The 121,896-nt window shown below is 32.3% G+C and overlaps 4 protein-coding genes across 7 annotated transcripts; 3 read left to right on the top strand and 1 right to left on the bottom strand.

The window, feature by feature from the left end:
* Positions 1-3,687: 3,687 nt before the first annotated feature.
* Pka-R1 (protein kinase, cAMP-dependent, regulatory subunit type 1) lies at positions 3,688-76,296 on the top strand. 4 transcript variants are annotated; one of them, XM_070643741.1, is made up of 8 exons: positions 3,688-4,148; positions 4,357-4,457; positions 63,966-64,124; positions 65,593-65,793; positions 66,793-66,885; positions 68,361-68,642; positions 68,721-68,810; positions 69,487-76,296. In XM_070643741.1, exons 1-8 carry the CDS (start codon positions 4,085-4,087, stop codon positions 69,616-69,618), a joined length of 1,122 nt encoding a protein of 373 aa, XP_070499842.1. In that variant the 5' UTR covers positions 3,688-4,084; the 3' UTR covers positions 69,619-76,296. The 4 variants fall into 4 exon arrangements, with proteins under 4 accessions (XP_070499842.1, XP_070499847.1, XP_070499862.1 ...); XM_070643761.1 differs by lacking the exons at positions 3,688-4,148; positions 4,357-4,457 and adding exons at positions 41,561-41,697; positions 43,650-43,947; XM_070643753.1 differs by lacking the exons at positions 3,688-4,148; positions 4,357-4,457 and adding exons at positions 41,587-41,730; positions 43,650-43,947.
* Positions 76,297-76,413: 117 nt separating this feature from the next.
* On the bottom strand, positions 76,414-78,262 carry CSN3 (COP9 signalosome subunit 3). The gene is made up of 5 exons (XM_070643734.1): positions 78,114-78,262; positions 77,900-78,054; positions 77,753-77,840; positions 76,963-77,699; positions 76,414-76,867 (listed from the first exon to the last, which is right to left on the bottom strand). Exons 1-5 carry the CDS (start codon positions 78,166-78,168, stop codon positions 76,613-76,615), a joined length of 1,290 nt encoding a protein of 429 aa, XP_070499835.1. The 5' UTR covers positions 78,169-78,262; the 3' UTR covers positions 76,414-76,612.
* Positions 78,263-78,398: 136 nt separating this feature from the next.
* RabX1 (RAS oncogene family member RabX1) lies at positions 78,399-87,928 on the top strand. Its single transcript, XM_070643773.1, has 4 exons — positions 78,399-78,709; positions 85,452-85,605; positions 85,944-86,205; positions 86,607-87,928. Exons 1-4 carry the CDS (start codon positions 78,667-78,669, stop codon positions 86,886-86,888), a joined length of 741 nt encoding a protein of 246 aa, XP_070499874.1. The 5' UTR covers positions 78,399-78,666; the 3' UTR covers positions 86,889-87,928.
* Positions 87,929-93,108: 5,180 nt separating this feature from the next.
* On the top strand, positions 93,109-112,006 carry LOC139091829 (TBC1 domain family member 31). The gene is made up of 8 exons (XM_070642044.1): positions 93,109-93,161; positions 94,488-94,636; positions 96,775-97,697; positions 101,706-102,711; positions 108,973-109,175; positions 109,866-110,054; positions 111,463-111,651; positions 111,769-112,006. The coding sequence occupies exons 1-8, from the start codon at positions 93,109-93,111 to the stop codon at positions 111,838-111,840; spliced, it is 2,784 nt and encodes a 927-aa protein (XP_070498145.1). The 3' UTR covers positions 111,841-112,006.
* Positions 112,007-121,896: the final 9,890 nt, after the last annotated feature.

The following is a 121,896-nucleotide window of genomic DNA, read 5'->3' as shown; positions in this document are numbered from 1 at the left end:
AAGAATAATCTTCGCCCATGTTTCTATAAATTTCCATCCGTAATTCCAATGGATAGACTACACAATAAGATTAATTTGATTCATTTAGCTTTACTCTCGGCTGGCGCCTGATTGGAACTACTCAAGCGTTAAACATAACGTAACTGAATACCTAATGACCAAGTCAGCGAGTTAAGATAAAAAGGAAATCGTTTCCAAAATAAAATGTGAACTCGTCCGTCCGTTTTATTTTTGTGCTTAGCTGTTAAATATTTATAAGATGGATTTAAAAATTCTGATCAACAGCAATTAAAAGTTCGCGACTTATCTAATATGCTAATTGATTTTATCCATAATCACAGCTGCTAAACAACAATTGATTGAGTATGGAAGTGCTTTGAGGTGATTAAGGCGTTTTTTTGGAAGAAAATGAAAATTTGTTGGATTATGGAATGATTGAGACATTTTTAGGGAGTTTATAAGGTTCCCAAGCATGGATGATATCGTGATGACTGATTTCGATCCATTCTTATGTCGAAAAATGCCACTTCGTTACAATCTTCGAGCCGAATGATAGGTGAAATTGCCATGTGTCAACCGGACATTTTTCAATCGTCAACTCTTGGATAAAATTATTACCGTATTTCCTGACATCTAACAGCATTGCTAATTCTAAATTCCAATTGCAATACTTTTTCGATCTAGACCTCCATTCCAATAGTTCATTGAACGCCCATATGATCTTATACAATCATAATAGTTGTACACATTTAGGAATCGAACCCACAACACTTTTGCATATAAAGTGTTACAACACAAATCTCTTCGATTTAGTCCAATAACCCGGAATCGCCGACAAATTCAAATGAGCCACATTAGTTACACATTCTTTACAAAATTCTTAGTTCCAAAAAAAAAAAAAAATTTTTTTACTTCTTTTTTTTCTATTCTACATATCTTCAATCACTGCTGTCTCGAAGACGCGATTGAGATTCACGTAAAAACCATAAAAATTGGCGACATCAATAAATTAACATCTTAACAGCAGGTTTTGTTTAAGAATTTTTTCACAAATCAAGAGAGAATATAATACAGCCTCTAGCTGACTACTTAGTGAAGGTCGTATTCTAATTTTTTGCTCAAAAAAAATATTTTTGGATATATTTGTGTATATTGATAGCTTCTTATTATACTCAAAAAAGAAAAATTCCCCTCAATCATATGATGATGTTAACGTAAACGCCATAAAATTGAGAAAGAATAAAATTTAAAATTCAAATTTATTTTGATACTTTTTTTTTGTCGTATTCCTTTATGAAATGAAAGTTCCACAAGTTCATTTGCCTCTTTATATGCCGCATCGAAATGGTTTATTGATAATTAAAAAATTAATGATTATAAAATTAACAATTATAGATATTGACGATAAAAATAAGGCATGACAAAATATAGTTATCGCACCTAGATGATGAACGGCTATGATGCCTCACAACAGAATATCCAATATTGTTTTAGAGAACAAAAACACCTGAGGAATTTGTAAAATAAATAGAAATCTTAACAATTTTGACGGCATTTCTCGGCATAATCAACATCATCATCATCGTCGTCGTCGTCGTCGTCTTTGGTCGCTTTGGTCTACGTAGAATTTTAAAAATATTTAGTCATGCAAACGAAACAAATGAAGAAAAAATGAATACATCGTGTACGTGTACATATTTAATTTTAAAATTTTTCTATATGTTATCATTATTGACATAACAAGAGTTTCTTGAAGATCTCTTTTTTGGGGACCATTTGTTCATGATGTCAATCATTACATAGGTTTGATCAAAGTCTGGAGCTTTTTAATGCTTTTAAGAATGAGATTAAAGATGGTGTTGTTGATAAAGTTTAGAATTTAGATTACAGATCATAGCTCATGAAATAGAACCTAAAGGACTTAAAAACAGATTCGAACCATTATGTTATTCTCAATTGGAAAACTGAAATGCAGGATGTAAGCAGTTTAATATTGAGCCCTGAATTTTAAGTACATAGTTCTGAGCAAACTCTGAAGTCAACTTGAATTTTGTATAGAAAGGCAATTTGAGTCAACCCGACTCCATGCCAAATTTGAGTCGACATCGAGCTTTGGTTAAATTTCAAGAACATCTGAATCAAGTCTCGAGTCCATGATCACTGGACAGCAATTGAATCCCATGGAAACAGTGTAACAGTGTTTGGGTTATAGCTCATTAGTTTCTCTGATTAAACAGGCAATAATTGCATAATACAGACCTCCGGATAGTTGTACTGTTAAGTCCAAGGCATTGATACAAGATTCATCCGAATGATAGATTTGTATGAGTCGGATGAAGAGTATCAATTCCTTGGTTAATTCTTAAACCTTAAAAAAACGAAGTAATAGCTTATTCTTTTACAAATTATTCAGAACAGTGATGATAAGCTCAGACCAATTTTAGCTCAAATGATACAAGATGACTTTGAGAGCCTACATATCTCAATTTCAATGTCCGTCATTAATAATTGACCCCTTACCAATGCTGCACATCCAATGGAATAAAGAAGCTCTCCTTATGAAATATGTAAATATTTAAAATTAATTTACTTTCTGAGCCTCTTTAAACCTTCTTTATTTTTTCAAATTGTTTCAAAAATGTCTGAAAGTTGAAATCTGTTCAATGCACTCAAAAATAAATGAATACGACTCGCGAATTAAATGTAATTTATGCCTTTATATACATTGTATTGCTAAATCACAAAGGGAGTGAGTGCGATAGAGGAGGCAATATACTACAAATAGGTGTCGGTGTTGTAAGAGTCAACATTCCATACTCTGTATTTTTTTTTCGCAGGTGTTCATATTTGTTCTGTCGACTGAAGATTCACAAAAAGCTCTTTTTTTGCATTATACGAACAAAAAAAAATTAATAAAACATTACAAAAATGCCATCGGCACATCAACATGACCTGATAATTATTTAAGCATTAAATTTCTCTTCATTTTCACTTCCATTCATTGAACTCTGGCTCATATGCATTTTTCATTTCCTGCATTAAAAAGTATCGCTTCAACTTGTAAAACAATTGGCATTACATAAATATTAAATTGGATGGTATAAATGGAGGATGATTGAGTACAATTTGATGTTTTTGAGAGACAAATTTGAAATTTTCGTTGATGTTGAGTTTAACGGTTTTGAAATTTTTGAATTTTAAGTTTGAGCTTTTGAAGCTTTTATTTGAATTTTAAGTTGACTGTGATTTGGTTTTGTTGGAAAATTTGATTGATTTTGGCTACTGTGATGTTAATTATGGAGATTTTGAGGTTATGTGGAGCAAAGGACATGCAAAATCAATGATAGATTGGTAAAATTTAATATTTTGAGTTTGTGATTTCAATCCGTAATTTGTGTACAGATGCTAGTTCAAAAAAGCTCGATCTTGAAGATTCCAGAGAAAAACGCCGTTAATTTTGAATTTTAAAATTCATTGGATTCGTCAAAAAATGGAGAAAAAAATTCAATAAAAATTATTTTGATCAAGTTTTCATTGAAATTTAAAAAATTCAAATCAAATTGAATAAATTCCAAAAGTCAGCAACAAGAATCAACGAGAATTTCCACTAAAATTTAATCTACGTCCTAACATCAACCTTCATCCATAAGAAACTCAGGAATATCCACAAAATACAATAGTCCAAGTTCAAAAACATTTTCATCTAGTGAAACAACTTCACAAAGCATTTTTTAGTGAATTCTTTACGTCCTTCAAGACTTTCTTACGCAAAAATCGTGCTAAAATTCACTTTTCACTGTGATCTTACTCAGTTTAGTTGTACCATCTATGAGTTTAGTCGGATAAAGTAGATAAAAGTGAAAAAAGAAAATAATAAAAAATTTAAAAGAGTTCCAATTGGATCGCAGTAAAGAAAGAGAGAAGAAAAATAATAGAAAAAACAACAAAAGAGAAGAAAAAAAAATAGTTTTTTTTTTATAAGTTCGCATAAATTTTTATAACATTAAAAAATTATAAAAGAAGTTTTCTACGTGTGTGCAATTTCTGTTATTAAAGAAAAACAAGATTTCCTAAAGACAATATCATGAATGTATCAGTATCGGACGAGGATTGTTTACGGGATTGCGAGCAGTATATCTCAACACACAGTAAGAACAAAATTCATTCTAACAATTAAAAATGCTAATTGCTATGTTTATTAGTCAATAGCTTAAGCTTACTTGTATAGTAAGCTTTGCTGTTGTTGTTGCCAACAACCTTACAGCGAAACCTTTTCCTTGCCTTTTTAATTGCCTTTCGACACTAATTAAAAATTGTGTATTTTATTATTAATATATCGCTTTATATCAATTATAGGTATTCAGCGGGTGCTCAAAGACGCAATCGTTCAATTATGTGTATTTAGACCAGAGAATCCAGTGACATTTTTGCGACAATATTTTCAAAAATTAGAACGAGTGAGTATTCACATCCATAAACATTTTTTTGTGCATCATTAATCTACATTTCGCGAACTTGATTGATTCAATATGTGTAGATATGATAACAAGCCATACTTTTTCTCTGTGGAATTAATGATAAAAAAAAAGTCTGTGACATATTGTGCCAACACTGTCGGAACTATAACAACAATATAAACAGTGTACATCTCCCATTCTACATTGTTTTTCTGTACTATAGATATTCAAATATTCTAATCAGTTCACTTAATCAATTTTTGTGGTGCTGTGTGATAAAAGAATGTAAAAAAGTGAAACGTGCAATCGACTATTTTTCCTATGCCGTAAAAAATTGGAAAAACTAGAAAAAATAATATGAAACCTACATGAATATCGATAATGTTTATGTACGCGATATTGTCACAAGTAATAGACTATGAAACAAATAACAATTGAAGTTCAAGGAAATTGGATATGAAAATGCAAGATGATTTTAGGCTTGATCACTTATTTCGGCTAACATAAGGAGGTGGGAGGGTTGATGTAAATAAAGTAGCAATGGATAGCTATAATAGAAATAATAACGGATTTTGGAAATTTTTGCCGGCTTAGAAGTATGTAGGGTCTTCGTCAAGGATTAGACACTTTCGTAGAAATTGTGATTTTTTATGTCAAAAATCGTAACAACCTCCTTAAAAGGGGTTTTTGAGATTGAGGCTTCAGGAAATTCTCTTATAGCCATGGTGCATAACCTTTTATTTTTTTCGGTGCACCTTGGTGGTATACATGAACCAGAGCCCAACTCAACACACGGTTCATGGCATTTCCAAATATTTATGGCGTCACACTCGAGTGCCGTGGCTCACAGGTATCCCGCCATTGCCTGAAAGTCTCGTTCCTGATCTAGATCACGGTTCAATATCTGTCTGTACATAACATTTTGGACAAATTCATTCAATTTGATAGACAAGTCGAAAAATTCCAAATTCCTCCTTCCTTACACTGATTTCTGGCTATGCCCTTCCCTCTAAAAACTCATCATTCGCACTCTGGTAGAAGGTTGAGGGTTCAAGGTACTTATAACCAGATTTGGATAAAAACCGCAAGCCTGGATTTGCAGTTTGTGCAATTTAGGTCAAACTCTAATTTATTCAGTGGAATTAGCTTTTTTCTCTGCCACAGCACCCTTTGCTGACTAAAATATTAAACAAAGACAGGAGTATAGAGTATAGAAGAGGTAAATATCGAATGCCAATTTGCAATAGACATCATAAATAAACCATCCCAATAAATCTTTGATGTCTCGTGAACGAAATAAAAAAAATACAAACAAATAATTTTCTTGTAATGTTTTTGAAACAAGCTCTATATTTAGACAATAATAAGTGCCTATAATTGTCATAATTTGCACGTCACGGGAGTCTTTCAATCATTTTTTTTTCTCACAACAAATGACGTAAACGTCGTGATGATTGACTACTAAGTAAGACATATTTTCGGATATTTATCAGAAACAGAAAAATGTGTAAAGCTTCTAATCAAATGCGGCAGACATGCAGGGTAGTCAATATCATGAATATACTTTTTCCTTGCTTTTTCCTAGAATCGACTAAGTTTCATTTCTGATACAATTTCGTGGAAAGTGATTGTACCTGTTATGAAAATTTAGTCTGACATATACAGGCACACTTTTATCGACAGCTGAATCATCACCAACTTATTTTGTTTATTATGAATTCATTCAATTTTTTATTTTAATTATGAACTGACTTTATAAGTATTAAATGTTTATAGGTTTGTTAAGGTCAAGACAGAACATACGTCATTCAAAGAAATTGAGATTATGAGAATTGAATGAGATTAGGCAACTCAATTTATATACCTAAAAATAGACTTTTTATATTCAATTTGTGAATTTCAAGGACAATCTTTTATTTTGGATGCACTCTCGGAATTTAGTTTTATTTACTTTATTAATTCGCTTATAAATTATGAAATTGAATATGTAGAAATGAATGAAAGGTGGACATAATTAAGTTGGCAGACATATTAACGTTAATGCTTAAGGACAGAATAGGGAATTATTAATAGGAGGTGGGTTGGGGGGTCAAATTCTTCAATTTGCTTGGGGGACTATTTAAGACGATTTTATCCTATAATATCCAATAGTAATTCAATAATCTATATTATGCATATGTGTAAAAGCTCAGGTATAAAAAGCTCATAATCTTCTTTCAGGAATTGTTGTGTAGAAGCAAATTGAAATTTCTTGCATCTTCTGTTCAGTATTGATATCAGCTTTCGTTCCAATCAAGATTCATTTCTTTCAATTTCATCAAGTATTGCCTAATTCATAGTTCTCACCATTAAACTCCTAGATTTATGAAGTTGAATATTTAAAATCTCGGCTGATTATGGGATTTGAACTCGGGAGTGCAAATTTGACTCCAATATCTGTGATCTATACCTTGCTAAGTGAGCTTTCGAGGCACTTTTTAGACGTTATTGCAGCCGTTCAAACTTTTCGAACCGCATTTTTCGACCTTAAAAATGGACTAAAATTAAATTGCCAGGGCTATGGTATGGTTAGGGCGGCTTCGCTTATTTCCGTTAGTTCTGCTCTATCTTTGTAACTGTGTTCTGTTCTGTAACTGCTCTATCTCTGCTCTTTGCTGATTTGGCTTCCAAAAAACGAAGACTATGAACCAAGAACCTTGCAAAGTCAAAGAAAGAGCAAATTTGGAGCAAATCTACCAAACCTTCCATTTCATATCCCAACAAACTCTGAATTCCAAAAATATTCCATCAACATTTTTAAAGTGCATTTCATTTCAAGTAAGTCGTAAATCATAAAGAAAATGGAAAGAGAGAGATAAATCCTGACACACACTTGTTAATTATTTATCTCGTGATATTTCACAAACCTTGTTAATCAATCGGCCATCAAACAAACAAAATATATATATACATTGAATCATTGACCAAAAAAGTGAAAAGCATCATACACAAATCAAGAAGGAGATGTGCTAAAAAATGTATATTGGATTTGATATCGTTGAATGTGAATGAACGGATGAAATATTAATGGAAAAATAATTGAGTACAATTTGATAGTTGTTAGTATATGTATTTGATAATGTATGAAATAGATAAACAAAGACAAAAAAATCAATAAAATTTATTAATTAAGTGTGGAACAAAGAGCGGAGACATAACATCTGTACAACATTGTTACATTAGTGAATGTCCCATGATGGAAATAAAACTTTTTGAAAAGGATGAAGACTAATAGAAATTCAAAAGGGAGGATTTGTGAAGGTATTTACGGTTGTCACAATGATGATGAATATTTTCGTCCACAATTCAACTATTCTGAGAAGCGTTTGATGGACAAAAAGCCCATAATCGCTATTGTTTGGAAAATCATCGTTGTAACGCAGTGATGGACAACCTGTGTGCTACGGCACAATAATTGATTGGAAATGCAATTAACCGTGTGTAGTTAAGATCAAGGCTTACCACCGAAATATCCCACAAAATCAAAAGATTTCCCATCACTTTTTGAAATGCTACACAGTTCCAATTTTCGGAGATTTTCTTTAATCCCATGCGAAAAGTTATTTATGAGGTGTTTTAAAATATATCATATGATTCGAAGAAATCAATTCCAATTCCAATATTTTTGTTTTTCTTCCACCGTCTACGATGCTTATTAATTATTCCATTCATATTTTATTATTGTTTTTATTTGCAAGAGAGTGAAAGGAAACATGGAAAATTAATGAAATTCTGACGTCTTAAAAAGTTTCTAGCGTTAATGTTATTATTGCTTTTTATATCTTGTAAGGCTGACTATAGATTGTTTTGGATACGATGTCAACTTGATACTACCAAGTTTGCTTAGATTTTGGGTGAAGAAGGTTTCTTGATTGTATAATGTTCTAGCGTGGGCTCTAATCTGTTTGGGCTTAATCGATACAAAATCCGGCACTAGGCTTGGTTTATATTTACATGCTGCCAGATTTGAACTTAATCCGGCAATCAAGTTAGAATCACACTGGTTTGACACTAGATTTTTGATCGATTAACCGTCAGATGCAGCCACGTTTGAAATTAATTGGACAATCAAGTCACATGTAATGGGAGGTAGATTCGGTACTGCAATTCGGATCTTACATAGGGTTAGTTCTTAATTGCCTTAATTGAATTTTGATGCATGTGCCTAAATTCGCTCGGGAAAGTGATGATTTTCTGGCATTTTAGATCTTCAGGAACTCTCCCTATCCAACCTAATCTTTTGGATATTGATACCCTGTGTCAAAACCATCTTACACACATTCATACACATATAACCCCCACGCACATCCATACCCGAATAGAATCATTGTCTAAATATCGTTTAAAATTTTATGGATAACTTATTTTCATCATACAGTCTCTGACAGACTCCCAACCATGCCATTTAATAGTTTCACAAATATTTGTTTTGAGAGTCAAATCAATTTGTTTTTTGTTGTCAGTTCTAGTGACGCATTTTTGTGGGTGTTTCTTTAATTTGTCAGTTCACAATGTTAATTTAATTTTGTTCCATACTTAAAGCAACTTCAGTCTGTAGACAATACCACAAAGAACATCCGACAAACCGAGAATAACACGATTATTATTCTATTATTAAAAGTACGCTAATTAGTGCTGTTTTCTGCTCGTTTACACTCAAAAAGGAGGAAGAAAAGCTTTTTAAAAATTTAATTAATAAATTTATCATTTTTTTGGTCTTTAAGCTGCTCTCATTATGTCTATTTCTTGTGCTTAAATTTAATTTGCTGTAAGCATGAGTAAGGGATGAATGTGACGATACACAAATTTTCTATGGTTTATGGTTGTAAGGCATTGGCCTTTTTTTGTTGCAAAACAGTTTTTACTCGACAACAATTTAATGAAAAGTTTTTTATAGCAGACTTTAGATTAAATGTAGGGATTGAAATTTAGTCGGTATGGCCAGATTACTTTGAGATGAAATATTGTCCATAATTTACAGGACTATTAAATTAAGTGTTGCTAGAAAATTCAATTTGTGTTGTCTAAACTAATGAAGAAGAATTGCTGTTACATGGTGAAATGTTGACAGTCAGAGGTGGAGGTAGGAATAGGGGACAGACGGGAAAGAGCAGGTGGGACAGGATATTTGAATTTCTTGAGCTTGGATCTCAAAAACTTGGCAAAGAGTTGACTAAAGCCTAGTAAATTGAAGAATATCAATCAGCAAGGTTGCGGTGGGCAGGGGTTGACTCCCTACACCCCCTTCAATACACCCCTGATTTCATTAAAGCGTACATTTACTCCAAGCACAATTCTGAACATAATCAATTCTCAGAATCACAACCGCAGTATTTTACCTCAACTTTGTTACGAAGTTTTCTTCTTTGAGCATAAAAAAAAGTAAATTGAAAGAAAAATTTAATGGAAGGCATACGATGAAGCATAAAGATAAGATCAAAACCATCACATCTTTTGTGAGTTCAAAAGATGGTATCTAAATTATTTGAGAGCTTGTCATAGTGATTTATTTGATGATATATTATATTAATTTTGAATATCTGGCGCGTGGCTATGATTGTTTGGTTTTAAAGTGGAAGTAAATGTTTTTTGGACATTTCTGGATTGTATAGGTATTTAGACAAGACATGACTGGTTTCGAAATGGACAAAAATATGTTAGAACTGGACATTTATTTATCTATGCCTTATTCTAACACATATTAGTACATTCGAGGTTTGTGTGCTCTATGGCTTGCATTTCTGTTCTTCATACAAATCCAAAGATATATATCTTAAGAAACGCTATATTGTTGGGTAGGAAAGTAACAAAGGAGCCCTTAGGGGACAAGTTGAATTGTTAATCTTTTAGTTATCCTTAAAGAAATTCTTAAGTCACATGCAGACGTTTATGTTCTCGTAATAAAGTGATTTTGACGTGATTGAATGCTTGCAGGGCATATTCTGCAGTGGTGTAAAAATGGCATTTGAGTTTAGCAAAATAGGTTATAGCTAGTCGATGTCCAGTTCTAACGTTATTTTGTCTTATATGACAACAAAAACCCGGCTGTCACACATTCAAATGTTGCCTAATGATGCTAAGAGTCGCGTGGCGGATACTTAGCAAGAAACACTGAGCTATTATCTTTTATGTCCAAATTCCTGAAGCTTCTTGATTCCATATTTGCAAAACTAATTCCATTTCAAAAACATCTCCAGAATTGAGTACCATTCAAAATATTCCATGACGCAAAAAATTATCTAATTTCCCACTCATTCCAAAAAATGCGCCTCCATCAAAGTTTATATCAATTTATCATTTAGCATCTACACTGTCCATAATGTGAAATATTTTATTTTTTTATTCTGTGTCCGCGACGACCGCAATAATGATAATGACGAGAATGATAAAAAAAAAAAAAAATAAAATGTTTATTTTCTCTAGTCATAAAAATGATGTTTTAAAGCATCACAGGAATGAGAAGGATAAGAAGAAAGGAGTTGTAGTATGCTTGTTTGATATGAAATGTTCAAAAATAAATTATTCACTTTCAATGCTAATTTACATGCTTCATTCATTCTTTTGTGATGATGAGAACTTAAGTGGGGTTGTTTGGCAATGATGTCCAGCATTTTAAGGGTTAGGAATGTTGGATCCTGAGCTGCACAATTCGTCGATCTGCATTTTTCAGACGTTAAAATGGGTCAAAATCAGCCTTTACGGTGCAGTCAGGGCCATTTCGCGTTTAACCCTTAATACGGCGTCGCAGGGATACCTTAGTGAACACGATGTGCTTTTCGGGAATCTAAGGTGTCAAGTGCAAATTTGTTATTGGACATAACATATGAATGACCCCCTAGTGTCTATAAAAAGCATTTATTTCCTTCATAACAATACTCAAAACAACTTGTCTGCTTCTGTTCAAGAGCTTTGTTTATTTTCCTCTCCAAAAAAAGAACGCGTAAAGAATTTAATGCACATGTGGGCGAGAGTGACACGTTTTAATAGCTCAGCTGGTTGTCATTGATGCATACTCACACAGGAAAGATCTTTATTGGATATTGATCTGTTATTTTCTTGTTTCATTGACGATTCTTAACAGACATATTTTGGTACATATTTGTTAAATTGATAGTAAAAATTGATGGCAGGAAATGGAAAGGAAATGAAAAAGGATAATGGCGGTGAATTATGGTCATATATTTAACAACACATTGAACTCTTAATACTTTCGATGATGCGACATAATGTAGAACATTTTGTACTCGTGTCTTTCGGCAAACAGCAGAATTACTTCAATAAATCTCGGCACTAACACTTTAGCGCTGTATAATTTCCATATATCCATTGAGTTTTGTCTAATGCTATTGAGATTGTTTTGGCATACACGTTTTGAGACAATGACAGAAATGGATAGAACCAAAAGAATATCGTAAAACTTCATTATGAAAATTGATGTTTTTTTTCCATCCTCAGCATAAAATGAGCAGTGATATGTTTACATTACATTACTATAGATCCTAAGTAACATTCATAAAAAAATATATTATTTATTTAAGACGACAATAAAGGCGATGTGAACGAAGAAATGGAAAATTTTGTCTCGGTTTTTAATTAAATTTGACAAAATAAATTTTCCTCATCTGGATCTTATATTTTTCTTTCCTGCTCAGACTTTGTTGAAGCTCAGAACAGAAAGGAAAACAACATAAGTGATTTTCTTTGTTATTTCTTATGGAGCTTGAAAGGTTCAAGGTTCTTTTCAATTGATTAGAGATTTTTCTATAAACTTTATGATGCTGTTGGGGTTATTTGGATATTAAGTGATGTTGAGGAACAGTTGCTTAGCATAGATAAAGTTAGGAATGACTGTTTCTGTAGTTTTATAGAAGAATATATGCAAATTAGCAGAAATTTCATTTTAAAAGACGAAAGTCTCAATATAAATTTACTTACAATCTAATTCTTAATGAAGAATCTCAATAACAACTTCTGACTTCACTCCGCTACTTATTTTTTACTAAGTATTCATTATAATTGACTATTTTAAATTCTTTACTGTGTTTTTGTTCACTTTCTTTGTTTACTTATCTAAAGTTCAAAAATTGAACCTAGAATTGAACTTCATTTTCAAATTTTAACGGTTTATTTGCTTTAACATTTTTGGATGTTTTGGTCATTTTAATGGCTTAATATCGACTTTGCCACTTTAATGATAAATCTAAGATGCATCAACACACATACATAACTTCCGTACAACTCCCTTGATCAAAATAAAGTTCTAAGTAAAAAGTTTATATTTCATTGGACATAAAAACAAATTGGATCTTTGGATCAATTGATTCAATTTGAAAAATACATCACTAATTCCCATGGTTGTCTAAGAGCATGTTTCACGATAATTCTTATTGAATAACTGTTGCATAGACTATGTATATTCTCAACTTAACCTATAACATTACTGTGGTTGCCTTAGAGAATGTGTTGTGGTTAATACGATGAAATCTAATTACATCTGAAATTTCATATTAGCTGAATATAAAGAACGCCTGCGTTATTACGTAAACATTTGATGATTCCATTAGATTAGATTCTTAACCTCAATGATTTGATTATCTGCATAATTAGAGATATCAAAATAAAAGGATCATACATAGACATTTTTGTTGATAAAAAGTTCATTGAGTTTCCGTAGAAAATTTGATATTTTTGTAAGATATTTGTTTTGGATGTAAAACAAATCATGTTGAAATGAGCTGGAAAGTTTACTTTGGATACTGTTTGGGAAAGACAATTGAATCTAATCTTAGGTTTTAGATGAGCATCTAATGCATTGTGTCTTAAAATGTGTGATCAGACCTTTTGAAGGTTTGTGATATTTATTTAAGAAATGTTCTTGCAAGTAGGAAGGAAGTATAGATTCCTATTTATACCTGAGCGACCAAATGGAACCATTTGTCATTAAGGAAAGGATTGACGGCTTTGAGTTGTAAGCTAATCTATGTTAAGTTATCCCGAGCAGCAAAATCCGACAAATCATAAAATCAGCCGTCACGTTGGCATTAGGTCAGCTTCTTGTCTTCTCATTGACATAACGAAGTAGCGGTGTCCTAGCGAATAGTATTCGATCCTAAGAATAATATTTTCTAGAACAGTGATGCAACCTATGTGTTACGGTACACTAATGTATTGCATGAAATTTTTGGAAATTGACATGAACTGTAAGCCGTGTCCGGTTTCGGTTGAGGGTCACCACCAAGGTGTGCAAAAGGTTGTCCACCAATGTTCTAAATAAACATTAATCTATGCCATTAGAGACTAATACCAAAACATCTTATTTTAGTCGTAAAATCACCTAATGCTCAATCTATTAAGACAAATCGAAAATTTCGCCTAAAACAGTATAATAACATTGACAATTTTATTGATCATGATCCGAGTCACGAACACTTATGCGACAATAAAAAAATAAAGTCATTTACAAACTATGAATTATTTCATAAATTTGCCAATTGAATAGGTAAAATGAACTTATCATTGTTGAATGGTATTGAAAATATATCAATAAAATCATATTTATGATCGGATTTGGGCATGAATTTATTCTGCATAATTTTAAGGACTGTCTGATCCGACACATGTAAACAAACTTCCAGGATAAGCTTTTAGACAGAATTCTTTAAAAAATAATAAATTCAATAATGATCCATGAAATATTCGTAGAAATTCAATAAGGCATGAAACCACGAATAACAAATTTTATTCTAATGATTTATGTAAGTCAAGATGTTAATATTATGTTGATGGATGTTCTTGGAATTGGATATGCTAAATATTGCTTTCTGTAGATTTGAACTTTTATGAAATGTAAAGAGCTTTGAAAATGATTTTTCAAAGGCATGGATTGATTTTTATTAAATGGCTTCACACGAGAGTTTCCTTTAGTCAGTATCCCGAGCTGCACAACTCGAGATTTGTCGTTATTTCTCGACTTTGAGACCAAGACTTCTTTCGTCTTCGATTCAAAACTTTGACTTCGATTTGTCGGTACCAGTCTCGTTTTCGGTTATGGTGTCGGTCTCGGTGTCAATCTAAATCGAACTCATTCTCAGTTCTGGTCTAGGTCTTCAAACCGACAGTTTGAGATACCCTAGTCGCTACGCCTCCGTATTAACGGCAAGACATAAGGATGTCGGCACTCGGCGAAACAAACTTCCAATATTATGCTGTTCGGCATCGCATTTCATTCCAAACCATCACTTCTAAACATTTCACCCAAAGTCAACATTCTATCAATATTTTTAAATTATTTCTCAAGAATTATTGATCAGCAAAATGTAATGAGTTTTCACCATGGGATATAGTATTTTTCTAAGAACATTACAAACAGAAGGTTGTCAGGAACAGTACGAAATAAATGTGTTTTAGGAAATGGAAAATGAAGAAACACTTACACGTGTTTTTTCCAAATGAAAAACGTCTGAATTTATGTTAATTTTGCCATACTGTCTCTTCTGATGTAAACATCATGTCATTAGGAATTTCTTGGAATACTCTTTGGGTCTCACTGTTAGGTTATAAATTAGAATTTTGGTATAAAAGTCTAGATGTGAATTCTTATTGAAGAAGGTAGAAACGAATCTTAGTGCAGTATGAGCTTAGATAGTCACATATTCTATATGATGCTTTTTCTGACAGACTGAGGACATACTCACCCATTTTAGCTTGCTCATGAGTGAGAGGGATGAAGGAGCTGAGCGTACAATCATGCTGTATATCTAAGAGTATACTTGGCAATAACATGATCGGCAGATGTGTTTGAGTATCTTGTTTGTCTAAGCTACTAGTGATCATATGTTCAGTTTGTCTGTTCAGATATGTGGCTTTAAAGTCAATCTCCTGTCGATTAACATTTCTAAGTATTGAGCTTTGTTCTCTGGGAAGTTGCCTAGAGCATCAATTTTCTTTGAATAAGGCTTCAGCTTTCAAGTACTAGTTTTAGATTCACTACACAATTTTCAGTCAACTCTACAATATGGAGATTTTCAGATTAACCTGTAGCAGGAGTGTAGCTAAAATGACACCTACAAAAGTCTACCTTGTACTTTTATCTTCCATCATATTATGGATCCAACTTTTAATAATTTCTTAATGTAAAATCTCAACAGAACCTCTTCAATACATTAATAAGATTAAATATTAACTCACATAAAATTCCGCCAACATAAAATATTTCAATAGAGTAATTTTATACATAAATTATTAAGGTTACATCAACTATTTATTCAAAGAATTCAATTTCATATTTTCATCATCTAATGTAAATTGTAAAGCATACTTTCTCAAATGATATTAACGTGAGCATATTGAAGTCAATATTTAATCTCAAAATGTTAAATCATCCTCGAAAGCACGTGGAGGTTAATTTCTTGTGATATAAAGGCATTTAATATTCTGCATTATCATCTATCTTTATTACCCATCCATAATAAATTTATTTTACAATCTCATAAAACGTTCTCAAATCCTATGACGGATGAATTACAAATTTAAAGCATTCTCAGTCAATTTAGATTGTATGCTGTGTTTCCTAGAGTCAATAAGGTGTTGATCGTAAATGATGTCTAGTCTTGAATGGCATAAGTCGGGTAATCGTTAAAATTAAGCATCAAATCGGAGTGATTGTGGCTTTGTACCGTGTTCGGTTCAAATTTGGCACCAGGCCCCTTTAGCCAAGGTTTTTGATTGATTAACCGATTTTTGCTATTCGGGAGCAATTAGAGAAGATGAGGTATGCTCAATGCAGGGAGTTAACCAATTGAATTTAAGGTTAATCCTCAGAATTAGGGGAATGCAATACTTGAACTACAAGAGTTTAGGAGGGATGAGTTGAAATTTTAGTCTTCACAACTCGTCAAATTGAAGACATTTCCACCATAAAACTTGAAAGCACCCCTGATTTGACCATACTCCCCTGTAATGCGCCCCTACTCCACCATATTTGGAGCAAATTCTTCAATTTCAATACAAATATCCCAGCATTACACTAGGTTACTTCAGATTTGGCCAAAATCAGGTTTTTGGTTTGAAGGCTCACCAGTTCGTGCTCCACAGGTAGCCACTCACCCGATTAACTGCCAACGTCAATTCACCTATCTTCGGAAAGATTCTTGAAATATTTCAAATAATAGACATCGCTAATAACCACTCCCTAAAACAGATAGAAGTAAAAAATTTGCATTAACATTATTTTTTTCTTGCAGAATTTCAAATGTAAATTAAGAACTTGTTCCTTCATTTGAATAGAGAAGTGGAGTAGTCTGAAAGAATGAATGTAAAGCACAAAAATTTTTACCTCTCGACAAGGAAAAAATGTTCTTGCGAAAAAAAATAAGAAACTTTTTCTCTACCTTTCAATTATCAAAGAATTTTTCGTAGCTTACGTGGATTGTGTGAGGAAAATCTCTCGAAAAGTACAATCAAAGATGGAATGAAGGTCGCTGTGAAGGAAAATGTCTTCTTAATTTACCATCTTTTTATGTCTTCATGCTATATATATTGGAAGAAGTCTCATTTATGTTCATGTTATCAACGATTTTGAATATCAGACTTAATCTTCAGTATCATCCCACAAATGTGCTGTGCCAACTTTTCCTAGAATATATGGATATATGTTTACTCACATTTTGTTCACTTGTTTGATTTCATTTATTTGCACAGTCAAATTTTAAGGGGATTCCTTTTTGTGGATTCAAAGGAAATTAACTCTCGGTGATGAATATTTTTATTATGGATGTTCTGTCAAGGTCATGTTGAGGGTCTTTTAATATATGCTCATATGGAGTTAGCAAAATTCTGTTTATTAAGATTATTATGGGACAATATAGTAAAATATGCTGGTTTTTATGGTGGTGGCATAATGTGAAATAACATGTTATGACATGACTGGAAATTGGAAATATTGTCGATGACATGGTATGGATTAATAGCTGATTTGAATGGCTTGTATAAGATATTATGGTAACAGAAGAAACTTTTGGTCAGGGATGAAGGTAGAATATGTCCATACCTCTGTATATGCTCCTGTTGTTGGTTGTGCTAGCTGGTACATTTTAGATGATTCTGGTTCCATTTTATAAAATTACTTTTAATGGCATAAATTAGTGGTGGGCAACTATTTGTATTTCGCAACACACCTTGGTGTTGAACTTCGACTTAATTTGCACACGGCATATTCCACACACACACTACGGTGCTGTGACACATAGCTTACCCTCCTCTTACTTAGACGAACTCAGATTTACTTGTTAACTCCAGATTGTTAACAACTGAAGTGAAACTGTCTGTGATTAGTCGACCATGTGTCTAGTTATAAACTTGACATTTTGTGGCAAGTTCTATATATGCCAAGTTTATAACCAGACATAATGTCGACTAAGCACAGCCCGTTACACTTGAGTAAATGAAACCTGTGCCATTCGGTATAGATTCTATATAAAATGGACAGGAATTTGACTAGAATACTAGAATTATTTATTGTTATGTCTACCACAAGTTCTGGCTGATTTTAATGACTTAAGATCCTTTCCTGATCGGTACATGTAGAAATATTGATATCACAGCAACGAGGCGATATTATGCTCCCTAAAGAGGCCTAGAAAGCAGACTGTCTGCTATGTCTGAGAACTAACCAAATCTTAACAAATAAAATAACCAAATCTTCCAAAGTTGCAAATTTGAAAATCTGCCAATTGTGTTAAGGACATACATACATATTTGTGTCCCAATCTACACTCAATACTTCGTGTATAGACATATACACCTTGACTACATAAACTCAATTACAAACTCAGATGACCTTCAAAACATCACCCCTTCCGAAAAATACAAAAACTTTCTCTGATAACTTAATTTAAAATCCACTGAACCAGCCTTAAATTTGTTATCGAAAACTCAAATTTGTTTATGAATCTATCAGATATAAAAAATCTAATTTGATTATCGCTTGCGGTGACATATTTACTTGTTTACAAACAGAAAAATCGAAACTTTTTTATATTTCTTCATCACTTTTTTATTATCATCCCATCAAACTTTTCTGTCTAAATCTTTGAAAGGTTTACGTATTGAAAAAGCATTAACTAACACCAAATATGTTTTGATGACGAACTTTTTCATGTGTAGTATGCGTGGTAAACATCCTAAGTCTGCTTTTTGGGGGGATTGCTTGAGTGATGTCCTGATGGTTTGACATTTAATTGGTTTTTTAGTCTGAAATGAATTTTAAGGAACCGGTGCTAGATTAGATAAGACGGGAAATTTTTATATTCACACGTATATTGAATTTTTGGATTTTCCGGCTAAACTAAGCATAATCTGTTTGATTTTCAATACGGTGAAGCTTAACAATAACGACTAAGGGAAGATTTGATAGAGGATCTAATTCATAAAGGAGGTGCAGGTGGTTTGAGGGTCAATCACCCTTCTATTTGGGAAAGATTCTTTAAATTGCTATCCTAAGCGACACTAAGTAAAGAACCTCATTTTTCGCTTTAAAAATGGGTCGAAATTAGCTGCCAGGTGGTCGTCAAGGCAACTTAGGCATTATACCGTTAAAACGGCGACCTACCGATGAACTAGTGAACAAATTAGGCTGTTTGGAATAGTTTTTTCGTGAATAATCCTAAAACTAGCCCTAAATGGACTACCCTCTGGCTACCATCCAAAGTTGAGACTGCAATTTCAATCAGCACACATTGAATTGTTCCCACAACAGCATCAGTATATCTACTTAAAACCAATTTGCCATCAACTGCCAAATTTATTTGTCAGCACCGAAAAATCCTTACTTATCTCGCTGACGTTATTTATAAACAGCTCCCATATTTATTTCCGAGAAAAAACTCAGTCTTCTTCTCACATCCTTAACATGTGTATCATATCCCATCATATCATGAAAAATATCTTCCATGATTCATTTTCCCCATCTATTTATCATGATTCGAAACAAAAGGAGGTTGAAATGATATGGATGGAATGAATATACGAAAGTGAAACATGATATATCAATCGCATTACTTCTTTTCATTCAGCGCAGAACAGAAAAATGTCGATTCTGAGTCCCTGAAAAAATTCACTAACACAACGACATGGAAGTTTTCTTGAATGAAAAGCTCCACAAAAAAATCGAAGAGAGAAAGCTCACAAAAAACAGCTGAAAAAAGCTCCGTCAATAAAACTTCGTGTAGATTCGTGTATGACGTGAGAAGGATAATAATGTTAGTCAATATTCTCTCAATGTTTAGTTCTCTCACTCACTCTCTCTCTCTCAGTAAATACCAATTTTCCCTACAAATTCTTCTCACGAGCGAAAGGGAAACAATGAAATTTTTCAATGTCGAGCACCATGAGAAAAGCACAGAGTAAAGGGAAAGGAAGAAAAATTTCCTTTTCATAACACACAGAGAAGGCAGCACACAAAAAAAAAAGAAATTTTCTCCATTAGACAATTCGACTTGATTCAGTGACGCCATAAAAGCTGTTTTGCTCGTGTAAAGGAAGAAAAATTGAAAAATAAAATAAAATTTTCTAGAAAAAAGTGCATTATAAGCTTTATAATAACATCAAGTGACATATAAATACTGTTGAAATACCCAAGTGATTGCTACAGATTAGATTGTGAATAGAATATAATTGCGCGTGAACTTCCTGTTTTGGAGATTATTCAAGTAGCAATTTATAATTTATATATTATTATTTTCCGGTGAAAAACAATTACTTTTGCCTATTGTGTTGCTCTAATTGTGGATTAATTTATTTACATTCCGATTCTATTGTGCCAAGTGTTTATTCTGCTTAATAATATTTACATTACAAGATTTAATAGAGAAATTTAAATTAGATTCAAAACAAGAAGATTATCAAGCTGGTAAGAATGTATAATTAAATAAATTTTTTGTTACACGGCGGTAATGAAAGGCTTCAATATTGGAGATGATATAGATTGAAACGAGATAGATACAGCATGTGATAATAAGAAGACATAGAAAAAAAAAATAACAAAATTTTTCATGAAAAAAAGGCTTCATTCCTTTACATTCTATTATGTTATGCAGAAGCAGATCATTATATTGAGTAAATTGACTTTTCTTTCATGATAATAAAATTGGCGCCAAAAAATGATGATGCAGCTACTCGGTTCTGTTTCCATCCCTTCTTCACTGTGTGATTATGAAAGGGATGATAGGATTGTGTTTGTTGTAAAGTTTAATAAACTCTATTATTGAATAAAAATGACAGTCGACTTTAAATTATTAACTCACTTCCCTTATAATGTAAAGATCCGTGGGAAAAAGATTTTTAAAACCTTATAAAGAAAAATCGATATAGATTCTTTTTATATATTATATTGCTTTATGTACATTTTTTCCATCTAATTAAATTAGAATCGATTGTGTGTTTTCTATAATATCGTATATAATATAAGGCTCTTCGTGCCTGAGACTATTTTTATGTGCTTTTACAGAGATGCAAGTAGGGCTTTATTAGTGGGATGTGTTAAATGGACCATTATATTGAATTTTAATTGAACCTTTTTTAAACAGCTATGTAAGATTCAGACTGATTTCAAGCTGTTTATAGCTCTTCATTGCCAGACCTACAGTTTAAAGTTGAATCTGAATCACTTGCAAGGCCTGGACATTTCAAGGACACAAGAACGTCAAACGGTCTGATGTATTCTGCAATATACCCAGTTACAACTCGTGTGTGCAAGATTTCGCCAATAAAAGTACTCCTTTGTAGATGTATCTGGCACTAGAGACACATTTTGTTCCTAATACCTCAAAATTGCACCTAAAACACGAACCTAGCTTCGTAACTAGAACGGTAAAATGGAAAAAGAGCTTCGAAAATTAGACATGACCTGGGATTGAAACCTAGGACCTTTGGGACGTAAGACCTTGGTAAGACCAACGCTCTGCCATTTAGACCACATATGATCATATTTATATTTATAAGCTTATATTGAGTCAATCAGCATTATTGTAGGATTTGAACCAATTTCAAAGGCATTTCCTTTACTGGTAACAAAAAAGACCAGAGCCTCCACATTGAGCACTCATAAACCCCCTAACTACTCCCCTGCTAAGAACTAAACACACATAACATAAACCATTTAGTTTAAAGCATCGGAAACTTAAATTTTTTATGGTCAGTGGGCACAAATAAGGAAGATTGTTGCTATTCTCGTCTGCACGCTACATTTGATTCTATTTGTAAAATGTTTAGTTCCAAATATTGCTTTCACGAGTGTCGACTAAGCGGATGATGACAATAAAATGTCATGAAAATTTGATTTTCAATTTTTTTTCCGTGACTTTTTCCCCAAAAAATGTCATTGACAAAATAAGCAATCATTTTATACTTAATGTCGTGGAAAAATATAAGCGGAATAACACAAAAGGAAGTTAAATTGAAAGCTGATTTTTTGTGTTGAATTATTGTGCTTGGAGGCAATTTTTATTCAAATATCATCATGGCTGAGTATCAAATGTCATACGAAATTGGAATAGAATATACAACAGCTGATGCGATTGATGTAAAATTCAATACATTGTCTGACATCTTCATGATTGATAATCTTTAATATTTGAGCTTGTGGATGTCCTTCAAATATGTTTTCACTTCCATCCAGACATACCATATTGTAGACATACCTCAAATGTACTAATTATGATAAACTAGTTTCAATAATAACGTCACTTCCAACTGATTCATAATGCATTGATATTTGAGAATAGTAAACAGAAAATGTACATTAAGTGCCCATTCATTATGATTACTGCTCTAGCTCATTAACACAACAGCACGCATCAATAAGCAATTCCTTTCAATTCAAAAAGCTTTTAGTTTTTTTCTACTTTTCGCAGTTGGTGCTTTACTTTGAGCTTATTATTATTGTGTTTGTTGCCAACTGGAACAACTTAATATTGTTGTTGTTTTATTAACATACTTTAAAAATACCTTACAAGGCAATGAGATTTTCATACACTTTTCTTTGTGGCTTATCAGACATGCACGATTTTATAAGGCTTTTGCTATTTTTCTGTGACTTTACATTTTTTCTGGAAATTTTTGTGTGGGATATTTTGATCTCGATCTCATGACTAAACAGAATAAAGGATGAAAAATGTGACATTTTGGTTATATAGAGAAGAGGAAGGAGTTGATTTGAATATTATGTGGATAAGTTGTCCCAAACACTATATGAAATTGGGCTTCAAGTTTTGGTTTCTTCTCAGAGTTGAAGTTGTATTCAAAATATCCATAAACCATTTAAAATCTAGCTATTCAGATCTGAAAGATCCTCTGCATTGCGTCATATGATTCCCAGGCCTCATGACAGATTAATAAGTAAGGGGGGCTCCTCAAATCATCGTTCTCAAACCTAGACCTTACAGTTTATAGTGGTACTTGAACTACTCCTTTGACATTACTGTCTCTAGTCTACAAAATGAGGCATTTCGGTGCATATGAATTGAAAAAGAACATGTGTAAAATTGTCTCATGCCGAGATTCGAACCCCTGATCGGTGGGTCGATGTGTAATCGGAAGAATGATACCACTAGGTCACCAATACACTTCGACTCACAATATCATAACAACAAAATCGACCTAATAAATGACATCAGTGACCATGTACAGTAGTTCACTTTATATAAAACTACTTATGCAAATGAACTTTTATGGTTTTGCTCAAAATATTGCAAATTATAAATAGCAACACCTACAAGTACATTGTTTCAAGTCATCCTTTTTGTTGAATGGAACTTTCTAGCCGTATTTATATTTAGAACAGTCTAAAAAGGATTATTTGTTTTGAAGATGAACACTTGAGCATCAATATAAGGATCGAAACTCAAACATGATCGTGGGATATTCGAAGAATTTTTGAGACACTTTATTGGAAATTTTTCAACCTCCATGACTTTTAGCAAACATAAAGCAATGAAATTCAAAACCTTAGAATCTTTATTTTTGTTTGACTTTATTGAATTTGCTTTATTTAAAAAAAAAATGATTCTTTCATAGCTTGAGAATGTTTTATCATTGCTTTATTGAAATATCTTATTGTGTTTGAATAACAATTCAAGCTCTTCACCCTTCCTTCTACGATTTCTTTTTAACTCTCATTCCTATTCATAAAATTTAATTTTCTGAAATGCGCATTTTTTACACGATGTAAAGATTTTTGCTTCCTTCCTTAAATGCTTTTCAATTCTTTCATTCCATTTCGAGTCAGTTTTGCGAATCAAGAAAATGATTTCTTTGCATCATCGTGGAAGGAAAAATTTGCTAAGGGGACATATATGTATGATGTGTGTCAATATTTGGTTTTATGACAAAAGCTTTCAAATTAGTTTTCAAAAGAAACTTTCAAAAAATTTCAAAATTAATTTAATTGTCTACAATTTGATTTATTCTTTGTTTTTCATAATTTAGCCTTTCTGGACATAGTAGCATGTCATAGTATCGATCTTTTGTTAGTATATAGCTCAAGGCTATGTGTGCAACATATTATGGGATTGTAAAATGTTCAGAAAATGCTTAAATTCGCAACTTTCTGAAACTTTATCACGTATTTACTTACTAACTAGCTTTACAGCCAGTACAAAACAATTGTGATCCACAGCTTCACTCAAATGGCGCCTGAAAGTGATTCTACATAGAGTGGGCAACTTGACATAATGTCTAGTTATTAACTAGACTTGATGTCGACCAATTTCTAATTTTACGGAAATTTCTGGAGATATTAGTGTTAGTCGATCTAGTTAATAGTAACACAATATGTCAAAGTGTCCACTCGAGTACCGCTGTCCACGTCTTGTAATGTAGTTCCTTTTTCAAAATAAAGGAATTTCACGTTAAGTCTCTTTAGCTTTTCGGTGGGTAATTCTGATAAGACTCAAACTTAGGGTTGGGTCAATTAAGGATTCAGTCAAGTAAGCCACAAGCCTACAAGAATACGCTTAACTGCAGTTTTTGGATGTACTTTAAGTCCGTCTCAGACTGCAGGTCTACAGTTTTGGACGAACCCTATTTAAAAATCTAGATTTGCCAAACGCGATTTATGATCAGGCCTCAAATAAGATATTCGAATAAAAAATTGTTTATTTTAAACTGTTTTTCTTTCCATATTTGCATGAATTTTATTCGTGCATTAAATTTTGACAAAGAGGTTTTCATGCAATCAAATAAGAAGTTATTGAACTTAAATCATTGTTTTGATAGCAGTCTGTTAAAGCTCTTCACATAAATATTATATTATGTTTTATTAACTCCCCACAAAAACAATCAAACCCACCCGAAAAACGTCAATATGCCTTTTCTCAATTAAATGATATGCTGTGGGGCATTCAACAAGAAAACAAGTAAATTAAAAAAAAAAAAAAAAAAACGAAAGAGAGAAATGAAAATGTGTAGATAATGGATAGGAACTGTGGATGAAATCCAATTTACTTTGTAAGAAGATTTAGTTACGATACGGGACTTGTAGCTTTGAAGATGATAAAGTTTTCGACATTTTTTTTGTGTTGTGTACATACAACTTCAAACTGAGTGTGCTAATGGGAGAAATATTGCCTATAGACTGTTGTTGGACTTAAAAACTTTTAGTCCTCTGACAATTTGTTTGGTAAAAGGATTAAGGAATTGAAATTGGCATTAATTTTGACATAACAAATTAACATAAATAATTAAATTTATCTGACGCTATTGAGCGTAGCTTGTTAAATGACTAACTGATGGAATCTATAATTACTTAAACAGCACAGCATGTTTGACTCGTGTTTTCAACCCCTTTTGAATAAGTTATCAGTTAAATTCAGAAAATCATTAAACACTCACAGTGGGGGTTGATTGTAAATGACGTCACTTGAAGTTTTCCTTTGAATATGAAATTGCCAGACAATTGTCTTCATGGATGGGAATTAAAATTAGACCGTCGGATGGTAGGGTTCATTGTAAATGACGTCACTGCAAGGTGTAAAATACGAAATTCAGCAACTGTCTTCCAGGATGGAAGTTAAAATAAGACCATCAAATGATGGGGTTCATTGTAAATGATGTCTCTTGGAAAGATTCAGTCCCTGATAGGGGATGGATCTCTGCATGCTGTCCATCAGTTGACTTCTTAGATAAGAGTTAAAATTACCATTCAATTTCCCCATCCACGTCATTTGTTAATGACCTTAATACAAGAAAAATCAATTACATCTACAGCATTTGTTAGCGAAGAGCTTTTTTCATTCTCAAGAGATTGAGATGGCGATGAGAAGACGAATGATGTAAAAGGAGAAAATGAAGGAAAAAGAAAAAAAAAGTTCAACACTAGCGGCAAAGTCGATGAAAAGATGAAGAATAGCTTTCTATTTTTACGGCTTTATTCATATCATTATATTATAGACCATTTTGGTTGTGCCTTGACCTTTTCTACGCCTCAATATGCTTTCCTTTTGGATATTGAACATTGAGTCTGTTATGTTTATATAGTATGACATAAAACAGACAACATTCCCTATGTTTTTGGACATAAAAGCACATAAATTCTTCACTCACTGACTCGATATATATTTTTGGACTTTACCTGTTTCTACCTATTGAACTGCGTATATGTTTATTGTAAAAAGTAATATATAGACATGTTCACGTGCTTATCTTCAGTATAATATCTCACGTCATCATTTCCTTTTTTTTCGTATGTATTTAATCGATTTTCTTCTTTTTTTCGCAACTTTTATTTTTTTTCGTGCATACATGCCTTCACTCTTCCGGTGGCTATTTTGTCTATTTTTTACGATATTAATTACGCTTCTCTTTTTCATTGATATTTGAATGGGGAAAATTGTTTTTGAAGCTTTTCAGAACAAGTTAGTGATTAAAATGTCATAGAAAGTTTTTGATTAATTAGAGAACTTATTGATGGATGCCTTAATTAGAGATCCTAGTATGAAAAGCTATAGTTACACAGACTTACTTATAGAAATACTTTTTGAATAGCCAATATTGTTCGAACTTATTTGTTGGCGTTTCTCATCCCTAGCAATTCAATGTAGTCAGTAGATTAGCGCTTTGTTGTCTTGTTGACAAAATGACATGATGATGCATTGACATCTATATTGGTAAATTGCCAATTTCAATGGTAAATCCCAATAGATTAGTGGTCTGAGCATTTAACCGGCAATCGAAAGGTGCGAGGCTCGATTCTCGTTTAGGACGAATCGCGGGATGGTTTCGTACTTTGGTACCTAATTGTTGTGATATCATGGATTCGATTCTCGATCGGAGAAGCTTTTTCACCTGTCCTTTTTCGAATCAGAAGAATTTACAACATTTAGAAATGCTGAGATGCTTCTATGCTTTAATTTCGAGCTACTGTTCCTAAGTAAAGTAAAGTAAAACAGCAGAATCTATTAACATTTCTGTATAATCTCTTCACATTTGTCAACAGCAAATCTACAAGTCATATCAAAAATTCCTTTGAATTTTATAGAAAATGCCAGATTTAAAAACTTGAATCAACGATCCTTAATCCTCCTTTGAATAGAAATATCGTCACTGTAAGTTGAATTTTAAATTTCAATTTCAATTTCGAAAGCATTCTACAATATAAGAATGTAAAGCTTTACATCACTCAATTCTTTATATCAATTTGTATTCAACTTTATGTGCATTTAAAATTATCAGAGAGATTATTGTGTATTGAGGATATACAGCACAATGAAATGAAAATAAATCTGTCGTTGTGTATGCATATACATAAGTAGCACTGAAAAGGTATTGAAAAAAAAGGTCTTTAATTCTATTTATACTTTATCTTGTGTACCCTATTGTATATACATTGATAAATATTACAATATAGGCATCAATAACCTATACTTTGACCTGTGGATGAGAACTTTTTTCTTCTCAGTCAGATTCTATTTGAATAGGCAAATAGCTTTAAGTGTGTCAATATGAGAGAAAAATAAGAAGTTATTGAATCTAGATCTTATTGTGTGTATATGAAGAGTTGGCTTCTTGTGAGAGTGATTTTGTCACTTTTCATATGTCATAGCAGCTATAAACCACAACCACTCACGTATACATCTATACGGATATTTTCTAAAGGTCCCTTTTCCTTTACGAAAAGGACAAACAAGGATCATATTTTTAGTACTAGAGTTTTATAGCTCGTGCAGATTGAATAATGCAGTGTTGGACAACCTGTGTGTCGCAGCACTAGCATGTTAGTATGCAGTCTAGTATGCAACCGAAACTTCTTTGAAATACCATGAACCGAATGTCGTGTGCAGTTTCGATCGAGGCTTACCACCAAGATGTACCGTGACGCAACAAAGTTTGAGTAATCCTGGAATATAGGAACAAATCTCAATCCCCATTGAATCTGGCATTTTTTACGGTCAAATGCGTCTATTCTCCCTTTTTATAAATAAATCAATTTTTTGGGCTAGATACTATTGCTTTACCTCGTCATGCGAAAAATTTCATTTTACGTCATTAATTATTTTCCACGCCATCCAAGCTCCAAAGATCCAGCAATGAGAAAATAAAAACATTGCGCGTTTATTCTTTTAATAACATTAAATGTATTGTTTATTATTGATTCGTTGCGCAATCAGATGTACACATTTTTATGAGCTTTATGCTTCGTGAATTGAATAAACAGAATCTCATTTTGTCTTATTTTTTAATGCAAGGAAGTCAATAAAAATGGGAAATTTGTAAATTCACTTTGGATTACGCATGTTGGATATTTAAAGGTCAGGTCTTTTTGTAGAATATAGATCTATGATGTTAAAGGTTTGGGATAAGGGAAGAAGCATTTATGTGGTATATTAAGGTTACAATAAAAGGATTCAATGTGATTATGTTGCTGACTCTGACAAAGCATTGAGAGAATTCTTGTTACATCGACAGCATTCTTCACAATGATTGAGAGATCGATTTCTAGTGGGAATGAAACCCAACGACTCACAAAAGAGTGATATAGATATTCTATCTGCTGCTTAACTACTTCGCCACTACTTGGCCACTACTTTGGCCTTACTTTCACACTGCAAGATTCGCCAATATATGACTCGATTCCATTCTATGAAGACACCATATTCACCAAGTTTGTAATGAGCCAACCTTCCTCATTTGTATCCTCTTGGTGATGACCTGCTTTTTGCAGATGCTTCTTATTCTACTAGGCTTCTGGATCCATGATGTAAACTAACTGCTTAAGCTTGACTTCGTTGGCCACAAGTCATTCTGAGGACTACCAATAGAGAGGAAGCAATAGATTAGCAGCTCAGCAGTTCAAATCGTTAACCAAATAGTTAAAATCAACATTGACACTTTTGTGCACATATACCAAAGATTGTGTTGACAGTGCATATCAAATTTGACTTGTTCCTTTAAAGTATGAACATAAAGCAAATAGATAGTGATCTATACCATCTTCTAGATAGGAATTAGATTAAATATGAAAATTTATGGTCTATGAGAAACTTGTTGAGTTCTCTTAAGAATGAAAATGTTTCTTATGCATTGCCAAAGTCAAGGATGCAACCTTGTTGAAAATGAGAACAGACAAATATTTTGGGCGGAGAAAAGAATATTTTACGATCACAAAACATACAAGCATCAAAATTTATGATAGATTTGAATAGTTCAAGTTTTATGAAAAATGATAAAAATTCAAGAAGCACGAACATCTGGTGTCAGTGTATGCTTCTCGGATGATAAATTTTTATGTTACAAAGTAAGGATAAAGTAATCTGTCTTAGTAACTAAGTGTGATGTAAAGTTCTGTATGGAATGGAACAGTGTTATCCAAGCTTTTTGTGTCATGGCACACATTGTTGGTAAGCCACGATTGCAACCGCATATTGCATGCGACAAACTAGTGTGTCGTGGTAATCAGGTTGATCAACACTGCAAAAAAATTGAAGCTTTTACTGAAAATTTCATAAATTTCCAAAAAACAACTTTAACTCCTTCCGGTCCGAAATATGCGCCTAATTGACTCAATGATCTTTGTTACTATAGCTTCCTCAACTTAATTCCAATTTAATGTTGTTTTGGTAGTATCAAATTATAATGTAACGAGCAGTAAGTAAATACAAGCAGCAAAAAAAATTTACAAAAGTTCAAGGACTCGATTGTATACATAAACAATCCTTTTTCATAGCAGTTATTTCCTCTACCGTTTCTTAAGCAACAAGACGAAAATGCTAGATGTTTTAAAGTAAGCATTTTTTGATGAGAAATTTGCGTCCTGGCTTGTCAAAATGATTGTAGAACTAACTAGAAACAGAGTGCCCGAGCAACAAAAATGAGGAAGTTCCGACATGAATTCATTTGTGTTGCTCGGGATGAAAAGCATTGAGTCTAATGACAAGAAGATTCTTTGCCTTCATATGATCCTTTGACACTTACTTACAACTTTTATGAATACTTTTAACATTTTTAAAAACTTTTTTGTTACACTTAGTAACTTCTTAAAAGCTTCTTACTTCCATTTACATCGAAACTTACATAACTTGATTATTTTGCATAATTTATTTAAGCTTCCATTACATTTTATGATGTAAAAACAATAAAATGTTTGATTAAAAACATTTTGTAGCTCTAAAAAAATTAATTATATGAATTGTTAATGTAGAAAAGTTTTTCATCAAATTCAAACTGAATGTGCCAAAGGCATCGCTACGTAATTTGATAAAAAGCAACATTGGCATTTATTGATATTGATTTGTAAGCTTCAATATTTACTCACAGTTCGATTGTGGAAAATTTGGTAAATTTAACATTTCTGCTGTTGTTATTGGTTTCCTTATTGATTTAAAGATTCGGTAATGAATTTTTAATTTATATTTAAATTTTTAGCTTACGGCAATATTCAGCCTTCGTTTCCTTTACCTCTCTTGACATCATAAGCTCTTCTTTCAGTTCACAACTGTTGGAATTTGTGTCCTGGTCTAATACAACGAAAAGAGTTGTACAATAAGCACTGCATTGAGTAAAAGGATGAAGTGAGCATTGCGTCACATTTCCTAGCAACCTCCGGTAGCTCAGTAGGCAAGAGCCCCGTAAGAGCAATTGGCATGTAATCAAGAAGGCATGGGTTCGAGTCACACTAAAACTATTTTGTAACATTCTGATCTTTCTTCTCTATAAACTCAAGATCATCCTTGAGTCATGCCAGCATGGTGCCGGATCTTGAATCGACTAACAGACTTGAGCTATTCGTGAACATTGATTTTTCCATCTCATCGTCACAAAACTGCTCTAAAATTCCTTTGATCTCTCAATTATACAGAAGGCACACCCAATCCAATCTTCTCGTTCTCGTACAGCTTCTTAAATTCCGTAATTTGTTTTGATTTTAGAATTACTTTTTTCACAAACATCTTCTTGGAAGTTACGCTTCTTAATAAACAATAATTAGAACATTTTACGAAACCTAATGGAATTCTCATTAAATATTAATTTGTAATTTGATGCAAGAAGACTTCTCCGAACAGTTTATTAAGTAAACAACCTTTGATATACTGAAAATGGTATCACAACATGTATGTGAGAAGTTGATTTTATAAGAGGATTTTGCTCATTTATGAGTTTTCAGTTTTTGGCACATGTATGAAGCAATGGTGTTGAATACTAACGTTGACTATGCTTCAGTCTTAACATTAAACAGAGAATTGATTTTACTGCGAACAGCACGATGAGGCAAATTTAATTTTCTGACATAAAAATGGGTCGAAGTGGATCATTACGGTACCGTCAGATCACCTTCATATCTTGTCTTTATGTGGGAGACTTAGCTCTGTCCTCGCAATTAGAGTTGGTCGGATTTTCCGACAGGTTTCTCATTAAAGTGCAACTCCGGTGAAGTCCGACTCCGGTGAAGTCCGACTTTGAAGTCTAGCGGAATTCGACTTTGTAGTCCAATGGTGTTCGACTTTCTAGTCCAGTGGATACCGACTCAAGAATCCAGTAATGTCCGTTTTTGAAGTCAAATAAAATCCGATTTTGGTGTCCAGTAGAGTCCTACTCCAAGAGTCATGCCAACTCTCAGCAACTTTATTATTCTACTCGATCATGTTGACAGAATTGTTGAACATCTGAGTGCCAAGTAGACGAAGTAACTTTCCGTAACTCAATTTACATTAAGAGCAATATTCATCAAAATGCTTTTATAAAGTTATAAATTCTTTCAAATTTTCAGGCTCCCCTAAAAAAGCATTTCTTGAATTTATTAAAAGGAAAATTTCTCAATTCCAAATTCATTCGATAGAAAATATTTCAGCTATGGAATGCTTATTTAATTTGAATTCTCAACAGTATCATTATCACGCTAATGATTGGCATTCTGTGAATGATTATTGACGAAATGAAAGGTAATAAGTTAAAATGTTGAGTATGAAGAAATAAAATTTCAAGTCATTGACGTCACGAAAGCTTTCTTTATTGAACGAAAAATGAGAATCGTTGAGGGGTTTCTCTAAACTTTTTTTCGTGATGGCTTCAGTTGACTTTCGCCTTTCACTTTTTATATTTTTCAAAATCCCTCAAGTGCCTGAACTCCGTCTATGTATTTTTAACGCTTCACTTTTGTTAGATATGGGTGTGAAAACAGCCGTAACAATGAGAGGGTAAATATTGTGTCACACACAAAACGAACAACAGAATAAAAAAATTGAATGGCTGAACGGAATTGAGTCTGTCATTCATAAAAGTAATGATTATGATGACCTCTCATGATAAAGTGAGGAATTGAATGAATGCTACTTTGTATTGCAATCGTACACAGAAAAGGGACTGAAATGAAAGATGAGCTGTCGAGAAGGAAAAGGGATAAATATTAAACATATGTGGAATTGCGGGTTTCTCAATAATAAGCTCCTTAAAAAGGAAGCTCTTCCTTCCAACAATACAAGATCTTTCCTATTTTTTTACAACTTCTGGTTTTGCCCCTTTGTGAACAACTTTTTCCTTTTGTACTTCTTCAAAAGGATTCACGAACAATTACGTGTTTTTATGTTCACATGCTGAACATCCTCGATTTTCAAGGTTGCTTGTATGAAAAAGTTTATCGTTATTGAAAGTTGAACTTTTGCGAACTAATTAAAGTTTTTCCATCAGCCAATTTTATAGTGGCTAATTTTTATGGGTTGTTCGTAAATGACGTCCTTAGATGACCGATACTGATACTGGAAATATGACTGTTAACGAAACCGGTTCTGGAATCGAGACCGGAACCGAAATCTAGAACAAAATGGAATTATTTAAAGTTTGGGCCTCGATAAAGACTAGGAAGTTATGGTCTGGGTCTCGAGAACTTCATGCAGCAGCCTAAGGCAGCTTAATTTATTAATGATTGATTTTTCCAAATCAGCACAGTTGCAATGATTTTCAACACTCATATCAAACGTCATTTGTTAATGACACCTTCAAACATTTTCATGGAAAACGTAAAATCGATTTTCATCATCACACTAAAGGCATAATTATAATTATATTGCAATTTTGTGGTATTATGTTTGTTATTTTTATAGCATCAGGAGTTTATGAATAGGCCAAATTTTTTTGTGTTGAATAATTTCGGCGCTTACGTCATTGAGAATTATCGTAAAAATTCCTAATAAAATGGAATAATGAAAAAATTGGTGGAATTATAAGTTCCGTGTTGAGCATTGTCGTGAAAATTGTGTAAATCCTTGACATGTTTCTTGTCATTTGGTAGGAATCAAACCCATGTATCAATAAAATTGTGATATAGATATCCGAACTATTTAGTCACTCGGCCGAAGAGGTCTTCCTCTCGTATTGGCATATTTGCCTATGTATGACTCGGTACCTCAGATTCTAGTCTGTTCAGATACCACAAAGTGACAGGGTTTTGATTAGCATGATTGTAAAATGTTCAAATCCTGACCACGTTTTGATTCCGTGTATGTCCTTTACCTTATCTCTTTGATATTCAGAATTCCATTTGAACACCACAAAGTTGCCCTTTTATGTATGAAAAAAAGTCCCATCCAATTTAAAATCCAACAAAAATTCATCATCAAAAAAATAAATTGACTCATTTTTCACATCCAAAAATCAGCAAATCGAAAACTTTTTTTGATGTCTAACATCAATTAAACTAAATAAACTTTGTGTTAAAAATAGACTCAGATGTTGATGTGATGCATCCATTAAATACCTACACACGACAGCTTCGTATGTATAACATAACAGAATCATTAACAATGACTCTTCACGATCCTTTGAGAATTACACCGAACTTCACACTTATTGTGAATTATTATGTTGTTAAACAATTACAGCACTTCTGTGGTATATTAGTGGAACACCACAACGACGAGGTGAGATGTGGAGTCGACGTTTAAATTTTCAACAACACTTGTGATTGAAAGCATCATTGACTGTATCTATTTTATTGTTGAATATTGAAGCCTTTATACCACATAAAAAAAGTTATGTGAAACTTGAAACTTATAATTTTCATAATTACAGTTTTAGGATCACACAGCACAATATAATTAAAAACTGCGTAGTAAAGGAAGTGAAAATTCCTCGAGTTTTGACTAACAGACTATAGAACTAATTAATCAAAAATGCTAACTCTACCATTGGTAAGTCTATTGAATGTTATTTGCTGAATCAGACAATTATGATGTTAAACTTTCGGCTATTTGAAATTCGGATGGGAATTGCATATTATGGTCATTGAAAGCAACAGCATAACTACATACAACAACAACAACAATCGGGACTATTATTGATTCTAATTCAATGAATGTGAAAGCTTAATAGCATAACTACGTGTCATTGCAATGTTACGCATTAATAATGGAGATATGGGCTGTTAGAATGTTTAATGAAATTTTGGCATTTCCCACAGAATGATGTTGAATACATTGTAATTTATTTAATCGTTGGCAATTCTGACTTTAATTAATAAAACCTTTCTAATTTCTGGTTTTGAATAACTTTTCAAGGGGGATTTCACTGTTATGTTCGCTTTTTTGAGGGCATTTAGATTTTTGGAAGAATGACTCATGGCAATCACTTGAATTACGGACCAAGAACAGGATCCGAGGGTTGAGATCGACCCCTCCTCCTTTTGCACCCTGTAATTCAATTTAATTCAATATTATATTCGAGTCGACTTCACCCGGAAAGCACAAGTCATATAATCAATCCGATATCCTTTACCCAGACCAGAGACCAGTCTCTTGGATAATCTGGTATGAATCGATTCCGGCACCAAGTCAGAGTCACGCCGGTTCGAGGTCGAATTTTTGATCGAATAAGTAATGTGTACTATTAAGGTCAATCTCTGAACTACACATGTAGGCTTGCTTTGAACAAAATCGATGATCCTTAATAACAAGTCAAACATTTTATTACAAAATTCCTATGTCCTTGATATAGCTCACAAAGACACCCCCAAATAACACACAACAAAAAATTATTGTCAGTCTTCAGCATCCTCATTTAATATCCTTTCAAAATTACAGTCAACATTGTTTGTATACTAAATGAAAAGGTTCTTATCATGCCATAATCTTACGACTACCCTTTTATTTTTTTGTGTGTATCATTCGGCATCATAGTTCGTATTGACGTCATAGATGAGATTAGAAATAAAAAATACAAAAAGTTTTGAACTGGAAATAAAAATTCTCATTTTAAGTGCGGTTGGAAGGAAGCACATGACAAAGTTTCACAATTAATTTCATCTCGTTTCATAATTCTATCATAGTCTGATATCAGATTTCTGTACATGATCTTCACCATGATTTAGAGCGATAATTGAGAAAGTTTTGGATTGAAAACTCGACATTCAGGCAAGGCATAATTAATAAAAAATTCAAAAAATGTTATTTCTTTTAAGGAACGATGAAAAAAAAAGGTCGAGCGATGATGATTTAATTATTGTTCCATTAATAAAATATTTATTTTAGAAACTCAATACACCCACAATTGCTACTTGGGGTTTTTTTTCTTCGAGTGTGCTTAAATCTTCCTTAGCTTTTTTTCATCACCGCTGGCGTTATCTTAAACTTAATAAATTTTGTGGGTCTATTTATTAAATAAAGAGAGTTGATAATATGGCAAGGGGTCGGCCACATGTTACGTAACCCTCATCAACCCTTCATAGGGGGATAGGGGGTCGACGGTTCACTCGATGAAGCTGTCATATAGAGGAACCAAGGGGGATCGGGTTGACTAGTCAAAAATTCAATCCTCCAAGTTACGTAATTGGTGAACAACCCCCCAAAAATTAAATTCTTCCACAATTTGTCAGAACTGTATTTCATTAACAGAACGGGTCGAAAAAAAATTCTTATTTGAAAATGTCATGAGTGACTTCATAGCTCCAATTTACATAAGACCTGAGTAAAATCATGCCATCTACATGCCCTTACGTAAATCATTAAATATTATGGAAATTTTTTTGCCTCCTCCAAAAAAACGACATTTGAGCACATGAACATAATAATTTTTGTAACAGCACGAATAATTTAAAGCATGAATATCAATCAAGTGTCAAGTGGTGACATTTGCAAGTGAAATTTTCTAAAATTCATTGAATGAGTATGCGAATTGTGGGGAATTGGAACAAATTTGTTCGGTTGTAGAACATTTTTAAAGCATTCAAGAGAAACTTGAAGATTCTTTTGCTTTTATGGTTTGCATATAAAGAGCCATAACTGCTCTTGAAATCGTTTAATGGTAACTAACAGTCATCAGCAGACTTAACAAATTATGAACTATAGGAAAATGTGGAAATTTGTTGATTGTATCGATCAAGTCTATAAATTGAAGGCAGAGTATGGGTAGGTCATGCATAAATCTTAAGCAGTGGAAATTAGTCAAATATTTACAATAGTTTTAACATAGTCTAAGGCAGAGCTCAAAGCCGACTCTTAAGCACAGAAATGTCAATTCATGTCTATTCGATTCTGTTGAGTCGACATCGAGCTCTAGTGTAAGGTATGTAAGATGGAAATTATCTATGATGGCTATCCTTCACGTTATTCTTTAATCAAATGATCCTTTGAAAATTGAACAATGAACAACCTTTAATATTATTTAAAAATACAAAAGGAAAAACTGTCCTTTTGAAAGAATTTCCTTAGATGGAAACTTTTCTTCTTACAATCTTCTTATTGTCACATTCCATTTACATTCTTTTCTGTTATTTTTACATTCTCTGTGAATATCGTGACTTTAACAATAATCAGGAATAACAAGTGATATTGGATTTAATGTCGTATGAATTGTTATTCTCGATATATTTTCAAGAATTTATTGGCAACTATGTATGTAATCACCAGAGTGGAACAGGGTTATTACTAGAGATAAGGTCAACTAATCGCACATCCGAGTCTAAGATCATGAATGTAGTTTACTGTAGCAGGCAAAGTGGGCGCTTTTAAGAGCAGATGCAGTTGACAGTAACGCTCACTAGAATTGTTATCTAGTATACTTTAGGTTCTTCAGGTCAAGCTCCTAGCATGTGTAAAGTGGAATTTCTAAGCGGTGCTTGAAGTTGACTCGTATTTTATAAGAAGTCGAGTCGACTTTACTCAACTTTTGGACAAACTAAGCACATCACACAACCTAATTATCTCTTAACTCAACATGCTTTAAATTTGTTGCCATTCAAACTTCATAACTGCCTTTCTTAAAACTTCATGTCTAATGAATGTCCTACACAGTTCACTCCTTCACAACTCTTCAATCCTAATGAATTTTTAAGGAGATTTGTCAAAGCATGAAACACACAAATGAATTTTTCTCACATCCTTAGTCCCCTCGAACAGTGATAAATTTTACAGAATGATGAATTGATTGCATGCTGTATCTATTTTTCAGTCAAGCATTTATCCTTTCGAACTGGAACACTTCTTCCTCAACTTTTATCCTCTCAATCATTCAAGTATGTACAATTAGTGTCAAAATGAATTGCCTTTTATGGACTTGAGTGTAAACATTTTAATAGCAATTCACATGTAAACAGACAGTGAAACTAAATAAGAAGTGATGACTGCTGACGTTCATTGACAGTATCATATGTCACTTCTTGTTACCAAATAAAGTTAAATGAAATTGAATTGGATATTGTGAAAGGGATTAAATATAATATGAATCACATTGACATGAAGTATGCTTGCTTTGCACCATTTAGACAATTTATTGCATTTTCACATGAGAATTATTGCTCGCGGATGAAGCAAAATGAGAGTTGAATTTGTACTTTAAAGCAAATTGCGTGTAGGAAGAATTGAATCATCAGGACAAACTTGAATCATCTGAGATTACTCTGAAGTCACTGTTTTTTAATGGATTTGCTTGAAAACTCCAATGATGATCTAAATATACTCTAATGGGCGGAAAATCATCAAATTATCTTCTTCATTTATATCATGGGAAATTCTCTGTTGTTTAAGGAAAAACAATGAAGTAAATTAAAGCATGCATTGGGAGTTAAATGAAGCTTAATATACTCTGTAGACTTATCCTTTTGATGCTTTAGATTCTTTGATATATCAAAGCATTAAACATGTATACACATTCTGACGTCATACCTTAATAGTATTTTGTTCTTTTGAATATCATCTCAGAATCTTAAAATATGTGTAGACACATGGGGTTGTTCATGAATGACGTAAATTGAGTATTAGGCTCATCCTAAATTCTGCCTGATTCAATCCTTAGACCAAATTTCATGAAATCCTTCCCAAGTTAGAGTCAAGTCGGCATTATTACTGAATTTTCAGTCATTTCTACTCTTTGTGCATTATGAGTATATCCCCTTGTCACATCCTCTTATCATTAGACATCACATCTACCCAGTCCCCAAGACACCAAGTCGGATGTGCGAAGTATAAAAAAAAGGTTAAAAGCTTTTTCGCATTACTTCAATTAACATAATTTCTTTTGATGTAATTTTCTTTTAAATTATTAACGATGTGACACCCTTACGTGAAAAAGAGTACATCCAACATCTGCGTCGTAATTAAGTTCACGGGGACGAAAGTGTTACGCGAGAAGAAAATGATATATTTTTATTTAAATAATAATTTTTATAATCACATTTTCTGTTGCTATAGTAGAAGTTTAAACTTCTTAATTACCTACCTCATGTTAATTTTATTTTTATGACGTGAATTGAAACCAGAATGACATTTAAATGAGTAATAAGAGATGAATGAATAGTAATTATATCCCAAGTGACAAGGAGCGCACTAGCCTAAATGAGCGTGCTCGTGAGAATACTCAATCACTATAATTAAGTATGCACATCCTCATGAACATGCTCCTTGTTTGTGTGGGTTAGGGTCAGTCGATATAGTTCGACGTCTTCATTCTAATTTCATCTTAATATTAGAATTACTGAAATACTACGAAATCAAAGCCTTTTCAACTGGAATTAATCTGAAACATCCCATTCTTAAAATAAAATTTAATCAAAGAAAAGGATACAATGGATAGATTCAATTAACTTTTGTAAAGCATTCAGAAGAAAATTTCATCAATTCTTACAGATGACGAAGGCATTCTTCGAAAGCATGTGTATTGAGTTATGTTCTACGAATTTTGATGTATTTTAAGCATTTGAAAGCAACATCTGCTGTGAAATACTACGAGTTTCCTTCAGTAATATCATTTCTAAGGGCAATAGCGAATTGTGTAATACACAAGAAGTTGCTGTGAAGTCATAAAGCATCCTAACAATACGCTACATTAAATCGAATTTTCCATTATCAAAATCATGCATAGTGTTGTCTTCAGCCTTCTGTTCTCTATATTTTGATTCAATACTGCGTCAAAATTAGCTTAGAGGACTAATACCTTAATAAAATAATAGCAATTGAAAATACTGTTCCTCGATTATGTAGTCACGTCTTCGCATCAGCAGCAAGATATGAGGGTGCCCTATCGACTATTTTAATGGACAGGGCTCATGGTACCATCTTTGCATCTCTCCGTTAATACGCCGAAATCGCGGTGCCCTGATGCATACATTGTGCTGTTCGGGTGTATTTTCCAATTTTTAGTAAGCTTCATCATCAAACCCATATGAATTACAATAGCTCTTTCATCATATCCACAACATTTAAACATCATCAAACATTTAAATAGCTTTACAAAACTAAAACTTTTATACCAAAAAAGTCTTTAACCAACTTCTGTTCTTTACATCATCATTTTATGTCTGCTTTGCAATGTACAATCTACTACGAACTCTTAGAGTGATTAAATCTCCAGCATTTTATTTTTTGTTGGCTTTTACATTCTGGTAACCTTGTTACTGCATTACTTAAACCTCTAATAATCGTAAGCACAAATGATATTAAAGTGATGTAAAGACCTTTAAGTAAACTTAATGGTTACTTTGTAATTACTGAATAATTATACTCGCTCATCATGTGCTGGAAGGTAGACTGTTTAGATTTCCAGAAATAATTAAATTTGTGTCTTGTCTGAGTATAAAAAACATGAGAATTTCTCTTTTAATGGCTACTAAGAAATGTTTTGAATATACGTAGACATGTTGGGATAGGTCAACAACAATTTTGAGTATGAAATATTTGTTTGTATCCAGGCAGACTAGGTGATACTTAAAAATTAATTTATTCTCCCAATAAAAAGTCAATAAACTCAATCAAAATCAATCAGCCCTTGGTAAAAATTCAATCAATGCTGTTTTTTCGCCACTCCGCTCACATAAACATTTTATCTTATCAATTATCTCATTGAGGCAATCTCAAACACGAATGTGCTCTCAACCAGTAGATACTTGAAAGTTTTTTAAAATTGTGCATTAGTTGCGGTTTGAAGGATTACATGGATTTTATCGATTGGTTGTAATGTCTTGAGAATTATGGAAATCTTTGTTATATCGACAGCACTCTATATGACCTTACTTTACTTCTTCTTCTTGCTGCTTTGGCTGGGGAGCACTGGGCCCATTACCGTGTTTAAAGAACGTCTGTAGACAGCTCTATCTTTCAATAACTTCTGCCAATTCGGAATACTGAGAAACTAACTCTCTATCACTCTTTTATGAGGATGTGGGTTCAATTCCCAGTAGAGACCGATCTCTTAATCATTATCCTCCTAGCAGGCAAAGAGACCGCTTTTAGTTACAGTTACAATGGTCTTTCTGAGGTCATGAATCATAATTGACAACGAAGTAAGGAATGAACATAAAATCATGATATTTGCCTGTTTGGCATAATTATTGAGAGATCAGTCTCTAACAGGAATTGAACCCACGGAATCACTTAAGAGTCTTTGCAGATCAAGTCTGTTGCCTAACAATTAGGCCACAAAGTTCCTACTTGGGCCTTTTTCTCGAATTGGCAGATTCTCCTTTATATGACTCGGTACCCCAGATTCCACTCTGCTCATACACTACAATTGTTATGAAATTATGTTGCAACTTGCAAGTTTGGTACGATAGAATAAACATTAAAATCCATCATCTGGATCTTCATAATTAAATAAAACTTTTCTTCTCTGAAAAATAAATTTAATCTACTACAAAATTTTCATTTTATTTACTAAGTGGAAAAGCTCGAGAGAAGAAGGAAATTATGTAACATCAATCTTGTTCCATCTCTCAAGTGTATATGCTCGCATGTATATATAAAACTATCTACTTTTTCTATCAAATTGACTCTCATACCTCTATATTATAACCTCACGGGTTGCTCACTCTCTTGCCATTCTATTTATTTCTGTATATTTTTTTGCTGCTACACAGTGAGTTCGTATGAAGAATTTATGATTAGAAAGTGCTCACTTAATGCTATCCTTCTCTTAAAATATATCTATACAGCTGTATGACATTCTCCATGTAGATACATACATTTTTTAAGTAAACGACAAACGATGTGGTGCCGACGCGGCTGAAAGTATATGTATATCGCGCGAGTTCTCTGACTAAAGAATCAGAGTGAAAAAACAGCACTTCGTGTGGGAAAAAGAAGCGAAACAAATTTTTAAATAATTTTTTTTTCACTATATCTTTCCGAAAAAAAAATTTTTATAAACGACAATTCTAGAGTACTCCAACACACTTAATAAATTAGTATGATTTCCCCACATTTCAGTTTCAAGTAATCGTCGGACGTGAAAACAGGTTTGCGTGAACCTCTTCGATATCTCAAATAAAGTAAAAAATTATTTTTCATACACGAGAAATAAATTATCAGACATAAAAATTGTTTTTAAAGTGAAACTGAATGGTCTTATCGATACATAGTTGATTTGTTGAGTACTTGGGCATGAACATTTAATTGACATTTTTTGTGTATGTGATGAATGACTTCTTAGTTACTCTCATGCTGTATGTCAATTAGCGGTCAACTTGCCTATGTACTCTTCTTGATTTTTATTTTTCTGTATCGAAATGACACAAAAGTTATTTATGAGGAAATAAGCTAAATGCGAAAATAATTTTTTTGTACTTTTTTATTGAGAGAAATATAAAAGTTTTGGATCTAGGGATGGAAATCTTATTGATTTGTTGGTATTGTTGTGCATATTTGTATTGACTTGAGGATGATGATTATTGACTTAAAGGTCAGATGTTCTGTGAATTAATATCCATAAATTACCGAGATGATATAGTTGAAGTTCAAGTATTAAGGCACAAATTGTAGTTCATTGTTTACTAAAAATGATTCCCGGAAAGCATACGGCGTAGCACCTCCTAGGTCGATATAGTTGATCAAATGCCAGATTTCATCGAATCAGGACTGGCGCCTGTGTCATGCTGATCTTGACTGGATTCTATGTCGTAGTCTGGACAAAATGTTCCAATTTTGAGGTTAAATCAGTAAAATCTCCAAAAATAAATCGTGACTCAGATACAACTAAATATTCCATAGAAACAGATCACCAGCATAAGCCTGACCTTTGCTCACTCAACAATTATTTTTATCCACAAAAATGTGTCAATCTCATGCTATAATATTTCAAATGTTTATGTATGTTTAATGTTACACAGATAAATTCCTCAAAATTAAATTCTCATGTTTAAATTTCAAAGTTAAACAATCAAAAGATTGACGGATGAGAGGCGGAATATAAAAAAGGCTGATGTTTGCGTATAAATTTACGTCTGCAAAGCCACGCGAATAAAATATTTCAGCTTTCTATTAACAGCTTCAGTATTTTGATGGCCTTTGGGTTTAAGATGAATTTTTTTTCGAGTGTACTTTAGGTGTTTTTGGATGTGCTTTTATTAGCAAGGGATTATGTTGTAATCATTCTTTTTGATGCAGAATTTATAGAACTGACAAGCTAGTACAAGCAAAATTCAATTAGGTATTTTCAAATGTTTCCAAACGTAACGATGGACGTTTCGTTTGTTGCTGTAAAAATTGTCAGAAAATAGCCGTTTTCAATCAAATAAAAAACATGTTTAATTATATTGATTGAGGAAACTCATAAGCACGCTCATTTAAGTGAGTATGTTCATTGTATGTTAGGGGTTACGGTACCTTCAGGGCAACTACATATCATTTCTTCAAGACAGCAACTGCATTTCTCTAGCGACTAGATTGTGCTGCTCGGGTTCAAGCTTATGAATTAATACCAATTTTGGATACATTTGAGTAACAAGTAACAGCGAATTGAAGACTTTTCCGTCAATTTGTCCGTGCTTAAAAGCCAAAAATCTCAGTCTTTCATTAATTTAAAGAATCAGAGTTCAAAGTGACTAAATCTGACTGAATTAAGATTGATATGACTAGAGTCGACTCAAGTCAGGGGCGTATTGAGGGGAGTTTGATGGTCAAAACGAAAAGTTCACATGACTTCGACTGTTACTTAAAACAGAATCTAATTGACAACTTGATCAAGATTATGACAAAATTTAAAGCCAGTTAACGATTTATAACTTCAATCAAATATCCAGCACTGCTAAAATAGTACCAAATATGCATCAATCATCTCAACAATCAAAGAGTTACCATCCCTTGACTTACATCTTCTTTGTTACATTTAATGCAATCAAGAAGCTTCTTATTCATTCAAAACTTTTTTATTTATATTTTTCATCTCATTCTGTTCTGTATTGACAAAAAGTGAAATAACGAAAATATAACAAAAAAGGAGAAAACTTGTGTGTCAAAAGCTATAAAAGAGAATACAAAACGAGGAAGAAAAAAGAAATATTTTTACAATAACTAAAGTTAGTAAAAAAACATAGTGAACGACATCAAGATAATAATCTAATAAAAAAATAAAAATAAAAAAATTGAAGGAAAAAAAATATATAAAAATAGCATAAAAGAATTTGACTCCACCGCTCGGAATATAAAAGCACACGACAGAGGAGAAAGAGGAAGAAAAAAAATAAAATTTTATTTGGAAAATGAGTGAGGTAAACAACGAGAGATTTCATTTTTTGTGTTTAAAATATTATCATTATATTATATAAATCGGTAACTAAATGGGCCTACTTTATATACTTATACACAAATTGCGTAACAGCTGTTTTTGTGGTTCTATTTTTAAACTTTTTTTCTTTATGTCTAATTGGTTTCCAGGAAGTTAAATCGATAGCTTTGTTGGGATACACGCTCGAGCTTACTTGTTTATGGTTTTATTTATCCTTTTGGGGATATTGACAAATTTACTTTGTTATTTTATGTTTGATGAGTGGGCACTTAGATGATGTTCAACATGTTGAGAGATCAGAAAATAATATGAGGTATTTCTTAGTATCTGCAGGATAGGGATTGGTATCTGCTAGGGTAGGGTTGGTATATCTTACCACATAATTCCAAAAATTATATGCTTATTTTGTAGGTAACTTTGCTACAGGCAAAATTTAAAGAATTTTGGTGAAGGTTTGGAATTAATTTCGTTTTTCACTTTTTTCGGCACTTAAATCTTCCTTACAAATTTTACCTTGACTGTGAGTTATAATTAGAATTACACCATAATAGGTTAAATTCGCATAAAATGTTAAACTGTTAGGGTACTTGATAATTTATATTAATTCTTATTTATATCCTTTAACAGGAAAGCTTAATTTTTGACACGCTAACCCAATGGTCAACCTTATTTTATGTTTGATGAGTGGGCTGTCGTTTGGGTTGTATCTGGTCTTCGTTATTTGTCCAAATTTTACCTTGACTGTGAGTTATAATTAGAATTACCTAATAGGTTAAATTCGCATAAAATGTTTACCTATTAATTCTTATGCTTAATTTTTGCTTGCATAGTGCATTTGTCAAAGCATTTGTATGCATTATTATGATTTGGGAAATGATCCATTGTGAACCTTATTATACCTAGTCTGATTGAGGAGCTGCCACTATTCAGACGAATTATTTTGGATTTATAGCATCCTATAACGAGATATAATAGACAGTGGTTGATATTTGGGGAGCATCAGAATCAGATTTCGACTTCTCCAATCCCTCGAAATTAAATTTCTCAAATTAAATGGCAGATCCAGCAACAGAGTCAAGTAAATAAGTAAATAACCCAATGTCAAAGCCAAATATCGACTAATTGTAAATTCAGAATCAATTCATGCGTAATTTGATATCCAAAGAATTACAATATTATTTTCACAAAGTAAATTACACAAAGACTTACAAAGTGGTCTAAGAAATTGATTGCTAACCGGAAAAGATTTTCCACTAAGAAGAACAGCATCTACAACCGTCCAAATACTCTTTCATGTTCATCCAAAATCCATATCATTAAAGATTTAGCAAAGTAAATTTGATTTTGGAAGGGTTTATGGATCCCTTATCGTCTGAATATTGAATACTTTTTTATGTTCTATACAGCTACTTCTGTGAATTTTGAGTTCATTATCAGGGACCAGCATGTAACTTTACATCTCAAAGACTTTACTTAAATTTGAATTTTATTGAAACCTTTTGAACGGAATTCATGTTTGATTTTAGAATGAAAATGTGCAGGTGATGTGGAAAAGCCAATATCGTCATAGCGGAATATATAAAAGGAACTAAGTGTTTATCTACCTGTCGATTTCACAAGTTGGGGAAAAACTAAATGAGAAAAAAAATTCAATTAACTTCAATTGTCGGTTAAAAATTGTTCTAATGATTCTCTCAAAACATTGTTACTGTCTCGTTTACTTTGTCTCTTCCTTGTTTATATAGCACAATCGTAATTACGTTGAGAGGGTAACAGCAACAATACAAGTTTTAAAAATAGAATAAATGAATATTCCATGCTACATGTATTTGTGAGAAATTGGTCATTTGAGAAATAAATTAATTGTCTATATTGACTAGAAAATATGTATAGGCATAGGCTATCAATTTCGTGTCATAATAAAATTGTCCCCGCGACTTGTTAGCTATTAAACTTAATAGTCATTTGCTACAAATATATGTAGATATATGGAGTTTATGAATGGGATATAATTAGGTAGTTGTTGAATTTTTCAACATATTTTTCGGGGTAATTTTGTGAACAATTTGAAAGCTATTTATGGCCAAAAAGAGGCTTGTCACCAAGAAAATAAATAGGCAATTTGGAATTTCCGGTTAGAAACATTGTTCATAAGGCTTTGAATTGGTAAAGTAGTAGGATGTTAAGTAGAAGTGACTCTAAGTATTATGAATTATCATTAATTGATTGCTATCATGCATGTATGTAGGATTGAGTTGGGTATTAGAGTAATTGGGATATTTTAAAAGGAATTTGTTCCTCTCTCAACTGGATATTCGAGGATTAAAGGAGGAAGTCTGACCAAAATTATAGTTTCGTGGTTAATGACTATATTACGAGTATGGAAGCATCAAACCACCGCACTTAGTAGACAAGATCCCAAGTAGACATCTTGACACAATGCCTGGTTATTGATCCGGAAAGCACACGACGTAGAAATGGTCAAAAATTCAGCTCCAGAACAACTTGACTTGGCAATAGGCCGGATTTAATCGAATTAGACCTGATGCCAGAGTCATGCTGATCTGAAGTCAAATTTTTGGACATTTCTTCATCGTATGCCTTCTGAGTAATTAGACATTATGTTAAGTTGTCTACTCGTGAATATAATGGAATCAGAACCACTCCATTGATGGCATTACTGCCTCTATGTCTTTTAATTGCAATGCTCCAATCTGTCTCTAATTGTTCAGAATTGCATTCATTAATTTCATTTCAAATTCAGTTCCATAAATTTCCCAATAAATATCAAATAAATCTTTAAAATTAATGACATTCAATAAAACAATTCAATCATGAGTCAGCCACTATTATTAATAACCACAAATAACCGTATCAAAAGAGCAGATAATCAACAAATTAGTAAACGATTGACTTTACCAAATTGTTTGATTAATAATTTAACGCCCAATGTGACCACATTGGAATGAGTAAATGGCCATGCCACAAAAATTTTAATTCCATATAAACTAGAAATCATCGTGAAATGTCCAAATATAGAATTTGGCATTAAACAGAATCCACATTGCAAAAATGATGATTTAAAATTTACTGAGGATATTAATGGAATTATTGTAGATGAATAAGAAAGAAAATATCTTATGCAAATCACTTGGGAGAAGAGAAATATTCTCCGTTATATTTATAATACAGAAGAGCTACGCTCCCTCAGCATATTAAATATAAAAATATCTGCTCAATGACAATAATCATCAATGATAAAAAATCACCGTCATCGTCATAAAAGATAATTTTCTTTTTTTGTGCTTCTAATCATATTAATGCTTTATTTTGATGACAGAGAGAACCTCCTCCATTTTCTTTTATTTATGTTATGACCTTCCATTGACATATACGTTGATTTTATTGGGAATCGTATACACAAGCTATGTATTATACCTTTTCATATTTATTTTTATGTTGTTTTAGAAATGCGTATTAATGTCGTTTGCGGAAAGGATTTTTCTTCGTTTCCTTAAAGTATTAATGATTTTATGTAGTTTTTCTAGCATTTGTTTTGGAAAGAATGGCTGTTTGGCACAAGCTTAGCTAAGTAGGTTTGGTTCAGGGTATGTTTGCATGATTGTTGATAATTTTCATATTTACATCACAATTTTTCTAGTAAAACAGTGATTGATTCTATGTAAGGGACAGTTCAGTTAGGGACTGTCAAGTTATGGACTATTCAGTTAGGGACTGTCAAGTTAGGGACTTTCCAGTTAAGGACTGTAAATGAACAGTCCGTTTCACATGTTCCGGATCCTTTTTTCACGATTTCTCCAGTGCTGATATTATATTGCATGCCAGTGGACATGTATACAAGTGGTACACGATGGTACACCTAGTATGCTAAAGTTTCACCCTTGTACCATACCATATGAATACCAGAAAAATTGACAAAATTCAATCTTATTCAGCTAAGGCTGTATATTTAAGCAGTTGCGGATAACAATATGCCAATACAACATTAGTGTCGTATTTTGTTTAATCGTTGCCTTACTATTCACCTTTAGAATCTAAAAAGTTCTGTGACATGGCCCCCAGTTTAGTTCGACCATAACTTCTTTGGGTCCATATTTCTGTTTAGAAATGAAAAATTTCTTAAATAGGATTCGAATCCAAGAATGTCATATCCCCATCAACGGTCCTTTCTGTGCCTTTGCTTTATCCCTTGAACTATAGAGCAACTTGTCATAACCCATATCTCACATCACCTTCACTTAAACTTTAATAAGAATTTCACCTCATCAGTCAACTGAGAATGAATTATAGCCAAAAAAGTATTTCAAAATATAAATTCAACGTGAATGTCATACAACAAAAGATATTGTGCTGGATGAAATAAAATTAATTATACTTTATGTTCTTGTGTTGCTCATACAACTCTGTGAATAATTATTATTGGCGTGTATGAACACAAAAATATAGCGACAAAATTTTAATTTCTATAAATAGTTTTCTTTTTGAGCGGCAAGACGTTTATTATTGCTTCTTTTCATCATCATCATCGTCATCATCATCATCGTTTATAAATTTAATCGAATAGCATTCATGTGCGAGTGTGGTGGGTTGAAGATGAGAGCAATTAAAGTCGTACTCAAAGATACATAAATGAGAAGTTTTATTATTTGTAATATTTAAAGTATAAATCAAGGCTCCCGCAGATTATAATCTTCAATAATCTTTCTATGAAGATTATAATCGAGCGAAGCTCGAACATTAATGGTTCTTAAATAATCTTTGTATGAAGATTATTAAAGATTATAATCTTTGTATGGAAGATTATAATCTTTGAAAATAACCCATGAAGATTATAATCTTCAATAATCTTTGTATGGAGATTATAATCTTTTCCATACAAATTTTTTAAAGATTATAATCTTCAACTTTAATGTCATCATTAAGTTTTTAACTATTACGAAAGTGTAATTTACATTAAACTATCGAAAAAAGCAGAATTTTGCCTTAGTATTCATATCTAGGATGAAAACCTATTCGGAAAAGTCGAATTTTACTTCAGTATTCTTATTTGGGATGAAAAGCTATAAAAAACCTATTAAAAATGCCAAATTATGTCTCGGTTTTCTTATTTAGAGTGAAAAATTCTTCAGAAAAGCCGAATTTGGCCTCGTTTTATAATCTTGTCAGTTGAAAAACTCGACGAATTTTGGGTTGGTTTCTGTTTAGAAATGGAAAACTCCTCAGTAAAGCCAAATTGGAGTGTAAAACCACACAGAAAAGCCAGATTTCTCTTAAGTTTGCTTAAACAAGGCAGAAAAACCCTCGAATATGTCAAATTTGGCTTGAATTTTCTTTAACCTAGGGTGAAATATTCAAAAATAAAATTATTCACTTCAATTTTGATTGCAATTGAGTGAAAACCTAGTTTGAAACTTGATGCACAGTGCACAGTTAACGAAAAGCGCAGAAAATTTAATTTCTCATTAAATGTTAATTTTCCTTATAGTTACATAAATTCATCGTCATCATCATCATCGTTTATAAATTTAATCGAATAGCATTCATGTGCGAGTGTGGTGGGTAGAAGATGAGAGCAATTAAAGTCGTACTCAAAGATACATAAATGAGAAGTTTTATTATTTGTAATATTTAAAGTATAAATCCATGAGATTCATTTTTGGATGAAACTTTATATGAATATTTGCGGTTCTGTTGCTATATTATTCATATGATATATTTCAATGAGGTGTGAATGTTATTACCTCATTATATCATCAGATATTAATTCAATTAAATAAACGCTATATGAGTGTCAGTCATTGCAATTTCAAGTCGTTGACTGAATATCAAATTTTAAAGTAATTTTCTGCCATAATAAGAGAGCTGCAGGAACTGTGTGTGAACGATGAACTGATTGCACATGACTGATCAAAGTAAATATTTTTGTGCTGTTCACTTGGATAAATTTTTCGGAGATGCTTGCCTATAAAATGAATCCCATGTGATATAAAATTTAATATTGTGGTTCAATAGGATTGAGCTTGACTATAACAATGATTGAATATGATGACATTGTGGTTTGGGTTGTTGATGAGTTAATGGGAAATGAATCGATGGAGTTTAAAATTGTTTATTGCATTCGGGTATGAAAATCGATACAGTTACATAGCAGTGCTGATTAATTTTGATAATCTCTGTTGGAACGTCAGCAGTTGTAGAGTATTGTTGTGTACCAGCATCTTTTCAAAGCTTTTAGAATTTTCTTAGAATTTCCTGGATTCTCATGATTTACCCGAGTGACACAAATGAAGAAGACTCTGTCAAGGAGCTTTCAAAGTTCGTTCATTGCCCTTTATTTGACAACAAATGGATGTCGCCTAAGTTTGTCATCAATATGTCTAGAAGAGGCTCCTTCCATGTGATGTAAATGCAGAACTCTGACGGAGTTCATTCTTGTTCATTTATGTCTCTCAAGATTGTCTTTACAAACTTTCCTTTCATGAATTCTTAGAATTCATGTTATTTAAATCTCACAAGTTTGAAGCTTACTGAAGACGATGAAAAGCAACTTTCGTGAATTTCCCAAAGATCAATAGCTGAACAACTATGTAAGAGTAAAAACCTTAAAAGAAAATATCTTCATTGCTGATATTCTTAAAAATGAGCAGTTCTTTGAGTTCTTCTTCCTATTCTCATTTAAACCTTACAATCTTCGTAAAGCTTCTTATTGCTTCTTATGCTCAATTCAAAGCTACAGACAAAACATAAATAAAAGCTTTGTTTTCATTCAAGAAAATTTTATCAAAAGATTCTTTTTTTGTCAACATAGCTGTGAATAAGGTTCGCGTACCTTTCCGTACGATGTTCCATTTTCATCTCTTTGAATTGAAGATTTACTCAGACATTGAGTGCGATTCAAAAGGAAATAAAACTGTCAATCAATCAGATGAGACAGAAATAGACAATTGGGGGATGCAAACATCACTAGCAATTAGAAGAGGGTGGAACCGGTAATTTCCTCGTAATTATCGGATGTTGATTTAATTTGCGGCTTGTGATCGACAAACATGCTTGTTTATTTATTTTCTCATCCCGAACGTAAATTGTCGAAATTTATCAACAAATTAGTTCAAGATTGAAGGAAATACTTGTTGACATTTGTCGGTTGTCATTAGTAAGTGAAATAATGAACATTAATGACTGTTTGGTGTTGTTTAAGAAGAATCAACCTTTTCATTTAATTGAAAGGAATGAAGAAACTGTAAAGAGATGTATTAATGACCAATTCTCAATATCAGACACTTTGTAATGTGAAGATTTTATGGAGGACATCATTCGAAAATTAGGAGGATTAATGCCAAATGGGACACAGTCAACTTACTCTCTACTTAAGAACATCGATCCAAAAGCTGGTGTCTCAAATTGGCTCTATCCTTTGGTGTCCTTTGCCAATTACCTATACCAATTGCCTCACTGTCTTTATCAATCTGACTTGATTCCGACTTGATTATGATCAATTAACCGACTTGGTGAAAATTCGAGTAAAATCTTAAATTTATTGGATCCAATTGCTGCTTTATCAAGTAGAACTACATCACTTTTGAACGACCCAAAGACTCCAATCTCATTTCCATCCACAAGTTCAATGCTCGCTCTTCGCAGAATTAATAAAATTAAAACTTTTACTTTCTCTTGAGCCATAATAAATTATAAAGACGTCCCTAGCATGCTAATGATACAATTTTTTAATAGCATCTTTTTATTCCTTAAGGGGATGAATTATATCAAGGGACAAGGACATGAGCATTCATCCAAATATTCTCAAAGGTCTTGAATATTTACATATTTTCAGCGCATCTTCATAATGAAATATATTTGTTGTTTGACTTTGTCGTATATCATCATATCATTAAAATTTTAATAAAATACAGAACATGGATATTAATTTTGAATAAGTGACCTGGTTTGTGAAGTGGATAGAAATTCTATGAAAATAAGCTTGGGGTCGACATGATTTATTAAAAAGAAATATTCAAATTACTTAGCAGTATAATTTGTCATTCAAAAAAGGTACAAAGCATGCTGTTTTTTGGGCAAATGGATGTAAATTGGAAAATTGGTCCTGAGATGTCGCTTGAAATTGTTTTAAAAGCTTTCATACCGATTGTGTTGAAATGGTCAGAATGAACAGTTCGAGTGACATTAATGAGAAAAGCTTTATTATGGCAATTTCAACGTTTTACCATATTTGCCTATTTTTAACACTCTTAACGGTAACTGTATGGAAATTGCATGGAAATTACTCGGAGATGGAGATTTTTGAGGGTGTCAGTGGGTGGGGGTTGGGCATTTTTGTATGAATTCAAAAAATTAAGGGGGTTCTGGATTTTCTTAAGCCAATTCTAGAATATTAATGAATTTTGTCAAAAAAAGACGGATGAGGAGGGCTATAGACCCTAGGCTTCACCTGAATATGCTTCTCGCTGGGCCTTTATCGAGTCTTTTTCATTTTAGTAGCTCAATTTAACAGTCATTGTACAATAATTCGATTAAATATCAAATTTTATGTGATATGACTTCAAAATGTTGGTACCATTGATGTATAACAAGGTTAGTCACAGCTACTCCATCATATCACCCTTACCAATAAAGCCGTATGATGAAAGAGATTGTTCAATAAATTGACTTTTTGATTTTTAAATTCCAAAAAAAAAGAGGAAGCAATTTTTCGTCTCTGAATTCCCATTTTCAATTTATTTTCCATCCAATCAACAACACAGCCTTGCCTATCACATTTCATCTCCCATTGAAATGTTTCATTTCATAGGAACACAACACCAAAATAAATTGCATTTATATCGATGATTTGTGTGAATTTTGATGGAATATAATAAAAAAAATTGTATTTAATGTCAATAAATATGATGTACGAATGAGTTAACATTGATTGAATTCATGTAAAATATAGCACACAGCATTTATATTTAATGCAATCGCAGAAATGGATGTGTAATGCGTAAATAAATGAAAAAAAATTGTAACTACATTGTTTGTGCTTTAGCTTTATTGTTGTAAGCTCCATTAAAGCTAGTAAGTTACAATTTCATATCCAATAGCAACGTGGTCGTTAAGTTGAGTTTTTATGCATGAATGTAAATTATACATGTTAATTGCACAATTTCCGTGTATTTTTTAATACTAACGTTGTAAATGTATAAACTTTTTTTTTGTGTAAAATGTCAAACAGTTGCTATGAAAATAATACGAACACATCCTGAATAAATAAAGCCTTTCAAACCTTTTTTTTTTTTGAAGCAACAAGCTGATTTTGCTAGTGCAAAATAAATTATTTTTTCATGTGGAAATTTTGCTTTATAGGACTTTGGGGGTCTTCGGTTTGAACAATCCAGTTTTTGATTTTAATTTAATATTTTTGGAATTTAACTAAGCGACACAAATGAGGCTCTGTCTCGTCCCTAATGGAAACGGCTTTCATTTGGTGATGCTTGCTTACTTACTTACATCGCTGACCCTACAGATCAACTGTGATCCATGGTCTCCATCAGATGACGACTAAAGCTGCCTTTATCGCAGCCAATATGACGAACGGGTTAAAGCGAAATATCCGTTAAAAATCAAATTTGAAAACTTATTTTCTCAAAAATGAATCAATTTTTAATCCGAAGACCCCCCAAGCTTTATATCCCAAAAACAATACAAATTGCTACCCTCATAAATAGAACTAAGCAAGAACTAAATCCATGATGCTAAACAAAATTTTTATCATGTCACATGAATGTGGATATGACGGAAGGATGCAATGAAAGATTTGTGTTTCTATAGCATAAACCTTTCGTATGTAGCATAAAATTCCATATACATTGTTGCTTCTATAGCTTAGTTATAGATTATTATGTTCACGGATGGCTTAAGAAGCTTTCAGTTTTTAGAGTAAAATTAGAGCGGATATAGAAAGGAAGCAAATGAGCTGAACATCCTTGGAAGTTGATTTTCCAATTGCGTCGTTTACCGAATTTATTTCAATTCAGAGAGCAAGTAGAACATTCTAATTTAGACAGTTTTATCGGTGTTCTGATCTGAATAGTTGAATTAGTTCCCAATAAGCTTAAAAGCTTTTAGTTTCTCATCCATTATTATTACTCTAATTTCTCTAGGAAGCATTAAAGTTTTGTGAGTTTATTGTGCTGCTGCTAATGGATACAATTTATTATTACGAAGTAAAATCATCGTGGTGATTTATCATAATTTTTAATTAGATGATAAATTATTTAAGCTGCAAACTTTCCCAGCTATCATCTTATCCTTAGTTATTAAATCTTTGCCATTTAGAGTAAAATAAATTATGAAATTCAAGTGAACTAATTTAAATTTTCTTAAAAGTTAATTTTTGCATAACTTACATAGTTAAGTATATACAGTGAATTTTAAAGATGTATATGAAGCTATAATTGAATTCATTACTTCAACATCGCGTATATACCTTCCAGATGATAGAAGAAGCTTTGAATATTTATGTCATTGCTTCTTCTTATTTGAAATTTAATGGATGTACTATTGTAATGTCGTGAGTATTTTGCGAATCCTTTTCATAGCAACAACATTCTTTATCAGTGTTGTACATACTTTTATATGCCATGGCACATCTTGGGCACTGAAACCACATGTGCTGCACACAGTTTGAACAACAATGCTTTACAAAATGCTTAAGAAATCGGTTTCTGGTGGGAATTGAACCTACGTCCTCACAAAAGAGTGACACATTCAGTTGCCTTACCACTTGGCCACTGAGCCCTTACTCTCGAACTGACAGATTCGTCTATATATGACTCGACACCCCAAAATTACACTCTGCTCACACACCACAATTATGTGCTCTGCTTTTGTGTCTGTCAAATACAATATTGAATGTCTGACGAATACAAAATTTATGCAAATATTTGCACTAAGCTTCATAAATGCTCATGAAAAGCAACAGTTTTTCTCACATCCAATAATGATGATTTAGCATATCGAATTTAAATTTAATGAATTTATTTTAGGGGTCGTTCGCTGGTACGATAATGCAAAAAGATAGTCAGTTCCGCTCTTCTTTAGCAAATTTGTTCAGAAAATCAATAATTTCAATGTGAAGAGTAGCAATACTCAGAACATATACTTTTCTCCTTTAGGTAACTTAATCAGCGAATAGCTTCTTATCAATTTGTGTAAAATGAAATTCAGAAGAGAAGGTATATGGCCAACCCAGTGGTGGGTAAACTTTTTCTCGGCAAATCTTAGTTTCAAACCTGGATCAAAACAGTACACGAAATACGGTTCATGTCAATTCAAAAAAATTTGGCATACTAGTGTGCCCGGACACACAGGTTGTCCACCACTGAATTAACCTTTAGATAAAGAGCTTGTAAAAAGCACAAAAATCGATGAAAATCCTTTGAAGTTAAACTTATAATAATGCTATCAATATCCTTTTTCAAAGGTCATTGACAAAAGAATTTACTATTTTAGATTGTCTAGACAGCAATCCATAATTCTCTAATTTCATCTAGATCCAGTTCAGACTAATCTAATGCTTTAAAAAGATTTATCTAAGACTTGACTAAATTTTTCAATTCTCCAATATACAACAGCTTGTTGCTTGTCGTAATTACTCATCTTAAAAAATTCAATCCAACACCTAGCACAACAAGCACACTTGCCACAATCTTGTATACTTAATATCCATTTTTGTCTCCTTTTCATCGTCAATTTCATTCAAAAATATCAAATGATAAATTATTTTACTTACGAATATGATATTTTTTTGGATGAAATATGCCAGTGGTGGACAACCTTTTTTTTTCGCGGCACACCTTGGTGGTAAGCTTTGACCGAAACCACACACGATTCATGAAATTTTCAATTTTTAACGAAAAAATTGTGTGTCGCAGCACAAAGGTTGTCCACCACTGAAATAGACGCAATAACCTTGCTTATCTCTGACATCGGAATCTTTTTTGGGGGAGAAATATTTTTGGCGCCCATGTCTTGTTTCTGCTGTTTTTCAAAGTTTTCTATTTCACTTCGTTGTTTTTTGAGGACATATCGAGTTCCAATTTCTAGCAAAAAAAAAACAAGAATCAATAAGAAGTAAAAAAGTTGTCAGAAACTTCTTTATGCATTCATGACGAGGATTAAAAGATAAAGTAGATTTTGACAAGTATTCATGGGAAATTTCCATGACTTTTTACAGACATCCATGAGAAAGTGCTACGGTAAATTAATTATGATGACTTACAATGAATAAAATAAATTGGAAAATTTTATTTACGGTAATTGAATAAATGCAGAATGCACATTTTACTATAATGGCATGAATGAAGTCACAGCAAGGGGGAAGCAAAGATGCATTTTCAGTAATGAAATCTACCGTAAACTATTAAACAGGAAATTCAATTAGAAAATTGTGCATATTTAAATAAATAATGTCAATTTAATAGCAAGAAATGATTGAATGATGGAAGTGCTGCTTAATTATTATCTTCCTGATGATTTTTCGCCTCCCTTTTGACATCGCAATTCCCGACAAAAGCGGCATAACTTTTCAAGTTTTCGAATGCAAACAGCACCAAGAAAAGTTTTTCCATTAATGAAATTCCCAAAGTTTTATGAGATTTTTAAGGCATCAGTTGAGACTCGTTTACGAAAAGATTTGGGAATCATTTGTATTTTGGTTGTTAAAAAGTGAGATTGCTCATTTATTTATTTATTACCTGTGCGTAACAACCGAAAAATGAGGAAAGTTTTTAATAATTTAAGAACTGCCATCTCAAGTGTCTGTTTTCATCTCTTACTGTACGACTTCATTATAACATGCTTTGTCTTCTTATCGATTGGTGCTGTTTGTTTCTCAATGATTTATCTTTTGGGAAATTAAGAAGCACATATAAAGTTGTTTGAGGCATTTGAGAATCTTCTTATTTTACAATACAATGTACAAGTCAAGCAGATGATGCTTATATGCATAAATTGAAGGCAATCAATTTTTATGCTATGTACACATATGTATGGTGATATTATTTTTATGAAAAAATTACTGCTGCTGATTTCAAAGTAGATTTGTTCAGAGTTACTGTATCTGTGGTTAGAAGGGTCAAGTAGTAAAATGGGCCGAAATCAGTGGTTACTTAGCTGTTATGGCACTCTCATGCATTAACAGACAATGAGCAAAATCACCTAAATAAGCGTGTTTATGACTAGATTGAATCTTGTCTGTTCTGGACATCTTGTGGTCAGCACTGTGACGAAGCAGCTCCATAGCAATTGCACTGTGTTACTCGGACTTAGATTGATGTAGCCATTGGGATGATTCAACCTCTACACCAAGAAAACATATTCTGAATGTTCCTGAATCCTGCTCTTTTCGAGATACTTTTTGCTTGCTAAAACAGCACTGCAAATGCCTGAGACCTGAATTAATCCTCATATCAGAGAAACAACACTGGATACATGATGTATATATCTCATGTCATCATGATAAATTTATTATGAGTTATGAATTTTAAATTTTAATATAGCAATTTTGACCAAAGAGCACGCATGGGAATCATGCATTAATTTTCATTTTATGCTTTACACCACAAAATTTTTGGACATGACTAAGCTTATTTTCGAAGTAAAATGATTAAAATTTTCCACATTTTTCATGACACAAAATAATCATGAAAAATTGAAGCTTGCCTTCCTTTGTTGTTGGACTGCTTGCAGTTGTATTTATTCAGCAACAGGTCACTCACATCACTCAACAAAATAAAATTCTTACATGCTGTGTGTTTGCCTTTCTATTCCTCTTCAGAAAAAGGAAATTTGAGGTGACATTTTCTTCTTTGTGTGGATGTATTGTACTCATGTGTAGCTACTGGAGTAAGAGAAAGTTTTGAAAGACATGCTTTTCTCGTAAACATTAATATTAATCTTACTTTCAATATGAGATACTTGGACTAATGCTCGACAAATTTTCTGGACAATTTGAACCTGATAAATTGGTTAGGGATTATTGTTGGAGATTCAATCTCATTTTACCTTCTTATTTACTAGGAATTACAAATATGAAGAGATTTATTATATTTTTTGAAATGATATATACTATTTGATATAGCTTGGATATAGCCAAAGAGTTGTAGAGTTCATCATATGACTAGAATGAATCAATCAAATCTGAAGTTCAGATTAATTAACATTCTGAAGAAGATGTGGTTTTGGTTTTGAAGGTTTTGGAACTATGCCAATTAGTTCTTCCAATTTTCCATTGCTGTATAGTCCAGAGTATACACATGTACTTGTCCCTAGTACAACTAAGTATGTTGTCACAATTACACAAACCCAGTTTTATCTAGAAACAATGAAAATGCAATAAATCCAATTGACTTTGCCTGGATTCAAACCCGGGTCGATAGGATCGGTTGGCTGACACTCTAACCTGACACTACATAACAACTGCCGTTTTGCTAACTAAAATCCCTTTGCAGTTCCTTAATAAATCTTATTTCCTCTACCCCATCTAATACAAAGTATGAATCAATGAAATATCTAATAAGCTCTATACTTTTGGATATGAAATGGAAGTCTTACATCAAACGAAATTAATTTTATAACCCAGCAGTCATGAGCAAATAATTGTCAATAGCTCAAACTCTTTCCGTAAAAAACAATAAATTTATTCCATCAAAAAGCACAACGTAATTTCTATAGCAATTGAGATCTCAAAGCAAGTAGAGTCAAACAATTCCTCGAGAATCACAAATTTGTGGCTTTTGAAAATTCAATTTGCTACGTTTTGTTTCATATAAATTCACTGAGTGTAAACCTCATTTTAAACAATACTGTATTTGATTTTGTGGTTAAGCGAGTACGAAACTTAATTCTTTGACGAAACAGCAGCAGCAAAAAAATGCTAATTGTTATACTTAAATGTAAGCTCTGAGGCAGGTGAGAAAGTAGTAAATGAGTTTTGTTTCAAACATTTTCCATTCATGTCCTTGAAGTAAGAAGAAGGAAAAAGTTTTTTCCATAGAAAATGTATAAGCATAGCACAGCTTATGCCTTATGTAACAGGATATTTATTTATTTCTGAGGATTTTTTCATCTTGTTGTATATAAGTATTCGGATGCTGTAGTCGTAGTGATGTAGTTAGGGATGTGTTGAATTTGGTGGATCTGCATTGGACACAAATTGCCATTTCCATTAAAAAAGCTTTCAAAATTCTTTCAAAAATTCAAAAAGCTTTCAAAATATTTTTCAAAAAGCTTCCAAAAAAGCTCAAAATTCAAAAATTCAAATCTTTATTTACAATCCAAAAATTTTGTCATTTTGCCAAAATTAAGCCTCTCAAGACACACTTGCTTCCCATATTATCGATCTTTTGTTGGTCTACATCTGAATGCTATATTTTCATCATGCCTTGCAACATGCCGGGTTCCTCATCCCAATTCCATTTTTCCTTAGAATTCTACGCCTCTGCTACATCATCACGTCCTTTACACTTGCAAGCTTTCATTACATTCTTTTTTCTTGCCAAGACATTTCATTCGAAGACATTCTGAAAATGAAATGAAAGGAAAATAGTTTTAGGGCTGAAAAAAAATGAAATTAAATGATCAAAATTCATGAGGAAAGCTTTCGACGGATAAGACATAATAATTTATGGGGAAAAATATCTTCAGCTTGTTGAATATTTTCACGTAAGCACAATAGAATGTAGACAGTAATGAAATGAAAACGTTCAGTACAAATTTTTTATTGCTTTTTTTTTCAATGAATTATTTATGATATTTAAATTCACACTCATACAGTCATGCAGTTATTCCATCAGCTGAGAATATACGATAGACTATAGCAGGGGTGGGCAACCTATTGTGCCATGGCACTCCTTGCTCCGCAGTAATTACGATCGAAACTGTAAAAGAATGCGGTTCATGGCATTTTCTTGAGGACTAGTGTACCACGGCACCCAGATTACCCACCACTGCACTATAGTCCCAACAAAGTTCAACACAACATGCGAATGAAAGTTAAATATTTGATGTACATTTAAGGTACCCTAAAGCATACATCATTTGCCTGTTTTTTCATTTGACGTCATAGATTCTATGGGAAGATTGACTTGTTCTACTTCTTATGCTATAAAAGAAGAGCAACACACAAAAAAAAAATCACCATTCAGCTTTTATTTCATAGATAGATGTGTAAATTGCAGCATAGAATAAAAAACAACGTGGGAGTTTGTTGATTTATGTGGTTGTTATGTATAACGTTTAATCTATATCCGAAAAAAAAATAGCATGATGTGGGGTTTTGTATCACGTCTATTTATTTATCTCTTGAAAATTGAATCACATGATATGAAAAGTTCTATTGATGAGAAATATAAGCTGTGGGGGAGGACTTAATATATTACAATTTTATAAACTCTACATTTTTCCTGATTTTCAAGATCCTTAATCTCTGCGATTGAATTGAGTGACAAAGCTTGTTATCAACTGTCATCTGTGGGTGGTTTTTTGTAATATTTATAAATAAATCGCTGAGATTCAGAACGGAGGATGTAAATGCTGTTTTATTGAAATGGAATCGATCATAAAATATGAGAGAAGCTTTAGTCAATTGCATGATGGTTTTGTCGTCTGATCCTTAATGATTGAAATGTTGCAAGGGAACTTTGAATTAAGATTCTTACTTTCTTCCATCAGTTGCTGCACAGATCAACTGTGATTCATAGTTACTTCTTATTTCGCTGGTCGTACAGATCAGTTGTGATCCATGACCTCCCACAGGAGTCGCCTGAAGCTGGCTCTATCGCTAGCTTCCACTTGCCAATTTTCGATACCAAGTGTAATACTATCTATATCGATAGCTTCCTTCCAAGAGTTCTTTGGACGTTCACAAGCTCTTTTACCGTCCAGAAAGTCGGCTTTGAATTGTGATTCAAGGCTTTCCTTACATCGCTAACAGACAAAGAGTATGCTTTTATGGAACAGAAAGACTACTAAGATACCTAAAAGCGGTCTCTTTGCCTGTAAGGGGATGACTCCTAAATCTGGCTCTATCGTTGTCTATAGCTCGTATATTACCATTAACTAGGTTAATAGTTGACTAGTTAACTGTCTGAATGCGATTTAGCAAAACAAGATCGAGAATTCATGAATTAATTTTTTTTTTGAAGCTTAATGGGTTTAAGTATGAGATCTAATAAAACCATACCCAGAAAGCACTAAGCGCTTAAGGGATACCTAAGATCAGACTTACTGAATCTACCCAAACCACAAAATAGAGTCACACCAGCCTGGCGCCAGTTAGTTATTTATCTTCACTTAAACGCCATGTGCCTTCCGGATTCCTACACAATGTATGCTTAAGGAAATTAATCCTTGAATATCACATTACTTCTGACTTTTCTTTTTCCATCATCTCTGTCATTATTAATAATTGATCTTATTAATGAAAGTGTGCTTATGAAAATATTATTTAGTATAAATAGAGAAGCTCATTAAATCATTATTAACTTTTATTGTCAAGTGAAAAGTTCGATTACTAATGAGATTGATAATTATTGATTGAAGCTTCCTGACAAAATGTAGGTTGTTCTGCCTGTAGGTCGAAGATTTTGAAGTATGGGAGTTATAAAATATTAAATTATGTGAGGGAAACGGAACTAAAGCAGGCAAATGACATGTCGAAGAAACTCAAACAAACATTTCAAAAGCTAATAACAAATAAGCACAAACTCTTACTATATTTACCATCCAAAAGTCAAATAAGCAGCACTAAATTTCAATACAACTAAAGTCAACACAGATCAATGACCAAACAAATTTGTCATACAATAAATACTCGATTCATATTGACAATCATCGATTGCTTATTACTATTATGACATTATTGTCTTGTCTTGATGCATCGTATGAGTAAATGATATCATTATTTGTCATGAGACTGTAATCAAATTGATATTTTAGACACAATTCGCACGACACATTTTTTGTTCGAAGGCATCAGGGGAGTTTTGATCTTGGTACGAATAAAATGTCTTTTTTAATGGCTGACATTATTTTGGATATTCGACTGCTTTTGCCACGCGTCACTCTTTTGACTTGTGTCATGAGATTAATCAAATTTTGCACATGGCAGTTGAAGATTGATTAAAAATTCAGACACAACGAAGCTTGTCAGAATAATGTGAGCTTTGAAAGTTTTATGGTGAACCGCAGATTTTGTGGGGAATTTACTGTAAGCAGATGTATTTATAAAGCCTTGGATGAAATATTTAGTAGCTCTTTGGAATTTTGCGGTCTCCTTTGTATCAAAAGGCTTACTACAAGGACTTTTTAGTTTGTAACTTTCATAAAGGATTTAACTGTGATTTTATATGAATGGTTTAGATTTGAGTGATACAGAGTAGAAGAAGGAGTCCGTCTGGAGGCTGTTGAGTCTCTATTAGGCTCCACGGAATCTGTTAAGTCAAGCCTAATGCCACGTGGAAGTTGAATTCAATATTAGCGACTAATATACTTCCCATTCCTAATAATAATTAATTCTAGACATACTTGAACATTCATGCTAAGAAATCATAAATTCCTACTGTATATCCAGCAGTAAACACGAATATAATTGAATTTACTTACGCAAAAGTTTTTTTATTTGATTCTCACTTTAATCCCTTCCAACATTAATTGTGTTATGACATGAAATGGCAATAATAAGGAGTTAAAAAAGCATGAAAATCCAACTGCTAAAAAATACGAAAATTCTCTTTACACAAGACATTAACTTCTTATTATTCATGCCGCATTTACTCGTGATTCTTTCACATATTTTTTTGTTATTTCGTCGAAAAAAAATTCTTCCGTATGACGTATCATGCAGCACGTGCTATATGTAGATTTATTAATAATATTTTTAAGCTCTTTAATTTGTTGCTTGAAATTGTTTTATCAATAAATAAAATCAGCGATGAAGATAAATTTAATTAATTAGCATGCTTTGTTGTGTATGGATATATGAAGCAGTTAAAGTTCATATTTCACATGCCGGTTTTGTTCAGTGAATTTACTGACTAGAATTGGTGATTCGTTAAGTTTTGGGAAATTTGGATTTGAATTTTTGCTTCTTTCAAGTTTTTGCGTCATTTTTAATCAAGATTTTGACATTCTGCATCTTTTTGACAATTTTTGACTTTTGCATCTTTTTTGACAACTTTTGATTCTTTGCATCTTTTTGATTGTTCTTTATGCATCTTTTTGATAATTTTTGATTCTTTGCATCTTTGTGACAAATTTTGATTGTTTGCATTTTTTTGACAATTTTTTATTCTTTGAATCTTTTGACTTTTATGCAATTCATTCTAATATTTGAAAATGCTGAATATCCAATAAGTATTCAGCACAACGTAGAAAACAAGCATCAATGAGAATCATTAATAAACTAATAATAAGCAAAATAATGAATCTGTTTTGTAAAAAAATATATATCCAAATATTTTTCACGTATTTGCGCATTCATTCTTCTTTTCGATCAGCTATGAATATTTCGTTTTGAGTGAAAATATTTACAGAAAAATACGCAATTAATTTACGAGGATGAATTTCAAAATAAATTCATTGTTGATGCCGATCATCGTGAAAAAATGCATAAAATTGACTTCTTGTCTCGACTTGACATTCATTGAATTTGATAAAGAGCTTCTTGTTTTGCATTTGATTGATGAGGCGAGAAACCAAAAGGAAAATACTGGGTATAGCGGTTGGTTTGATGCTTTCATCCGTTGAATTTATAATGGAGAATTGGAATTTATTTACTCTCAATAGAATTATGTGTTATGCGGTACTTGAGGGAAATTATTGGATCATAATTGAATCAATCAAAATATTATATTGATTTACAGCCAATTCAATGGCTTGCTTATGGCATTAAATACTAATCCCGTTCATTTCTTTTATATTTTTCAGGAACAAGCCAAATTAGATGCAAACAAACAAGCAACAAGTCCAGATGACTGTGAAGATTTATCACCTATGCCACCGACATCAGCACCACCTGTGCGAAGACGAGGCGCATTCTCAGCAGAGCCTGTAACTGAAGAAGATGCCACTAGTTATGTTAAAAAAGTATGAAAAAAATTTGATTTATTTTTAGGCTGTGCAATGGGATTTGTGTTCTGTTTCTGACACTCTAGGATATTTCATTAGAGATTCTACTTGTAATAGCTTATGAGAAGCTGTCAGATTATTGTTCCTTTTCTTTTAAGGAATGACATCTTCCGAGCGACACCATGCGACACAATTTGTCGAAAATAGTAGTCACGGTGTCGTTAAGGCAAGTTTGCGTCTTAACCGTTAATACTGTGACGCAGCAATACCCTTGTCATCATAATGTGCTGCTCGGGTCTGACCTCTGTGCTGACCATTCGGAAAATCTAATTCAATGAAATATTTTCCAAGTTTCAAGTTCAGCATTTTTAAAATAAACCATAAACCTTTTTTCTTATTACCCCATGATCATTTTTGACATGTGGCAGTGCCAGTATCGTACATACCTAGAATAACAATGGCAAAATATTTTCATATAATCATATTACCGGAAAATTTAGTGTCGGATTTTTTGTTTTTAAAAAATCGTGTAAATTTTTCATGTGTTAAAATGACTGACAGTTTTCTTTTGTGTCGTAGATGCCTTTGCGGAAAAAATTCAGCATGAAAAATTAATGATTGAAAGTGCTTGTAAATTGATCCGTTTTCAATGAAGATTAATGAAAATATTTTTTATATCACGTAGAATAATATGTGTTACGCAGATTTTTAGAGAATTTGAGTTCAATGACTATGGAACTGGATAACGTTAACGAGTGTTAAGTGACATTAAATATGCAGAGGTTCAAGTCTACTCGAATTTTGTATGGAGTCAAGTCGACTCAAGTCTCATTTTTATGAAATATTCTACATAGTCGAATTTGAGCTTTGTAGCTTCATAATAAAGTTCTAACTACATGACGCACTACGTTGGATTGTGGTAAGCCAAAGGAATTGCTTTCTAGATCGATTCTCGAATCTTTTGTTCTGTCTGCAATAGATTAGTATCACCTAATAGTTAACATGAACCTCAAAATGCTGTCCAAATAGACGTGTAGTTTCATAATGTCTCTTAAATGGAATTGGACTAAATGGTGTCAGTTCTAATTCATTGATATGTTAAACTAGTGGTGGAAAACCTTTTATTTTTCGTGGCACACGTTGGTGGGAAGCTTTGATCAAAAACGCACTTGACATACGGGTCAAGGCATTCCCAAAAAATTGTGGTGACAAACATAGTGTTCCGGGACACACAGGTTGACCACCATGTTACTAAATTGTAATGATTAAAATTCAAGGAATACAAATCCCATTAAAATACACAATCAAAGTGTCAGAAGCAGATACAACACAATAATAATCGAAATTAATCGCAACAAGAATCCCCACAAAAATTAATTAATCCATAAAATTTTAATTCATTTCCTCCCACAACTAATCATGATAATTAATCGACTATAAATCTCATGTCATGTAAATTTGTTCCTTTAAATTAAAAAATCCCCAGGTTGTACCAAAAGACTATAAAACAATGGCAGCACTCTCAAAAGCCATAGGAAAAAACGTGCTTTTCGCACATTTAGATGAAAATGAACGTTCGGATATATTTGATGCAATGTTTCCAGTAAATTGCCTACCCGGTGAATCCATCATACAGCAAGGCGATGAGGGTGACAACTTTTATGTTATTGATCAAGGAGAGGTTGAGGTAATTATTTAAATTTATTGCATTTATTGAGTATATAAGATGATTTTATGTGTTCACTTCCAATGGTTACTGTTGGAATTGGAATCCAGTAATTGCCTTTCTACGGTGTATCATTGGGAATGTAGCACTAAGAGGGATATAGAAGATGTATAATTTATGAATATGGACTTTTTTCATATAGTCGAATAACCCGCGATAGCTTCAGTGACAGGAGCATGCGACCCGAAATCATAGTATGTGGGTTCGAGTCCCGTTCGGGATCCGTTATTCGGAATTGTACTTTTTCTGTCAAATCCAACAATGACTACTAAAAATTCTTGATATCGCTGCTCAAAGCGGCAATAGATCCAATATTGCCAAGGAATGGAACTTGTTCTTAAATGCGATTTAAAGTGAGAAAATGCGAGTAAATGCACGCAAATGCGGTTTAATATTCAAGTTCCATCCCCTTGGATTTGAAGGAATTGCAGAAAATTAGTTTCAAGGCACTGGTGCTAAAATTGTCATCTGCCCATTATAAAACGGTTACTGTCTGCTGATCAAATCCTCGAATAATTGCTTTGTTCCTTACTGTCGTCCATAGTATATTATTTCGAGTGTTGATGATGATGATGATGTTGAAAAAGCTCAATCGTCCAAGCTTTTTTTGCACAAAGAAGAAACTTTGTACAAACAAATTTTTTTTTTGCTGCTTGTCATGCTTGAATCATCCACACGCATCATTACGATGATGAAGATGAGAACGTAAAAAAGAACAAAAAAAAAGTGTTGTTTTTTTCATCATCAACAGGAAAATTTTATTCATTAAATCGTATTCAAATGGAACTAGATAGAAGAGCTTGAGACAAGGATCTGTCAAAACCGCATTCGAGTCCTTTTCATTTGCTGAAAATTCAATATTAAATTATTCATGGGAAAATTTTCCTCTTCAAAATTTAATGAACCGTCATGGAACAGCAATATCATTGATGCTTACTCATTTTTTCTATCCTTTTTTAGGTATTTGTGAATGCTGAATTGGTAACAACAATCGGTGAAGGAGGAAGCTTCGGAGAACTCGCACTTATTTATGGAACGCCTCGTGCCGCAACAGTAAGTTGAATAAAAAAAATTTGTTTTAATTAGCCAATTATAAGTTTGTACAATCGGAATTCTCGGCATGTTCTGTGATTTTTTTACACTTTTAATTGGAACTGGAAATGATATTTAAATTGTTTGTGAAAATATTTTTCCTACGATTTGATTTATTTGGTATTTGTGTTGCTATTTTTAATTAAAAGAAGTTTCTCTGTTGAGGAATGAAAGTTTGAGCATTAAAACCCTCGTCAATTTCTTAAATGGTTCTCAAACTTTGAAGCTAGAGACAAACTCAATTTATTATAATAGTAAAGAACAGTTGTCTTATTACAGTCTGGTTTATTCTTACTCTTATGGCTCAGTATAAGCTCTTATGGCTCAGTATTAGCTCTTATGGCTTAGTATAAGCTCTTATGGCTCAATCTAAGCTCTTGTGACCCAGTCTTAGCTCTTATGGTTCAGTCTAAGCTCTTATGACTCAGCTTTAGCTCTTTTGGCTCAGACTAAGCTCTTATGGCTCAGTCTAAGCTCTTATGGCTAAGTCTAAGCTCTTATGACCCAGCTTTAGCTCTTATGGCTCAGTCTAAGCTCTTATGACTCAGCTTTAGCTCTTTTGGCTCAGTCTAAGCTCTTATGGCTCAGTCTAAGCTATTATGGCTAAGTCTAAGCTCTTATGACTCAGCTATAGCTCTTTTGGCTCAGTCTAAGCTCTTATGGCTCAGTCTAAGCTTTTATGGCTAAGTCTAAGCTCTTATGACCCAGCTTTAGCTCTCATGGCTCAGTCTAAGCTCTCATGGCTCAGTATAACCTCTTTTATTGACACTAAATGAAGGTCGTCTTCGTGTGCCATCCACATGACTGCCAAATAGAGTGTCGCCAGGTTATTACAGTCTAAAATTCAGTCTGGAAAGCAAAAGCAGAAAAGTTTTAGCACTTAATGTTCAGTAGGTATGAAAAGAGATAGAAGCGAAATAACAGTGGAATCAAGTCAGCATGACTCCTTCTCAATGCGTCATTCAAACAAGAAATAGGTACTATAATGTGTCAGGTACCCCAAAAGCTGAATTTCAAACAATTCTTATTGAGTAGGGAATTAAAAACCACTTTACATTAAGCAACTTCGAGAAGATCAGCTGAAAGCTTAGAAAAATTTACGAATAGTCAAGTTTCATTAAATATTGACACGTAATTCCCTTAAGAGTATATACTAAAAACTTCCCAAGATGAAAATCCCTAACACAACAAACTATAGTTGAAAATTTTATATCTAATAACAAAAAATAATCTCTTATGCCTGACTGCGTTGCTAAGTATTAAAACCTGTAAATTTCTTTAGCAGTGATTGTAACACTCAAAATTCCGTGTAATTACTTCCATTAATCAACGTTTTAAAAATAGCTAATCCAATTTCAAGTACCCAGATTAAGATGCTTGCAAATTTAATTACATTTAATAATATTCTTATTTATACCTTTATTTTCCATTAATAGGTACGTGCCAAAACTGATGTAAAATTATGGGGTATTGATCGCGATTCCTATCGACGAATTCTTATGGGCTCAACAATCAGAAAACGCAAAATGTACGACGAATTTTTGTCACGCGTTTCAATTCTTGAAAGTTTAGATAAATGGGAGAGACTTACTGTTGCTGATGCACTCGAGCCAGTTAGCTTTGAGGAGAGTGAGACAATTGTGAAACAAGGGGAGCCGGGTAATGATTTTTACATAATTGTTGAAGGTTGTGCCACAGTCTTGCAGCAGAGAGGAGAGGTATGTAGACTTTGTGATTTATATCCGCAATTAATTACTGATAATTCCTGTTCATTTCTATAATTGATAAATCCTTAGGGTGAAGAGCCATCAGAAGTCGGTCGACTTGGCCCATCAGATTACTTTGGTGAGATTGCTCTCCTACTGGACAGACCACGTGCAGCTACTGTAAGTATTGTTTATTGATTTTTTTAAGGGTTTTTTATGAGTGACGTTCAGAATTTTGGGGATATGATTACAATGTAGGATCAAGAAAACGATTTCCATATCTATGTTTCAAATGTACTAAGCTCAAGTTTCGATTTTATATGGATATGCCGTGACACTCTCAGGCGGATCTTGAAGCACTCGTTCCTAATTTTCTTGCTAAATTTCATGTTTCTAACCTATTCCTTAATTCAACTTTACCCAGTTCCTTGTTTATTCATGATTATTTCTTACAGGAAGTCAGAAGTAAGATTTCAAGTGTCGAGTAATATATAAGTAATTCTGTCTATGGTTGATTGGCTTGGACATAGACTAGAATTCTAATAATGCATATCATGTAATGGTCAAGGAAGCTACTTACTTACTTACTTCGATGGTCGTCCAGATCAACTGTGATCCATGACCTCCCTCAGTTGTTGCCTAAAGCTGATTCTATCGCCGGCTTCCGTCTGCCAATTGCCAATACCAAATGCAATGCTGTCTCTATCGACAGCTTCCTTCCAGGAGTTATTTGGAAGCTATAACCCTCGATATTGTAGAAAAGACCCTAGAAAGCTCAATTATCAACTGAACGTCACTTGTAAACATTGATATTCCAACATTGCATTGATATTAATCATGATTCATTTCATTCCAGGTAATTGCACGTACTCCATTAAAATGTGTCAAACTTGATAGAGCTCGCTTCGAGCGAGTATTGGGCTTGTGTGCCGATATTCTCAAACGCAACATTACTCAATATAATAGCTTTGTATCATTATCGGTTTAAGAGTTGCAAAAAGAGAAGGATGAAAAAAAAAAAGAAAAAATTATTAAATGCAATGAATCGTAAAAAGTAATATCAGTTTTTTTCTGTTCTTATTCTCTTTTTGTTACGTATTTAAAATGAATTAATAATTGATAATAATAATAATGATAATATTTAATATCATTTTTCATTTATGATATGATGATAATATAGCTAAATTATTATGTATTTAAATTTATTTCATACGCATCTGTTGTCACACAATTATTGCTTCATTTTTAACAGCAGATGACTTTATATTTCTTTATGGGTGGAACTTTTCTTCTGTCTTTATCACTAAATGGGGACAATATACCGTGTGTCCAATAAGTAAGAACAACATTAAGACGTAACATTTCTTCCAAATGTTGACTGGACTGGATGTATGAATGTGCTTTAACATTAAGAGAAAAGTTATACAAAAAAAGTTCTTTATTCTTCATAATCTTATTATTTGTATTGCTTAATTTACCAAAATGCTTTTCATATCAAATTTTCTATTCAATAGAAATCTCAACCCGAGCAGCATATTTTGAAAATGGATGTCATTTGGCTGCCATGATTTGTTACGTATGTTGTGACACCATGTGACATAATGTTGTTGTTGCTGTCATTAAACTGTCATGATGAGTCATTTATGTTGTGACACCATGCGACAAAGTATCTTTGTTGCTGTAACGTTGCTAACATAATGTGACATAAGTTGTGACAAATTGTGACAAAGTGTCTTAGTTGCTGTCTTAATGCGACATTAAAAATTATAACACCACACGACATATGCTTTGTTGCAGTCACAATATCATAAAGAGGTTGTGATTCAATGTTACAGTGTCCTTGTTGGTTTTGCAATGTGACATAGACATAGTAACATCATGCCATGTAGTGTATTTGTTGCAGTCACAAAATGATATATAGGTTGTGATTCAATGTGACATACTGTCTTTGTGACACAGTGTCTTTGTTGCAATTACAATGTGGTATAGAAGATATGACACCATGCGACAAAGTGTATACTATGTTGCATCTACGTGGTAACCACTTGATAGCGACTGTCTTAATGTTTTACTCGGTTTTTCCCATTTTCTTTCTGTTCATTTAGAAAATATTGTCAAATGCACGTTATGTGAAAGCATAAATTTTCTTCATTTCATCTATGTCTCATCACGTTTTCTTGCCATGCATAGTTAACATACACAACAAATTTATTATTTCCTTTCTTTCTCATTTGTTGTGTTCGTTTGTAACGAAGCTTTTATTTAAGGACTTATCAAAATGAAATAAAAAATATATAATACAGTCAACCCCCTTCCGAGAGTGAACTGTTTGGTATGGAATTAAATAGATTCGGTATTGTTGCAAGTATGTATACGTTGATTCTGTGGATAAATGTTAATAAAATTTGATCGACTGTAATTCAATTTATTCAATTGAATAAAATGATTTGGGATGAATTTGTTGGGAAAACTTTTCATGTATTTTGGCATTTTTTACGATGAAGGAAATAAAGTTTGAAAGATTTTTACGAACACAGACTTTGTATTCTGTCAGATGTCAATAAAATTGAGAATTGTAAGTTAAATGATGCGAAAATCCAAATTTTCAAATCTAAAAACTCATTATGAATTTTTGAAAGCCGTTAATTCAAATAGATCGTTAAAAGATGCAAAATTTTGAAGCGAAAGCTGAATTTGAATCTTTGAAAACGGTTAAATTTCAGATGTCTAATTGAGCAGTCTGGTCCAATTTTTGGATATATTAACAGACTTGTGAGCTATCCGTGATTCATAACTAATGATGATGCATCTGAAATTCGAGACTTTTTTCCGATTAAGTCAATTAAGTCTTTCTTCTTCTCCTGAAAATTGGATAATAAAGAGACTAAATCAATATCTATTAAGCTCTAATTTAACCAGGAACTCAACATTCTATCTCTTCCCACACAACATTTTATTCCACCAATAACAATTTCTTTTCATGGTCGATCAATCAATGTTACGACCTTTAAGCTTTTGCAACAATATTGAATTACATCCTGCAGTGATTTAGTTCGCTTTCGAGTAGGGATTAAGATATATCTTAATTTCCTTAATCACATTTTATGCTCAAAAGCCGGGAGAAATAAAAAAAAAAGATGTAAAATGTTGTACATTGTAAAAATTTTTCATCGGTAAATGTGAATGAAAATGAAGACCGAGCTGTATATTATGAGATTGGAGGTCATAAGGGTGCTGTAGTCGTGCAACAGAAGGGGCTCCTTTTGGGGGTCTATATGGGTGCATTTGAAAGTGTTTTGTTGCTTTTGAATGTCAAACCAAGCGACACAAAGTAGGAAGAAGAGTGGAAATGACATTGCGTCGCATGGGTTAGAGACCCGGGGAACACAAATGAAGAAGGCTCCGCTAAAGCTATTTCATCATCTCCATATTTAAGCCGCCTTTGTGTACCAAACTTAGGCGCCTCCCATTTGAAATTATAAAACAGCTCCATGTAGGATCTTTCGTCATTTGTGTCGCACGGGTTAGAGACACAACTTTATGACATAAATGATTGTTGCACGACAGTTCTGCAACTTTCTTGTGATTCCCACATTCATAATGTGCAGCTCGGGATTATATTAAAGGAAAAAATTGGAATTGTTGATGAAATATAAATCCAGAACAAGCAGATGGACACGCTGATTCATGAATAAACATAAAAAAGAATTTATTTTACAAGAATTGATGAAAAAAACTAAAATAAAATAAAAATGTTGTTTGTCAAAATTGAATAAAATGAGAAAAGAAACTTAAATATTTTTTAAAAAAGTCATCATCGATGGTTATTATCATCATCTCATGATGTTTTGATAAAAAAGTGACTTATAATAAATGGAAGTAAATAAAAAAAAAAAAACATTTTTTGTGAACAATACGCCATTATAACGGTGAGAATTTGATGTTTTACATAAAAAAGGATGTCACATAAACTTGATTATGTCGTCGTCCTAACGTGAAAATGTTTGTTGACGTATATTTTTTTTCAATGCATAAGAAACAAAGTTTTTATGAGAAGAGATGAAAAAATAAAGTTTTTTTGGATCTTCTGGTTAACAACATTAAACAATTATTCGATGTGAAATAATGAATATTTAATTAAATGAAAATTTCAACGTATAAATTTTCTAAGTAACAAAATTAAAAGGGTGAATTACTTATCTAGTTACTATTCCATCATCTATAATCGTGTTTGAGTGTAATTAGGTTAAAGTTAAATGAAATTCTGATGAAGGATGGGTTAATCTCCTTAGAAGCTCGAGAAAAATATTCAATTTTGAAGGATCAGAAACTTAAATACAAATGAAGAGTTTAAGGAAAGTTGAAATTGGATAAATTTCAATTTTTAATTCGCATCTTAAAGATGAAAAGATGCAAAAAAGATGCAAAATATCTATTTTGGCGGAAAATCTTCTAAATTTGATTTCAATTGTTCTTTCAGGATTGATTTTAGTTTGAACTTTAACATCTTAAATGGAAAATTGTCTCTTAATCCTAGCTGGCAAAGAGCATGACCTCAACAGCAAAGCAATTTACAAGTAACGCTACCGAGCATGTTCAACTACTGTTTTTAAGTAGAGCAAACTTTTTTCCAGCTAGGATGACTTGCGAATTGTCTATGCAGAATGAAATCTTAAATTTAGAGTCATATTTAGGCGAATCTTCCAGCGCTTTAGTAAGTCCTCTGGGACCGAATCGTTAGGCAATAGCTCGGATATCTTTATCACTCTATTGAGAGTACGAGGGCTCGATTCTCACTAGAGCTCTTTGCTTTAAAGAGCTTTTTTAAAAGCTTCTAAAAATTTCTTAAATTAAGCAGATGGCTCTATTTTTGTAACAATAAGCAGATACAGAATAATTCAATTAATTTTGAGAGATTTGTCTTCTCTTTGCAATCTTTTGAAATCAGCATAGTTACAGAATTAGATATTTAAATGGAAAATTTTAAACACAACAAATGTGTATGACATAACTTGACAATAGCAGATTTAACAAAATTGAAAATTTTATTTAAATTGGAAAATTAGGTTTGCAACATAATTGCCAAAATAATTCGGATTTCTAAGAGTCTTGATCTCGACAAATACTAGATACTGCAACTATGACTATAAGGGGATTTCTTGGGAACACTTGGTCTTAGCATCGGTAACCCTAACTTCAAAGTTATATAAATCTAAAAATCATTCAAAAGCTTAGGAAAGTAATGATCAATCTATAGGCCATTAATTTTTGAAATTGACATGAACTGTACATCTTGTGCGGTTTCAATCGAGGCTTTGGAACAGAAGATGCAGCGATAAATGGAAGATTGCCCACCACTGGTTTAAACTCAAAACAAAATTAAAAATGAATTAACAGTAAATTAGATAAGTAAATTCACCAAAATAATAAAAAACAAAAAATTTACGGCAAACGAAAATTCGCGGATCAATGCAGGACAAAAAAATTAAATTAAACATAAAAAGTTAAATTCGAAGCATTTAAAAATTTCCTAATTCTCCACACTCACATTTTGTATTTCTTTTAAACCTATCAAAAATTACTTCAAACATCGTCGAAAATGCGTCCATCAATGAAATTTAAAAAAACTAATAAAATAAAATGAAGAAATAAAAAATTGTTTTTAGAAGAATTTAATTTGGCTGGCTCCATGAAAAATTTATATTATATTATATACATCATTAAAAATTATACCAATTAAGTAACAAAAAAAATAAAAGCAGAGCTTGAAGTCGACTTAAATTTCATATTGAGTCGAGTCGACTTGAGTCTTCTCAATACAAAATCTGAGTCGACTTCCAGTTCTGAATAAAAGTGAAAATATATCGTAGAATCATATCGAATGACCTAAACAGACATTAGGCATGCTCATGGGTATGCTCACAATATTGAGTATGGTCTATAATATTGATGATTATACTTATGAGCACTTAGATTTAGGTGAGTATCCTCATTGTCTGTTAGGGTGAGTTTGCATCATAGAGTGAGATTTTTTATGAGAGATTGAGGTACAGTAGAGTATGAATGATGCATTTCTAGTTCGAATGATTGACATATATACATAAAAAAATGATTATATCTCCCTATAGAGAAAATGTAGATTTTATTTATAACTTGCAAAAAAATCGAATCGTAGAAATGGCTGTTTGCCGCTGAAATATAAAGTAATTAAAGAATATTTTTGGAAGATGTGAAAAAGACTTGGATTTTTGGATGTGGATAATAAATTGCTGAGATCGACAGCATGCTGAGTTTGCAGATTAGGTTGTTGATACTTTGTAAGATTTATTTGATGCAGTAATAAAAATAAGAACTGTTTGATGATAAAGATATTTTTGGGAAATTTATTTCCTTTAGTGTCAATTGTTGCTTACTTTGTTATTAAGGAATTATTTTTCATAATTTTATTAAGTGAAAGTGATTCCGAAAGTTCAACGGAAAAATCAATTTTGAAATTTTTAGAGCAAATTCAATTTGTCAATAAAAATGATGCGAAATTTTGAATTTTAGAAAATCGTTATTTTTTAAATCTGAAATGTCCGTTAAAAAATAATAAATTTTAAAATAAAAAGCTGTAACAATCATATGTTATGTCTGCAATTTTGCCAACTACACAGCCATTTCCAAGAGCATTGAACTTCTTTTGAAGCAATCCTTTGTTCTGTAAATGTAAAATAAACAGAATGAGTAAAAAAAAAATTAATTAAATTAAGAGAAGAAAATCTCAAGTCTTTTTCGATCTTGCCAAAAACTTTTTTTTACAGAAAAGAACTAAATTTAAAAAAAAGTAAAGAGAAAAATTCTCACAAAAAGTTCTTAATGTATACATGAATATATTTTATTAAATAAAATGAAGAATTTAAAAAGAAAAGAAACTCCTTTAATCTGTAGATCCACAACTTATCATAGACATTTTTCAATTCATTTTTTTTTTATCTTAATATACAATTTTGATTGCTGCCCCTAAACATAATACATGATTTAATTATTTCCAATAGAAAATTTTGTCATAAAAAAGAAATTCTAAAACTGCATAAAAATTTGAAGATAGGAAGCAAAAGTGAAAACAACCAAAAAACAAGAGAAATTACTTATAGCTTTGAAAACAGGACTTTTTAAGAAATGGACATAAGAAATAAAACTTGATAGACATTTTGCACTTTTCAATAAAAAATTTAAAGAATCTTAGCAAGAAAACTTTTTTAATTTTCAATAAAATCATGAATAAGCATAAATAGAATAGAAGTGGTCACTCGTGACTATCGAAAGCTGATTGTCAATGGATAGAAAAACAAGATTAAAAGTTGTTTGAAAAATAACGGTCAAAAATATTTGAAAATCAAAATGTGTCTTTGAAAACTTTTGGACGGTTAATTTTTAAAAAAATCATGACCGTTATTTTTCAAACAATTTTCCTCACAAAATTTGAATTATTTTCGACCGTTAAATTTTGAAAATGAATTTTACGCGATTTTTGCTATTCTGTCCATAAAAAGTGTGTCAGCGAAAAAAAAAGGTGAAGTAGATACTGGGGAAAATATAAATTTGTTTCTTGGAACAATTCTTATGAGACATTTTAAGTTTCAAAAAATGAATAATAAAATACTGATGATAAAAATGATGAAAACTTTACTGTGAAAAATCATGGAAATTTTGATGTATATACTATATAACGTGAAAGAAAAAAAAAGTGAAAAAAATCATTAACCATGATTTAATAAAGGATAAAAAAAACATTGAGATGTAAACTAAAAAAAGATCTTAAAGCCAGCGCTTTTATTTGAAAAATTAAAATTTGTATTACAGCATAAAGAACATAATCGGGTAATTTGATTTCTTTTTTGTGTTTAATTTAATATTTCTTTTACAGTAGTTAAGCATCTACTATTGATTTGCTTTGCAGAAGATATTTAGAGCAAAAAAGCAAGCATTTTCAAGAGAATTCACTCACATGCTTCACTTGGATATCCTTTGTCATCAACAGCACTCTCAGGAATTGTTGACTTCTTTACAAACATCGGTGTCAGCATTATTTCCTCTTCCATTTGTGTAATCTTCTTATTTAATTCTATAATCTTATTCATGTCTTCCTGTATGTTCAAGTACATATGTGGTGTATTGTATTTCTCTGGATCATCGTGGAACACAACCATGCCGTCCTTTTGATTAATTGCTGCAAAAATCTCTCCTGATTTGATCTAAAATTCAAATTATTTTTAACGGATTTGTTGATTTTAAATTTTAAAACATTACAAATTATTTCAAAACATTTGAAAGGTTTTCAATTCCTTACCATATTCAAAATGTATTTTTCAGCTTCAGCAGGACTTGATAATGATGCACGACTTGCGACATCTGAAAGCGACAAAGTAAGGAAAGTCTTTGTCAATCGTTGGATTTTCTTCTTATAAAGTGTTGACAGAACTTGTTTGACTAATCCCAAATTGTTATCACGTACGAATGTATCTTGATATTTAGTTATAACAGCACGAACAGCTTCTGGCGATCCACTATTAATGTAAACATTCGATAATTCATGATAATGCTGAGACAATGGCTTAATAAAGCGACCAATCACTTGTGGTGAATATTTTGGAATTGTTATTTGCTTTCCACGCAAAATCAATGAGATGAGGACATACTTTTTGTAAGCTTCTAACATGATGTGAGACATGGCAGTTGCAGGAGTTGAAATTGCTACTTCAAAGAAATACAATGCACGATCGTAGTTTTTAACTGCTGCATATATCATTCCACCATAATAATAATACAAAAGGAAGTATTTTGTTGTAGAATCTTGATGATCTTCGGCTGATGCGATAGTTGTTACATCAACATCCAAGAAGTAAAGTGCTGGTTTGAAAACTTTGGAACATAAGCATAATTGACATAAATCAGCATGAATTGGAGTCAATTGTGACTCAATCAGTTGAATCTTCTCAATAGCTACTGTTAAAACTGGGATTCCTTGTGTCGTATTTAATTTCCTCTTGACAAGCAGATTTGTGTAAGCATGAAATAGATCAAAATCTACGAGAAATTGGACATAAGTAATCAATTAATGCATTATTAATTTTACTTACATGTTTGTGGAGCATTACGAACTTGCTCGCCATTACATATTGTCACAAATCGCTTAACTAAGGATAAAACAGGCTCTGGATCTTCATTCTGTAAGATTGTAAACAAATCATCAATATGTCTATAAATTCCGGAAAATTGTTCCTTACTTGAATTTCAGTAATCTTTGCTGCAACAATATACATCACTCCTAATGAATGATGCTGTAAGTCTAACGTTTCCAACACATTATCTAACAAATTTTGGTTCCTCTGAAGTAACTCGATTGAATCATTAAGATAATCCACCAATTCGCGAAAATTTCCTATTTGATGAAAGGAAAAATTACGATTTATGCAATTTTAAGGATTTAATTCAACTTACCGGCTGATGTCATAGTACGGACATTGTTAACATAATGTTCTAGTGCCGATGCCATTATTTATCATATATAAATACCTAATTCCGCTGTACTTTCTTACTAATTTTTCTTTTTTGTGAAATATTGTTATTGTAGAGAATGGATTTGCTAAAAATTTCTCCAAAAATATACATTCAAAAACATAGTAACCGGTAATTTTGTAGAGATTTACAATAATTAACGGTCGTGAAAAATTCAAATGTTTACGTAGCTATTGTGAGTAAACTTTGACGTACGTTATTTTCAATACTTTGTGATGAGTGTAATAAAATTAAATGAAATTTAACTTATAATTACCAGTTTTAACCATATATAATGTCAATTAAAGTGATAAGCGATTGTTTGTGATGTTAAATACCATCGAGGATTTAAAAATCTTGTGATTAAATGAAAAAATAGACTGATATTTAATGCTATTCACTAAGAAAGAATTTTTGAGAATTTCGTGAGAAAAATAACGCAATTAATAGCAAATACTAGTGTTTCGATTTAGTGATATATGCTGGCATTAATAAAATGAAAGCAATTGAAGCAAAAATTGTTGTCCTTGGCTCGCAAGGTATAGTATAACATAAAAATCCAGTGAATACATCGAGCATAAAGAAATTTGAGGATTTTGCTTTGTTTTGATCAGCTGTATTTGTTGAGACTTTGAAATTTCAAGAGCAAGAATTACGTCATGGGTGGAATCTTTAATGAAATGCAGATCTTCGACTTATATAACAAACTAGTGATAGTCACTTTGTTTACTTTTTGCGTATTTTATGTGAAGGTCGACGTACAATCGTAAAAACTCAGCTTATAATCTAATTGATACCGTTTTTACTTTGTTTTCTTCTTTTTATCGACTTCTCTCTTTTTTGTTTTCATCATTTCCTCCAGTTTTTGGGGAAAGTTTTCTTCATAATTACCTACTTGCGAAAATATTTACCTTCAATGTTACAAACTCGTTCATGCTTAAAAATCTAACAAAAAACTCTCGCTATCAAATTTATTTAATATAAAAACATATTTAAATCTTTCATGCATCTCGATATGTTTTGATACTGTTTCTCTTGTTAATATTTAATTGTGACTTTCACTTTGAAGACTTAAAGTTTCTATTTCTTGTGTACTTTTATAATTTTAAAGAAAAAGTTTTCAGAATCTTGTTGACTCAGCTCAAGTTTAAATAGAAACAAGTAGAATTATCATTTGTGATATGAATTTATGAGTAATGCATTTTATATCTTTGTGCTGATTCCGTTTTTCATGCAAAAGATTAAATTCAAATTTTCAACAATTTTTTTTTCAAATTTAAATGTGAAAATTGTGTCTTGGGAAGTTTAAAAATTGTGTCTTGAGGAATTCAAAAATTGTGTCTTGGGAAGTTCAAAATTGTGTAATATTCAAATGCTCAAAAAACATTTAGTTTTGTTATAATTCCTGAGAGGCCAGAAATCTCTAAAACTAGACACTCCATAGGTATTTTTGTCCACTCGAGCTTATTTTTCTTCGCTGATCGTACAGATAAACTGTAATCCATGACCTTCCTTTTTAATCGTCACCTACAAAATCTGATTAAATGACCTCATTTCAAGCAACCTCTACAGGTGTCTGTATTCGGTAGTAACATGTCCAGTTCATCAAAACCTGTTCACCTTGATTCGTCTTATCAAAAAAGCTACTCATTAAAGCTTAAACAGCTGTTCGTCATTCATAAATCTACAAAATACTCAGTTTTCTTCAGTCACGTTAAGCTAAGGTCAGTGCTTCATCACACTTCACTCAAAGAGGAGTAAAGAATCTTAATGCTCCCATTAGGCAATATTCGATAGACTCTAATAAAAAAGAAAAAAGACAAAGTGAACAAAGGCAGGAATGAGAGCTTTATGACATCTCATAAAAAAGAATATTTCACCATCATCAACAAAAAAATAAAACAAGCAATAAACTAATTTAAATTTTCTCTTGTGCTGCTTAGATAGGAAAAACTTTCATGTTTGGCTTTTACAGTTCTATTTATTCTATGCTCAAATATTTGGGGCATTTTGGTATAAAGTAGGAAGTATACCATTTTATTAATTAAAAAATCCTGTCGACTGAATAGACGGAGAATGACAATGCAATTAATGTAATGAAGCAAAAGTTTTTTTTTCCTATCTTGCGTAAAGCTTCAATGTTTAGACATTTATCACAAGGAATAGACAAGTCCCCGTTTCAATATTTATGTTTTATGTTGAAGACTAAAAACCACACGAGAATTGCCTCTTAATAAGCCCAATGCGTGCATCAATCTTTATAACGTTAATAAATAGTGACAAATCGTGACTGAATATAGTTTTGGAATGTCTTGATGTATGGGGATTATTTTTTCATTCAATGAAACAAATATTGACACGCATGCTTGTTTGTGGAAGGTGATCTGATTTCTACGACTGATTTGTTATGGATTAAAGTTTAATTGTTTTAATTGATGACAAGTTCAACAAAATGCTATTAATTTTGGACTTTGACAAGCTATTATATTAAAGTTATTGCTTGCTGTATATAGAGCTTGTATGCAAATAATCAAACGAATTTTGAATCTCAGCACAGCAAGGATATGTTCAATTTTAAGAATTCCTCCAACCTCGTCCACGGCACATAACTAATGTGTCGTCGGTTAAACAAGCTTAACACATGATATGCGAACAAAAAATGCTGTTCTGGACAGCAATAAACATTGAACAAAAGCTTGCACAACTAGGTTGAACTACATACTTTTAAAAATTAATGTGAACATTCCACAGCTTCTATAAATAATTGAGAATTAAGTACATTGACCAGTGTGTGCTCTTTGACTCAACATAATTAAATGAACATACCAAAAAACATGCCAAGAAGTGTGTGCCAACATTCAGTTCAACATTTCAACTGTTTTATAGTCGGTAGCATAAATTTTCACGATGGTATGGTGGAAATTTAATATGCTTTAAGGAATTGGACTTTCGGAATTAATTGGTAGAACTGAAAAAAGTTTCGAGCATTATTCTTGAGCTGTTTCTCGGTTCACGATGTAGTTAAGGCGTTCAGAGGCGCAGTCACAATATTTGTTAAGGGTTTTTGTAAGAATCGCAACAAATTTGGTGGGTTTTGGGATGTTCTGTGCACAAAAACCCTTCTTACTTACTTCGCTGGCCGTACAGATCAAGTGTGATCCATGGCGTCTCTCAGTTGGCGAATGAAGCTGGCTTAATCGCTGACTACCGCTTTTCAATTACCAATACCAAGTGTGATACTATCTTTATCGACAGTTTCTTCCCAAAACCTAATGTTCTCTAAAAATCACCTTCCCCCTGAATACACACCTGTTGTGATTTACTGAATGATGTTAGGATGCATGAAATTTTCTAGCTGATTAGATCGAATTTCCAATAATCTAATATGAAATATCCAGCAATTTATATGATTACTTGTGGGAATTTTCAAAGCTTTTGCACTTCAACTTTTCGCTTGCACGTGCATTGAACATGATATTTTATGCGAATGAACGTAATTGAGTAGCGGAAAAGGGTAAAAAAAAAACTGAGACAGCAGTTCTCTTTGACATAAATCCGTTCACCGTTCAATGCAATTGTCTTTCCAAATAAAATTATACCGAATGATTTCAAACATTTGACGCTCAGCAATCGTTATAGGGGTTACGTACCAAAAAGTTTCTGACAATTCTTTATCATAAAAATGAAGCCATTTGGGGGTGAAATGAAAAATGCTATTTTTGCATTAATAGCTAAAAATGGGGTAGTTTAATGTAATTTTCTCGTGATTCAAAATTTATGGTAATTAAGCAAAAAAATGATAATTGAGCTAAGAATAATAAATGATGCTGCCTCCTGCCTACTGATGATATAATTAAAATTATTCATATTTTTAATGATAAAAGTTTAACGACATAAAAAAAAGCTTTGATGGTAAAATTATTTAGTGTATATTGGATATCCCCTAAAAAGAATGAATTATTTTTGGCATGTGTGTGCGCCTACATGTGGGTAGATGAAAAAGAGCAAGAAATGTCGCAATGTTTGATTGATAAGGTGAAAACAAATACCTCGTCATATCTTCACTGAAGGAGATTAAAGTGATTGTATCGATGACTTCGTAAGCCAAACATATTGACACTGATTTTTGATGCATTTTCCAAGTTGTGAAGTGCTTTTGTAGCCACATTGTCTGCTATTCTATTTGATATCAGATCCACTTCATATTGAAGGTTTTAGATACTCGATGATTGACATATAGATAGCTTTCATATTTAGGAATCACACAATTGGTCTTTGGAGTTTGTGTTTTCATTTTCTAGTTATGACTGTTAAGAGAGGCTGACGAAAATTTGGTACAACTGCGAATGCTTTGGCTATACCATTGTCATATTTAATCCAGAGCTCGAAGTCGACTCAGTCAAGTCTAATTTTCAAATCTTCAAAGCTCCCATTTCACCGTTCTAGTTACGAAGCTAAGCTTGTGTTTTTTGTGAGTTTTAAAGTTTGAACACATAATACGTCTCTATTACTAGGTGTGTCCTAAAGGTTATACTTGTATCTGTATGATGTTCCTAGCATAATGCGGCGTACACGAATTGTAACTAGGTACATTGCAGGGAAATAAGCAGACCTTGCAATAAGCAGAACTTGCAAGTGGTTTGGATCTCACTGTAAACTGTAGATCTCAGGTTGGGCTCTTCTCTTCTCGCATTATATATATACATTTTTTTAATTTAACATCACCAAGCTTGAAAATAGGTAGGTGAAAACATATTCTTCAATCAAAAAATGCTCATTTGTACCCCCTCAATGCTGACTTTCTTACTAGCTCTTTTATTTCCTTCCAAAAAGTGCGAAAACTGTACATATATCAAAAATTGTATGATTGCTTCAAGTGAGCGCGATAAAAATGAATCGTGAGATGAATTTTTATTTATTTTGTGCCACAACCCATGTCATCTTTTATTGTCTCCTTCTTCCACTATAACTCAACTGTAAAATCTTGTTTAAAATTTATTCAGCGTTGACGAGAATGAAAAAAAGAGATTTTTATTGCTTGATCGATAAGGAACTTTTTTTTTTCATTTCGATATATAGTCATAATGTATATATTTTTATATCCCAAGAGATATTTTTCATCTGCCTCTGTTTTATTACCATTCATTTGTTCATTCTTTGGATTCATTTTCTTTTGACACTTTGGGAATTTATTGATATTGTTACTTCCGATGAATATGTTTACTTTTTGGAACGATTTTCTCGATATTATGAATACATTTCGATGCCAAGTACTAGAGAGAAAATTTTAATGTCTTCATCTTATTCACTTTATTTTCATATTGTTTGTTGAACAATAGCAAGTACGAAAGTTTCAAAATATTGTGCATTTTTTTCTATGACATTGATCGATAAATACTTTGAAAAAGTATTTCCAGCACCGACAGTCTTGATGCACCTTAATTAAATTTCCAAGAACGAAAGATACTTAAATGTTTTTATGATGGAAGTTTGTAGGTTGAATCTGTAAACAACGATGATAAATTTTGCAGACGGAACACTTTAATTAATGAGAAATTTTGAGTGAGATTTTTAAAGTAAGGTTTGTGTTCATTTGAGCTCTGATGGTCTATAGAGTCGAACCGAGTCGACTCAAGACGACTTTTCCATTTTAGTGAACTTCGAGCTCTGGTGTTCATGCATGACATGTAATGAACCTTCTAATTCTTTGTGTCACGGACAAGGTTGTGAATCCTTCTGATCATCCTCTTTGAAGATTCTAAGATTTAAATTAACCGAATTAAGCTTTACTTACTAACTTACTTCCTTGGCTGGGACGCACGAAGGCCCATTGCCGCGATTAGAGAACTTCTGTAGGCAGCTCTATCTTTCGGTAACTTCTGCCAAGTCGGGGATGCCAATCAAATTTCAAATTAGAATTTTCATTAAAAAATGGTTTTAATAATCAAAATTTACCCACTCTAGTCTGTTGGCCTAAGAATCGTGGTTTTATAGACATTATTTGTGAATATTATTTGAAGCAACTTGCAATGGTGTTATTTTCCTAGAATATAAATCAAAAACTCGTGGTATCTTACGGCTCATATTTAAAATCAGCGTGTGTTGACTTTTAAGAAGCGTTTACTATTCAATTATGTAGAAAAAGAAAGAAATCACTGAGTAGAAGTAATGAATATCCTTAGGATTGTTGAATATATCATTAAATTATAATAAATTACATTAAAAGACGTAAAAAATTAGCTTGATTTTAGTTTTTGTTTAATAATTCAAAAATCAAAAGGAAAACGGTAAAAATTTGATTGATTGGTCAACATCCTGAAGCTTTAAATCTAAATTTGACTGCTACAAAAAGATAACGACTCCATTGTTTTTTTAGTTTTATGTATTTTTTGAAAATATTTCCCTCAAAAATTAATGTAAATAATACTGAGTATTTGTAAGCACACGTACTGTTCGTGTAACTTGACAGAAGAGCCTGCTGGCAACTTGTGTGAGTTCGAATATTCAACAATTTCTATTTACTCTATAAATATTTGTATTCGCTCTAAAAAGTATCAGGAATATCAATGAAAAGTAAATTCAGTTGGTATAGATTCAAAATCATCTAAGGCTTGCCTTTTAAACGATCAAAGTACGATGCTTTTGTTTGCGTGAGAGAATTCATCTAAATTTGCAATGACTGTTGATTACTATAATATTTAAACATTTGTTCTGTAATTTCAAATTGGGTCCAAATGTTAGGAGTTTGGCAAAAATTCAACGGATGTGCTTGCATATATTATAGACACTTGGGAGTTGTATATGGGAAACATTTGCCCAAAAAGTGCAAAATGCACGATAAATCCAATTCTGCATTTTCGTTGTACCTTGCATTTTGGAAATGCTCTGGTGCATTACTACCTCATCCGATTTTCTTCAAACTTATAATCATCATCAGCACATCAGTTGAATTTTTGCCAAACTTTCAACTTGTGGCATTCATTAAATTATTCCAATGTTCAAAACAATACATCCATGATCAACAGAAAGCACAACCTTCCAACATACGAACTGTATCAAATTATATTACTTAACATAAAAAAGATTGTGAAAGTCAAAAAAAAATTTATTCAAATTGCAAATATGCCCGATTATTTCAGATGTAGTCTCATGTTACTTCATTTTACTATGCTATGTAGTGAATTTAATTTAATTTGAATGTGAGATTGAAGGCAATAAACAATAAATATACAATGTACATAATATAATTTATTTAAATGCATCCCATCTTATTCTCTGTAGGGGTTGGAAAGACAAGTCTTGTTGCAAAATATATATCAGACATATACAGTAAGGAAATTGGACCGACAATTGGAGCATCATTTTTTACATGTAAAATTAATTTGAATAATGTAAAAGTGAAGATGCAGCTGTGGGATACGGCGGGTCAGGAACGGTATGTAGAATAAAGGATTAGGGAGAAAGATGTTGAATTTGGCAACTTGTACATGCATGTAGATTGGGGATAATTTGACAAAATTTCAAATTGTATGGTCCTTTTGGTGATCTCTGAATATGAGTGGTACACCTATTTCCAAAAAGGATCTGGTTTCAGAAATTAGACCAATGTGCACTCCGTGACTTTTTGGCATCTTTTGGACAAAATCAGTCCGTCAATACAAGCCAAGTAAAGCATGAAGCCAAATTCAAAATTGTTCACCCTACAAAAAAAAGTAGGAAATGATATCCTTAACTTTATATCTTTTTTATTCCTCCCATGAAATGTAAATGTAGATTTAAGGCAATGGCACCAATGTATTATAGAAATGCTAATGCTGCCCTTCTAGTCTTTGACGTTACAAATTACACAACTTTTGCCGAAGTAAAATCTTGGATATTAGAACTACGGAAAAATGTTCAGGAACCGATGTTTTTATTATTAGTTGGTAACAAAATTGATCTCGAAGAAGAAAGAAAAGTGAGTCGTGAGGAAGCGCTTGTTTATGCCCAATCAATAGGAGCACAATTTCTCGAAACATCAGTAGTTCAGAATCAGGTAATGTTCGTGTCTTTAATTTTGATTTTTAAGTATTGGCCGTGAATTTTTGACAGTCATTAACAAAAGACGTCTAGAATTGAACGGCTTCAGAATTAATGATGACTTTCACAAAAAATTCCATGTCTCATTGAATTTACTCGAAGAATGCTTGAGTAATTTAAGGGGTTGTCATTTCCTCAACCTGTTGTATATGCTCAACAAAAAAAAAAAATTCTATGGAATTTTCCATCAAGAAATTTTTTTCGCTTTAATTCAATCAGAACTGTAATCACGACACGTGCCTTCCTTTAAAGTCTTATCTTGATTCCAAGACTCACGAAATGTGAAGAATGTGATCGATAAGAATGGCTGTTGAAGTAAACGTCTAATCCCTTATAATCCGATTATATCATAATTAGGGTATCGAGCAAGTATTCATGTCTATTGGACTGGGTCTAATAAATTTATCATCTGAATCAAACTGTTCATCAATGAAACGATATGAATCCAAAGACTCCCTCCTCTCAACACATTCTTCAATGTCAAATTTGAGTGGCATACAATATTATGATGGTGTTCATATGGCAATTGATATATCACAATCTGTGGAAGCGAACGACGTAGGACGGATAGAGGTTGGACCATGGGAGCGTGATGCGGTAGCACATGGATATCCTCAGAAAAGTGGATGGTGTTGTTAATTCTTCATTCATTAATCTTACGCTTCATATGCTCTCATCATTCGAACTGAGACCATTGAAAAATTGTTTTATATATGGAAACACTAAGAAGAATGAACACAAAAGAAAAATGACGAAGCTTATCTACAGTATAGACTAAAAGGACGATGAATTTATTATAATTTTTTTTCACCATTTTTACCATTTATGTATTTTTCTAATATGCAGAGCAGAATTACTTTGACCTTTTTTTCGGTTCCTATTATGATTATTATTATGATTTTTTTGTGAAAAAGAGTATTATAATTCATTTAATTCATTGTAGATCATTTTTAATATTTATACTTTCCTAAGACAATTTACCAAATTAGTATTTTATTTGACTAAAATCAATAATTTTTTTTCTTTGTGTTTTGATTTATTTGATTACCATTTTCTTTTCATGCTTTAGACAACAGAATGCTGTTCTTATTGTGACTAAAGAATATAGAATTTATGGCTGTAGATTTGCTAATTTGACAACCATTTAATAAGTAATTATTTGCTCAATAATTAATGAGTGTGTCAATTTAATTTTATCATCTAATTTTGTGCTAATCACAAACGAGTGAGAAAGATAAACACAGAATACATATTTTAGCACATGTACCTCCTGATAATGAATAAATAGACATAATAATTTAATTTTTGGTAGTGTTCATCAACGCTCTTAATATTAATGCTGATAATTTGAAATGTCGTTGACATTCGAGATTATTATTTATTGCTCTAAATTGGGTACTTGTATCAAAATTGTGATTAGTTTTTGAGAGAATCCACGGACATGAAAATAATAACATGTAATTTTTGTATTGTTATTAACGCTTCTTTTTCAATGGAACTAAAAAGTCTAGAAAATTGTTATGAAAAACGACATATTTCAACATGCAATCTTACCATAGAAATAATAATGAATGAAAATGCTTATGAAAATTATCAAAAAAATTTTATGCATTGTACTCGTAATATGTATATCAAATAAAGTACATTTTTTTGTAAAGGTGCATCAACCTCGACCATAATGACTTGAATAAAAATTTTAATAATGAGCTGGTTTAGAAATTTCGAAATAAAACTTAAATAAATTTTAAAATATCATGAAACTTTTGATAAATTCATTACATCTGCTTACTTTAACATAAAACGTTATACGTCCTTGTCGCTCCAATCGAGTGATTTTCGTCCGTAATCCGATTTGCATTATTTTAGGACATAAATTATTAATGTTAATAACACATAAATAGTAAATATTGAGCAAAAGTTATCTCATCTCGCCTAATGTAACTTCTCTTATTTTCTACGTTCAAGTTCAAGGCAACTGTTAGTTTCTGATTCTAACCTATAGGCATAATGTGTAGCATGCTGATTGTTTTGCACGTGGAACATTCTTAGAATTGTTTATTTCATGTATTTGCCTACGTCTTAGTATCTAACCGGCATCATATGAAAATAAAAAAACAATGAGCAAACAGCTTAAGTTTCTTCTTTATGCCTGAAATATGATATTCTGACATAAGCTTTCATCGAGTGATTTGCATTTGCTTTGGTTTGAGTAAAATATCAAAGTTTAGTTTAAGGGCTGTTCACTACGTTCGGGAAGGGGAGTGAACATGCTTTCTCGTTATTGGGATTTTGATTTCCATTGAAATCGTGAAAACTTCGATCACGATCCCGATCCCAAAAATTGATTATAACCGAGATTTCGAGGAAGCATAGGAAAGCATCGGTAAACCTAATTAAATCAGTGGTAATTCCGAGAATTCCATTATTAAAATTTGAAAAAATTTCGTTATTCTGTAGGGTTTGCTAAGATGCACAGGCCTAAAAAGTAACTAAAGTACTTAATTGAGGAAATTTAATTTATTTCTTGTTGTTGATGCACCATTGTGATAACTAACACAACTAATATCATACTAGGCAGGGGCGTATTCATAGTGGGGGGTATTTTGGGATCAACCTAATTTCTGCCAACGCTCCTGATTTCAAGATAATTTTATTTCTTTAAACATTGCTGACATTTTGAAGAGAAAATTTAAAAAGTGATTCCGGTTAAGAATGTCGGCTTTAACCATTCAATAACATAGATCTCGATGTCCCATAAATAATTTTTTTAATAATACATGCTTAAAAAATGAAAAGACATTGTTCATTTTGTTATTTTTATATATCTTTTAAAGAAAAACCATAATTTATTTTTGAAAGCTTCGAATTTGTCGTATTTTTGCCTTTTTTTGTGAATACAGAATCAATTATATCGATAAGATGTTGAAATTAATTATCCAAAAAAAGAAAAAAATTGTTCATCCCTTACATCCTTTTTCCTTGAAGCGTCCATTAGATCCCTTAATTAAAATTCAACAAAAATAAAAGCTTAATAAAAAGAAGTCTATATATTTTATAATGCGAGAAATTTTTTTTAATGAAAATGCTGTTTCAATAACAATCTTTTGAGTATTTTACAGAATAAAAGGTCTCAGTTTTGTGTATTTTATTATTCCAGGAAGTGAAAAAGAAATGAGTTGAAAGAACAGAAGAACAACATAAAGTTTATTATGCGATAAAAGCAAGCTGAAGCACGGGTAAGGAAAAATAAGAAAAAGAAAATTTTCACTTAATTTCAAGAAAAAAAAAGTCCATCAATCTTGGATTTCAAGCACCAGTAAATGCTTTTACTTACTAAATCATTGAAAGGCGGGAAAAGAAATACTTTTTTGCATTACTTTTCAAATAACGCGAAACATAAAAGTTTTTTTTTATGGTTTCCTCATCATACTTAATTTAGTGCTCAATGTGCTTTAGCTTCATCTTCTTTGATTATTTTTATAGCCAAAGATGTTTGCTTGCTTTTAAATCACAGTTGGGTGTGTGTGTGTTAAGGAGCAATTAAGGGTCTTTTTACAATGTTAACCAGGAACCGAGCAGACAAGCGATGTGCTTATAAAATTTAGTAAGCTGTATTACATTGATTGAGTATACTCATGAACACGTTTATTTGGTTGGGTATGTTGATAGCCTGGTGGAAAGGGTCGAGTTAGGTGATTCTCAAATTTTTCAGATCGCAACATTTGTTTAGCATAAATTTAGGTGACGCAATAATTTTCGCGATAAGGCTAATAATTTTGACAGCACACAAGGATCGAAGCGCATAGTTCAGGGTATAGCTTGAGAAGCACTGAACTACATTAATTAGTAAGTATAATTTATTATCTGCAGTATTTAAAAGATATATAAATCGAAATCCCTAACAGGAAAATAGACAGATATTAGATACCGTAGGCTATTTCTGTACCATTGAAGCATGCTCTTTGCCTGTTAGAGAACCAGATAAGATTAAGGCAATTAAATTAAAATCTTTGATTAAGCAATTAAAACTGAAAATTAGCATTGATCTGTGTGCTTTTTAAATTATGTCGAGATATCTGTTAAGGAGAGCTTTGTGATATTGCTTTAGTATTATTGCGATTAAAAACAGCTTCAAGGCATGAGATTGTTGGAGTAAGACAAAAATTATTTTATAGAAGCTCAAAATTGCAAATTAGACGAGTTAAATTTTCAAATTGACTCAATCTCCCAAAAACCAATGCTATCGACGTCACAGCCAAACCAGACTAATGACTTTCTTGTTCTTTTATTTTTGCGATGGTTTTTAAATTTCAATTTCAGCACAAAACAATAATTGACGAAAACTTTTAATAGTCATTCTTTTGGTTCCAAAGTTTATTTTGAATTGTTTTCATGAAATTCAATTAAGCCGCTCGAGGCCATATGATGCTGATGAGATTTTTGTGAATTCAACAATACTTGATATTTAAATGTTTGTGAGATACTTTAAAGAGCTTTAAGAATGCGGTTTGTCTATTTCGATGCTGTCTACAGTACTGCTTACCATCAAGGTGTTGCAAAAAAAAAGTTTGGACATGGCAGGTCTATCTGATGTCCTGTTTTAGAGTGAAGATAGAAATAGGCAGCAATCACTTTCTTTTTGTTCATAGCAGAGTTCGAAGTCGACTTGGATTTTGTATGGAAAAGTCGATTCGTCTTCATATAAAATTCGAGTAGAATTCGAGCTTTGGTGCGTAGTCCTTCTAGATTCAATTCCGGATTTTAGCATTTAAATTTCAATCTCCACTACAAAAATCGTCCAAAAATTCAACAATACGTATGAAAAAATAAATAACTTGACAATGGTCTCAACATCCTATATCGTACCGAAATTGAATTTGAAATATAAAGATATAAAGAAATAAAGAGTACTAAAGCATGGTAAATTTAAAATTCTATTTATTTCGCAATTCTTTTTTCATACCTAAAAATACAAAAAAATATACATTTTTGTGGTGCAATTTTATTACAATTCTCGGTCTGCTTTTTCATGCGTTTTTATGTTACATTAGAAAATTTCTCTTGTTCATGTTCAAAATTTCATTTGGGGTTTGCGCCATTAAATTTTTGGAGCTCTCCATATTATTTGCGGTGCATCAATTGGATCGTTCATTTATGTATGACGTCCATAAAAAATGTTGGCTTTTTTGTAAACTGTAATAAAATCTCACAGTCCAAATTGGCTCCAAATGATGAACATTATTAGTGAATGACACCATACTGTACTGTGGTTATTCATGCTTTAAATTTCTAAAAAGGCTAACTCAATAATTTGGTTTTATGTCAGTGCTTATATTTTGATGAAATGTAATTTTTTGGCGCAACAGTATTACTTTTTGAGATAAATCATTCAAAATGCTTGTTTTGGTTTGATAAACGAATAACCTGCATTGGCAAATTATTCAAAACATACTTCCATTCAATTTTGAAATGACAATCCTTAGTGGCAAAGCATAGTTATTAGGACACACCTTAACAGGCAAAGTGGAAGTCAGCGATAGAGCCAGCTTCAGGCGACACCTGTGGGAGGTCATGGATCACAATTGATCTGTACGACCAGCGTAGTAGGTAAGAAGGTAACAAAGTGGTATAGCAATATCACTACGGGACTTTAAAGCATATTCTTTGACTCTTAGGACACGGCAACATGGTATTTTCTCTTTAAACGGCGACACTAAAGTCATTCATGTTGTTGTTTCTACATACACCTACAAGCTCTAAGAACATTACATATCGAATTAATATTTTCCATAATTACTTGTAAGCCTACACACATTTAGACTAATATCGATTCCTTGAAAGAATAATATGCTAAAGTTATGCTATAAATGTACTTAAACTGTTAAAGAAATTAAAGCGTGAACTTGAAGAAAATGTAAAAGTATTCGTGTTCAATTGAGTGATTTAAGCGCTTTAAGTGATTTACTTTATAGTGATCAGTATTTGATTAATTAGTAAATTGGAATTAATTTGCCTTTAGTAGAATTTGAATTCAATATTTGCTGTATTTTACAAATATTTGTTTTATGAATTACTTTCTTTCTTACTTCGCCGTTCGTACAGATCAATTGTGATCCATGACCTCCCACATGAGTTGCCTGATGCTGGTGGATGCCGTCCAGTTCTTTCTATTGTTTTTTTTTTAGATTGTAGTTAAGGATTGCGGCTTTTTAGGCCAACGCATCCTATACTATTGAGTCCTAAAATCATAGAATTATGCATTGGTTATGTGATCAATTACATTTTCCCGATATTGAAATACAAAGACCATTACAGAACCGATAAGAAACATGCTTATGACTAATGAGTATTCCTACAAAATGATGCATACTCAATCACATTCATTAGCACGCTCAATTATGTGAGTATGGTCATTGTCTGTTACTAATTATGTTTCATATTTAGGCTATGCTTAAAATGTCTGACAACACAATAACTCGAGGAAATTGAACAAATAATAAAATTTATCTGAGCACAACCATAAGTAGTTAGAAGCTATTAAGAAGTTCTTACCCTCAGCCTAACAACCAACCGACCAAATTGCATTATTAAGCTATCATATTAAAGAAAAATTGTTCTAAAAACATAGAAAGAGAGAAGAAAATCAACAAAGAGAGATGGAGATATAAATAAAAATGTTAGTGCCAGTGGCATCTGTTTATGAACATTACCATGACAACGATTTGTTTTGGTTCATGCCGGGGACAAATAAACTTGTTATTTAATTGAAATATACTCTGTAAAATTTTAAGTGAATTAAGATTTATCAAATTTCGTACAATAAAATTTGATTAAATTGGAAAATTGGAAAATTGAGAAAATGATACTTGGAATTGTTAAGCATAATCTGAGAGTAAAATACGAGCAAAATGGGTAGGTTGAACTAATAAAATTTCAATATGTTTGCTACGTGAGACGATCATGTGAAATGAATACTTAACAAGGAAAGATAATCTCTTAATTTTCAGTCTATTCCTTAAAATTCATCATACAGTCGAGAGAGAAAATGAGACGGTAAAAATTAAATTTATTTTATGTGATGTGTGCAGCAGTAATGAAATTATAGCCGCAGTAGACGCAGGGTAAGTCATTGACATTTGAAATTAAGATTTCCTTCGGAAAATCCATGTAGTCTAGGAAGTTAAATGAGTTATTAAGTATACATGCAAAGTGTTTGTTAATCTTCCAGCTAATTGCTTGTTTGAGGAACTAGACCAGTGGTGTGCAACCTTTAATTTATTACGGTCTAACATGATAATAAGCCTCAACCAAAACCGTACATGACATACTGTTCAGGGAATTTCTTATCATTTTTGCCGGTACACTGGTGTGTCGCGAACACAGTTTGTCCACCACTGAACTAGACTAGGACTTCATCCATTAGCATCATGATCAATGATTGCTTAGTATGTTTCAATTAGCCATGACTAATGTAAACATAAGTTCTGAAAGTTATTAATGTCTATATTTCTTGACAAACACATTAATGTCCTCAAAAAATGAAAACATCCACTTTGTCATTTGGGAGACTTAAAGACTTGAAGATGCTCTGTTAACGGAATCAACGCTTCATTATGCTTTAGTGAAAATAGATTGCTTTAGAATGTTAGAAATGAGTATGTAAATTTGGAAGTATTTTTGAAGGACATTATCTGTAAAGCGCACTTTTTATAGTATTTAAATGCATCCATGTAGACGAAATTTGGAAATGGCAATTGAGTATCGTTCAGTTGCTATTGTATTTTTGGATCATAGGGCACTATTTTATACGTAGTTCTAGTGCCTAGATAGACTTTGTACTAAAGATTTCTGAAGTCAGTTTTCAATTTTGAGTCAGTTAAGTTCAAGACTCAAAGCTGCTCGTAAGGCACCGTGATGGTTGATTACGATCCATTTATACGGTTCGCCATATTGTGCTGCTCAGAAAACTGCCTTAGAAATTGAAAAACTTCAGGCTGCGCTCCTGCCATACATGTTGTCTGTTCACATTATGCGACAAGGAAGCCAAAGATAAATTACCACAGCATATAAAGTGAAGACAACTTTACACAGATCCTCAAAAATAAGCATAATTTCAGCCACAAGGAACCAGACAGAAGTCTAGATATTTCCATTGTAATCGTCTTAGAAGCGTTGAAAGCCGTCGCAACCAATGCTTTACCCATGACAAAATTTATTTATCATCTTTTCTTCTTTCAGCGGAAATGTCTTCATATTTAACCTCAGTGAGAAATGCTTTTGGCAATTGACGGGAATTTCAATTGACAATATTACAGTAATAAAATTTGTGCCTCACAATAATCTCCTTATTGGAAATAAATCAGGATTTATTTATGAAATTGAAATTAGTGAGTAAAATTTATGATAACATTGTATTGGTTGGGGGTTTATGGAATGAAGCATGCATGGAGTGAGGAGATGAAATTTATTACCTTACGGATGGAAGTAGATTGATGGTGAATTGAGAGGAGGATCCTGAAATGTCGTAAGGGAATTTATTGTCAGTTAACTGTTTCGCTATTCATAATGACTTTATAATATACATTTTTACTCACTTTATCACTGATTCTTACATCAGGGGTGGGTAACCTATGTGACGCGGCACACCTGTATGCCGTCAAAAATGATTAGAAATGACATGATGTGCATGTGATATGCCGTGCCGCAGTTTTGATCAATGCTTAGCACCAAGGTGTGCCTCGAATAATAAAAGGTTGAGCACCACTGCCTTACATAGAACGAAATTAATATCACTTACACAAATTCATGAAGAAAATCTGTCGCAAAATTTTATTTATTATCCTTACCGTACTTACTGACTTACTTGCTTACAAAAACATGCACGAGTGAATAGGAATGGATGGAAAATTTTTTTGATGACAGGAATAGCTTTTACAATGAAAATTTTCAGTGAACAGTCATGAATTTTCACATCTATGCACTCAGCTCGCTCTTTTTTCATTCACCACTTCTGCTACAATCTGATTTCATTTGAAATTATATGTTTTCGTAATCACTTTATAGAACATAATTTTAACTGAGTTAGAGTAATGCAAAACCTTATGACAACACAGTTGTTTACGCTTTTAAAACGTCAAAAATATTTAGGGAATTTTCAAATATTTAGAAATTTTTGTGTGGACATAAATCTTGCGAAGCTGTTTTGATAGGAATATTCTGAATTAGGGATTTGCTACATTAATATTATGGTACAGAAACAAGAGAATGCATACCTTTTTAAAATCCGCCAGAGATTATAACGAATTAAGGTCATTCAACGAGATTAATGTTGGTATTTTGGATTTTAAGAGTGATTTTTAGGAATTTGCAATGTTTCCACGACTTTTTGAATTAAAGTTACAAATTCTTCACTTGAATCCAAGTATAATGTAATCGATAGGCGTCGTGGTGGCCACAAATTAAGGTTTACTGCTTAAGATAGTAATTTATTTGGAAAAATACACCACGGAATCAAGCATTGGCATGACTATGATTTAGTGCTGAATTTGATTTAAATACGGCATCATGCCAGAGTCATGCTGACTCGGTGCTGGATTTATGATCGATTAATTAACTTGTGCTATTCGGGACAGATGAATTCGAATTTGTAAGCTTTAAAATAGTAAGCTTTAAAATGGTCATGTATCATGGTCAACTTCTATTCTTGTTACAAATTATAACAACTGGCTACAAAATTCAATTAAGTCTTAAATCCACCATCTTTTGACACTTTTCGAAAGCTCACTAGCCTTAAATTGAAGCTCTTGAGCTAGAAAAATGAAAATGACTTCGATAAGTCCTCGGATAGGCTTTTGTGTGTTCTAAAAGTCCCCGATTACGTCTTAGCAAAGTCTTTTCCTCTGATTCATTTGGAGGTTGGTCTTCATTTTCAATTACGTCAGCAGGATCAACTTTCCTAAAAAAAGCAGGGTTAGGTCCCAAGTGAAACAAATGGTGAAATTTCTGCCACGAAAGTTTAAGGACACTAAATTTGGTGTTCATATGGCTTCTATTGACGTCAATTTGGTAGTTCCGTGACGAAGCCATCTTCATTCATGTTGCTCGGAGTCATAAAGTTGAACTGTTCGATAGGAGCTAAGTTTCTCATCAAACTGCCTTCATCTCAAAATAAATAGGTATAAACGACAATACACAATAAGATAAACCTCACATAACTTTATGAGATGTAAGAATCCCATTGAGAATCCACACGATGATCACACAAATATTTTCGACAGACTTGACTGGAAATAAAAATCAATCAAATAGTAAAGCGCTTAGACCATCTGTAATAAAATCAGTAGCTTTTTTTTTTCTCCATCCTCACATTACATTATCTTTATTCATTCCTGCATGTGGTATTTTATTGTGTCGTATCGTATACCAAAATCTGCTTCCATCTCTTCATTTTTATTCGCTAACTTTTTTTCTCCTTTCTTTTTGGGTATTTTCATCATCACAATGTATATAAAATAAAATTCTAAAGATAGTGGAAGGATATTGCGATGCATTAGAGCATTTTCACATGAAATAAATCAACTTTTGTGCTCATTGAACAGTGCAAAAGCATTTGTGGCGTCAACGACTAATCAAATTAAGATTTATGAGTGTGACAAGTTTACGAAAAAGTCAGAATTTTCATTTCGTAATGATTTGAGGATAAAATTCATCAAATGGATGCCAAATGATGACAAACTACTTGTTATCTTACATACTGATACCATTTGTATTCTATCCATCATTTGTGAAGGAAATGCGCTCAAACTCATTCGACATTATGAGCCATTAAAAGCAAGAGAAAAGTTTTTACGAAAGTCTAATAACAAAATTGAAATGTTGAATTACGTTTGTGATGAATCTACAACGACAGATGATGACGACAAGATAATAAAGTCAGTTATACAAGATTATCAAAACGGAATCATCACGGATGTTTCATTTCACTCGAATGGGAATGCTTTTTCTGTGACATTTTCGGACAATAGTATAATGTTATGTTCGGCAATGTTATGGGATGTAAGACGAATCTTTGCTTATCCTGATTTTCACATAAAACAATGTCAGTTCATATCGTATTGGAATGGAAGTAATATCAACAGCAATAATTACAATTCATCTAATGTTTTGTTGACTCTAACATCAAATGACGATCAAATGATGTTGACAAGCTTGAATGACCTGAATTCAAGAATGCTAATTGATATGCATAATGTAGTCAGTTTTGTTCTCTCAACAAATGGCAAATTACTGATAAACTTGCATCATTCTGGGGACTTGCTCGTTTACAATTTAGAAAATCATCTAAGTGCTCTCAGTAAAAGGATCGTGACCGATACAAAAGTTAATCACAATGCATTTAACGACGAGCAGAAAAGTAACCGTGAGGGACTCGTGGATATTCAAATGAAGGTAAATAAATTTGTACACTAACTTCTTCATGATCCTTTTTTTCTTTTAACTTTGTTTACTAACTTTTCACTAATGGGGGTCGTTTAGTTGTTATGGGACGTAAGATATTGTTTTTTTTTTTGATATTTTATTATTATCCCTTCCACAATGGCAAATCTTGAAATCTTTAGTATCCTTTATATAAACAAAAATTTAGCGCTTTATAAAGGGTTAGTTAATCCGTTTGGTACCCATATTTATGTAATTTTATGTTCTTTTATCCAAAATGGTTGAAATCAAGGCTTCGGTCATTATTTCCATTGTTTATGAGCATTTAGAGATTACGTCGAAGTTACTTTTTGGCGGAATTGTTTGATAATTTAGTACCTACTTTAGTACTTAATTATTGCAATATCAACCAAGTGATCATGGGTTTCGGTATGAGAATAATTCTTCACTTGTCCTTTATCGAATCAAATGAAGTGGAATCACGACTCATGAAAGACACGTGAAAAATTTCCCATGCCAAGTCTCGAACTCATGATCGCTAGATCGGTGTTGCAATAATTATGTAATGTACTAAAATAAGGAATGTAAAAATTCCGAAGTAGTAAACCATTCCGTCACCGACCCACTTCGACCCACTTGACCCACATTCCTTTTTAGTAATCTCGACAAAAGAGTGGTGCTGATCCCACTATAAACTATAGGGTTAGGTATGAATCCAGGGTCTCGCGCACCTCGACTAGTTAAAGAATTATCAACCGCGAATCGCACTAGTGTAGCTCTGGATCTCAATGACCTGAACAGCTAAAGATTCTTATAAGTGTTAGCCTCCATCCACAAAATAAAATACACAAAGAAGATATTCTTTACCCACTAAATCACAAACAAAACAGGTAAACAACTCCTATGTATAGCTACACCATATAAAAATCTTCATCATCCAGTTGATTGCCATCAGGAGGGTTAAGAAAAGGATCGGAGAGTAAAAAAATTGATAAAATTTTTCTTTAATCAACAAACGATTTGTGAGAAAAGAAAAGAAATTAAAAAAAGTTTTAATTAAATTATATAGTTCCATTCATTCATTTATTTTTCTGTGAGATTTTTTTTCCTCTCCTTTTTTCGTACTTTATCGAGCATCTTTTTCTGTGTCACTAAATTAATGGGAAAAGTGTATCATCAATTTGTCTCGCTGGGTTTTTTTCTTCTGTTTGCTGACTGAATCAAGGACTCATTATTTATTTTAATTACAATGATAATCAACATTCCTGTCACGTACGGAAAAAAGAGAAAGTTTCATTATGTTACTAGAACTGTGGAATGCGAACCTTACAAAGCTATTAATAATTGTACGGGAGTACTTGTGCGGAAATATTTTTATCGTGATCCATTTGATAGAAAATATGTTTCTTTATTTCTTTTAAGGGGCGTATCCAAAGGGTTTAATAGAAATGATATTTATCTTACCATAGAGGTTTTCTAGATTTATTAATGGATTTTGATGCAATTGAATTTTTAATGCACAGTGATTAATCAATAGTTTCTAATAAATTCAGGTTTTCATGTCGATCTCCTGCGTCAGGTCCATTTTATTAATATTGCCAATCATTAGGCAATCAGGTAGCTTTCGTTCCTTTGTCCCTAGCTAGAATACACGTTTCTGACTAGTTCCTTACTCAAATGTTGCTCAAAGCTCTGGTGTAGACTCGATCTTGTACATTAATGATTATGTCTGAGATTCTAACCCACGACCTTTGAGTTGTCATACCAAATCTTAGAGCCAAGAACCTTTCCTATTCCACCATCAAATCACTTAACGACTTGAATGATTTATGGCAAAAATAGATACATTTCCTTTAATTTTCTAAAGTTTTATCACAACTACCTCTTCTAATTACTTTAAACATACAAAATTAAATTTCTCCCGTCAACCAGGTTGTCAACCTTTATTTTATTACTTCCTCATTTCCGTATATTATTAAAGTTAGTCAAGTAAACTCATTCATTGTAAATTAACATCAACATAAATCCACCAAAAAGTTAAAATATTGTCAGAATCGCAGTCAAGTGAATTAAATTCTTTGAAACCGCACTTAATGCGTAGTAAATAAATTATGAAAAATTTGAGCACCCACGCATGATAAAATGCGAAGCAACGCTAAGTCATCATACAACCGAGTAATTTTACGTCGTAAGCTTTTGCAATCCAATTACTTTAATATTTTTCTCATTAATTTAATGTTGGTGATTTTGATGTCCCTGAACTTTATTTTTAAGATTATAACGTGCAAAATTCAGTCTCAGTTCATTGAATGCGTCGTGATTTCAATTTGACCCTTAATAAGAAAGTTTTCTCATAAACCTTTTTTCTTTATAATTTCTTAGTTGTGCACCTATATCCTAAAATAATTAAAAAATAAATTTACTGAACTTTCTTTAAAGTTGAGTAACCCTTGAGTTGAGGGAAACTTCCTTTATAAAATGACATTAAGAACAGTTACTAAGTATCTATTTGTGAAAGTTGTGAAATATTTGTAAATAACAAAATATAGTGAAAATTGCAAATATAAAGAATGCCCCAATAGGCAAAAGGTATTTGTGAAGAACTTGAAAAGACATTAAAGTTTATAGAGTTTGTTTGAAAGCTGCTAGAGGGAAATTGAATTGAAATTTCAATTTTTTGTTTGATAAATTCTAGAGAAATGTTTTGTAATTTTATGAGTTCAAACAGTGACATTTCAAGGATATTTTTATGTTTTCTCGCTTTCGGGATCAAAAAAATGTAATTTCAGCCTTATCAGACTATCAGCATACTCAACTAACGAGCGTGCTCATGAGTATGCTGAATCAAAATTGTGAGTTTACTCATGAGCATGCTCGTCATGATTTTCAGGCACCCAGAAAATAACGAAAAATAGACTCTGATTTTTATTCCGAGTGGAAAACCACGTATCCAGTTAATAACTAGACCTACAATGGACTAATGACAATTTTATGAACGATGGTTCCTGACATTAAAGTTAGAATAGACTGGGTAAAGTTGTAGAACTAGAGAAAATACGATAATGTTCTCCATTATTTACTGGACATTAAGTCAATTTTTCCACTTCAGTATGGATGTCGATTTCATTGCTTTCACAACAAGGTTGTTACCTAACAAGATTCAAGTTCCTCATGATTTCAATCTAAAATTTCATTCAATTTCAAGAAATTCTACAAAAATTCATTACGAAAATACAAAGAATTGTTAATAATTAAATTAATTAATTAACTCTAAATGCCAACAGCAGTTCTTATTTTTTTTGCAAAAATTTCAAATGTCATCTTCATGACGATAATTTGTAAAATCGTAATTAGGAATATTTGTTGAAATTGAAATTTACTAGAAACCCTTTTTTTCGAGTCTTTTAATTACTCGATCGTATTTTCGTATCTAATGACTAGGCAATGCCAATTCTGAATTAAAAAAATCTTTGGAAAAGTTTGAAGCACGTGCTTTCGTTTTTAAAAATTAATTTTCATCCATAGAGAATAAAAGTTGGAATGGAAATACTGAAAATATGTTTGAGAATTACACCCGAGAGACACAATTGGTTCTGCCATGGCAGCTATGTGTCAGCCATATTTTTTGAGGCCATATGGATGCCAAATTAAGGAAATTTCAGTTATGCGTTTGGAAAATATCCGAGCCATCTACATTTGGGTCGTTCGGGACATTTTCGTGTGCTAATTTACGCACAAAATTATACAGAAAGTCAACTTGAAATTAAAAAGGAAGGCAACCTATAATATTAATTAAATTAATTTTCTACAATCGTAAATGCGCCATCATTAGTAACGAATCAGTAGCCATGATTCTCAATACATACTTTTGCATTTTTATCCATTGCTCTTCTGCTGAATTATATTGAAAATTTTTGTGCTTTCTTCTCTCTTTTTTTATACATTTGAAATTTCCAATTCAATGAGATATATCCATTAATTTTATTTCATTTCTATTCTTTCATTTTCTTTTCGGTTTAGATGAAAAAAGCAATGCCAAAAGCTCGTCTACTTCGAATACTGAAAGAGTTTGGTGAATATCCAGAGAAGTATCGTCCAATCATGTGGAAGACACTTCTTAAATTGCCTGAAAATTGTGACTCATTTGCCATTTTATTGAAGAAAGACTTGTATCCGAGTGTACGAGTATGTATGTCAAATTACGATAAACGACCATCGTCGTTAAATGACCAGAAGACACTGAATAATTTGAAGCATATTATGTCGTGTTTATTTCATTGGTCAAAAGTATTTGAGAATGTAGCATATCTGCCAAAGTTCATATTTCCATTCGTTAAATTGAGTAAGGGAGACATGCTGTTTTGTTTTGAACTTATTGCAACACTTATGCTTAACCACTGTCAATTGTGGTTTGAATTTCTACCCCTGCAAATGCCATACAATTATCTGAATCTTATCGAGAATGTTCTAATGGAAATGGATCATAAATTATATGAATTTTACAAATCAAAGGACATAACAAGTGAACATTACGCATTACCATTAATGCAGAGTGCTTTCTCTGAGGTTTTAGATGAACAAACATGGCCACAATTATGGGATCATATTATATCAAATGAACCGTATTTCCTCATTTTTATAATTGTCGCCTATAACTCCATACATCGATCGATAATAATGAAATTGAAGGACATGGATAACATCGTGACTATATTTCATGAACAAAACTGTATAAATTTTAAGAAACTCATGAAAAAATCCTATACATTCATGAGAAAATGTCCATTGAGCATTCATCCGAAGCAATATATGACATCATTTAGTCCGCTATCTCATGGCACATACCAGAAATTTGAGCGTTACCAAAAAAATTTAATTAACGTTGACATGACACAGCTAAATACTCTACGAGAAGAGCAAAAAATTCTTGATTGTAAGCTAGCCGAGATGGATAAATTTGAGAAATCAATTGATGCACGTTTGGAAAGCTTTTTGATTGATGAGGAATATCAAAAGAGAATGAAAGGTAGGTCTTTTTTTGCTTTTATTCTGATAGCTTGTTTTTGGGGATGTGTTCTGTGTACAGCATGTTGTCTTAGTTACATTTACTATTTGTTTGGTATGCTGTTATAATTGGAATGGTCTTATAATTGGAATGTGCAAGGGGGTCAATTTAAAACTGTTGATTAAGGGGGAGTGCTTGTAATGTCATGAACATTTTTGAATCCTTGTCATATCAACAGCACTCTATAAAATAATTAAGAGATCGTTTCATGGTGGAAATCGGAACCACGTCCTCACAAAAGAGATATACAGATTTGCCGGTCTTTTAACTAGTAACTTGGCCACAGATGCTTTACTCTAGCACTGACAGGTTCGCTTATATATGGCTTGAGTGGGGTACATTCCACTCTCTTCAGACACTCCAGCACTGTGCAAAGGATACTGAGCAAAATGCCTGAAAATGGATTCTAAGTTTCTTTTGGCAAATAGCACATTTGTGTGGATGTTAAAAATACTAGAACGAGACATCAAACTAAGCACCATAAAGCAGTCGCTAAAGCAACGCTATGTCGCTGCGTAGACGGCAAGACTAGTAGGTGCTCTGATGGCTGATTTCGTTTAAATTTTCAAATTGCCGTTAAATAATCATAAATATAGTATTGTGCACTTGAGTCATAGCTCGAAACTACTAGAGCAACAACTGAATCATCCTTTCTAGATCCGCAATCTAAATTGTCAAGAATTCCCGAGAATTCTAATCTGATTATCTTGACATATGCACAAATAGGATTCAATGACATCAATCAAATTATTCAGTTTATACACACAAAGAAAGCATAAGCGAAAGCAATTGAAAATTTCCGGTGAAGTTGCTCTTGTATGATTTCGTCTCTCTATGTCAATAATTTATTTGCCGATTGCTTTCAAAAGCTGTATTTAACTGATATTTCCACTCTAATTCCCGTTAATCGATTTGACTGTTTTCTAATTTTGATTTATCTTCCTACACACATCCTCAAATTTTCATTCAAAAGTGTGAATCAGCATTGAAAATGAAAATCAATCGTCAACAGTTTGAATAAATTTTAAAATTTTTGTTAAATCAAATGGAGTGGATATGATCTAGATTGTTAAAACCAAAAAACCGAGCACAATGTTATCAGGAATACATAACAAATTAAATTTGATATTTGCTGTGAAAATTGTTTAGAAATATTCTATTTGTCAAATAAATGCCACAAACATTGATTTTAATTTGATAAAAAAATATCTGCGGATTTTTTGAATTAAATTGGACGTCCGCATTGATTATGAATTTTAGTTTTGGAATTTTGTGTGCATTGTATAGAATCCTCGTTAAATCAACAGGATCAATACAATGATTGAGATAATGTTCTTTAAAATATGAATCAATTTATGTATATCTTCACAAAAGGCTTCATATTTCTGGTCAATTGCTTGACTTCTCGGCCACATATGATTATACTTCTGAACTAGCTGATTGATCTAAGGCCGATGTCTCCGATGGTGATGCGGAACAGTAAGGTTTGTTATATGTACACCACTAGTACGATACAATCATACATTTGGTATGACAACGTGGTGTCCTTGTACCGTATCAATGATACACCAGTGGTATACTAATGGTGCACCGGTGGTACGGTATAGTGGTAATATGGTACTGTATACCACTATTCCATACCAGGTATTTTATTGTACCGTATCAGTTCCAAGTGGACAAAAATACGTTATAACCTGTTGAAGTCAAGTTATTGTTCAGTTAATGACTATTTAATAGGTATTTTTGTCCATTGTATATCTAAACCATATCGTACAATACCACCACTTAAGAAATCGGTCCCTGTTATTTAGCTTGTTATCCTTGAATCCAAAATACTACAAAACAACAATTTTAATACCCCAGATGCTGCTACTCCATCACCCTGTAAAAATTCTAAACTTATTCCTCTATTTGTCTTCTTTTTAAACTCTAATCCTTCTCAATTACAACAAATTGATGAAAAGACGCTCAATTCATCCATCTTCAATGCCTATCTGATTTTCATCATTCCAGCACGAATGTAATTCTTTCAATATCTATCAATGAACACATATGATTTATTGCTTTTTCTCATCATCTTATAACATTCACTGATTAAAATGTTCTTGATTGACATGAAAATATTGTAGCAATATTATATATTTTTTTCTGAGAAGGATTAATGCTGAGCTTTCTAATTAAAATTCAGCAAAAGTTTCTCCTAAAAATAGATGAACGAAAACACTTTTTTTTCTTTCATTCCTGTGATGAAGACATGAAATCAGCATTATTCATCTCTATCATTTGAGAATTTTTCCATTCATCCAAAAATTTACATAACTGATGTCATTGGAGAGTAGATGACAGGTGTAAAGGATTATATTTTCATGATGTCATTTAAAGTTTTGATTAATGAATAATAATTCTCGACTTATTTGTGATTATATACTTGGTAATATAGCTTTTGAGTTCCTTGACTTATAGAATTATTTTTGGAGATTTATGTTTAAAGCTTAAAGTAATTGACTATGAATACAAGTTTTAGACGACAAACTTAAATCATCATTGTAAAATTGATGACCCGAGCAACACATGCATTCGCAAGGATACCACTTCGTCGCTGTATTAATAGTAGGGCACGAAGTTGCCTTAACGGTACCGTGACGATTGATTTTGACCCATTCTTACTACGAAAAATGAGGTTCGGTGCATTGTACCTTAGAACATCCTTAGAATCCCATAGCTAGTTGAGCCTAGTTGTAGTAGAAGTTGAATCTATTTTTTGATGCTATTTATATCTGTAAGTCAATATATCCAACGTACATAATTCAATTAGCAGACAATATTGATAAATGAATAGCAGAAATAGAAATCAACTAGACTCAACTCCATATGAAATTCGAGTCGACCTTGAGCTCTACTAATTAGATAATTAAGTTAAGTACCATTTCAATCAACGACTTATCGCTACGCAATACCTTAACAACCTCATAAACCATTCATAAGGCTTTATGAGAATCAAATTTCTCATATAAATTTGTTAATCATTCAATATGATGAGAAAAGGATGAGAAGAAGAAGAAGGAGCGTGCCATGGCTGCTCATTCATCAATGATAAGAGACTGTAGATAATGTTGTTATTTCCATGTGCTTATATCTATTACAATAGAATGTTATTAAGACAATCAAATAACCGACATATTGAAGACTTATTTCCTTCCTACTCGAAAAGACAAAAGTTCAACTAGCATAAGATTTATATCAAGTATTAAAGCACCAAGACATACTTTGCCATCTTACTGGTTTTGTGCTTTCTCATAAACCCCCTATATTGTATATGGATATATGCTCATATTATTCTTATATTATTTGATTTATGACAATCATCAATTATTTCACTGCCTTTTATTCCAAAACCACCCATTCCCATGATTCATATACTGTATCATAATATATCGTTCATGTAACTCAAACATGAGTACAGCATAAAACGAAAGTAAATGCACGAAAGAGAATTGAATGAAATATTTTTTCACATAGTTAAGGATAGTTGTTTGGGTATTGCTGTTGCCTTTTGTTACTTTACGCACACATGACGCATTGGATGGAAAAGAGTAGAAATAAAATTTTAGGCTCACAATGGATAAGAGATCAGGCTGAAAATATCGAAAGCAATTTGTTGGTTGAGAAGAGGAACTAAGTGGGTGGAAAGTCTAATTGACGATGATTTGAAAGAAAAAGGAAATTTTTTTTACACACATAAAAAGAGAGAACAGAATCAGTAACAGAAGTGAAAACAATTGTGCTATAAATCATGAATTACAGTTTTTTTTGTTCCTTCGTTCTGCCTTCTTTTTCTTTCTTTTCAATACAAAACTCGATACATTCATGGCAAAAGAAATTTATTCGCCACATATATAAACAATTTTTCTTTTTCTTCTTCCTCCTCTCATCTGCACATCCTGAATCGAAGCTTTATATAAACAATTTTTATGACGAAAATTCTTTTCTTTTTCTTTTGTATAAAATCATTTAAAGGAAGCGGAGAAGCAGTATAAATAAATAATAAAATAAGAGGAAATAAGAAGAAATCATTCATCACTGAATAAAAAATTGTTTGACAATTGTGTGTTCATCTCTTCCTCCCCAAAAAAATGCTTATATTTATTTATGAATTGTTGGAGTGTAATCAAGTGGCACTAAAGAAGAATTTTGTCTCCCACAGTGCTACTGAAATGATTAATTTCTAATAGGTTTTAGAGCTTTCGACTTTCCCGGGCGACACAAATGAATGAGAGTCTGCCTTGAAGCATTTAAAGCTCTGCTAAACCTCCACAACAGCCACATGAATGCCAAATTATGACGGCTTTCACTAAGTGTCAAAAAATGGGATTTACCGGTGCCGTAAAAGCTTCGTTAAAAACTCTAAAGCGTATCCTTCTCCATTTATGTAACTCGGGCACTATTGCGTCATGCCTAGCTTAAATGTGTAGGAAATATGATTCTAAATTAAATTAAATTGATTTAAAGCTTTTCCTTCATTCAGAAATAATCTGCAAAATATTAGCAATTCAGGATGAATTCAAACAACAATTTGCAGAATCATTCAAGTTAAAAGCAGGATATTCATTTCGGATGAGCAGATGCATGAATTTGTTGTAAAAGGGGTTGAATGTGGTTTAAGAATATTGCGGATGAATTGATTTGAAAATGTGTTGTTTTGATGTTATGGGAATCATGGGATCGTGAAAAATCATAAACATGAGAAAAATGATGACTTTTGTTTTTTATTGTAAATATTTTTTCTTTATTCAAGGTTTGTGGAAGTTATTTTTAGAATTATGAAATGCTTTTGGATGAAGATTTTGAATATCCTTGAAAAAGCTCGAAAGTATCTGAGAAGTCGCAATAATTTCAAGACACAATTTTTATCCCGAGTGACACAAATGAAAATGGCTCAAATATGACTCATTTAAGAAGGCTCCGTAAGGACACATTTAATTACTTGAAAAGAAGGCAGCGTCCATAGCAGACTACATTTTGAAGCCGTGTAGCCGATATATTGCATTAGTAAATGTATCCTTTATGGAGTTTTAAAACAGTCATGTCGGAGGGAATAAAATTTTGTGAATTTGTAAGGTACAATTGTTAGGATTTGTGCATGATCTATGTTATTGAGCACTGAGTCTCAAGGACTTTGTTAAAAGATACTTGAGATTTATTATGTGCATTTAATCATCAACCCAAACATCTCAATGTGTTTGTTGGGACATCGTTAAGAAGCCGTATTAACGGTAAGACGTGAAGATGTCCTAAGTGCAACGCGACGGCTTGTTTCGACTCTTTTAAACGGCATTTTGCCGCTCAGAGTAATTAGAGTAGCACAATGTAATCGCCAGAGCACCGCTCCGTTGCGTTATAGACGGCAAAATATAAGGTTACTCTGACGGCACATGGCCGGTGATTTCGGGGCATTCTTACATTGAAAACTAAAATTTGCCACATAGTGCTGTTCGGGAAATCCTCTTTTCGACAGATAAGCTTATCTGACTGCTTAATATATGAATACTCAAATTTGCAATATATTTTACGTGATTTTCTACCTCAATTGACTTCTTACTGCTTCGAACAACAAAAATAGAAATGGAAATCGAAATTTGATCTTTTAAGTATCATGATCGAAATTTTCTGTTTAAGAAGTTCTTCATAAGAATCTCTTCCAATTGAACAACTTGATTCGACATTAATACGAATATAGTTTATAAAGTATTTCAAAGTTTTAAGCAACGAGCTACGAAATTGAATTTCTATGAATTCATTATAAATCCAGTGTGAAGCTTTAAATAGGCAAGGAATCTAATTAGTAGAGATAGTTGAAATTGTAATTAATTTTTCATTTGATGAGGCACATCTTAATGTGCTGTTAGCAATAGAACTGTTTTTCAATTACAGCACTTAATCCTAAAACTTGTGACTTAATTCCCGGGATACTTTATTGAATGAATCTCAGTATGTGCTCAGCAGATTGAAAAAGTAATCTAGATTATTTACAATTTTAAAACATATCATCCATTGAGAAAACGAATGAATCCATTCGAGTATCAAAAGCGCTTCATTTCAGGTTCATAGAACACAGTAAATCATTTCTACATTAACCATGAAAAGCATCAATTTTTACTCTAAATATTATTTTTTCATGACATTTACTTCTTTTTCTTTTATCTGTTTGCATTTTGACAAAAGAAATTGAGTCACAGTATGAGAAAGCACTCGACGAAGAAGAACAACGAATTATTTACCAAAGGAAACTTTTACTGTTAAATACCAGGAAGACATACGAAAAGGAAATTGAAAATCTGATTCAAATGAAAAACACTTTCGTTCACAACCAAATTGATGCCAGTAAGAAGGATTTAGAATTGATGCTAAACAAATATGAAAAGCAGGTGAGCTTTTTATTTTACAATTCAATGAACTCGTATGGATACGCCAGATACATGAAGATATTTATTTAACTGACAGCATCTTCTTCTTACATTTCGCTTTTTACATCCATGCTATGTGGCTGGTGTGTTTGTAAAATCGATGATAAGTAAGAAGATGTGGAACTTGTCTTAAAGATCTTTTATGAAAACTATTGGAAAATGTAGTGATGGTCAACCTTTGCGCTGTGGGAAAGTAATTTAGTATGAAACTTACTTGTTGCTTTGCTGGCTGTATAGATCAATTGTGATCCATGGCCTCCTTCAGATGGCGTTTAATGCTGGTTATATCGCTGGTCAATTCCGTCTGCCAAGTACAATACTGTCTCTATCGACAGCTTCCTTTAAAGTGTTTTTTGGCCGTCCACTAGCTCTTTCACCACTTATCTTACTAATACCATGTCCAGCTCATCGAAGCATGTCCACTTTGACTCTTCCCATAAGGAACTTTCAGCAGTTCTCAATATTTTGGATCATAAAAATGTGCAGTAACTCAACAAATGTTGCACATTACTGCTTAAATATGAACCATACCCCATAATCCATAATGACTACCCATATATCCTGTTAGCATTACTCATTTTTCATATCTCCGCCCGACAACCATTTACTAAAAAAATAAATTTTTATTGCTGTATGTTCTCTCAATACTAGCGGATACGAGAAGATATCGAAATGCAAATGACAGAGGAAAATTTAAAGCTGAAAGAAATTGCAGTACAAATGAAAGCTTTTAATGTACGAGATAACAGCAGGAAGCATGTACCTCTAGATGAAACGTACAAAGACAGTGTGGTAAAATTAGAAGAACAACATAAGAAGTTCATGGATGAATTGAGTCAGGTAAGATTTTTCATTTCTCATTTTCAACGACGAGAGTAGACAGAACATAAATCATGATATGAGAATAAAGGGAAAATCTGTGGGTGGCATGAGAAATATATATCATGCACATTTTTCTTATTTTGATGTTCGAGAAACTCAATAAAATACATTATTAAGGAGGTTTTCATTCTGTGGCAAGTGAAATATATTGTTTAAAAAGTTCTCCTTTCTCTTATGTTACGAGGAAGCTACGAGGTATCTTTATTATTACAAAAAATGCAATGCATGTCTGTGTCTTAATAATATTTTGAGGAATTTACAATACAGATATATGGTTTTGATTTTTGAATTATTTATTGTGTAATTAAGGTTGTAATGATGGGATATTCTTGGTAGAATTACAGGCATTTATAAAATTAGAAGTTTTATAACGAAACAGCAGTTACGCGAAGCCATAAATTGATTAAGAGTTATGAATTGTTCAAAAACTACGAAACGCTAAAAATAGTATTTTTAAATGCCCATTCCCTTCCTTACCGTTACTGTTTGTAACACAATCATGAACCATAATTTGTGATGTCTGAGAACCTATCGTACCTAATTCTTTACATTGCAAGACTCAAGAAATATCAATGTAATGAATTTAACCACAATTTGAGTGTCGTGAATCATACAAAATAAATTGACGTGACTTGAACTGTAAGAAAGTGCCCAACTTCAACTGAACTTCCCTAAAATTGTACTTGGGTCATTAGGATCGATAGGTTGACATTCTAACTACTACCTCACAGCTGCTTTTTCACTGCTGAACCATCATTTTACCTCCATGCCAAAACTCCATACACCCCTCTCCTTCCACATTTTTTGAGCATTGTGTGATTTGGTAGGGAACTTTTTATAGGCGTTTCAAAGTAGGAGTTTTAGGCTCCGATCTCCTCTAATCTCTTTCAAATGATGTAAATTCCTTTATTCACATTAACTGTTTCTAGGTACTTTAAATGAATAAACAAAAAATGGCAAGGAATTAAGCATCAATCGAATCTTATGTTGATTTCTATAAAATACTTCCTGATGAATTAATTATGGAAGATTAAAATTCCATTCTCCTCTCATGAGATAATACGCAATTATAGGAATTAAAATATTCATAATGCTATAATCTGTCCCATAATTAGACGCAATTACGTAGTAAAGTTTGATAATGGTAATTTAATTAAGTAGAAGTTATTTAACAGATTTATAAACAAAACAAAAAACTTTTAATTACAGTTTGAATCAAGATTTCGTACTTGAGACGTTCCTTAAAAGTCCTCTTATTCATTAATTTATTAGAGTGTAGAGCAATTAAAACAGCATTTTTATTAATTCTGAAAAAATATTTTCCTTATCAACCTTTTCTTTCTCTCGTTTTTCATAATTATCATAGCTTGAGACATTCACGTCGCCATACCATAATTTTGAAACTGAATCGTCGATAACGACAAGCACGTCATCTCAAAACTCGTCCCATTCTGAAATTGACGTTGTTGAACGAGCACTTTACGAGATTCAAGATGAATTTAATAATTTGGTAGGAAAAGATGGAAACAAAGCTGATTATAAGTGGAATATGAAGGTATGATGCTGATGATATTCATTCTTTTTGCTGTTAGATGGTCTAAAAAAGTTTATTATTCTCAATTTTTCATCCCTTATCATCATTATTAATTTTTTTTTGGACTATACTATATAGAAGCTCGAAGGGGAGGTGGAAAAGCTGGAACGTGAAATTAATTTTTTGTTGGCAGACCTTAAAGAACACTGATGCTATGGCTTGATACAACTTTGAATTAATAAACTTTCTTTTTGTATGTTTAACACAAAATTTAATAATAATTGAAATGTTAAATACATTTGTGGATGTCTTCTTCATTTTTTGAGGAAAAGTTTGTGAAAAAAATAAAGAAAAAGATTTGATTTTATTCCAAAAAGTTGTTCTTCTTATGCTGTATCGTTTGTATCAAATGAAGTAGAAAAATTCTCTTTTGACGATATTTTTATAATTCAAAGAACAAATTTAAGTATGATTCAATTGAGCTTTTAGGTGTAATTTGAACTTTAAATATTTTTAAAACTTTCAAGCATAAAAATGTCAAAAATAAACCAGAATGCATTTATAAATTCAATTTTACTGTCTGTTAACTTAAATTTCAATTCTTGAAAGATTTCTTTGAAATGTTTAACTTGTTCTGTAAATGTTAAAAATATTATTTCGACGAAGTAATAAAGATCTTCATGAACATATATTGACTCTGCCTAATTTTTGCGTATTTATACGTTGGAAATTGAAAAAAATTCTCACTAATTTGTATGTCGTTAACAATATTAAATTTTATGCGAATTTCAAAATGAATTTTGCAAGTTCGAGGAACATGTTTGAGTTATTTTAGTCTTAGAATGCAGAATTTTTTTATTAATTTGAGCGAAAAAGAAGTTTAAAGCTCCCAAAAATTGTTTTGTACGTTCATATTTTAAAGAATGTCATTCATATAAAGCATTTACAGCTTTGTCTTATATGCGTCTCAGGACTAATGACAACGAATGTTGATTCACCTAAACACCGCACACACAACATTGACAATTTTACTGCCTATAGTCTACAAACTGGAGCGACGCAGAAAAGAAGGCTTCGTCACTGAACTGAAAGGCTCCGATCATCTCCTTTTGTAAAAACACCAAATGAAAATCGTCTCAATTTGGAATCTATACTTGCCAGCGGCTGCATGGCCTGATGTTGCTCGGAAAAATGAGGCTGTAAGTCGCAGTTCTGGTGTATATGATTTGAAAAACGATATTTCATTAATTTTATTTACGAGTCTCGAATTCATGATAGCTGGTAGGTGTACAATGATTAAATTCTGAAGAACAAAACCTCTATGCTCCTGAGTCACTTCGACTGAATTAGCTTTAAAACTCCAAATTGTAAAATACATGTAAATTCGAAGAAAATTTATACATCATTTAAATTTCGAAATTCATTTACTCAACGGGTCTATGAACTTTAAACAATAAATATACATATTTAAAAACTTTTTCATCTTTTCCTTAAAAAGAATTAATTTAAAATGCGGTACATGGAAATTCTCTGTTTGAATATGTATTAAATAAAAGTTAAAAGGTATACAAAAGAAAGTTGCTCATGAACATTTTTGAAGTAGGTTACTTTAAAAAAAATTACAAACACGTGTTGCGGAAGCTCTTAATTGTATTTTTGAATTAATAAAGGATACTTACGAATTTAGTTTGATCGGCTAACTGAGTGACTGGTGGCAGATTGATGGGGTAAGGTGTGAGATCTTAACAACCAGACATCGCAGAGACATTTTGAGGACATCCGAGCGGCACAATGAGGTGAACCCCTTTGCTTGTCTTAAAAGTGAATCGGTATCAGCCGATACGGTGTCATTAGAACAACTTTGAGTATTATCGTTAATACGGCGACATGCCCTAGCGAACAAGTTGTGCTGTTCCGGACAAATACTTATCACTGGTCAAAAATGCGCTTATGTCTTGCCGAAGACAATTCGAAGATTTTTAACAATTTTTTCGCAACATTATCTTTTTAGAGTATTTTACATAAGGCGGTTAAGCATATAAAAATGCTTCCAAATTATTTATAAATCTGTCGGACTTTTTTACATTTCCCAGAAAAAAATTCGATGCTTAGATTTCCCTTATAATCCATAACAAATCCTTAATAATCACAAATATTTATGTTTTTCTTTCCTTATTCTTTTTCCATCCATTCAAACTTCTAAATGGATATAAAAAAGAAAGAAGTAGAAAAAAAGTATTTTTTCATTTCCTCTTGTGCTGATAAAAATCCTCAAAGGTTTTCATTTTTGATGTGAGAGAAAAAAAAGGAAGCAAAAAAGCCAAGATTAAAAATGGAACTTAAAAAATGTCGACTGACCTGCCTTTAGGTGTATAATACATTAAGGGTGAAATTTTTTTTGCTCCATTCCTATCTCATGCCATATTTTTTCTATGCCTTTCGGACATAAACTGTCATGTTTTCCTTAGATTCTTTTTAATACATTCATATTTTTGGATAGAATGTGTGGGCTTGTTCATATTTTGTCTACACATGATGAACTATATCGAATGTTTGTAAAATATTTGGATTCTATGGAGATACATAATAGTAATTGGATCAGTTTATGACCAAAAAAGGTAAGATGAACTTTGACGTCTGTTTCTCAAGACAAAATCAATCAATTTAGAAATCTTTTGATCTTAGGGTCTGCAAAATAAAGGACGTATATTCTAAAAATAAAGAAATGAAAAAAAAAACCATGGATATAGTTTTAATTTTGTTGGATTTATCAGTTGATCGATCTGTTTTTCTTTTCTTGGCTATGGATCTAGACAATATAATAATTTGACTATTGGTAACTTTAAGACAGGACTTAAAGTCGACTTGGATTTTGCTTAAAAAATTCGATATCGCAAATTTTATAAGGAGTTGATCGTTACAACCGGTATGTTCCACATGTATAAGTTATTCATGTATAACATTCTTATTTCTAAGGTACATCCATAAAACACATCCATAAAGGTCCATAAAATATCCAAGTCGAATTTGAGCAACGCTTTAAAGCATAGTCCGTCAGAATTAGACAGAAGAAGTTTCAATCGGACAGGATTAAGGAGAATGGATTAAACAGGACGTTAATCGGAGTCTGGCTTTATTTTCTGCTGATTTTCTTTTAATCTCAGACATGTTTAAATTGTGACGTTCGATATTTTTGTTATGGATCTTATAACACTGCAACAAACTAATTTAAAACTGACTAAAGCTTTTTATTCTAGTTTCCAGAGCTCTACTTTCAAATATTCCAATGCTGTTGTTGTCCTAGTGACGATTTCCGGTGAATAAATTAATTATTCCGGAAGAGAATATCAACAAATAATAAAGTTAGAATTTAGTCAAACCAAACCAAAATTCTCCTACGGAATAGAAATTGCATAGAGCATTTGTAGCATGTGAATGAACTCACCCAATCAGAAAAGTACCAACAATTGCGTTGCAATTCATAAAGCACAACATTACTCGTTTTTTATTTAATGAAACGTTTTTCAACAGAAAAAAAAGAAGGAACGCAAAGAAGAATAAATAAACTTAAAAAAGAATCCCAGGCTTAAAATAGATCTTCAGCATAATATATATTTTTGTTGTAAAAGATAACTTTGGGATAATGTTATGTTATGAAAAAAAGGAGAGAGTAAGAAACTGTTGAAGGGAGGGGGTTACAGTAGGAATTTATGGTTTCAACAGTATTACTAGATAAAGTCTTTAACAACTTTAAATTAAATACTCGACTCGACTCTTGACATAATTTATGACTCTCGATTTTGATATTTTTATAGCGTTTTGCGATCGCAAAAACACAAAAAGTTTTTCGGAAAATTTTTTATGAGATTGTTTTGTTATACATTTTTCCTCGTCTGTGCTTATTCACACAGAAGACACAAAAGAACCGTTAACAATTTACCCATTACACACAATTTGCAATAATTCATGTTGTTCTTCACAAAATATGACTTTAATCGCGTGCTAACAATTCATGTGAAATAAAAATTATTGTTTTACTCATCATTCCGATTTAACAACCGTTGCTCACTAAATTGTAATGTTTAATATTTTAATACCTTATGGAAAAATAAAGAGTGAACAATATTTAAACGTTTGAGGCAATTTAAAGTGACAGATACTGAATAAAGCGCATTTCATGCTTGAATATTCATGAAATTGTGTAAAGAGCAGTTTATAATGATTTTAAATGCTTCAGGCTCGAATAATGGAATTCTCTTAAATTGTGGATTCACTTGGAAAGCAGCTGTCGATGGAAGCAGTATTGCATTTGGTAGAAGTAATTACCAGACGGAAGACAGCGATAGAGTCGAGTTTAGGCGACATTTAAGGGAGTCCATGAATCACAATTGATCTGTATGGCCAACGAATTGAGCCTTAAGTATTATCAAGCCAACTCGAATAGCCAGAGTTCGAAGTTGACTCGAATTTTGCATTGAAAAGCTGACTCGAGCTCTCAACTGAATCCGAGATAAGTCAGAGTCACGCCGCTCTTGTGCCGGATGTTGGACCGACTGGCCCTTATTCAGAGTAGCTTCTCACCGTTGTGTTGCCAATCAATTAAAATATATGCGATAACAAAACCCTTAACAAGACAAAATGCAACCATCAATCCCCAACATTTATTTCAGCTGAGAAACCAGAAAATATGCATACACATGCTTAAATATCAGAAGAGAAGTTACATCATAAATACTCTACACATTTCAATTTATGATATTTTCTCTCTCACACAACCATTTATTTTAATTCGCAAGTGTTTATGGTGTTTGGTGTAAAAATGATTTAAGTCCATTTTCAGTTCAGTAATGATAATTAATACAGATCGTTAAAATATATTTATGCGCTGTGGAAAACTAGTGGCTAATTATTGGTAAACACGAAGGGTAATAAAATTATGCTACAGTATTTTCCTTGAGTTATTAAGTGTAAACTGAATAGTCAGCTATTTGTTACATACCAGAATGGAGGGTTAATGTCTCAATTTCTATTTGTGCTATCATGATTGGAAGCATGAAAAAAATAAATTCAAATTTCTCCGCACTTAATTTCTGATTTTCGCATTGCTGCTGTTCAATTGGTTAAAGTTTCAAACCCGAGCGGCACAACGTGTTTGCTGAGGCATGGCTTCGTTGCTATCCGGAGCGAGACAAATTAAGAAGGATCCTCTACGGAGCTTTTTTATGTTCCGCTAAAACTCTTTTATTAACATCAAATGGATATTATGTTCCGCATATTTTGTTGCAGCCATATGGACGCCAAACCGAGGCAACTTCCATCTTGTGTTAATAAAAGAGATTTAGAGGTGCCTTAAAAGCTCCGTGTCAAAGTCTTCTTCATTTGTATCACCCAGGCGTGTTAACCATCTGAAAATCTGCCGTGACAGCTGATTTCGACCCGATTTCGATTTTATTGCATAAAATGCAGGTCACCGCATTGTGCCGCCCGGGAAAGTTAGAGCAAAAATTTAATCATAAATTCATTTTCTTCTCACTTATTTTCTCATAATCGTACTTTATAAATTACTTTCAGTAATCTTCAGTTTCAACTTTCTGCGAGCTGTACGCTTGCTGAATGTAGCAATCCGTTCGGCGAGAGATGAGAATGTTTTCCCACGTTCCTTTACATTCAATTTAATATAATTTAATTCAATTACTTTTAAATCCTTTTTGAATTCAACACAGTTCATGTTTCTATGATTATCGTAGCAGCAACAGCAACATCGTTATGGACTGTGTTGAAGTAAAACATTTAATGTTTGTGAAGATAACAGAAAATTACATTATGATCGAGAACAAATTCACAATTGTCCGTATTATCAAGATAGAGGGAAAGCATTATTATTGTGTAAAATAACACGCAACAAATAAGCTCCTTTATGAGCTTATCATTTTCTTTATTATTATGACTCCCATTTTTTAAATTTAATTTAATCAAGATAACATTATGTAGGCTGTATGAAAAATCTTTCGCTTGTTTCTGTTCGGTACAATGTGGATTCCGAGTGATGGAATTTGAGATTGAAATTCTTTTTGGGTGTCTATATTAAGGTTTATTTTTATAGAATTATATTTAATTTGAAACTGTTTCGGAGTCAAACTTCATTATCTTCTTTTTAGGGCATTGTTGAAGAAATGGCGGTTCCAACTTCATTTTGATTGACTGACTGGTTGGTTGGGTGTGTGAAGTACGAGATCTCAGCAACCAGACATCGTAGAGAGCTAGGCTTTGAAGTATTAGTTCCGTCATATCGAGTTACTAGCTTAGCACTGATTAACCATTGTATTGTGGATTTAGAACTGAAATGGACCTTATTTTGTGATTCTGCCCTGCAATAACTTGCATTGTAGGCAAACATGAGTTTATTGCACTAATTGACTCGATATTTGTCAATCAAATACTGATCGTCCAAAAGGCAAAGAGCTTGCTTTCCTGAAATATACTAGATGAGCCATGCTCGTGCACCGGTTGTTACAGCTTATTTTGCTCTTGAGAGCACAGCTTTTACCTGCTAGCGGTCGCTAAGAAAAATGCGCTCAAGTCCCTCGATAACACGAAGACTTTCATCATTTTTACACAAAACTATTCAATTTGCTAGAATTTTTCGTGAGAAAATCTGTTCACTGACCATCTTTACATCCTACTCGGGATTAATAATCAAAGGAAAAACATTCCTTTGGCAATTTATAAAAATATGCCATATTCTCGTTAACTCAATTCCCATAGGTCCATCAATATCAATATATTTTAATCAAGTCAAATAAATCTCGAAGGTTGATAATGTAATCAGATTTTAAAGCTTGACTGTGCTTGATTTTAGACCAAAATCATGATAAATCGAATAAATAAAGGGAAATATTAAAAAGCTTCTTTTTTTGTGCCTTATCTAAAAATAAAAATGATTGCCTGTGCATGAATGCTTAAAATTTGATAAATTTTGATGGATGTCTTCTTGATTTTGAAATATTACAGATGATCTGGTTAGTAATGGAATTAAATCTTGAAAATTATTGGATTCATGAAATTACAATTTTTCCTTTCATCAAGCATGTTCGTCTTCTGACGACATCAGACGCTCTTTTTTGATTAGATAAGTAATGACGATAATTTATTTTTAGAAAAAATTGTGAGGGACAATATCCGTGCGTTGAATGACACGAAAAAATTTTCTATTTGACTTGCTACCTTGAATATAAGGGTATTCACCGATTTATGATGAAGTAAATAAATATAATTCCAGACAGTAACTCTCCGGTGGTCATCAACCACAGAAAAATGCGCAATGTATAGCACAGCAATGAATTTTATTAAACATAGAACTGCAGGATATTGACACTTGAATTATTATCATTGGGATATAAAATATTGAAATTATCTTATTTGGCACAACTTTTATGATTTTCTGATGAACTTGCAATAAAAGACAGCAAGCATCTTTCATGGGGTAATAATGAAATTAATATAAGGAAACAGTTTCCTTGACACACTAAAATTATTCACATAAAATAAAGATATGAGCATTAAAACTTAATACCACACTGTCAATTTACTATCCAATTTGTAACCCCTCTAATTACTATGTTCGTAACTTTTCATGACTTTTGCAATTGCTAGTTCGAATGATATTAAATTGTATGAAAGTTACAGTAAAAAATTAGAGGTTTATAACAAAGAAACTGAAGTCTGATTCTAGCTGATCAAATGTCAAGTAACCGCTGAATACATCGCTGACTAGTCTCGATTTCGGCGAATTTTTGAGACAAAGAACGCGACAAGAGAAATCTTGCAAGTCTCTTCGAATGTCGAGATCGAGACTGTTAGGTTTTGGTTTCGATCTCGAGAACTCTTATTACTGATGACTGAGCTATGCGCCAGAATATGGACGTAGAAATAAACATAAATCACATGTTTTTATACACAACCTTATATAGAAAATGGTGATTTGACCATCAGTCAATTCCTGATTCAACTTGGATTCAACTTATATAAAAAAAGCATCATTATGTGTAATTACATTAAATGTTGAATTTTGTGTCATGGTTCAATTGGATCCAATTCAATTCAATGCGCACTTTATTAATTAAAATAGTATTGTGTCACACACTTTACACTCACAACCCCTGATAAGTCAGTAAATAAGAGTACTAAGTATGTAATCAAGAAGGCGTTGATTTGAATCCCAATTGAGCTTTGTTGTGGGAAGTGTACTTTTTCTCTAGAATCTAGATTTGCTTCTGGACAACAAAAGCTTGTGCTTCGACATGAAGTTGTTTTATTTAAATTATTTTAATACGAAGATTGATAATTTGTCTTTTCAGTAATGTTTTTAGAGATCTGCAGCATTATGATTAGCAACTTACTTCTCAAACTCTCTCTACCATGACTGACCTATAATTCATAGCAGCTAAAGATGATTGTTACTAAGATAAATAATTACAATGAAAGTTCGCTTTAATGATTTTCTTGTGAATTTCATCCAGTAGTAAATCATTAAAGAACTTCTGTTTTTCCATAAAAACCCTTTTTCCTATTACATGGAAAAAGTAATTAGCATCAATAAACTACAATATATCCATTTCCAACTATAATGTTCAATGCCATTAACCACTAAATGGATTTAACAAAGTTTCATTTTAACATTTTCACAATTTTTTATTTGCTATTTTTTTACATGTTCCAATATTTCTATTATTGTTATATCTTCTTCCACCACGATACGATGCACAGAAAATGGAAAACACATTCATCTATATGTTTCAATTATTTATTTTCCGACTCTTCGCTTTGTTTTTACGCTCTGTAATCTGTTACATTGTGCATTAATTTTTTTTTTGTTTCTTTTGTATCGCATCGTCAGTGACTTTAGCAATGCAAGTTCACTTCTTTTATGTGAACAGTTCCTTACAGTCACTATAAAATAATATATATTTATTTTTATATACTATTTGAATGCAATTAAAACTTTTATTTCGCATTTAGCTACGAAGCGGGCAAGTTGTACAGTTCAAGTTGTGAATATTGTGAATTAATTACAAAGCCACGATAAGTGAAAAGTTCTTTCTCGATTCTTTATCACTCGAGTATTTTCATTAACAAATTGGAAGCGAAAAGTTGTCTGGCTTTGTTTCAAGATCAAGTTGCATTCAATTATCTGTAATGAATCGATTGAATTTTATTGTACTTCCATTAATTGTTGTTGCCGTTCTACCATGTCTGATTTCAGCAGCACAGAAAGTAGGATGAGATTTTTTGTTTTCGTGCATTTGTGCTCTTTTTGTTGTCATTTTAATGGTGGTACAAACAGAACATTTGTTAATTTATTTACAGCCAACATCAATTGCAGATAAAATTGAGCCAATAACTTCCGAAAGACAACAAAAATTACAGCAGCTTCAACAACAACAACAACAGCAGCAGCAGCAAGCAATGCAAAATTCATTATCGAATCGTTCTCCATTTTTGGACACTTTATTCAATGTGATAAATTTAATTTGATGATGTTTTGGGAGGAGTTGTTCATAAGTGACGTACAATATTTATAATGGTGCTTTTTAAAAGTTGTGGATTTTGAAATATGACCTGAATGAATGAAATGAAGAAGGCTCAGCCACGGAACTTTAAAGGCTCTGCTAGCCCTCGATTTGCAAGCTGAATGACGTTCATATGGCTGCAAAAAGCCTAAAAAAGGTTTAGTGAGGCTATAAAAGCTACGTAGCGGAGGATTCTTCATTTGTGTCGCTCGGGTGAAAATGTTTATCAACCCGAACAGCACAATGCGGTGAAATGCATGTTTTGAAGTAAAACTGTGTCAAAATCGGGTGTTATTTGCCGTCAGGGCAACTTTGTATCTTACCGGTTAATACGGTGACATGTCGGTGCCCTACAAGGTATGCTGTTCGGGTAAATACAAAACTCGAAGTCGAACCTGCTGTCGATTTGAATTACTTGCATCTTAATTAAATTAAGTCAAGTAAACTCGAAGTCGACGCAGAATCGACAACAAATTTGGTATTTTGAAGCATTTGAACATGGGAAAAATTGTGCTACATCCCGAAAAGTGATCCATTAATTACAATTCTAATGAACGTCACTTGTGAACAACCTTTTATGTAATTTTTGGAACTGAATCAAATTTTTATCGTATTTCCCAATCTCTCTTCATATTTAGATTCCAATTCAAACATTACGAGCTGTGAATGAGCTAGTGCAAGGTATTGCCGGCGGAGT

This window comes from Chironomus tepperi, unplaced genomic scaffold, assembly GCF_022539635.2.
Source record: "Chironomus tepperi strain 1889 unplaced genomic scaffold, CSIRO-AGI_Ctep_v1 contig_16, whole genome shotgun sequence".
NCBI lineage: Eukaryota > Metazoa > Arthropoda > Insecta > Diptera > Chironomidae > Chironomus > Chironomus tepperi.
Note: the sequence above shows the minus strand (reverse complement) of the source record. Positions and strands in the feature narration are given on the sequence as shown.

Coding starts and splice junctions, on each gene's coding strand:
- Pka-R1 (XM_070643741.1), top strand. CDS start 4,085: ATGAATGTATCAGTATCGGACGAGGATTGTTTACGGGATTGCGAGCAG. Junction 64,125..65,592: donor CCACTAGTTATGTTAAAAAA/GTATGAAAAAAA, acceptor AAAAATCCCCAG/GTTGTACCAAAAGACTATAA. Junction 68,811..69,486: donor ACAGACCACGTGCAGCTACT/GTAAGTATTGTT, acceptor ATTTCATTCCAG/GTAATTGCACGTACTCCATT.
- CSN3 (XM_070643734.1), bottom strand. CDS start 78,168: ATGGCATCGGCACTAGAACATTATGTTAACAATGTCCGTACTATGACA. Junction 77,700..77,752: donor TCGTAATGCTCCACAAACAT/GTAAGTAAAATT, acceptor AATTTCTCGTAG/ATTTTGATCTATTTCATGCT. Junction 76,868..76,962: donor AAAAATACATTTTGAATATG/GTAAGGAATTGA, acceptor TTTGAATTTTAG/ATCAAATCAGGAGAGATTTT.
- RabX1 (XM_070643773.1), top strand. CDS start 78,667: ATGAAAGCAATTGAAGCAAAAATTGTTGTCCTTGGCTCGCAAG. Junction 78,710..85,451: donor TGTTGTCCTTGGCTCGCAAG/GTATAGTATAAC, acceptor TATTCTCTGTAG/GGGTTGGAAAGACAAGTCTT. Junction 85,606..85,943: donor GATACGGCGGGTCAGGAACG/GTATGTAGAATA, acceptor ATGTAAATGTAG/ATTTAAGGCAATGGCACCAA.
- LOC139091829 (XM_070642044.1), top strand. CDS start 93,109: ATGATACTTGGAATTGTTAAGCATAATCTGAGAGTAAAATACGAGCAA. Junction 93,162..94,487: donor GTAAAATACGAGCAAAATGG/GTAGGTTGAACT, acceptor TTCTTCTTTCAG/CGGAAATGTCTTCATATTTA. Junction 111,652..111,768: donor ATTATAAGTGGAATATGAAG/GTATGATGCTGA, acceptor TATACTATATAG/AAGCTCGAAGGGGAGGTGGA.